This window comes from Peromyscus eremicus, chromosome 2, assembly GCF_949786415.1.
Source record: "Peromyscus eremicus chromosome 2, PerEre_H2_v1, whole genome shotgun sequence".
Classification (NCBI taxonomy): domain Eukaryota; kingdom Metazoa; phylum Chordata; class Mammalia; order Rodentia; family Cricetidae; genus Peromyscus; species Peromyscus eremicus.
In genome coordinates this window covers 98482904-98627082 of record NC_081417.1, presented here as the reverse complement: position 1 = coordinate 98627082, position 144179 = coordinate 98482904, and the positions used below count along the sequence as shown (strand labels likewise).

At 45.1% G+C, this 144179-nt stretch overlaps 1 protein-coding gene across 1 annotated transcript; it reads left to right on the top strand.

The window, feature by feature from the left end:
• The first annotated feature begins 30515 nt into the window (after positions 1–30515).
• Ttc39b (tetratricopeptide repeat domain 39B) lies at positions 30516–137929 on the top strand. Its single transcript, XM_059254485.1, has 20 exons — positions 30516–30738; positions 58735–58769; positions 84497–84589; positions 94765–94872; positions 97259–97390; positions 98302–98378; positions 103021–103088; positions 110000–110064; positions 114785–114890; positions 116099–116164; positions 117226–117334; positions 117925–117992; positions 118078–118137; positions 119766–119927; positions 121243–121334; positions 123672–123798; positions 126486–126594; positions 131035–131149; positions 133203–133319; positions 137547–137929. Exons 1-20 carry the CDS (start codon positions 30697–30699, stop codon positions 137635–137637), a joined length of 1842 nt encoding a protein of 613 aa, XP_059110468.1. The 5' UTR covers positions 30516–30696; the 3' UTR covers positions 137638–137929.
• Positions 137930–144179: the final 6250 nt, after the last annotated feature.

Genomic DNA, 144179 nt, shown 5'->3' with positions numbered 1-144179 from the left:
CCTGCTTTATGGGTCCCTTCATATAAAAAGGAGCTGCCATCTGTGTACCAGGTATAAGTAGCCTGAGGCAATGTGCCCTCCTGTATGTGTGAAGGGTGAGGTAACAGTTCCTCTAAGGTTGCAGTGCAGGAATGAGAAGGAGAATAGTCAGCATTAGGTTGAGGGAGGAGGCTTGAAATATTAAGAGGTGGATAAGTCCGGAAAGTAAGTGTGGCATCCTCTAGTAATGCTACCTGGAGAGAAAGAACCCGGGAAGGAGGTAAAGTTTGTAAGCCTTTATAAGCTAAGAGATGGGACAGATTATGATGAGAAAACACAATAATGGGTGAACCAAAGCTTAGCTTTTTTGATTCCTGAATAAGGAGCTCTGCAGCTGCTAAGGCACGGATGCAAGGTGCCCAGCCCTGACTGGTAAGGTCTGGCTTCTTTGACAGATAGGCTATAGGTGCAAAGGAGGGTCCCAGCTGATGCCCTAGAGTTCCCAGGGCAAATCCCTCCTTCTCTGCTACATAGAGGGAGAAGGGATGGGTTAAGTCTGGGAGATGAAGTGCTGGGGCCTGAAGAAGGGCCTGTTGGAGCTTTTGGAAAGGTTAGTGACGGGATGGAGGAGGGGCTCATGTGGCCAGCCCTGAGCTGCCTCATATAAGGGGTGAGCAAGGAGAGAAAAGGATGGAACCCAAGACCATAGGAAGCCAATTATTCCTAGGAAAGACAGAATCTCCCGTTTAGTAGAAGGGACTGTAAGAGACTGGAATGGACGCTTTCTGTCTACAGTAATAGCCTTGTGAGTTGGAGTAATGGATAGACCCAAATAGGTGACCTGGGGAGTTGACAGCTGAACTTTAGAAGGAGATACCCTGTAACTTTGGCTGGATAAGAAATTTAGGAGAGCAGAGGTGTTAGTTTGGCTAACCTGTAAGGACGGGCTACAGAGTAAAATATCATCTACATACCGTATTAGTTTAGATCCAGGGAGAGACAGAGAAAGCAGGTCAGAGGCCAGAGCCTGACCAAATAGGTGTGGACTGTGTCTGAATCCCTGCGGCAGAACAGTCCAGGTCAGCTGTATGGACCGGTGAGTGTCAGGGTCAGTCCAGGTGAAAGCAAAGATATTTTGAGACTGAGGACTGAGAGGAATAGAAAAGAAGGCGTCTTTGAGATCTAGAACTGAGAAGTGTGAGGTTCCCAAAGGGATAGCGGACAGGAGAGTATAAGGGTTAGGCACTACAGGATGGAGGGGGACCACTGCAGAGTTAATGAGCTGGAGGAATTTGCACTTGGCATTGTATTGTTGGGAGACCCTTCCAGGTGCAGCTCAGCAGGAATGCCACTACACCAATGAGATTTGAAATCCAATGTGAAGAGCCTCTAGGGCATGTGCTTAAAGGAATAGTGTTTGTTCTCCACATCTCTGCCCCTGCTCTACAATTGAAATGTAGATAGAACAGTTTTGACTGTGTGGACAACAAGCCCCTAGAGGACACAGAAGCAACAAAGTTGAAGGAACCCAGGTCTGCAGGTGACCTTGAGGGTTGACCGCACTCAAACCTGAAGACCACCATTCAGCCTTGAGCTTGAGTCAGAAAATAGGAAATTTTATTAGGGGTGTAACTCTGTAGTTCAGCAGTTCAATGCTCCCTAAGTACCCACAAGGAACTGGATTTGGCTCCCCGTACCCATACCACCACCATATAAACACATGTGTGTCAATCATTACTTAATCTTAGTTAAAAGGCTGAGAAGCAATGTCAATATATTTAGAATTCATACCTCTTTAAATTTCAAAACTCAGCTCCATCAAACCAATGTCTAAGATAATATATGTTGGAAGATACTGTAGTTGGTTTTAAACTCACAATTAGGGCTGGAAATGGCTCAGCGGTTAAGGGCACTGGCTGCTCTTCCAGAGGTCCTGAACTCCCAGCAACCACATGGTGGCTCACAACCATCCGTAATGAGATCCGGTGCCCTCTTCTGGTCTGCAGGTGTACATGCAGGCAGAACACTGTGTACATAATAAATAAATAAATCTTTAAAAAGCAAAAACAACAACAAAAAAAAATGATTAATTAGAATCACCCTGTAACCCAAGCAGAGATCCTCACATGAAGAACTGTCGTGATTGCCTTAATGGATGTCAGTTGTGGGCAGCACCCGCCGCCGGTAACAATCCCGACAAAAAGGGGTACAGCAGAGGGAAGATTACTCACCTTTTGCTCTACTGGCCTTACCTCTTGCCACCAAGTTGATTATCCCTTGATTGGCTCACTGATATCAGAACCAGCCTTTCTAGAACCCTCCTGTTTTTTCGGTAGCAGATTGGACTGCTGAGGCTTCTGGTCTCGTGGACTGAGCATCTACAGGATGGGCTCCTTAGTGAGAGGCCGCTACTGTGGGACTATGACTGCCAGAACACCACCTCACAGACCTAGCGGCTACCAGGTTCTCGGCTTCTCAGATGTGACTCAGCTGTTGTGACTATTTAAATGCAAATCAATTTAATAAATTCTTTAATATTATATACATAAGCACATACACATTCATTCATTCCATGGCTTCTGCTCCTCTAGAGAACCCTGAATCAGAGGACAATTTCAATTTATACACACATTCACATGTATACATATGTACCTATGTATGTATATAGCAGGATTTCTAGCTGAAAGTAATAGAAACCACTTCTTAATAGCTGAGGCAGAAAGGAAATTTACTAAAAGAAAGGGTGCTTTTATTTATTTATTTATTTATTTATTTATTTATTTATTTATTTATTTATTTATTTTACAGAGTGCCTGAAGATCAGAGAGCCTTCACAATTAAAACAACCTCAAGTTCCACGGCAGGCAGGAAGACACCATCAGACACAAACACAGTAGTTGGCGTGGCCAGTCCTGTTGGTGTTAGATGGCCCTGGCTACCATTAGGAGTGCTGCCACACCTGCCTCTGAAAATTCCCCTTCTCTGGAATGGATTTTGGCAAATTCTGGGCCGTGATCCCCACTGGAGATCAGTCCAGAACCTTGTGTACATGTTAGGTAAATGCTGTATTTTTTTCTAGCTTTTTAATTTTAAAAATAATATCCATTATAAAATAATGTAGACTATAGAGGAATTCACAAAGAAGAAAGTGAAATACACTCTAAATATCACCATTTGGAGCAATGTACTGTTACTATTTTGGTAAAAATTATTTCAAATGCTTCTTTTGATGTCTATATGCATATACACAGTTTTACATACATGTAAAATATTGTAGTTTGAATATGAGGTGTCCTACACAGACTTATGGGCTGAATTACTGGTCCCCAGCTAGTGGCGATATTTTGGTAGGTTGTGGAGACTTTGGGAGACGAGGCCTAGGTGGAAGAAGTTTTTTGTTTGTTAATTTTTACTCTTTATTTCTTTGGCTTGTTTAGGAGGCCCACCACCCAGCTCCCAAATAAATCACACATGGAGCCTTTTCCCTACTTATAAATACCCAGCCTTAACTAAACTTAGTTTCTTGCCAGCTTTTCTTAAATTTTCCCATCTGCCTTTTGTCTCTGGGCTTTTCCGGTCCTCTTACCTCTGTAAATCTTACTCTTACTCTGTGGCTGGCTGTGTAGCTGGATGGCTGGCCTGTGAAGTCCTCCTCCTTCTCTCTCATTCCTTCTTCCTTCTTCTCCTCCTATTTATACTCTGCCTGCCAGCCCCACCCATCCTTTCTCCTGCCTTATTATTGGCCATTCATCTCTTTATTAGACCATCAGGTGTTTTAGACAGACACAGTAACACAGCTTCACAGAGTTAAACAAATGCAACATAAACAAAAGTAACACACCTTAAAATAACATTCTACTACAGGAAGTGGGTCAGTAGGGGGTGTGCCTTTTAAGGTTAGTCCCAGCACCCTCCTTCCTCTTTTCTTCCTCTCTATCCTGAGGTAAACAGTCTCCTCCTCTCTCTGGCTCTGCTGCCGGGATGCTCTGGCTCACCATGGGCCCAGAATCAATGGACTATCAGAACCAACAACTCTGGACTCAAAGCTCTGAAATCATGACCTAAAACAAACCAGTCTTCCCCTTGTGTTGCTGAAGTCAGTTATTTTGTTGCACCAATGAGAAAAGTAACCAATTCAGAAAGATTCAGTGGCAATCAGATTAGTTCTTCCTTGTAAATTATAATTTCACAGTTTTCAGAAATGTAATCAGTTCAATTAATTAGTTAAAACATGATTCTAGGATAAAATATAATTGTAAATGAATGCTTAAAATGTAACTAAAAAGTATAGAGAGATGGCTCAGCAGTTAAGAGCACTTGCTGCTGCTACAGAGGAGCTGAGTGTGGGTCTCAGGACCCACACGGTGGCTCACAACTGTCTGTAACTCCAATTCTAAAGGAGTGACACCCTCTTCTGACCACCATGGGCACCAGGCATGCACATAGTACATGTAACCTCATGTAAGCACATATACACACACACACACATAAAAATAAAGAATAAATAAATTAAAATAAAAAAACTGGTATAGGAACCAGCAAGATAGTAATGCTGGTTCAGAGAAGCGTAGGAGAGACCCGAGTGTCCACAACCAATGTCATCTACATGTAAGAATAATTATAGGCTGAATTCCCGGATGTGGTGTTCCAAGAGTTTGTGATTTGGGTACATGGCTGCTCTCAATAGGACTGCAACAATGCAGACCACAATAACAATAATAACTCTCTCAAAAGAGCATTTAAGAAACTGTAACTTTGTTTTAAATTCTATGTATTTGTGTGTATCTGTATGTGGGAATGTGCATGTGACGCCAGAGGGGGTGCTAGATTACCTGGAGCTAGAGCTATTGAGCCATCCAACATGGGTGCTGGGAACTGAACTCAGGTCTTGTGCAGGAACAGCAAACACTCCTAACCACTGAGTCCACTCTCTCGTCCCATCAGAGCATTTTCTCAAACTTAAACCTTTGCTTATGTGACAGTTCTGAAACACTGAAACACAGTACTGTAAGTAAAGCATTTTGAGGAGTGGCCACTCCAAGCACACCACTTTGGCAAAGGGGTATTTGGAGCTGAAGACAATTGAAAATAAGCAGAAATAAGAAACAATTATTATTGCCCTTCCTCATTGGCCTAAAGTCAAGACAGATTTATAAAGGCTCCCCTCTACCTTCACCTAGAAGGATAAAGATTAAATGCTGGAGACAAAGCAGAACCTTAGCCCAGAGCTGGCATGCACTGTGTTACATAGCTCAATTAGTCCATTGTTTTCTCTGTATTTACCTTCCCCTAGAGTTCAGTCTTTGTCTTGTCACTTCTTTGATTATCTATCATGGGCCAGGCATGGTGGTACATGGTGTTAACCCCAGCACTGGGAGGCACATGTGGGCATGTCTCTGTGCAGTAGAGGCTAGCCTGATCTGCTGTGGAATAATCTTTTTGTACACTGTGAAGATGTGACAATCATTTTGGTTTAATAAAGAGCTGAACAGCCAATAGCTAGGCAGGATTGCCAGGCACAGAGGATGCTGGGAAGAAGAAGGGTGGAGTTGTGAGGTGATGCCAGGGATGCAGAGCAAGTAGCATGGGCTTTACAAAGTAAAGGTAGCCAGGAGGTGGTGGCACACGCCTTTAATCCCAAGACTTGGGAGGTAGAGGCAGGCGGATCTCTGTGAGTTCAAGACCAGCTTGGTCTACAGAGTGAGTTCCAGGACAGCCAAGGCTACTCAGAGAAACCCTGTCTCAAAAAAAAAAAAAAAAAAAAAAAAAAAAAAAAAAAAAAAAGGGAGGGCTAGAGAGATGGCTCAGCGGTTAAGAGCACTGGCTGCACTTGCAGAGGTCCTGAGTTCAATTCCCAGCAACTTCATGGTGGCTCACAACCATCTATGATGAGATCTGGTGCCCTCTTCTGGCTTGCAGGCAAACATGCAGCCAGAACACTGTATACATAATAAATAAATAAACAAATAAATAAATAAATATAAAAAAAAGGGCTGGGCGGTGGTGGCGCACGCCTTTGATCCCAGCACTCGGGAGGCAGAGGCAGGCGGATCTCTGTGAGTTCGAGGCCAGCCTGGGCTACAGAGCAAGTTCCAGGACAGGCTCCAAAGCTACACAGAGAAACCCTGTCTCGAAAAACCAAAAAAAAAAAAAAAAAAAAAAAGTAAAGGTAATCTAGATTAAAATGTAGATTAAAAGATATGGGTTAAACCAGGCAGTGGTGGCACATGCCTTTAATCCCAGCACTGGGGAGGCAGAGGCAGGCAGATCTCTGTGAGTTTGAGGCCAGCCTGGTCTACAGAGCGAGTTCCAGGACAGGTACCAAAACTACACAGAGAAACCCTGTCTCAAAAAAAAAAAAAAAAAAAAAAGATATGGGTTAATTTAAGCTATAAGAACTAATTAGAAACAAGCCTAAGCTATTGGTCAAACTTTCATAATAAGTAAGTCGTCTCCATATAGTTATTTGGGAGCTGGCAGGCGGGACAGAAAAAGTCTGATTATACTGGTCGACACAGTGAGACACTGTCTCAAAATAAAAATAAAATAGGAATCCTGTTCTGGAGCTGGTGGTGCAGCTCAGTGGTAAGGTGTCAGCTTAACCCATGTAAGGCCCTGGGTTTGCTCTCCATTACTTCAGTATCAATAAACTGTCATTCTTTCCTTAACACGAGGTCTAAACCCATCACTGAGTGGTGTCCTGTCTGTGTAGTGCTCATTGCCACAAACTTCTGTTTCTCTCTTCTTTACCTGCTAGTCTGCTTTTACAGAGTCTGTGCCACAGAAAACTAGGATGAGCAGACGGAGCAGGAAAACTTCCCTGCCACATACATACTGGAGGGTAGGATGGAGGAGAGATCAGGGCCTCACTCCGTAACCTTGGCTGGCCTGGAACTTGCAATGATTTCTGTTGTGGAACATTTGTTTAACCAGGCAAAGATGTGTTACATTTGTTCATGCTGCACTTGTTAACTATGTAAAGACGTGTTGCATTCGCATTAATTAAATAAAATTAGCCTGGGCTCAGAGAGGCGGGGTTAGCAACTGGTTGACAGGAAGTAGCAGGGTGGGTTTTTTCATTTGGGGAGGTGTGGCTTCCAGGATACCTGCGAAGAGAGAAAGTTAGCCAGTTCCTACTCTAACTCTCTGAGCTCACAGGTTTTCACTCTAGCCTTTGAATCTTGAGTTTTCTTAGAACTATAGAGATTTAGTTAGAACTACCTTTAGTGGTAGCACCAGAGCCATTGTCTGGGGAACAGAACTCCCCCAGGCTATGGCCTTAGCGGCTGGGCCACTAGTAGTCTAAAGCACGGCCACCGGAACAAGGTAAAACAACAGATTTCCGGCCTTTGCCTCCAGAGCTGGGATCGCAAGCCTGTGTCACCACACCCAGCCCTGCCCTGCATTTCTTACTTTTATGTGTGCCTGTGTATTTGCTTATCTCTGAGAGGGGAGATCTCAAGGGGGTATTAGTGGGTCAGAGGCATACACAGTGTTACTTTCGATTCTTGGCGCCAGACTGCTTTCCTCGAAGATGCCAGCTCATTTTCCCTTCCCACCTAACGAAGAGGGAAACGAGAACAGAGTGTGAGGGATCCAAGGGCACTGGGTAAGAAGGCAGCCTAGAAGAGGCGTTTATCGGGACTTTGATTTGGACTTTCCCTCATTCTCTGGAGAGCATACAATTAAAACAGAAGTTAGCCAGCTGACTCGGCCCCAGCACACACAGTAAACGCTCTTTGCCCTGCTGTAGCCGTTTGGTTCTTTTAACCTTGGCTAAGCAGCTGGGAGTTGGCCTCGCATGGCTGGGATGAGCCAGAGGTTTGTGCCAGATCCCACCCCATGCTCCACACCCTCTTCTTACCTTTACCCTTTTCTGGAGTTCTCTTCTCAGTTTCTGTCTGCTATGGTCACCCAGACTCCGGTTTCTTCGAACTAATGAAGCTCCAGTGTTGGACCTGCTTTCAGACTAAAACCCCTCCACTCGCTGTAAGACTCTGCCTTTTGGGGGGTCGTTTATGGTAACTTCGGGGTGCTTCCTTTCTTCCCCTCATCTCCTTTCCTTCTAGTCCTAAGTCTGTTAACTGCAGGAAGGCTGCTCTCCCATGAGAGCCTTGGGTGTGACGGCCAATGTCGTGTCCAATACCGTTAGCCTGTTTTCTATTCTTTCCTTAGTGCCTGTCTGTGTCTATCACATTATCACTAATGGTTTGTTGTTTTATTTTCTGACAGGGTCTCCCTATGCAGCCAATACTGGCACTGAACTCCTGATCCTCCTGTCTTCGCCTCCTAAATGCTCAGTTACAGAAATACTACCTTACCCCGCATTTCTTTCTTCCACACTGGCATGTACACTTCATGAGGACTGAGTGTTTTCTCCCATTTGTTCATTGCTGTATCCCCAGTGCTCAGGACACTCAGCACCGAGTGGCAAGGGTGACTGAAAAGTAGCTCAGAGAGGACTGGCTGGAAACGCTTGTAATCCCAGTGCCAGGGAACCAACACGCCAGCCTGGGCTCAGAAAGCCAACCAAATAATCAAAACAAAACATAAGTATTTAGGAACTAGCAGGGTGCAGGTGGTACACACCTTTAATCCCAGCACTTGGGAAGGCAGAGGCAGGCCGACCTCTGAGTTTGAGGCCACCCTGGTCTACACAGTGAGTTCCAGGACAGCCAGGACTACACAGAGAAACCCTGTTTTGAAAACAAACAAACAAACAAGTAAATAAATGAGAAAAATAAAAAGAACCAGCATGATGCCCTGGCAATTGGAAACACCTATGGCTATCAACACCAATACATCCATGCAGTGATTTCAGCTGAGTGTCAGCTCCTCCTAACAGGGCCAGGGAACTGAGCCCTCTTTTTTCAGCTGTTACCAAGTGCGTTTTGAAAGCACAGAGGCCCCATGAGACCCTATATAACTATGACTGACTATGACTGAATCTGGACAGAAAACAGTTGTCTTTCTGAAAATATAGGACTGCATCTATCTCTAAAAGTCCTTCCCAGGGAGAGACATAAGCAATGCCTACCCCTTCTCCTAAGGTCCCAGGTACAAACCAAGGCCCGATTCCACTGAAGTTCATCCTGGGGAACCAGTGAGTACACTGGGCTTCCTTACAGAGCCTAGGTGAGGGGTTACTTGCAGGGGTGTGGACACTCCCCAACAGGTCACACCTGGAGAGCGGAGCAGAACAAGAACTTTATTGTACCACACAGATGGAGCCACACCCTTTCCCAGGCCTATATATGCTAGCCCCTACCCAAGCTACGTGTAATTCAGGTAGAGATGCCTTCAGCAGATGTTGGGAGCAGCTGGATACTCAGGTGAGGGTCCTGTGCTGCTCCCCAGTCTTCTATGAGGGCATGCAAACAGTCAATAGCTCAGCTGGAATGATCTTTTTCAAGCTTCCACAGCTGAATGCTCCAAGATGGTGGCTGTCTGCCTTGGAGAATAGTCCTGTACAAGAGCATCCTTTCTGCTTTCTTTTAAAAATTGATGTGAAACCCATGTAATGTAAAATTAACCTTTAAAAATATTCATTTCAAAGCCGAGTGTGGTGGCACATGCCTGTAATCCCAGCACTTGGGAGGCTGAGGCAGGAAGGTCGGGAGTTTAAGGCTATTCTCCACCATATAGCAAGTTCAAAGCCATGCTGGGCTCCATGAAATTCTAAGAAGTGTACTGTTCAGCCAGACAGTGGTGGTGCACACCTGTAGTCCCGGCACTCAGGAGGCAAAGGCAGGCAGATACTGAGCTCCAAGACAGCTGGGGCTACACAGAGAAACCCTAAAATAGTGTACAATTTAAAGCACTTTAGACGTTTTCTTCAATTATTCCTTCTATCTAGTTCCAGAATATTCGATCATCCTGTACTAGGTAATCACTCCCCATTTGTTCTCTTCCCTAGCCCAAGTGACCACTATTATGTTTTCCGTTTTTAATGAATTTACCACTCCTTGATATTTCATTTAAATACAACTATACAATAAATGACCTTTTCCTCAGTAACTGTTTCAGGGATTATTCATGCTGCAGCATGCATTAATGTTTTGTGGTCAATGAATCGTTTTCCATTGTATGAATATATAACATTTTTTATCCATTCAGCCACTGAAGGACTTTGGGTTGGTTCTATCATTCCACAGTTGTAAACAGGGCTGCTGGGAACAATCATATTTGCTTGAGCACCTGGCTTCAGGTCTTTGGGTTGTGCACCTAGGAGGAAGTTATTGACTCATGACAAGTCCGTGTTTAGCTTTGAGGGACTGCCCACCTGTTTCCCACAGTGCCTACATGGTTTTCATTCATCCCAACAGTTTTCCTGTGCCTCTGCCAGTGCTGTCTGCCCTTTTTGCTAAACTTAGTGGTTCTTGTGGGTGTGAAATGCTACTTTATTGTAGCTTTAATTTCTGTAATGACTAGTGATGTAGACTATTTTTCCCCCATATGCTTGGTAGCCATTTGTATAGCCTGTTTGGAGAATTATCAATTCAAATCTTTTTCCACTTTTCAACTGGAGGATCTAGCTAGGGAGAGGTAATTCTCTCTCTCTCTCTCTCTCTCTCTCTCATATATATATATCCTCCCCAATTTATAGTATGTTTTAAGCCAAAAAGTGTAAGTCCTCCAACTTCTTAAATATTTGGTTTGGTTGTTCAGGTTCCTTTATGATTGAATATGAACTCTATGTAGCTTTTCCAGTTCTACAAAAAAAGTTATTGAGACTTTTGTGGAGATTGTGCTGATTTTGAGTAGATCACTGTGGGTGAGATCTAAAATCTTACTGTGTCAAATCTTCTAAGTCATAAAAAACAAGATTGCCTTTCCATTTATGTAGAGAGCCTTGCACAGCCGCACCTCAAAGATGGCGCCGGCGTCCGGCTTCCGCCTTCCCGATGGCAGGTGTTCTCTGGGATAAACAACTCCTTATTTGGCTTGGGCGTGGAATCTGGCTTGCTTGCGTATGTCTGACCCTATCCGCATTGTCCACGTGGCACTACGGGGTTGATTGCCCAGTGGCTATAAAGGGCGTGGGATGGCTTTCCCTGGAGGGAGAAGATGGCTTTCCCCGGGGTCAGAAGATTGTCTCAAGGTTCCTGAATAAACTGCTTGGAGAAGAGCCTGGTGTTGCGTCTTCCTTGCTGGTCGAGGCAGATGTGACACATTTATTTAGAGCTTTAAAGATTAATTTCACTAACTCCTTGTAGTTTTTAGGGTATAAATCTATCTTCTTGTTAATTTTATTATATAAGTAGCTTTTCCTTTTTGGTTATTACAACAGAATTATTTTCATAACTTCCTTTTCAGATTGCTCATCCCGAATATGTAAAGCTATAACTGGTTTTCAGCTAGAGAGATGGCTCAGCAGTTAAGAACACTGGGTTTGGTTCCCACAGCCATTGTTTTACAAGTTTTTCTCGTAGATGCATTTCAAAAATCATAACCATTCTTAACTCCAGTTCCAGGGCATCCAACACCCTCTTCTGGCCTCCTCAGGCACCGGACACACGTACAGCATATAGACATATATGTAGGCAACACACACACACACACACACACACACACACACACACACACACACAAACACACACAATTTTTTAAAAACTGAATTTTCCTGTGTTGACCTTACATCTTATAATGATACTGAATTTGATTACTCGCTCTCGTAGTTTTTTTATGGCTTCTCTGGTTTTCTCCATGTCTGACTGTGTCATCTATGACTATAGATGGTTTCCTTCTTTTCTGATTTTCGTGCCATTGTCTTTTCTTTTACTGCTCTGGCTAGAACTTCTAGCACAATGTTGAACAGAGATGCTGATATTAAGAGAAAGCATTCCAGTCTTTTGACATCAAGGTTGGTAATGCACCTGCCTGGCAGGTGAGAAGATAGTTCAAAGAAAGACACTTAGTGTGGGGGACTGTGGGAGTTCTTAGAGTTCTTAGGAGGAGAGAGGGATAAGAAAATATCAGATAGAAAGAGAGACCTAGCCAATGAGAAGAAAGATAGAAACACGGGACAGCTTCAGGAGGGCTGGTCAATACCCAACAGCCTTGTCCTTTGTTCAAAAGGACTTTTTATAACATGCCAAGGGGAGGAGCAAAAGACCTCCCCCTTGCAAGATCAAAGCACACCATACAGCCAAGTGTAGACCCTTCCAAACACCGTAAACATGCCTGTGGTCAAATCATCTTATGCAGCCCTGCTGGGTAAGCAAGCTTAGATTCTCTGACCCTGAATAATTGGGCCTCCACAACTTAGGACATCATATTATTGGAGCACTGGATCCCAAAGACTAGAACTTTCTCTGGGAGACTCGTCTGGGAAAAAGAAAATGCTGAAGTCTGGCCAGCCCGAGGAGGGACTCTTCTCCTTGACAGAGATGACACACATTTCTGACAGCTTGTGGGAGCTGAGACATGGTGGATGGAACACACCATGTCCAGGACTGTCCAGCTGTGGATGCCTCTTGCCTTCTACTTATACCCCTACCTCATGCCAGTGTCGTGATGATGGATGTAGGGGCGGTCATGGGGGCTCTTTATTTGTTCCTTTTCCTAATGTGGCCACATTGAATAAATCTCCTTTCTCTGTTTTTCACTATTATTTATATGTCTTTTTTTTTTTTTTTTTTTTTTTTTTTTTTTGGTTTTTCGAGACAGGGTTTCTCTGTGTAGCTTTGCGCCTTTCCTGTAACTCACTTGGTAGCCTAGGCTGGCCTCGAACTCACAGAGATCCTCCTGGCTCTGCCTCCCGAGTGCTGGGATTAAAGGCGTGTGCCACCACCGCCCGGCTTGTATGTCTTTTTAATTGTCGTGTTTAGGATGGGTTGTCCAGACTAGTTGGTTGGGATAACCAAATTCCAGACTTGTAGCCTAAAAGTTTCAGTAACAATTCTAATAATAGTTTTTATATATGACCTTGATACTGTTGAATATATTTTTTCTACTCCTAGTTTATTGGATGTTTTATTTTGTATCATAAAAAGGGATTAGATTTTGTTAAATATTTTTCCTGTATTAAGTGAGATGATCATGTGTATGTGTTTTACCTCAATTCTTACTAGTGTGTTCGTATCATATAGACTGATTATTGTATTCATGGAATCAATTTCAATTTGTTGCTGGCCTTGGTTTGCTAGTATTTTATTGGGAGACTTTTGCATTTATAATCATTAAAAATAAAAATATTTATCTTTTACATATAAAGGATTGCTGAGCTGAAGATAATAAAAAAAAAGCAGAACTCTCCTTCCTGTTTGTCTAAAAACAAGACAAGGATTCACAAAATCCAAGAGCCTTACTGTCTTCCTCCTTTTTCCCACCTGATGCCTGGATATAAATCCTTTACAGTGTTTGCTTATCAGCTCAGACAGAATGCCACCAGAGGACCTGCCAACAGCTTTCGTGTTTACCTTCCCACAGTGTCCCACCTCTGAAGCCTGGGAGGACTCTTCCTGGGTTCCGTCACTTCTCTAGTATGTATTCTTTGTTGGAATACGCACCATGTAAGGCAGCCTTCCAGGTCACTGCCTTAAGTGACTTTTCTCCCAGGCATGTGAATAACCTTGATGCTCTTCTCTCATCAATCGCCTTTTATTATAGAAGTCTATCTCAGCTACAAGTTTATGAAGGTTGAGGGCAATATATCACCATAGTCAAGGCAATGTATAAAAGGAAGCGTTTAATTGGGCTTACAGTTTCAGAGGGTCAGAGTCCATGATGGCGGAGCTCAGGCATAGAGGCAGGAACAGCTGAGCACTCACATTGCCAAGCTGCAAACAGGAGGCAGGGAGTGAAAAGGGCACCAGATCTCGTTATGGATGGTTTCGAGCCACCCTGCGGTCGCTGGGAATTGAACTCAGGACCTCTGGAAGAGCAGCAGCCAGTGCTCTTAACCTCTGAGCCATCTCTCTGGCCCCTGATCTTGGTTTTCTTTTCTTGTGATCTTTTTTTGGCTATGATAGCAGGGCAATGCTTCTATGCCCATTTTCCTTTTCACTGTGATTTTTGACTATTTAAAAATTCAGCCAAACTATCCTTTTTGCTGTTGTTTTTGTTTTAAGTGGTGGACTTACTTTGTAGCTCAGGCTTGTCTTGAATTCACTAGGTGTCTCAGACTGAACTCCTCTGCTTCTTGCCTAGGATTATAGGCACATACTACCATAGCTGGCTTTTAAAGTTATCTTAAGGGTATATCTTATATGAGTATAAATTTTGACTTATAAATTGTTAGCTTTAATTTTAAAAACACAAATAACAAAATGAAATAAAACAAGCTTTGTCTGTCATACATAGGCCAGATGCAATAAAATAGAATAAAATAAAATTACAAGTAAAACATGAAACCAGCAAATATCTCTTTGAAAGCCATTGCTGAGGTGTTCTCTGGCTGTGCTGACCTAGGCTGAGGTAAAAACCTGTTCCTGGCTTCTGAGCTTGCCGGGAAGTTTATCACAGCTGCCACTCCAGCTAAGACAGGGAAAGACTTTCCAAAACAGCCCAGTGTGGTTGCTCAACCTGGAATGTCAGCACCAGGAGACAGAAGGAGGCAGACGTCTGTGACTTGGAGGCGACTCAGGGCTACATAGTGAAGCCTGTGAGACCTTGTCTCAAAACAAAACAAATCCACGGCAAAATAATAGTCCAGTGACTCAGGGCAAATGACCTAGAGCGGCCTGCAGACACCCCTGTAATAACAACACACTAACCATCTTGTTTATCTGTGTAGGAGAACCGTATTGTTTACTGTCTCGTGAAGTTTTCCAAGCATAATAGCTAAGAATAGGCTAAGTGAGGGGCCAGAGAGATGGTTCAGGGAATAAAGACATTTGCTGCACAAGTCTGACAGCCTGAGTTCAATCCCAGAATCTATGGCAAGGTAGAAGGAGAGAACTGACTCTACAGAGGTGTCCCCTATGGCCACGTGCACAGCATGGCATGTAGGCCTCCTCACTCACATCACACACACACACACACACACACACACACACACACACACACACACACTACAAATTAAAAAATAGTAAGTGAGAAGTAACTGAGATAAAACTTGATAAGTCAACTTTCAGACTTCGTGTTTTCTAATCTTACATTCAAAGTTTACTAGATCTCCTGGGTGGCCTGTACTGCTACCCGTGACCATATGTAAACTGGACCCGAGCTGCTGCCAGGGCCATGTCTGGGTCCGTGGCCCTACCGCAGCCAAGGTCTGTGTCGATGTCTGTGGTTCCGGTTACCATTGAAGGTAATGCAGAAACCTGGGCTCTGGACTCAAACCTGAGGCCATGTTGGTGTCCAAGGGTCATGCGGCTGCCCTGGCCATGCAGATCTGAGTACCCTGTGCAACAACCCGGGGCTATGGTGACACCTGAGCCAGAGCTGCAGCTGAGGACCATGTCTGGGTCTGTGGCCCTGCTACAGCTGTGGTCTGTGTTGATATCCATGACTCCTGGTACCATCAAAGGTCGGTTGGATGCCCGTGATCTGGGTCGCCACCTGGGTCATGCTATAGTTGAAGGCCACCTTGCAGCTGGGGCAATACTGATATGAATGGAATGTGCAGTCACCTGGGGCCATGGTGACATCCAGGCTTGGGATGCTACCAAGGATGATGTCTGGGTCCATGATTCTACAGCAACCTGGCTCTGTGGTGATGTTCATGGCCCACATTGCCACCAAAGGCCACAAGAACCCTGGGCCTCTGGGCTGTCACCTGTGACTACGGTGGAGTCTGAGGGACATGCTGTTGTCAGGACCATGCCAACCTCTGTGGTCTGTGCTGCCGCCTATGGTCATGGTTGACATCCAGGCCGAACTGCTGCGGAGGGCCATGTTAGGTCAGTGGCCCCTCCGCAGACAGTGTCTGCATCGATGTCTGAGGCTCTGGTTACCCCAAAGGCAATGCAGATGTCTGGTCGGGACCCCTGGTCCAGACCCTGGCACAGGAAAACTGGCCCCACCCCAAATAGGACAGCTGGCTCCTCTCATACTTGGGAAAGTTCACCCCACCCCTCACCACAGGCCTTGGGAGAGCTGGCTCCACCTCTCAGCTGTTGCCCAGGAACACTTCTGGGCTTGGAGTTGGCACTCCCCTACATCTACCCCATCTGTGATCCGCTGGAGTATTTGAAGGGACTGATCCTGTGGAACCATAGCTGCAGGCTCTCCATGACCTGGGGCAACAGCAGAGGAATGTCAGTGGGGGTCCAGTTTTGATGGTGTACCTAAGCCAGAGGCCTTGAACCTGACCAACAACTCACTACGCAAGGAACATTTACAAGTAAAGCTGTTCGGACAGAATGAAGAGGAGACGGAGAAGCCGGAAAGACAGAGGAGCGAAGTGTTTTTCCTTTTTTAAAAACTTGCTTATTTTTGTCTTATTTTTATTCTTTTTTAACTTTCCTGGGGGGAAAGAGTGAGGGGCAGATGTAGAGGAACCGGGAGATGAGTGGGATTGGGGTGCACGATGTGAAATTCCCAAAGAGAGTTTCCCAAATCTCTCCAGTCACAAAGCCCTCAGTTCTGCATGAGGGTCGCTCACTGATTAGCGAGATCGTTTACAGATAAGATAAGTGATTAAAACACTGATTGCTTAATAGAAATATAAATTTACTTACTTCTGGATTCCCAAGTTTTATACAAAGACTGGCATGCTTGGTTGGTTAGTAAACACACCCCATTGCAGCTCAAAACCTGACATCACCAACATCGTCAACCATCACCCCGAAACTGTTGGTTCGTGACAGTTCAGAACTACTTATGACTTAGATTTCCACCCAAAATTGGGAATATTGGACTTAAAACATCTTATACTTGTAATTAAATTGAATGGAAATAGGAAAAATGTTTCAGTATGCAAAGATCCAAAGAAAATCAGATATTTTGAAGAAAAACATAAAGGATACATAAGAATATGTCTTTTATTGAGAACAGTAGTTTTGTATAGGTAAAGGTTTTTTTAAAATATATTTTAAAGTATCTTTTAAGATTATTTGTTTATTTTATTAGTGTCCTGTGAAAGTGTTGGATCCCCTGGAACCAGAGAGTTATAGATAGTTGTGAGCTGCCATGTGGGTGCTAGGAATTGAACCCTGGGTCCTCTGGAAGAGCAGCCAGTGCTCTTTACCGCTGAGCTATCTCTCCAGCCCCTAGGTAAAGGTTTCTTGAGGCTTGTTTCAAAATGAATAAATGAAGAAAAACGATACAGATAAAACCAATTCCATGATAAACTTTGAGCGTTTATAGTGGTGGGCCTCATATGGGAAACTCATGCGTGATCAACCCGAGTTTACAAGAAATACTTTATAAGGTCTTTTGAAATGCTCCTTAACATACAAAAGCACTGATCTAAAACTAGAATATGGTCTTGATCTTGCTCCCCTAGTGGGTGTGGCCTGAAACACCCTAGGCAAGTGTTTGGTCCCTGAGATCTCCCAGTCCTCTTTTGAGTTTGTGAGACAAGATCTCATCATGCTTCCCGGACTGGCCTTGTACTTGTTGTAGCTCAGGCAGGCCTTGAACTTGTGATTTTCCTGCCTCAGCATTCTGAGTTCCTAGAATTATAGGCCTGTAAATCACTGTGTTAGTTATGTCAGGCTCCTGAGTAGCCGGGACTATCAGCTTGCCTTACTTGGTTTTCTCTATTAGAAGTTAGCTTTTTAAAAACAGTAATGATAAGAGATAGTAAAAGATATGAGTTCATCATTTAAGTAAAATAATAAGGAAGAAAATAAAGAAAAAGAGAGTAATATCAAGAATGAGAGATTCTGTGTTTCATCCAGATAATTTCCTGGGGCCTGGGACATGGCTCAATGGGTGAGAACTCCCATGTGAATAAGCTAGGCATGGTTGTACTGGGGGTGAGAGTCAGGTAGATCCCAGGAGTCTGTTGGCTAGCCAGCCTGGCTGAAAGAACAAGCGTCATGTTCAAAAGGAGAGTCTCTCCAAAGGGAATAACAAACACACACACACACACACAAAAACGTGCGCGCGCGCATACATGAGCGTTTTCGAGGGGTAGAGACAGACAAATCTCTTCTTCTTGCCTCCCTGTGAGCACACTAGCACATGGACACACAGACGTGCACCTGCACGCACAGGTACACACCACAACAGACACATACATTCACAAATAATAACTTCTTGTGTTTTGTTTTTCTTTATTAGGTTTTTGATTACTTAACAAAATTTAATAATAAAATAATTAATAAATTGATTTTTCTACAATTATGTGATGCCCTACATTTACTTTTAAAGTCTTTTAATCACAGGGCAGTGGTGGCACACACCTTTAAATCTCAGCACTCGGGAGGCAGAGGCAGGTAGAGATCTGTGAGTTCAAGGCCTGCCTGGGCTACAGAGCAAGTTCCAGGACAGCCAGGGCTATATAAAGAGAACCTGTCTAAAAAACCCTATTTAGGTTTTTTGCTTGTTTGGTTTTGTTTTTTCCAAGACAGGGTCTTTGGAACTCACTCTGCAGACCAAGCTGGCCTTGAACTCACAGAGATCTGCCTGCCTCTGCCTCCTGAGTGCTGGGATTAAAGGTGTGCGTCACCACTTAGCCTCAAATTAACTTCTAAATTGTCTTTTTGGGAGGGAGTTTTTCACTGGGCCCCTGAAATTTAAAAGGGATATATTAAAGTAACTTATTTGAAATAGTGTAGCACGAATCTTAAAAGGTCTTACTAATAAAAACAAACCCAGAGCCAGGTATTGGGGTGAAGCTGGAAGATCAGAGAAACAGAACCGGCCACAGCCACCTCGCCTCGACAATTCCTCAGTTGATCTCGTTTCCTCAAACTGGAAGCCTCTGTGTCTTCATCCAAATGAATCTCAGCTGAACTCCTGCTCAAAAGCCTAAAAGCTTAACCAGCTCTAGCTCCTGGTCCCGATGCCTTATATACTTTTCTGTTTCCTGCCATCACTTCCTGAGATTAAAGGCGTGTATGCCTGGCTGTTTCCAGTGTGGCTTTGAACTCACAGAGATTGGATGGGGAATGCTAGGATTAAAGGTGTGTGTGCCACCATTTTCTGGCCTCTATGTCTAGTGGATGTTCTATTCCCCAGATAAGTTTATTAGGGTGCACAATATATTGGGGAACACAATATCACCACAAAATAGTAACTTTCGTGAGAAGCATTACTAAATAAGGCATTGAGTCACAGTTATATGTACATGTTAGACATGTGTTCTAAACCTGGATGGATTTCATAGCAGTCTAGAACATCTTTATGCACATTGCTAGTCACAATTCCAGGCTGCTCTGTTGATATGTATGTCACAGCCGGGCGGTGGTGGCGAATGCCTTTAATCCCAGCACTCGGGAGGCAGAGGCAGGCATATCTCTGTGAGTTCGAGGCCAGCCTGGTCTACAAAGCGAGTTCCAGAACAGGCTCCAAAGCTATACAGAGAAACCCTGTCTTGAAAAAACAAACAAACAAACAAAATGTGTGTCATAGACACAATCAGATGTTCTTGTAAGTTGCTGATTATAGTAGACTGCCATCTGACTGCCTAGCCCATGCTGTTCTAAGGCTTGGTAATCCGCAGAGAGGGATTGTATTTCCACTGTGAAAGTATCTGGGATCACTGTCTTAGTCACTGTTCTATTGCTGGGAAGAGACACCATGACCAAGGCAACCCTTACAAAAGGAAGCATTTAACCGGAGGCTTGCTTACAGTTTTAGAGGGTTAGTCCATGATCATCATGTTGGGAAGCACATAGCCATGACCCTGGAGCAGTGGTGGCTGAGAGCTTTATATCCTGACCTGAAGGCAGCAGGCAGGGTGTGGGGGGAGAAACTGGGCCTGACATGGACTTTTGAACCCTCAAAGCCCATCCCCAGTGACACACTTCCTCCAACAAGGCTGCAGGTCCTCTCAAGTAGTGCCACTCCCTGAAGACTAAGTGTTCAGATACCTGAGTCTATGGGGGCCGTTCTCACCCATGTGGGGCTGAACTAATGAAGTGCTAGGATCTTTATCAACTTACTTTTTGTTTGGAACATTGATTTTGCTAGTTTTGTTTCCCAGGTTTAAGGAGATTTTACTATTCTGAAAACTGCCCAGAGTTTACAACAATTTTGTAAGGATTAGACTTGGATGAGCGGAATTCAAACATTTGCTCCCCTCGAGCAAATGATGCCTTCAAAATCTGGAAATGTTTTGGCAACTTTTCCAGTTTATGAAAATGTAGCTCTTTACAAAAATGAAATAAGTACTTGTTTTTTTTGTTTTGTTTTTCCTAACAAGAGCCAGGTGGAATGCTAGCTGGACCACCAAAGCTTCACTAGCAGCCACAGTCTCAGCTGTGACTAGCTAACGTTGAGGAACTGAATTTGACTTCATGGTGTCAATTAAAATCCCTTGGAATAATTTGCTTTGTGACCTTGAATACTTAGTTCATATAGTTGCCTTATGATGGGGAATGTCACTTTCTGGCGTGCATAAGAGCTTCAAAAATATTTTAGGAACCCCAAGAAGAGAGGAATTCAGCCAGGTGTTGCAGGTGAAGGGTGATGGAGAGCCCTTGACTTAGTTTCCTAGTTTCTAAAGGCTCTTGAAAGTCAACTCTGAATTCCCTTATGGAAGGTTCTAGCAGAGCGAATTGGAGACACCAATCACTTCTTCTAGATGAAACGTATGTAAATTCTTGGGCTAGGCTTAATGAGATATATTTGCAAACAATTATCTTGCTTTGACTATCTTTAATAAAAGAGGAACAATTGTTGAGTATATTTGGAAACAGTAGAGCAACAGTTTCTTCACCCCCAGAACAATATGTCAGACTCCACTATAGCTGTGGATGACTGAGATCTTCCATATGTCAGACTCCATTATAGCTGTGGATGATGGAGATCTTCCATATGTCAGACTCCACTATAGCAGTGGATGGTGGAGATCTTCCTTCGACTCAATCTTTAGACTCCCAGAATTATAGTTGTTTAAAGTTTAAAGTTATATATTTTTTAAAATTTCATTTATTTGTTCATTATCCACTCTCTCTCTGTATGCATATGTGTGTGTGTGTGCGTATGTGTTGTATGAGGATGTGTGTGTGGGTGTATGTACCCATGGGCCTACAAAGGCCAAAGGATATCAGCTGTCTTGCTTTATCACTCTCCGATGTATTCCTTGAGACAGGGTCTCTTCACTGAACCTGGAGCTGGACTGGTAGCCAGTATGTCCGGGTGATCCTCCTGTCTCCACCCTCACAGTGCTGGGATTCCAAGCATGTGCATCAGGACCTCTCTTCAAACAGGTGCGGGGGTCTGAACTGAGATCCTCATGCTTAGACAGTGAGCTTTCTTACCTCTAATCCTCCCCTCCAAATGCCAACTTTCAGTACTTCATTTTACATTTGATTTATACACACACACACACACACACCCCTGAAGGCATTGAAGCAGTTAAGGTCAGTTTATTAACCCCCTTTTTACTACTTGTGGTGATACTGTGTTCCCCCAAATATTGTGCACCCTAATAAACTTATCTGGGGTCAGAGAACAGAACAGCCACTAGATACAGAGGCTAGAAAATGGTGGCACACACGCCTTTAATCCTAGCATTCCAAAGGCAGAGATCCAGATGGATCTCTGTGAGTTCAAGGCCACACTGGAAACAGCCAGGTGTGGTAACAAGAGCCTTTAATCCCAGGAAGTGATGGCAGGAAGCAGAAAGGCGTGAGGATGAGGAACTAGCCTGGTTAAGCTTTTAGGCTTTTGAGCAACAGTTCAGCTGAGATCCATTTGGATGAGGACACAGAGGCTTCCAGTCTGAGGAAACAGGATCAGCTGAGGAATTGGCAAAGTGAGGTAGCTGTGACTGGTTCTGCTTCTCTGATCTTCCAGCGTTCACCCCAATACCTGGATTCAGGTTTATTTTCATTAATAAGACCTTCTAAGATTCATGCTACAACTACTATAATGAAAACCCAGAGACAGGCGTTTTTGTAAAGAAATACGTTTACTTCAGCTCCTAGCTTTGGCAGCCTGAGGTCTAGAGCCCCCATCTGGTGATGGCTTCTTGTTGGTGGCATCTCAGAGCAGTGCTGAGCATTGCAAGAGACCGGAAGCACTTACACCGTGTGTCTCTCTCATAAGCCATCAGGATCCATTCATACGGGCTTTGTTCTAATGACCTAAGCTAACTCTAATCAGTTCCCCAAAGCCCCGTCTCTAAATACCACAGTCAGATTACATTTGCAGCCTCTGAGCACCTCATAGTGGGGATTAAGTTTCCATCCGTGAGGTCTGGGGGCAGGGTGGGGGAGGAACATACAAAAGATCTTTAAGTCATAACAGTTGGAGAACACACCCCTGGGTCTCCTGGTGCTAGATGAAGAGTGTTTACAGGCGTTCTGCTGCCCATGTAGGAATCAGACTGTGATAGCCACAGTGAGACTCTAGACTCCCCCACCCCCACATTGGTCAACCCGACAAGACCAAGCTTATGAGAATGAGGCCAGGCATGGTGGCGCACCTTTTTAATCCTAGCACTCAGAAGGCAGAGGCAGGTGGATAGCTGTGAGTTTGAAGTCAGCCTGGTCTAGAGAGTGAGTTCCAGGACAGCCAGGACTACACAGAGAAATCCTGTCTCAAACAACAATCGTTTATGAAGATGACATGGTTCACTGAATCACATCAGAAATGACATAGCACTGGGTAATTTATAAATAATAATAGAAATTATTCATTGATATTTTAGGACTGAATAGTGGCTCATGTCTATAATTCCAGCACTTGAGAGGCAGCAGGAATGCCACGAGGCTAGACTAGACTGAGTAGTGAGTTCAAGGCTAGCCAGAGTGTGAGACTGTCTAACGTCCCACCCCATCCACCCTAGAAGGAACTTGTAGATGGAGGGAAGTCCACACCATCAGGGTGTCAGCAAATCTGGTGTTTGTCCCTTACACTCTGCTCCTTGCTGCACTCTCCCAACCTCTCATGGAAGGCAGGTACCCTCGTCACCAACCCTTCCCCAGAAGCACCCACCTCTTAATACCACCATGATGAACACTAGATTTCAGCACAAAAATTCTGGGGACCATCAAGCTTCAGCCCAGAGCACAGCACAAGGACACTTTTCTACTTTCCCTCCTGGACAGTTAGCTGGTGGGCTGCACCCGGAAGCCAGGTAGGTTGCCTGTGCTTGAAGGGCACAGATTTCTTGCCATGCTTGAGAGCGGTGACTTTTTCTTTCCTTTTTGTTTTTCTGAGACAGGGTTTCTCCGTGTAGCCCTGGCTGTCCTGGAACTAGATTTGTAGACCAGGCTGGCCTCGAACTCACAGAGATCTACTTGCCTCTGCCTCTCAAGTACTGGGACTAGAGGCGTGTGCCACCACTGCCCTGCAAGTGAAAATCAAAGGGTGATTCTTGAGTTAGCAGTGACAGCAGCGACTAGCCCCTGCCCCAGACTCATCTAATCAGAAACTGTGGGGCTTGGATTGTGGCCCGTGATCTGTTTTAACAAGCTCTCCAGGTGCAGGCTCAAACTTGAGAACCCTCACTTTAGAGACACTGGGAGCTTACTTATCACTGGAGTGCTGAGCCAACACTGGTGTTAGAATATAGATGTTTCTATATGTCTGTCTTTCAAAGGTTTGTATCACAATGCTCTTTTAGGCTAGTGTAGAAACTGCTGCCCCGACAGAAGTGTGGTCAATACTAGACCTAAAAGATGTAACAAGAATAGAATTGCTAAAAATGGATAAAGCCGACCGGGAATGGAACTACTCCTGAAATCCCAGTGAGACAGTAGTTACAACCCCCTTAGGCAAGGGAGTAGTGCTTTATGAGCTAGTCACATAGCATATGTGACCACTCCCTGATTGGATGAGTAACACATAGTCATTTCTCTGGTTGGGGAGCATATCTAAGGTGTGTGAACCTTTTACTGGCTTGGCCAGTGATATGCTCTAAGATGACCAGTCTCAATAAAGATGACCTCTACTGAAGTCCATCAGCCCATTCTGGCTGTAACTCCTCCCTCCCCCCTACTCCCCATCCCCCAAAGGCCACTGGGCAAGACAGCAAGATGGAATTCCTGGTATTCCTCCCTTGGAACATTTCCTACTTTGGGCAACTCTTTCTCACTTTTTCTTAATATAGCTACATTCCCACTTCTCACTCTTGGCCACATTTCCTCGTTCTTCTTGGGAATGAGACAAAGAACTCCAAAGCCTTTGGCTTTGATGGTTTTGTGGTCATTGATTGCCTGGCACTCTAACTACTGAGTTAGACTCACTAAAAGCTGAAACTGCTCTTAACCCACATCACTAATATTTGTAAGGTTCAATCAAGAGGATCATGAGTTTGTGGCTAGCCTGGACTACAAAGCAAGGTCCTGTATCCAAAAGTCAAGAAAGGGGCTGGAGAGATGGCCCAGTGGTTAAGAGCACTCCTTGCTCTTGCATAGGGCTTGGGATCAATTCCCAGCACTCACAGGGTAGTTCACAAACATCTGCAACTTCAGTTCAGGGGATCTGACATCCTATTCTGACCTCCTCAGGCACCAGCATGCATGCGGTGCACATATAGGCAGGCAGGCAGGCAGGCAGGCAGGCAGGCAGAAGACTCAGATAAGTGAAATAAATAAACCTACAATAAAAAAATGAAAGAAAAAAGAAAAGAGATAAAGATATTCACAGGCTTACTGTAACTATGCATACAAAGCCACAAGGGTGTCTTCAAAACGATGAACATTTGGAGTGTGGGACCGTATGACACCCTTACCTATGAGGACAAAGATGTCAGAGAAGGCACAATGGAGCAGAGGAAGGAGGCTTGGGGAGGCCTCCTCAGGAGAGAAGCTGTGGGGAGTCCCACAACCCACAACCGCTGAACTTACTTATTTTGATTGGCCAATGAACAGTTCTCAGCTGACTTTGCTGGAATGAGTGGGTGTTCAGGATATCCACGCAGTACCACTTGACTTAGATACTTGTTAGGTTTGTTTTGAAATCTCAGTGTAACAATGGCTTGGAAGGCAGCAGCTGTCCTATCACTCATGCACTGGGAAGCTAAATGGAGGGCAGTTCAGAGAGACTTGTGTGTGGCAGCTTCACAGTTCCCAGGAACCCCAACGTTTTGTCCAAGCATCCGAACTTATGCCTTCCATTCTGATGGTATTCCCTCATGGCCCAATAGGACAGAAGCTCCAGCCAGTGTTTTAGGCTGGTAGAAGAGCGAAATGGGGCTCCTTTGAACCAGCCCTCATGGAAGTCAGCTGCAGTATATCTCATCGGCCAGCACTGGGTTGTGTTGTCCTTTTTTTTTTTTTTTTTTTTTTTTGGCCATATAGCTCAGGCTAGCCTTGAACTCCTTATATAGCCAAGGGTAACTTTGAAATTATGATCCTGTTGCTTCCACCTCCCAAGTGTGGGGAGCACAGACACAGGCCCCGATGTCCATTTTGTTCAGTACTGGGACTGAACCCAGGGTTTCCTCCATGTTAGGTGGGCACTCTTCCAGCTTCTAGCCCCACACTGGCCATTCTCAGTTGCAGAGAGAAGCTCAATCCAGGCCCAGGGTTGTTCTCTCTTCCTGCTGCCTACAGATCCAGATGTACAACTCTCAGCTACCTCTCTAGTACCACATCTGTCTGCATGCCAACATGCTTCCTGCCATGACAATAATGGACTAAACCTCTGAACGGTAAGCTGGCCCCAATTAAATGCTTTCCTTTATAAGAGTTGCCGTGGTCATGGTGTCTCTTCACAGCAATAAAACCCTAACTAAGACACTTACCTTATGCCAACTTCTAAGTGTTTCACTTTTTATAATTTTGAAAAACAGTAGGACATGTTAAAGACAGTCATTCTGTTTATCATATTACCTTAGGAAACAGTATCTTCCTTTCTTCCTTCCTTCTCCCCCTCTGTCTCTTTCCTCCTGCCTTTAACTCCAGAGTGCTCAAATGGGCGCCTGCCATGGCCAGCTCCAGTACTTCCTTGGTGTGAAAGCATGAACACGTGTGTGTGTGTGTGTGTGTGTGTGTGTGTGTGTGTGCCAGAGGATGACCCTGGTTGTCATTCAGGTTGTTTTTTGTTGTTTGTTTTTGTTTTCTGAGACATGGGTTCTCATTGACCCAGATTTTGCCAGGTGTGCAAGTCCAGCCCCAGGGCTCTGCCCATCTTTACCTTCACAGCTGGGATTCCAAATACATGCCACCAGGCCTGACTTTAGAAAAGTGAGTTCTGGGGATTGAACTCAGGTCCTTGTGTTTACAAAGCAAAGCCTTTACTGACTGAGCCATCTCTCCAGCCTCACATTTTCTTTTGAGACAGCACATACCTTGCATTCTGTAATCTCCAGCATTATTATGGATGAGGCTAATTATGGGAATGGGCATTGCAAGGTGCAAGTAATAATCCTTCATGAACATTTTATACTTCATCCATGCAATGGCCATTTATTAAACATCCATTAAGTGTTTATTCCATAGTTTTTGCTGTAGACATAAACTCAGAATCCATTCCTTCATATGGCTTGCATTGTAGTGGAGGGGGTGTTGCTGAGGGTCACAGAATTGAAGCAAGTTAGCACATGCATGAATGAAGTCGTTCAGGTAAAGGGAGATTGTGCAAAGATGGTAGCAGGAGGCTGAGGCAGTCCCAGAGAGGGAGGGGCTGTTTTAGGAGGAACTCTCCTTGAAGAACTGAGACAAAGCCATCTGTAAACATGACTTAGCACAAGCACTTGCATAGATTTGAGCTTCTCTTACAAAAGCAAGGATGTAACTTTTATTTAAATGAAGCATCAACAGAACCCCTCACCACCCAGCCAAGGGTAAGGAGACCGTGAAGACCAAGGAGGAAACTGTCCCCAGTATTAGATTCATTTTGAAACAGAAACTTCTCTAAGCATGCGCGGCTTTTAAATGAAACATTTCCAACGTCATTCTTACTTAATCCCTATGCTAGATAAATCAGGAAATGGGATATCTGAGTAATCAGACTTGCCTAAGAGAGCATAATGATTCCTGGCAAGGAGAGCTCTGTTTATCAAATGAACCCATTCTAATTGTTCACGGGAAAGAACTGATTTCTATTTGTCATCTTACAAAGCTACTCATAAACTGAAAAAGAAAGCTGACATCTGCTAAGAGCGAAAACCAGAGACTAGATGTTCCAGTGGCTACAACACATTTATTACTTATAATTGAAACACAAATAAGTGACAAGAACTGACAGCACATAGGGCTTCAGGCCTAGTCTCTGATCTATGTTGATCTATATATTCAGCACACCCTCCACCAAACCCCAGCTTATAAATAGACCCTTCTGAAAAATTAATCCTGGTTCTCGTTATAATGTAATTATGTCACTAATTAGAGTCACATAGTTTGAAGTCTCTGGAAAACTGGAGGAGTTGAAAGTAACATGAAACAACAGAGCATATGGGAGAGGAAGTCGGTTACCAACAAGATCATTCCCCATCAAAACATATCACATTCATTTTGGAGGCAGTGAGTAATAGAGTAGAGTCTGGTCCCAGACAGGAAGGAGGTGAAGGTAGGGTGGGGTGGCTAAGGGGGGTGACGGAAACTTTCACAGGTATTAGCACTAAATGACGTCCAAGTCCTTTCTAGCCCCACGTGTCTGTTTCTAAGCACCCTGAGAATGTGTTTCTAATGCCAGCTTCATTGATATTTATTTATGTATATATGTAATTATAAAATTCACCCATTTGAAGAGTACAATGCAACAATTTCTTTTTGAGTCAAGGATCTTATGTAGCCTAGGGTAGTCTCCAATTCGGTGTGTGGTTGGAAGATGACCTTGGACTTCTGATCCTCTTGTGTCTGTATTCAGAGTTGAGATAAGAGGCCTGTGTCACCACACTGGGTCTCTGCAGTACTGGGATACACCCAGGCCTTCCTTCATGCTAGTCCATCTCCAGGTAGAAAAGTGCTTAACCAGTATGTCACCTCAATCAAACCAGTGCTTAACTAGTATGTCACCTCAACCGAACCATTTTTTTCTTGCTATTTATGGGTTAGAGACTGTCACCAGCCTGAAGGTCGTGACCTGTGCCCTTAAAGTCAAGTTCAATCACCTGTCTTTCCTGAGCCAATTAAAAAGCCAAATTAACAGTGAAAAGCAGAAAAAGGAGATTAATTCCTTGTGGGCACACTGAGAAGAGGGTCAAAGAGATCAGAGACTCCCCGGGTCCATTTTTGGCAGGGACATCCTGAAGTGCAGTTAAGGTTTCAGCAGAGGGCCAGTGACCAGGCCACGGTATGTGAGTCTGGGTGGTCCAGGCTAAGTGTGGTCCTGCCCATTCTCTCTCTCTCTCTCTCTCTCTCTCTCTCTCTCTCTCTCTCTCTCTCTTCTTAATTATAATTAAGATAATCATAATTCCTACCTGCCTGGCTACAAAATCTTTTTTATATTTTTAGTATAAAGGTGTTACTAGAATTTTAGGGAGTTCCTTCATGGTAGCTAAATGATACAGAAAATCAAGGTCTTCTCTTGGAGGTTCTTAGTTTCATTGATAAAATAATTTAAGAATGAACTCAATTGGAAGTTGGAGGACAATTTTATGAGAGTTTAAAAGAAAAACCTCCAGGGCAAGCAAACTGTATTTCTCGGCAGCTGCCCAGGGAGGCAAATAGAGAAGATAAAGGAAAAAAGGAAAGAAAAAGAGATCTTTAAGCCAGCATGGAAGTGCATGATGGGGAGGGGAGCTTTAGAGAAAGAGTTTAGAGAACATAGCCTTAGAAAAGAGATAAAGGAAAAGAAAAAGTTTGGCTTTCTGAGTAACTCAGGAAACTGGGCAGACTTAGGAAAGCTGTGTGTCAGCCGCTCCGTAAGAGAATGTACTGGGGGGAAGGGATGCTGGGAAGGAAAAGTGAACTAGCTTGTTGAAGAAAGAGAAGTATGCCACTTTACCTCTTTAACATGGCTTCATCAGGTGAGCCCGCCTTGCTAGGGGTGGTGCCTTAGCCAATGACTGACATCCTTAACTGAAACGTCAATTCTCCAACCAGGTCAGATTCTATTCTCTTGAGCAGAAGGAGTTTTCCCTTAACTGGCCTTTACTGCTGCTGTGTCAAAGGTACTTGGAGTCAGTAACATCATCAGGCTGGTATCAATGGTGATATGGTATGCCATGGTGATTCACAGGAAATGTGTTAATCGGCTTCCCCACAGCTAGTCTACTGAAACCACAGGGATTAAAAAGAGGGTTGGGAAGTCGGGAGGGAGGCAGAGCCAGGAGGATCTCTGTAAGTTTGAGGCCAGCCTGGTCTACAGAGCAAGATCCAGGACAGGCACTAAAAACTACATGGAGAAACCCTGTCTCGAAAAACCAAAACCAAAACCAAAAAAAAAAAAAAAAAAAAAGAAAAAAAGAAAAAAAAAAGGGTGTTGGATGTAGGCACACAGAGACCGCTCTCAGTTAGGTGCTGCAGCCAGACTGGCCTTTCTGATTCTGGCATGGCTGTTTTACTTAGCTGCCTGACCCCAGCAAAGTGACTTCAACTCTGAGTTTCAGTTTCCCCATCCGTGTCCCACTTCCTAGGGGTCTAGAGAAAGTAAGACAAAACATACAAGGGCCCCAGCATAGTCCCAGCCCATGATTAGTACTCAGCTAAAATTGGCTTGCTGTTTTCATGTTTATAGGCTGGCAAACAGTATTTCATAGACCAGATACTGCATATGCAAATGACTGCATACAACAAGGGGGAACTAGTGATAGACGGTTGGCGTCTACTGGACACCACAGAATACAGATAGGAAATTTTGCGGGTGCTCTATATGAATGGGGTGTTTTGTAACACTTGTCATCAAATTACACCCTTAGGGGAATTTAAAATAAAACTGACCCCCCCCCCAACCCTAAATTATATAGCTTTAACTTTTCCAGTTGGATTGCTCAATTATTTTGCAAGTTAGAAGCAGGAATCAATTTCTAAACAGTCAACAGATAATGGAGAAGGCACACGGGGTCCTGGGGATGCTTCCTTAAAAGAAGACAGCATCCCTAGCCTCATGGATAATTCAAGCTCGAAATACAACTATTCGGATTTACAAAAGGGCCGAGTGAGAGACTCTGTAGCAAGAACAACCTGGACCGGGTTGGGAGACTCACAGGGCTCTGAGTTACACTGCCGCCTTAGCTTTGCAAACACAGAGGCAAACGAGAGTTCCTGTCTCTGGAAGAGGATGCTCTCCACGCAGGGACTTGGGCATGTGATGTGTCAGATGCCTCTAGGTGACCAGTGACCCGTGGCTGTCCTCCAGAAGCATCTGCCAGGAGCGCTGCCCTCTGGGCGAGCCAGACGAAGGACCAGGTGGACCACTAGCCACCGAGGGAGCGCAGCCACGACCTTGGGTTGTCAGCTCCCCGCGCGCTCTAGTCTGGGCTCCAGGCTCCGGTTTAACCCTCTCGGGGTGGCGGGTACCCCAGAGATCCTTTTCCCCTCCGGGAGCCCGCTGACTCTGTTGGGTGACTCCGCCCCCACGGAACCTTGGTTGGCTGCTCCCGAAGGAGCCGCGTGCGGGGGGCGGGGCGTTAGCGCGGCCTCCGCTCGGGCACTGGTGCGCCGTGGAGCCCCCGGCGCCGGGGGGCGGAGACAGCTCGGTCCGGGCCGCGCGGGGCCGGGGCAGCCCCGGTTCCGCCTCCAGCCGCGCTGGGCTGAGCCCAGAGCCGGGAAGAGTCGGTTCTGAGTTCCCTGTGGGTGTGCGGCCGCGGCAGAGGGGAACATGGCGCTCGTGGGCAGCCGAGTGGAACTGGACGCCGATGAGGTGCGAAGACAGGCAGAGCGGGCTGGTCCCGGCGCCCGGGGGGCGTGGGAAGGACGCGGAGACCCGCGGGGTCCCGACTGGCCGGGAGGGTGGGCAGGGCTGTCCTTCACGCCGAGGAGCGTCCCGCAGGGCCGGGCACCGCAGCCCGGAGCCGGCCCGAGCCTTCCTGGACCCTCTGGGTTTTTGCGGAGCGGTTCTGGACTCGACTGTGGTCTTCCGTATAAGTTCCGCGGGGTGTCCTCCGGGCGGGCGGGCGGGCGGGGCCGGGCTGTCTAGTCACCCCGGGGGCGAGGGCCAGAACCTCAGCTCGGAGGCCGGGGAACGTCCCTTCTGGTCCAGAACCGCTGGCGACCTCGCCTGCCTGGGCTCCCGAAGTGACCCGCCGCGTCCTCGCGCGACGCCGGGGTCTGAACGCTCCCGGGCGGGGGCGCCCGACCTGTTGATTCGAGCGCTTCCTTCGGCACTCGGCTGCAGCGGGGAGCGCGCGCTCAGAGTTGAGGGTCAGGCTCCTGCCGCCGCCGCCGCCGCTGCTGCTGCCATTTTACCTGACTTGAATTTTACAAGTCGTGGCCCGAGAAAGCTTTGGTTTCAAATGATGCAATAGGTGGATGATTTGGAGGAGACGAATTAGGATTCTGGCTTTACTGCCAGAAGATCCTGGTAACGAATAAATACTGTGCTTTAAATGTTGGCCTTAAGAACTGATCAAAAACGGAAGGACGGATTTTTATGCTACTGATAGTTAAGGCCAGCCAAAGCTCCCTTATTACCTGCTTTGCAGTGAGGGCCCGAGACCATATACCAAGGAAGTAGCGCTTGTCCAAGGCATGGATGTGTTGGGGGACCTTCTAGCTACACACAAGGCAAACAGTGAGATAGCTTATTTGTTACTACTTTCTTCTGTGACGACTTATTTATAGCTTTAGGCAGTATTTTTGGTATGACCTGTTGTTTGCCTGCCCTTTTTAATTTTACAGCCCTAGATCTTTTCTGTAATTGAGGTAATAACACCTTTAAGGTACTTTGACCATCTATCATTTCCTTAGAAGTTTCTATGGCTCCCTCTTGGGTATACATTAAGTATTCATGTCCTTGGCATTGTAGACTCTCTACAGCCTGGTCTCAATTGCTTGCTTATTCCCAAGCCTGTCTCCAACTGCTTCCTTGCCCCTCACCACGTAGTATAATTGTATTGAAAATGAAGGGACAATCCTGAGCTTGGTGACAGAGGCCTGTAATCTCTGCACTCAGATGACTGAGGCAGGAGAATCACTAGTGCTGAGTTCCAGGCCAGCCTGGATTACACCCTCATCCACTAGCATGGGGTTCTTTCTTCCCTACTAAAGAAACAACAACAACAACAACAATAACCAAACAAAAAAACAAGACTCTGAACCTCTCCTAACTGTGGAGTGGTGTTTCTGACCCCTGCTCGCTGTTGGGGAAATGCAAGCCATAACAGTAGCTGTAAACTGGGACTGTCTTGGCATAATTGAGACAAGGGACCCTCAGTGTGAACTGCCAATTAATAAAAAAAGTCAAAACACTCAGGAATGGAGAACAGCTCACTAGCTGGTGAGGAGGACTTCAGCTCATGTGGAAGGTAGGTTTCAGAGCAGCCTGGCACAAAGACTTGAATACATGTTTGTTGAGTGAATGCATGACTGCAGGGGGGATAATGGTTTGATCAGGCCTGAGGTTTTGCCGTATCGTTGATTGACTGTTAAGCTCCTATTTCATGGTAGGTATTAGTCTGTCTCAGGCGACGGGCAAGGCACAAAGAAACTCTTTGTTCATGTCAAATCTACGTTTATCCTTCATGGTGTATGGGTATGTTGGCATAAATTTGTCCAGTCTTTACTGAGTATTCACTCTGCTTAAATTTGGTACCTTAGAAGGACAAGGTTCAGTTTTGGTTGTCTAGGTCTCAGCGTGGGTGGGGAGATACGTCATGTGTGAAAGAACCCAGGGAACCGTTTAGGGCCGGTAAGCAGATGTGCATTTAGGGTGTTGTAGGTGGTACTCTTGAGACGCTTGTAACCCGCCCCGGACTGTAAGTGGACTAAAGAGCTCCACCCTGAGTGTACACGACTGTCCTTCCGGTCCACCAGATGTGTAGAACGGAAGCAGCTTATCCAGGGGTCCGTACCCTTGAGAACACTTTGCTCTGATGCTCCTGGGGAAAAAAAAAAGGGACAAAATGGTGTAGCTGAGAGAGCGCTAAGCGTTTTGCCTGTCTCATGTGCATGTATTTTGGGGATTAACTTGTCCATGGCCATTTATTCATTGAAATGGCCAACATCTGATTATCTTAGGTGCCGAGCTGGCGCTGATTGGAAGAGACAGCAGTGCATGAGACAGAAGGGGCCTTGTCCATGACTGGTGACCTTGACTGACAAGTCACTTGCCCCTGAGGGCTCCTTCAGTTTCCTGGTCCTGAGGTGTTAGGGCTGTGGATATCTAAATGTTCTAGTGCCCAGTTTTGTTTTTTTGAGGTACGAGCCCCTTTTGAGGTCATGGCTATTACTTTACTTTGGGAATCTTTTTTCTTCCTAAGTAGCCAAGGAGATGATAGTGGTGGGGAAACTCCTATAGTATCCCTTGGGTGGATTTTGTTTTTGAAAACTTTTTTTTTTCCCCTGAGACAGGGTTTCTCTGAACACCTCTGGCTGTCTTGGAACTCGATTTGTAGACCAGGCTGGCCTCGAACTCACAGAGATCCACCTGCCTCTGCCTCCCAACTGCTAGGATTAAAGTTCTTCATCACCACCGCCTGGCTTGAAAACTGATTTTTAAAGTTGCATATTTAGATTATATAAAGAGAAGTGCGGTTACATTTCTATTATCATACACTTAATGGGAATGAACAATTTATATATGTATATATATATGTATAATTTGCTAAATTGCATTTTAAATTAAAAGTGACTTGGTAAATACAATTATTAGGTTATTAATAGATTTAAATTTTGGATTTGATGTTTACAGTTTTAATTAGTCATTCTGAGCCCATTGTTGAGTAAGAAAATTAAGCCATATGTATTATCTTTTTTTTCATATGTATTATCTTACATAATATATGCAGAGCATGTTATTAAAATTTCATGGGAGGATACAACTTGAAAGACATCTAAAAAGGCTACTTAGGGAAGTGATAATGGAAAGAAGTGGAGAAACTGAATCATGTGAAGAAATGGCTTATGGGAGCTTTTCATGGCCTGTTCCTAAGGTGTGTGGGTCTCACTATGTACCTCAGGTTAGTCTTAACCTCTTAGGTCTTAGTGATCCCCTTGTTCCAGCCTCCTAAGTAGCTGGGACAGCAGCCATGCGCTTCCAGCCCGATTTCATGGTCTGATTTTTAACACAGGGATTTTTAAGATTTTATTCTGATCTAGAAAATCCTCTCTTGGAGGTTTAGAGTTTTGCTTTTGTTTTTCTAAAGATGGAGTCTTGCTATGTAGTCTGACTGGCCTGGAGACTTGACCTTATAGATGAGGCTGGCCTCAAACTCCCACATACTGCCTCTGCCTTCCAAGTACCTGGGTGACAGGCTTGTGTCTCTGTCTGTGTCAGCTGATGACATTTTAGTGAAACTGATTGCCACAATTTTCTTAGAATGGTGCTGGAAATCCACACTTGAAGGAGGTAGTTACTGGTCCCAGAAGAGGACATGCCTTAGTAAATGATGGTTAGTTACCCGTTACCATTATGCCTGTGGATCAGGGTGGGATTCAGATAGAAGGATTCCATAATGCAGGCTCCAGAGTAAGTGTTGTAAGACCAAGGGAGCATTCAGTACTTAGAGCAGCCTCACAGGTGGGAGCAGGGAGTGCTGGCCACCCTCGCTTGGGGACTGGTTTATGGTTAAAGAAGAGGTGTATTGGGACTAGTCAGGACCCTGGTGGGAGAGCTAGGCTGGGGTGGGAGTTGGTGTGGACTGGATTCGAAGGGGACATAGCAAAGGCAGGCTCAGATCCCATGAGGCACTGTCTATCATGACATGCTAAGGAGCCTGGGTTCTGTCTCCCAAATAATGGATGCCAAAGGTTTTTAATCAGGCAATGTTGTTAGTAGCTCCATATACTCCCTAGCAGCAGGCCGAGGGGTCCATTAATCTTTAAGAGATCTTAACTCAGGCAAACTCAGGATTCTTGGCTTTGACATAGAAAAGGATTTTAGGATGAGCCAGTATGAAGCAGAGATAGGTTTATTAAAGATAGAACGATGCTCAGGGAAGGATAGCATGGGTATGGCTTCTTAGAGAGGAGTTGAAACAATTTATTAATTAAGAGAAAGAGCTACTCAAGCTACTTCTCAAGAGATTCCAAGAAGCCCTTCCTATTTTTATAAATGAGATTATGGGATGTCTCTGGAAATGCCTTGGGTAGAATTGTAGTCTGGTAAGGTAAACCCAGGAGCTACTAGGGTTAGACCAGGCGTTTGACACATATCTTTTCTTTTTATGAGACAAGGCCTCCCTGTGTAGCCTTGGCTAGCTTGGAACTTGCTCTGTAGACCAGGCTGGCCTCCAACTCACAGAGATCCACCCACCTCTGCCTCCCGAGTCCAGGAATTAGTGGCACATGCCACCATGTCTGGCAACACACTTTTAAAAGTAGTATTATAATAAATAGAGTTACTGGTGCGGAAGGAGAAAGGCCTGAAACCAATGCTGACTGTGAGGAGTTGTTGGTTCTCAGCCAGCCACAGGCTTCGATCACACTCTCAAGGGAAGGCGCCGCCCCTTCCCATGGCTCCATACTTTTCTGTCTTTCTCTCCAGCCTCAGGAAGTTCTGGTTGTGGGGTTGGCGGCAGAGGAGCAGGGGCCTGTTTCCCCAGTCCGCATGAGTTGGGATGAGGCCTGAAGTAGAACGGAGGTGTGGGGTTGGAGAGGAGAGGCTGGATTGTAGAGCCTGAGCAGGTAGAGGGAGGAGGAGGATTTGGCTTGAGGCAGAGGTGTGGGAGCAGGAGCATGCAGTGGTAATTCTGGTTCCTATGCAAACTCAGGCTGGGTGGAGATGGTGGGATATAAGAAGGACTCATTCCCATTCCTGTGGGATGGGTGCCTAGGCAGGGAAGGGGGCAAGCGTCTTGGGGGATCCCGGGCTTGTGATAAAAGGTTGTTTGTAAACTGTAATGCCAGTGAGTGGAAGGAAAACAGCATCAGTTACTCTCAGTCCAGCTCAGGTTAACAGGCCGCCATTTGGGTGAGATCCTGAGTGTTGAATGTCTTTTGAGATCCTAGCTAGTCCTGGAGCACTACTTCCTCTGCAGAACTCTTTGCCTGGTGTTCCCCGCCCCTCTGCAGACGTGGGTACCCACTTCCCTTCTTTCAAGTTGGTAGCACAATTGTGCTTCTGTGGGCAGGTGCCAGTTCTTCCAGGTGGCTTTTGCCCTCTTAGTTCTCTGTCCACGGGTCTGTTGCTAATGGTCTACAGCAGGAATCGGATACTGTGAATCCCGTGAGACTCCTGGTTTCCATCTTGCAGTCTATGGACAGTTCCCTGTCCCTGTCCCTCTGGGGCCCAGTAGTCAGTCTTGAGTGGAGTCTCCCAGAGTCACTTCATGTTCACTGCCACACTTGTGAGGCTTAGGCAGGGAGGAGCAGGAGAGGAGATCGCCCCCTCCCACCTACCCACTCCCACCTATCCCCCACTCCCTCACCCCCCCCCCCCCATTGTCCTCTCCTTTTCCATTCCTGGGCCCAGTGAGTCTGGGCTCCCTCCTAATGCACTGGCTCTCTGCACCATGGTGGTCAGGCAGCCATGTTGGTGAGGTCATCACACCTCTCTGAGGGGACTCTTTCTTGCTGTGGTCTGTGGACAAGTACCTTGGCCTTGATCATATTATGCTGACACTTGTATGGGGCCTGTATATTTAAAAATACTTCAGTAAATGATACATTGTGTATGTTAGTTGGATCTTATGGCGACTAACAAATGGTGCAGTCTGTCTTGGGTGGGAAGTGCTAGGGATGTGAAAGTTTCTTCTCCCTAGGTGGGGCTCTGGGGGTGAGTATGGTTGTGCTGAGAACCACAGGAGGGATGCCAGCAGGCACTGGGGACATGGATGAGGGCATCTCTGCGGGAGAAGGTTGAAGTTCTCAGGTACAGGATGAGTGACGGTTACCTGTAGGCAGGATTTGGTGTGTAGGGAGTTCACTCTGAATGGTCAGCAGGGTGTGGTTTTCAAGGTGTGTCCTGCCCCCAGAGGGAAAGAAGCTCAAGACTTGGGTTCCAGACTGAGATCCTGGTGAAGGGCAGTGGAGTGACTTAGAGCCCATCCCTTAATCCTGTGGGCCTTGATTCTTAATGGGCAGCAAGCAGTTTGAAATGCATGCGTCTGTAAATCCTTTCCAGTTTTGACATCAGTCACCTAGAAGGTGACATTTTGAACAGGGTTTCCGAGGTGGAATTTCAGTAGCCAGTGTGGGAGCTGAGAGCAGGAGGAGAAGTGTGGTGTTAGCCATGTTGTAGGTGGTGTGGCTCTGGCAGAGGGTACCAGAGAACTGAGGTCAAGGCTGAGACTGTGTTTGGCCAGGTTCTGAGGTTTTTGTTGACATTTCCCCCTCCTTACCCTCCCCCTTTCTCCTTGCCCCCCTGTGGGGAGTTGTGTGATTCTTCCTGTATCTTTGTCTTTTTTCTTTTGGGGGCAGGTATATGGGGTGGTTTTTTGTTTTTTGTTTTTTGTTTTTTCCCCAAGGCAGGGTTTCTCCGTGTAGCCCTGGGTATCTTGGAACTTGCTCTATAGACCAGACTGCCTCTGCCTGGGAGTGCTGAGATTCAAGGTGTGTGTCACCACCACCCGGCTATATGGGGCTTCTTAAGCTGGTTTTGAGTCAGTACTCATGTAGATACTGTCAGCCGTCTACAGCATTATTACAGTATGTTTTCCTGTACCAAAATGTTACCCAAAGACTAAAATCCCTGAACAGTGAGTGGGCAGTGGTAGCAGGACCTTACAGGTGACAGGAAAGAGCAAGCTGGCATTGTGGCGACACTCTGTGGAGTCTGATGGTTTCATCCTGAGAGAGTGGAGAGTGTCGGGAAGTTCAGTCATGTACTCAAGGTCTGACGCACGGGAACCAGGCCCAGAGCCCAGCTGCTGCTCCATGTCCTCAGAAGGCAGCACTCCTCACATAGAGGCCCGCAGAGCACAGTTACAGTCAGTGAGCATCTGGTGGACTGTTTTGCCTGAAATGGTCGATGGGCTTCTGGGGAAGGGCTTTGAAATCAGGCCTCCCCATCTTCCCCGGGGCTGCCATTCTTTCCTAGTCAGCCTCATTTTGCCTGTGATGTGCGAATCTGAGGGTAGTTTCCTGGGTGCTCACAGCCTTGAGACAGAGTGGGAAGAAAGGAGAAGCTTTGGGTGGCTCTGCTGCCACTGCAGCGGGGACTCATGCGGGCTCTGTCCCAGAGACTGAGAATCAGGTGATGAAACAGCCTGTGTAATTCCTCAGACGTGTCCGGCCCTGCCCTGCCCGGGTCCTTGCTCACTGCTGTTCCTAGGAAATGGGATTGAGACCCGGGAAAGTGAAAATCATTGTTGCTTACTGTTTGAAAAACAGAAACCCTGAAGGACAGCCCAAAAGGGTGAGGTGGTCCTCACTGCCAAAAAGAGCTTTTGCCCACACAGTAGCACACGTCTGTAGTCCCAGCGACCCCAAAGGCTGAGGCAGGAGAATCACATGTGCCCAGGAGCCTCTGTGCATCTTAGAAACTGAAAGGAAGCGATTGGTACAAGGTCACACAACTATTGGAGGCAGAGAAGGTTAACTCTAAATTCAGTGTCCTTTCCACTCGGCCAGGGCCTGAGCACTCCTGTGGAAGGCCTAACACAGATGTGCCTTCTGTCATCTATTCTTGTAAGTAAAATTTTCTGGGAACGCAACCATAGCCGTTTGTTTAAATGCTGTGTTTGCACTACACTTGAGCAGTTGGGTCAAAGGTCATATGGTAGGCACTACCTAAGTACTCCTAGGTCCTTTTAGTTTGCTGTCCCTTGACCTGGGTGATTTCTAGGGATATAGTTTATTTATATATGTTGTAGAGCCTATGATTACATTTGCTCACTTCCTTATTACTTAGATTCCAGAACCGAGGAAAAACTAGTCTGTTTGACACATCCTATCAAGTGGTATGAGCAGATCTAGAGTTGGGTGGAAGTAGGTTTGAATCCCTGTTTCTTATGCAGCCTTGGGCAAGGTACTTAATCTCCCAGTTTCCTCATCTGAAGGAAAAAACAGTTCAGCCTGCCTCCTAGCTGCAGAGCTAGTGCTGGGCATCCGTGCTGGGCATCAGTGCTGGCCCACACGCTGGCTCTTGGTGCCGTCAGCAAGAGCAGCCTTCAGGCATTGTTCTCCGGCCCCTGCACGAGCCGCATACCTCACTGAGGGTTCCCTTGGGACAATGCAGTTTCCTATTACTAATTCCCAGAACTCTAGCTGGATAAATGGTGCAGATTTACAGTCCTTACGCTTTTCTAAGGGAGAAGAGTGAACTCAAAGGGCCATCTGTTCTAGCTCTGTCCACCACTGAACAGTGTTAGCGATTATCAGCAGGGGGAGTTTAGCGATTATCAGCAGGGGGAGTGCCATGCCAGTGGGCATCTGCTCTTCCACTGACACGTAGGTAGAAGGTGGCGTAACCTCGGTTGCTCTGGATGTTGTGTTGTGTAGCTCTTCTTTCCAGTGGTAGATGTCAGTGTTCTTACAGGGTTTTCATGCAGCATCTCTGTAAGGGGTGAGGATGTAGGGAAGGCATGTTTCTGTGTGGTTACTGCTTCCTGATGTAATTGAGATGGTAACCCCTGGAGACCAGAGATTCAATTCTTGCAGTTCTAGAGAGTCTGAGGTTCAAGATTGGGATGCTACATCTGGTGAGGACTTTCTTGCTATGTCTTAACATGACTGATGGCATCATGCAGGGAAAGAAAGAGTGAACTCATGTGAACTAGTAACCCAGTTCCCCCACATTTTAAAAACAGTTCATAGAACTGAACTCAGGGCCTCATTTGTGCAAGGCAAGCATTCTACCAACTAAGTCATCTTCTCAGACTAATAACCCACACTTACAATTACTAACCATTCCTGCCAGTAAGCAACCCTCTCCCACAGTAGTTGATATTAACCCATTTGTGAGGATTTTGTCCTTGTCTTAGTGTTCCATTGCTGGAAAGAGACACCATGACCAAGGCAACTTCTAAAAGGAAGCATCGTTTAATTGGGGGCTTGTGTGGTGATAGATTGTGTACCCTAATAAAATTTGCCTGAAGATCAGAGAACAGAACAAGCCACTAGGTTAAATATAGATGCCAGGCAGTGGTGGCACACACCTTTAATCCTTGCACTCGGGAGGCAGAGATCCGTCTGGATCTCTGTGAGTTCAAAGCTACCCTGGACTACATGAGATTGATTCAGTCTAGGAGAGAAACAGCCAGGCAGTGATGGCACACACCTTTGCTACCAGTATTTGGGAGTCACACGCCTTTAATCCCAGCACTAGGAAAGAAGTGATATGGCCGGGCAGAAAAAGGTATATAAGGCATGAGGAGACAGGTACTAAACCTTTCTTTTCACCTGGACCCTTTTCGGCTGAGGACTCAGAGACATTCAGTCAGAGGATTTGTTGAGTTGTCGAGGTGAGATGTGGCAGTGGCTTGTTGCTTTGTCTCTCTGGGTTTTTTATTAAAAGACCTATTAGATTTCATGTTATAGGCTTACCAATAGGTTTAGAGGGTTAGTCTATTGTTGTGGATATTGCTCTGTATGCTGTGAATGTGTTGCTCTGATTTGGTTGATAAATAAAACACTGATTGGCCAGTAGCCAGGCAGGAAGTATAGTATAGGCTGGACAAGCAGAGAAGAGAATTCTGGGAACAGGAAGGCTGAGTCAGTAGTCACCAGCCAGACACAGAGGAAGCAAGATGTAAAAGTACTGGTAAACCACAAGCTACGTGACAACTTATAGATTAATAGAAATGGGTTAATTTAAGAGATAAGAGCTAGATAGCAAAAAGCCTGCCATGGCCATATAGTTTATAAATAATATAAGTCTCTGTGTGTTTACTTGGGTCTGAGCAGCTGCAGGAGCTGGGTGGACACAGGAAAACTCCAGCTACAGTCCATGATCATCATGGTGGGAAGTAGACAAGGCATGGCACGGGAACAGTAATGGGGAGGTTTACATCCTGATCTGTAGGCAGCAGGTGGAGAGAGGGAGAGGGGGGGAGAGAGAGAGAGAGACTGGGCCAGGCATGGGTTTTTGAAACCTCAATGATAGACTTGCTCCAACAAGGCCACACCTCCTAATCCTTCCCAAAGATTTCCACTAACTGACCACCAAGCATTCAGTAATGGGGGCCATTCTCATTCATATCACCACAGTCCTCATGTTGTAATCACTTCCTGAAGTTCCTACCTCTCAAGGCAGTTGCAGTAAAGAATACAGTAAAGTCCAGTGTGTGGACTCTGGAGGACCATCTTAATCAGTGGTAGTTACAGTATAAGGTGAAAGGGTAAAGGAAGTGACATGTAAGGACTCCTGGGCACTGGACGGCATTCTGGACTCTTGCTCTGCCCCAAAGCAATGCACCAAGTCCATTCTCACCTTGCCTTTTAAAGTCTTGTCTGGGCTTCTTGTTGCCTTTGAGGTAAATCATGGTCATTTCCTCACAGTGGCTCAGTGGTTCCCACACTTGAATCTGCACAAAAATCTCCTTGCTGGGGAGCAGGGGGCTTGTTAAGATGGCTATCCCTGAGTTTTCACATCAGTAGGTTTTTGCTTTGTTTTGTTTTTGAGACAGGGTTTCTTTGTGTAACAGTCCTGGCTGTCCTGGATCTCACTTTGTAGACCAGGTTGGCCTCGAGCTCACAGAGATCCGCCTGCCTCTGCCTCCTGAGTGCTGGGATTAAAGGCGTGCGCCACCACCGCCCGGCTCTCACCATTGATTCTTACTCAGTAGGTTTGGGGTGAGTCCTAGGTACTTGGGTTACTCAGGTGGGCTTTGTGCATTAGCCATTTCAGAGTCTTATTGTTCCTTGTCTCTTGCCCCAAGTGTGGTCCTTCCTCACTTCCACACAGGCTAGTCAAGTCTTTGATCAGGGTCAAGCCCTTCCGGTGCTAGCACTCCCACAGCTTCCTCTGCTGGCTCTCCAGCTGTTCAGCAGTCCTGGCTGCCTCAGAAGAGAAGTCTCTCTTGGCCCATTTGTTGTGGCATCCAACCAGGATGGGATGTGTCCTGGGGTTCAGCAGGAACTGTGGCCTTTCTTCCCCTTAGAAGAACTTAGCAGTTCCGAACAGCAGGGTGTGTCTTCTCTGCCTGGAGAGAGAGGTGCCCTCCTGAGTCAGACTTTTCTGTTGCTGTGATGAAGAAAATGCCTGACAAAGAGTTTAAGGGAGGTTTGCTTTGGCTCAAAATGCCTGACAAAGAGTTTAAGGGAGGTTTGCTTTGGCTCACTGTTTGAGAGGCCTGTTCTCTGTCATGTGGCTTTGGGTCTCTGGGCCTCGTGAGGCAGCATGTTATGGCTGTGGGAAAGTGTTGCAGAGAAGAGGTAAAAGAGGGTCTAGGACAGGAGCTAGCTCCCAGACAACTACTTCCTCTAACCAGGTCCTACCTTCTGGTCTTTACCACCTCCTGGTAATGTCTTCTTCATATGACTCCGTAACGGATTAACCCACTGATTAGGGTTAAGATCCAAACACTTCCTAATGCTCAGCAGCCAGACTGTGGGAGACATTTCACATCCAAACCCCAACACCTCATGACCATTTGCGTCATCTCAGTACAGACATTCCCACCCTACTTCCGGTTTCCCAGGCATGCCTTTACCCTCTGCACTTGAGGAGGAGATGGAGGGTCAAGAGTTGACAGTCCTCCTCAGCTACGTAGACAGTTCAAGGACAGCTTGGCGTACATGAGACCCTGTCTTGAGAACAAACCAGCAAGCAAGCAAAGCGGCCAGCCATCTAGCTTTATTGAGCTGTGATTTACGCATTGTAAAGCTTACTCCTTCCCTCCCTCCACACAGTGCTAGGAATCTAATCTGACTTCTCAGTCATGCTGGGCGAGTGAGCTGTGGCTCACTCCTTTTGTATGTGTTCAGGGTTTTGTCTTTTAGTAAATTTAGAGTTGTGTAACTGTCACCTCAATTCCACTTAGCATTTCTGTACCTCCATTTCTTCTTATCTCAGTTTATTTTTAACACTTAAAATGATTAGAAAAAGTTAAAAATCCCAGGTATATTGAAACTGTTTCGTATGCGGAGAACAAAGCAGACTGGAGATCTGGGGTGCATTTGGATCAGGTTGGGCCAGCACAGATACTGTGACATCACCAGGATGCTTGAGGGCTTCGTGAGTTACTGCAGTACAAATGTGTTCTGTTTTCAAGAAGACAGACATATAGGTGATGAGGATATTGTTCACCCTCTAATTTTCTAGTTCTGCTTCATTCCCTGAGGCAGCTGCTGCTTAGCCAGCATGTTTAGATTTCACTTGGAAGGAAACACTCACACTTTTAGGCCCTGGCCTGTTTAGAAAACTGGACTGTCCTAGCGGCTAGTGTCAAGGAGGATAGAGAGTCAAACAGAATCATCCGGATTTCAGATTTGTTCTGTTTCAAGCAAGGCATGTGGGCGGGAGGAAAGAACACGGGTGGGATTCTGCTGTTGGCTGAGTGATCCCAGGTCTTTGCCTCTGCTCTTTGGGTCCCTCGGTGTTCTCATCAGATCACTGGGAACCCTAGTGCTCATCTCAGGTTGCTGTGTGCTAGCTCCTCTGTCAGTCGGTGTCTAGCATATTCACATACTTGACTGCACTCATGGGTAGTAACTAGGTATTGGTCTTGCTTCTTATAAATGCGTTCATATGGTAAGGATTTTGTAGAGTGCGATAGTTAGCAGTATTGTTTCCAGTACTGCCGCCTGCCACGTTGACTGTGGTGGCTTTGCATATTCATTTGCTGATAGTAATGTTAAAATGTACTTTGAATAGGAATGATTTTTGTTTTTAGATCCAAACAGTAGGTAAAAGTCCTTTTGAGCCTGGGGGGTGGGTGGGTGGATGGGGTGGTGGTATTGGAGCTGCACTGCATGCCTTCAATCCCAGCACCCGGGAGGCAGAGGCAGGTGGATCTCTGTGAGTTTGAGGACAGCCTGGTCTACAGACCAAATTCCAGGACAGGCTCCAAAGCTACACATAGAAACCCTGCCTTGAAAAACCAAACCAAACAAAAAGTCCTTTCGAAGAACTGGCTTATGCTGGTTAATTTTAGTCACTTTGACCAGTTAAGATCACCTGGAAAGCAAACTTCAGTTAAGAAAATGCCACCAAACCAAACCAAACAAAAACAAATAATGTGTAAAGCTGGGTGGTGGCGGCGAATGCCTTTAATCCCAGCACTCAGGAGGCAAAGGCAGGTGGATCTTTCTGAGTTCAAGGCCAGCCTGGTTTACAAAGCAAGTTCTTGATTAACATTAATCTTTCTTGATTAATGATTGAAATGGGAGGGTCCAGCCCACTGTGGGCAGTGCCATCCCTGGGCAGGTGGTTCTGAGTTGTATAAGAAAGCAGGCTGAGCAAGCCATGATGAGCAAGCCAGTGATCAGCACCCCTCCATGGTCTCTGCTTCTGTTCTTGCCATGACTTCTCTCAGTGATGGACTATAACCTCTAAGCTAAAACAAGCCCTTTCCTTCCTCGAGTTGGTTTGTAAGTGTTTTATCACATGACATAGCTCAAGCCAGGGAAGCAAGGGAAAGACACCCTGAGCCAGTTTCCTGACTCAGAGCTAAATGAGGTGGGGTTCGCAGTTTGCCTCCTCGGGGAGGTGTGGAACATTCATGAATGAGCGTGACTGTGCTTTAGCCCTGGAGACTTTGCTTGACCATTCAGATGTCCAGCCACTTGCTTATTTCCTATCAGTCACATTACATGGACTATTTCTCATGACTTTTCAAGGTAGAATCATGGAAAATAGACTTTACTATTTCCTCCCATCATTCTTCAGCCCAAGTATGAAGATAGTTTGCTTTGGGTTGTACTTATTAGGATGTTTGAGTTTAAGAATTGATATTACTAGGAAGAGAATGCTTGAGGATTTCAAAGCATCTTCCTACAAATTAATGAAAAAAGGAAAACTACTGAGTAAAGAGTAGGGGGAAAAAAAGACGCCCTAACCAATGATCAAAATGAGGTGCATCTGGACAAACCTCAGATACAACCACCAACAAATAGACCATCTAGTAATTCTAACCAAGTCTACAGTCTGAACCAAGTGCCAACAAAGACATTTAGGGTCAGTCTGTAAAATATATACTTCAGAAGTGCCGAAGTGGTGACAGACATGTGCCAGTCAACTGTTCCAGTCTGAGACTGAAGAATAAACAGATACTTTCTGGACTGGGGGGGGCAAAAAGAGCACATTAAATTGGGAAATAAAAGTAGTGGTGGGACAGTCGAGGGATTGGAAGGGATAGAATGACAAATGGGTTTGACTAAAACACATACATAGGTTAAAAATTCTCAAACAATAAAATTACTTAGTGAGCTGGGCGGTGGTGGCGCACGCCTTTAATCCCAGCACTCGGGAGGCAGAGGCAGGCAGATCTTTGTGAGTTCAAGGCCAGCCTGGGCTACAGAGTGAGTTCCAGGACAGGCTCTAAAGCACACAGAGAAACCCTGTCTCGAAAAACCAAAAAAAAAAAAAGGATTGATATATGAGTTACTGGCTTGAGTTTCATTAAAAAATGTTTAATGAATTTTGGTTTGGAATTAGGACAGAATTTACAAATATTTCTGAGATGGCCTAAACACATTTTTGTTGTTTTATACTGTATTTTTATGTGGTATTCTTAGCATTGACTGTTATAAAAATCAAAATATTCAACTCTGAAAAATGCTGAAGATGTTCAGTGTCCTACAATATCAAATATTCAGCCAAGACTTAATTCCTCATAGAGAAATAAGCACATCCTTTTCATTAGTATGCAACTTTGCTTTCATCATTCTTTCCTTTTTTGTATGCTTTTTAAAATATTTTTTTATGTGTATAAGTGTTTTATTTGAATGTATGTCTGTGCATCATGTATGCCTGGTTCAGAAGAGCATCAGTTCCCCTGGAACTGGAGTTAAAGATGTTAAACCATGTGGGTGCTGGGTATCGAACTTGGGTCCTCTGCAAGAGCAACAGGTTCTCTTAACCACTGACACATCTCTCCAGCCCCTTCGTCTTTAATTAATAGTAAAATTAATGTATGCTAAAGAGTTATCTTTAAGGGCTGGAGAGATGGCTCAGTGGTTAAGAGCACTGGTTGCTCTTCCAGAGGTCCTGAGTTCAATTCCCAGCAACCACATGGTGGCTCACAACCATCCATAATGAGATCTGTTTCCCTCTTCTGGCCTGCAGGGATACATGCAGGCAGAACACTGTGTACATAATAAATAAATAAATCTTAAAAAAAAGAGTTGTCTTTAAGTGTTTTTTTTATAATTTATTATTAATCAATGTTTGATTTATATTCCTATTTTGTATGCCTGTATATCTGGTGTTACATAAAAATTTCTTGGGCAAAAAGGGGTGGTCAGTAGAGAAAATTGGAGAAGCCTTCCATTTGAAAGTACACAAGCCCAGTCCACATGAGGATTAGTCTGTTTATCACATGACAGTAGGTTAGATGTGAATCTGGAGGTGAAGACCACAGAGCCCTCGCTCGCCCTCAGCCGAGGCCTTCGGAACCCTGTCATCCTCCTCTGACCCTTCTGGAGCAAACAGCTGGGTTCAGATAGCACCGCACACCCAAAGGGCGCCTGGCACCGGCCTTCATCCTCCCTCTCCGCCTCTCAGTTTACCCTTTCTCCACCATCGGCCGCTGCTGTGCAGTCTGTAGCGTGACTGTGCTCTGCTCCTCTTTGCCGACGTTCCCACTCCTCAGTCCTGGACCACGCTCTCACATGGCCGCACCCTTCTTTGCCCTCTGTGATCTGCTCTCACTGTGTGTCCCCACCTGTCATTTTCAGACACTGATTACATGTTTCCTCCCAGTGTATAGACTTTGAGTGACTGTCTGTAGTCATTAGAAGAACCGTGCTCCTTGCGACCAGAATAGTCCTAGTCTTCTTCCTCCGCCTGTCTGCTGCCCTCCTCTGCCTCTTTTCCTCGGACAGCCCAGCTCCCTCCCATTCAGGTTCTGGGATGTGCCACGCTATTCCCTACCACACTGCTCTTGCGTGAGGCTGCCTGGCCTAGCTGACTCAGCCATGACCATTCCTGAACTTTCCATCCTCACCACAGAGGTCAAATTTCCAAAGAGGCTGTGCTGGCTAGTTTAATGTCAACATGACACAAGCTAGAGTCATCAGAGAGGAGGGAGCCTGATTGAGGAAATGTTTCCATAAGATCGGACTGTAGACAAGGCTGTAGGACATTCTCTTTCTTTCTTTTTTTCTGCATTTCTTTCTTTCTTTCTTTCTTTCTTTCTTTCTTTCTTTCTTTCTTTCTTTCTTTCTTTCTTTCTTTTTTTTTTTTTGAGACAGGGTTTCTCTGTGTAGTTAGTTTTGGTGACTTTCCTGGAACTCACTCTGTAGCCCAGGCTGGCCTCAAACTCACAGAGATCCACCTGCCTCTGCCTCCTGAGTGCTGGGATTAAAGGCATGTGCCACCACTGCCCCGGCTTGGTATTTTCTTAATTCGTGATTGAAGGCCTACTTCATTTCAGTGGGGCCAACCTTGGCCTAGTGGCCCTGGGTTCTATGAAAAAAAAAGCAAGCTGAGTAAGGAAGCCATGGGGAGCAAGCCAGTAAACAGCACCCCTCCATGGCCTCTGCAGCAGCTCTTGCTCTGTTTGGAGTTCCTGTCCTGGCTTCCTTCAATGATGGACTGTTGCTAGAGTTTTCCTGCCTGGCCCACAGTCAGGACAAATCTCTCTCACCTGCCAGTCCCACAGCCACTCAGACCCGACCAAGTAAACACAGAGACTTATATTGGTTACAAACTGTATGGCCATGGCAGGCTTCTTGCTAACTGTTCTTATAGCTTAAATTAATCCATTTCCATAAATCTATACCTTGCCACGTGGCTCGTGGCTTACCGGCATCTTCACATGCTGTTTGTCATCGTGGCGGCTGGCGGTGTCTCTCTGACTCAGCCTTCCACTTCCCAGCTTTATTCTCCTCCTTGTCCCGCCTACACTTCCTGCCTAGCCAATGGCCAATCAGTGTTTTATTTATTGACTAATTAGCAACACATTTGACATACAGAACATCCCACAGCAATGGACTATAATGTAGATGTGTAAAACAAGTAAACCTTTCCTCTCCAGCTTGCCTTTTGGTGATGATGTTTTGTGGCGATATATTGTGTACCCCAATAAAGCTTGCCTAGGGATCCGAGGACAGAGTCAGCTTCTAAATTAGACATAGAGGTTAGGCAGTGGTGGCTCACACCTTTAATCCTATCACTCGGGAGCCAGAGATCTGTCTGGATCTCTGTGAGTTCAAGGCTGCACTGGGCTACATAAGAAACAGAACCAGGCAGTGGTGACACACACCTTTAATCCCGGGAAGTAATATGGCAGGACACAGAAAGGTATATGAGGTGTGAGGAAACAGGAACTCGCTCTCTTGAGGCTGAGGATTTTGTAGAGGGAAGCTAGTGGCTGGCTGTTCTGATCTTTCAGCTTTCATCCCGATATCTGGCTCTGGGTTTTTTGTTATAAGACCTTTTAAGATTCATGCTACAGTGTTTCATCACAGCAGTGATAACCCTAACTCAGGCAGAGGCTCTGCTTGGTCCCTAGCTTCACGTCAGCTAGGTCTTTTCTGCATAGCATTTCTGTTCTCTCTTAGCTGTGGTCATTATCTGCGCGATCTTGTTGTTTATATCCTTTCTGTAATCTGTCTCTTCTGTCTGATTTTCACTGCAGGAAACAGCGGTTGCTGTAGGCAGTTAAAGGAGGAAATGAAGTATTTGGAAAGACTCCAGGAGTGTTTGATCTAGGCTCCTGTTCATGAGTCATCCCAGTCCTATCTAGAAATGACCCACATGGGGAAGACCTGGTGCTATGGGCTTAGATTTTGGGACTGTGTTTGTTAGCTTTCCGTTACTGGGACAAGATAGCTGCAATAAACTGTTAAAGGAGGACATGTTTACTTTGGTTTCAATCCCAGGCCAGCTAGCTAGCTCCATTGCTTTTTGGGCCCCAGGCAAGACGGGACATTCTAGTGGGGAGATGTGGTGGACTGAGCTGCTGATCTCAGGGTGACCAGGAAGAGAGGGGGTGGGGCAGGCAGGTCCCAACATCACCTACCAAGGAATGCTCCCTATGATGTGACTTTCCTCCACTAGGCTCCACCTCTTACAGGCTCCACCATAGCCCAGTAGTACTTTATATTAGCAACACTATCATCAAGGACCGAGCCTGCAACGTGTGAACCTCTGGGGACATTTAAGACAAAATCCATGACTGGAGTGCCTTTATGGCACTCAACAGTGAGCTAGAGTACACGCCCAGACAATGCTGTTGACATAGCCTGTTCTCACCTCTGCTGGACAGCAGGAAAAGCAAGGGGAGAAAGATGGCCCCGGTCCTCTAGATGGCCAGTGTATCCTGTCAGAAAGAAGGAACCTGTGTTTTCACTATCCAGCCCCGGCTAGCCTAGACACTTAGGTTCTCCTTCCCCCAACACCCCCCAGCCCCCTCAGAGTCTGGGATTACAGGTGTGTGCCACTGTGCCCTGTATGTGCAGGCATATTTTAGCACGTGGAACCTAATCCACACGAAGGCGTTTAGAGGAGTTGAGAGATTAACTAATGGCTTGTGACGAAGTCAACTTCAGACGGCAGCAAACCAAACACATGGTCAAAGAGTCCATTGGGGGTCTACATTGGTGTGTCATATAGGAGTCAATGGCTCTGTACCGCAGTGTACGGTGGACAATTGGGAAAATAATCTAAAGTTCAGATAGACCTTAGATTCCCAGATTAAGAATTCTGACATAGGAATTCTTACGGCGAGCAAGAACTAAGCATTAGAATTTTCTCAAGAGGGAAGTTTGTGAGAATTTATAAGTTACCTGGACCACATTTGGGACAATTTGAGCACCACAGTGGTTAAGAGCAGTAGGTATATTGTAGAGCATTGAAAACAGTGGGGATCTTTGAGTCCATGCCGATGGGATGGGAGGTAAACAATAGCTAGCTGTGTAGGGGAGCCGGAGGGTTGAAACAGGCTGGACGCAGTGTTCAGTGTTAGATTGCTGATGGTCGCTTGCGCTTCAGGGGCCAGGTCAGGTCGGCACTGTCCTAGGTGCTGAGTCCAGGGGCACACCTGGGCAAGGAGTAAGGTGGTGGTGTGAGCTTACACGCTCTTCTCCCAGCAAACTTTCTCTTACGTTAGTTAATCCATTAAGTCGTTGTGTGTATATGCGTGGGAGTCAGAAGAAAGCTCGTGGAGTCAGTTCTGTCCTTTCATCGTGTGGACTCCAGGAACTGAACTCAGAGCTGCAGGTGTGTGGGCAAGCGCTCTTCTGTTGCACTGCCTTTGTTTGTTTGTTTGTTTGAGACAGGGTTTCTCTGTGTAACCACTCTGGCTATCCAGGAACTCACTTTGTAGACCAGGCTGGCCTTGAACTCACAAAGATCCGCCTGCCTCTGCCTCTCGAGTGCTGGGATTAAAGGCGTGCGCCACCACCATCCGGCTTGCTGCGCTGTCTTGCTGACCCTCACCGTAAACTTCTTAGTAACTGCCAAGCAAAACTAGTCACGGTACAGTGGAGAAATGGGCTGCTGTGTTAGGTGATTCAAATGACCACCACTGGAGGGGCAGGCATTGCAGATCAAACACCCTGAGAAGGTGTGGAACCCTTCTGCAGTGAGTTAGTACCTTACTCTACTCACAGAGATCTGTCAGAACTCCAGTGATGAAGGCTGTGAAGAAAAGAGGAGAGAAGAAAAAGAGATTGTCAGTGTTATGAAAGATAATGGTATACAAATTCCAGATTAACTAAGGCAGAAGAGAGAGGGCAGCTGAGTGCACTACCTGACTAGTCCGGAGCCTGTGCTGCAGGATATAAGAGTGCTGTGACCATGCCATTGGGTCGTCTGACACGTGGTAACCTGGGCAGTGGTATGAAGTGGTCTAATTTACAGAACTGGGCTGCGTAAGAAGTAAACGTGTAATCGGATTGGTTTTTGGGCTGCCAGCTCCCAAATAATGACATAGAGTCTTATTAATTATGAAAGCTTGGCCTATGGCTAAGGCTTGCTTGGTTTTATTTTTTTGAGACTGGATTTCCCATTGACATTGATATAAATAGCCCTTGGGAATAAAGTTCTGGGCCAGTGGATATCCTGCGTTTCTCTCCCCTCTTTATTTCTACCTAAGTCTCTTATCCCTCATTCCTCAGGAGTCCCTGGGGTAAATAAATGTGGGTGCTGGGCCCCCACAGTATTTTTTTAAAAAGTTGCCAGAGTGAAACGGAACAGGGTGAGTGGAAGTGTCCTCTGGCCTTACTGTGCCCTGTTTTCTCCTGGTGTGCTGGATCTGCTTCTTAAAGGAACAGTTTCCCCTTTTATGATGCTCAGATTACTCATGCTTTGTTGAGAGACACACAGGCATTCTTGCTAAAAAGTGTTAAATCACTCAGAAGCTAACACGATCTTCCTCTTTACCATTCTTTTCCTCCTACCTCTGAAGGAACCCGCTGTGTCTTTTATAACTGATTATTATTGATTGGCATAACTCACAGGGTACCTTATTAGTATAAATGGGATACTAGGCCATGCATCTCTTCGAGGACTGTGATTTTTTTCACATAATATGCCTTAGAAATAGATCCACTCTTATTTTTTATGTAACAACTGAAGAAAATTGAGTGAAATAATTGTACCATAGTTTATCTATGAAAGATCATGTGATCTGTTTTTCCCCCCAAGACTGTTAACAGAGGGATCCATGTGCATGAATATTTTTATTTTTTTATTGTGTGTGTGTGTTTACATATGCATGCACATGTGGGCACCTTCATGCCATGGCCTGAGTATGGAGGTAGGAGGACAAATTACAGGAGTCTCCCTGCCATGTGGGGCCTGGGAACTGAACTCATCAGTCTTGGCAGCGATCACCTTTACCCACTGAGCTATATTTTAATAGTGGGAAGTTGAAGAAACAGTATTGTGGTATGAACTCTGTTCCTTTTCGTTGAAAAACACTTCCATTAGTGATAGTTACACAATCAGATAGTTTAAAACACTAAGTCTTGGTTCTGCTTGCTCTTGGTCTCTTATGTAAAATTATTCCCCTGCCCCCTTTTCCCCTTAGTAGGCCCTAGCTGTTCTATGAATTGTGTAGATAAGGTATTGGTTAGCACTGGAAGGCAAGGGTGTTGATATAACAAGTGATTTGCAAGGTTGATTTTACAATCATAAAAATACTAGCCAAGTAATATCAATGAAAGTGAAATAATTTGCTCATCTAGGTTAAATAAATTCAGTATACACAATTGTAAAAGACTTACCTTTTGCAAATGAACTTTATTATATTCTGTACACTGCAGTGTACATCTTTTAGAATATCTTATGTATTCTTTGACAATTTCATACATTTGCATTACGGATCTTGATCACACCCCCTCCTAAATGTAGTGCACATTTTATATTCATACATACTCATCCCCCTGTGGAGTCACTATATGTGCTCTGTTATGGCAATTTAGAGGTGTCTCCCCCCATAGGGTTTCTCTGTGTAGCCCTGGTTGTCCTGAATCTTACTGTGTAGAACAGGCTGGCCTTGAACTGCAGAGATCCGCCCACCTCTGCCTCCCCAGTGCTGGGATTAAAGGAGTGTCCCAGTGTGAGTGAGTAAAAGTACTGCCTTTAGATCTTCTCCCTTAAGCTGCAGCATCTCCTTATAACTTGCATTTTTAAAAACACATTCATCTGTGGGCAATGGAAGCGAAGGCCACGCTAGCCCAATCTTTTCATGAGAGCGACATCTGGTGGTTGGTTTGTGATCTCATCACTTCCCTGGGCTTGTTGAAAATTCCACAGAATCTCTCTGTGAGCTGCTTCCTTGGCTGTGGAGGACCAGGTTGGTGAGTGCTCGCACACTCCGGAAGCCCAGTGCTCCGTGTGTGAGTGCATCACAGTAGCCAGTCCTCACTGAGGTTTGTCAGCATGTCTGGTGGGCAGATGACTGCACCCAGAGGTGGTTCTGGGAGCCTCTGCTTTACTCTTGAGACTGGATCCTCAAAGGTTGTGTATGTTGGCCAAGGTCACACTGCTCCCTGGGGCGCTGAGGTCCTGTGAGTCTGTGCCCACGAGTTCTGCTTTCCATGCTGGGAAGTCAGCTGTATGAGAAGGGGACGCATGTGAGAGGCTCTGAGGCGAAGGCGCTTGAGAAGGGAAAAGAGCTTGTGGTTAACATTCGGGAGTATCTCTTCGCTGCAAATCTACCCTCGTCTGATTATTCTCCTCCTTTCGGGCAGAGGCTCAGAATCTTGGGTATGAAGAAGAGTTAGGTATGGTGAGGGCTTCTAGCTCTGTCTTCAGGAGTCAGCTGGCTGATCTTGTTTCTGAGGATGGATAGCCCCTGCGGCTGTATTGATGGACCCTGTTGTGAGTTAGGCCTGTTTTCTGTATGTATTGTGTCACCAAAATCCTTACAGAACTTCTGGGAGCGGGTTGCAATTCCTGTCATAGCATGAGGAAATGGAAGACTAAAGGGGCTAGGCTTGCTTGAGGTCAAGGGTAGAATCAAGGTCCACACCCAGACAGGTCTACCTCCCAAGCCTAAGTTGTGTTTTCCACCCTCCTGGGCTGGCAGTGTAATTAAGTCACTAATGCATATTTACGTATAGTGATAGTGCTCAGAGACACACTTGCCCCTCAGACGTTAGAGCACATGACTGACTGAGCATGTGACCCATAGACTTTCCACGGAGCCCTGTACAAACTTGCAGGAGTGCTTTCTGCTGGGTGTGTGTGTGTGTGTGTGTGTGTGCGCGTGTGTGTGCGCGCAGAGTTGGCAGGGAGTCGCGTGGGAGACTCATGCCATCATGTTGTGATTGCATCAGTGGGCACTGACTGCCCTTGACTCTCTGATCACCCCGATTCTCCTAAGCAGTGTCTCCTGCAGGTATTGGGGGTGTTCTCTACCTCCCCAGGTTACAAATGCTAACACTGGAATGGGTGAAAAGGGTTTGCAGGGATGAAGGCAGACAGCTGACTGGAGTGTGCTTGGCGTTTGTCTGACCCTCCCTTCCTGGAACGACGAACCAGGGTGTGGTGTGGGTGCACTTGACACACACCTTCCTCCAGGCTCCTTAGGACCACGCCACAGTCGTCAAGTGTGCTCCTGAATTACCTCTGCACATTTCTCCAGCGTTCCTGGCCATTAAGATAAGGCTCTTCTGTACGTTGGCAGCATTCTCCTCCCTGGTTGGTGAAGTGCCAGCTCCGTGCTGATGACGTGGCAGCATGGTTTCCTGTGTGTGCGGAGGGAGAAGCACGTCTGTGGTTTTGACTTTCTCACATCCCTGTGTATGAATCATGTGTGGGCTGCTTTAGTAGATAACTGAGTCATCTGAATAAAATACAGCCCACCAAAATGAAGCAGCTGCTTAGTAAAAATGGACTCATTTGATTTTTTTTTTATAGTTCTCTCTTTTTTTGTTGTTGTTGGTTTTTTTTTTTTTTTTTTTTTTTTTGAGACAGGGTTTCTCTGTGTAACAGTTCTGGCTGTCCTGGAACTCACTTTGTAGACCAGGCTGGCCTTGAATTCACAAAGATCCACCTTCTTCTACCTCCCAAGTGCTGGCATTAAATACATGTGCCACCATGCCTGGCTATATATAGTTCCTGTATTTATAGAAAATGGTCATTTTCACCATAACCCCAGATTTTCACTTTCTCATCTGTGATTTAAAAAAATTATTATGTTATTTGTAAAAATGAAGTTTTGATCATCGAAGGCCTTAAGCCAAATGCTTGTAGTCTCAGCACCTGGGAGGCTGGAGGGTGGGTCTGGTGGGCAGATCCCTTGAGCGCCACAGTTCCAGGTCTGCCCAGACAACCGTAGTAAAGGATTGTCTGAAGGAAAAGGAAGGACAGACGGACGGACAGACGGAGCCAGACACAGTGGCTTTTCATCTCTCTGAGCGTACACAGTACATTTTAGGTCAGCCGGGTGAAACTTGGTCCATAGGTAGCAAGAGCACTTTCCTGATGAGTGACTGGAGAGCTGTGCCCTAGGAGACTGCTTTAGAAGAGAGTGTGAAATTATATTCAGTCATGATGTCCGAGGCACACTTGGTCTTCAGGTAGGCGATGTTTCTATTTCATGATCAGAATTTTGTTTGAAAAAACAATGTGGTGTTTTGAGATATAAGGTCTTGTAGCCCAGTCTCCTGCCTCAGTCTCTCGAATGCTGGAATTACAAGTCTCTGTCACCACATGTGACTTCAGTTTTCCTGAGGCCTATTTCTATTAACTGAAAGCTTTCATTTTTTCCCCTAAGCGTATAAAAGTCAGAGGCCCAACGGTGCTGCTTTCTTTTTCTTTTCTTCCTTTTAGTCTGCTCTAATCGAGAGTTAAGTTTGTAGCCTTTGAAACTTCTAGAAGGCTGTATTTTGTTCACCACCAGAGCTGGGGCAATTACAAGTGCGGCTTTGGAGGCGGTCTCTGGAGTATTAGCTTTTACAGCTTCTGATTAAGAGCTGTGTGGTTCAGTTCAGGTTCACAAAGGACTTGCTTTGATTTCTTTATATTTGAGATAGATTTTTGCTGTGTAGTCCTGGCTGGCCTAGAACGCACTTATTATAATAATATTCTTACATTAGATAATAGAATTTAAAATGACTCAGAAGAAAACCAGAGAACAGTTTTGATGGCGTTTGGGAGGGAAAACAAACAAACAAACAAACAAACAAACAAACAAACAAACAAAAACCAACAACACACCAGGACAGGCAAGCTGCTGGCCTGGAGAAGGTGGGTAAGGGGCGAGTCAAGCCTGTTGAGTTCCAGGCCAGAGAAGCTGGCAGGCTCGTTAATGGAAGTTGGTACGCAGCTGGATAGTTGTGTTCAGAAAGTGAGAATGCCAAGTTCGTCATTCAAGCTGGTCGAGGGTTTTGGCTGGTGTCGGGGAAGGAGATGGGAGCTATGCTTTGCAGTTAGAGCTTGGGACAACAGACAGGCTTAGCAGGCAGTGGAGCTCTGTTGGCAGCAGCATCGAGGCCTGCTTCTGGCCTGGAAAGTATATATCCCACTAGGGGACAGTTGTTACTCCCACCTTAAAAATACTTCTTTAAAGACAGCATTTGTTTTTATTTATGTGTATATGTGTGTCTGTGTGGGTGCGTGCACACATGGGTTCAGGGTGCTCACAGAGGCCCAAAGAGGGTGTTGGATCCCTTGGAGCTGGAGTTACAGGTGGCTGTGAGCCCCCTGATGTAGATGCTGAGAACCAGAGTTAGGCCCTAGGCAAGAGTGGCATAAGCTTTGACAACTCAGCATCTCTCCAGCTCCATGCTCATCTTTTTTTTTTTAAATTTTATTTTTATTTTTTTCATTTTTCTTTATTAAGAAATTTTCTACTCCACATACCACCCACAGATCCCACCTCCTCCCTCCTCCCACCCCCTAGCCCTCTTTCCCAAGCCACTCCACATCCCCACATCTCCCAAATCAAGGTCTCCCATGGGGAGTCAGCAGAGCCCGGCACACTGAGCCTAGGCAGGTCGAAGCCCCTTCCCACTGCACCAAGCATGCTCATCTTTTTAACATCTTTCAGGTGTGATGGATAGATTTCCTGAAGGATCTTTTCTTGTCCACGTGATTGACAGGCTCACATGGCTTAACTCTTAAAGGGAAGAGGAAATAGTATTTCTTCGGGATCTTTGGGTAGTGTAGAATGGCATGTCACCATCCAGGGCTAGAGATACAACTCAGGTCCCATTCTTTTGGCCCAAAATCACAAAACAGAGCTGATTAAAAAGCATAAAACCAAAGCAAAACAAAAAAATAGCCATGTTTTACCAGGAGGACATGGCCTTCTCTTGGGGGACTTCAACAAGCCCCACTTCCTCCACCCTCCCTCCCTTTCCTATGGTATTGCAAATCTTTTTAAATCATTGAAACAAAGCAGCCCTGTGATTCCTGCGTTTAGTGTGTATGAGCAGCACCAGCCCATGGGGGCATATGCCAGGGCACGCTGTCGGAGACTGGCTTTGTGGGCTTTTCTCTCGCATGCTGTCTGTGGGTTCTGGGGATTGAACTCGTAGGAGGCTTTTGTGGTAAGCTCATTCAGATTCCCACAGCCACCGCTCACCATCTGGCAGTCCCTGGTGTTTCAGACCTTGAGGCAGGGTGGTGCTTCCTCCTCCCTGCACACGGTTCTTTAAATCTAAGGAGCACTTTGGTGATATTTTCTCTTTCTTACAATTAGTTATTGGCCAAGTAAACAAGGAAGATGATTACAGATTCTAAGTATTGTGGACGAAATAAAGTCAGATGATGAGAAATTATAAGTTGCTATTCTTGGTAACTTTAATTAGTGTAATCAAAGACCTAACCTTGAGGAAAGGACTTTCTGAGCTGAAAGGAGTGATGGGAGCTGAAAAGAAAGATGTGGGGCTGAAGCGGAATGCCCAAGGGGCCGGTGGGAGGAGGTGGCTCCGAGGCAGGCAGGTGGGCAGGGCTCTGAAGGCTGTGGGAAGGAGTCGGGCTCAGTATATAGTAAAAGCTCCTAAAGTGTCTAGAGCGGGCGATGGTGTGTGCGTGCGCATTAAAAGGGAGGGAAGGGGCGGCGGCTCTTGTGTGAAGATTGAATGGGAGGTCCGTGAGGTGGCTCTCTAGAGGTGCTGGCGGCTTGAGCCATGGCCGTGGTGCTAGGAGGGGGAGAGAAGGGTGCTTTGAGACCGAGCTCTGGGAGGGATCCCAAGAGCTGGCTGAGGCATTCCCTTTTGACTGTTGCACCCATGAGGGAGCTGTGTGAGTTCCGTGTGAGGATGTGTGTGTGAGTGTGGAATGTATTGTGCATGTGAGATATGGGACAGAGGGGAGAGAAAAGGGGGAGGGAGGGAGGGAGAATATTAATATATGAATATGTGCTGGTTAGTTTTATGTCAACTTGACACAAGCTGGAGTCATCAGAGAGGAGGGAGCCTCAAGAGAGAAAATGCCTCTCTAATACTGGGCTGTAGGAAAGCCTGCAGGGCATTTTCTTAATTAGTGATTGATGGGAGAGGGCCTGGCCCATTGTGGGTGGGGTCACTCTTGTACTAATAGTCCTGGGTTTTGTAAGAAAGCAGGCCGAGCAAGCCTTGGGGAGCAAGCCAGTGAGCAGCACTCCTTCAGGGCCTCTGTGTCAGCTCCTGCCTCCAGGTTTCTGCTATGTGAGAGTTTCCATCCTGACTTCCTTTGATGATGAATAGTGATGGAAGTGTAAGCCAAACCAACCCTTTCCTCCCCATGTGGCTTTGGCCATGGTGTTTCATCACAGCAATAGTGACCCTGACTAGGACGGAATATGTTGATGCTTCTGAGCAGGTCACTGGCGAGCAGCAAAGGGCGTGTTGGTGGTGGGAAGCCTCGCTCAGGATCAGAGGATTGCTGGGTAGGTCTGAGATGAAGGCCTGCTGGAAGCTAAGGTGGCTAGTCACGGAGAAAGTCTTCAGGCATGTCCTGTTACTCAGATGTTCTACATCTGGGCTGACTGAGACCGAGGAGTAAAAGCAACTGAGTGCAACAAGCCACACCCTTGAAACAGGTGACTGACTGCAGGCTGAGTGTTTTTTATCAGTCTCAATCTCAGTAAAAATAGAGAGCAAGAAATCTCACTCAAATTCACAGAGATTTCTGGGAGTGGAGTTCATCCAGTGAGAGTTGTTATTCCGCCCCGGCTCATCCTTTTCCTCCCCACTCCCCATACATAGACTCCCTTGTTCACATTTGAAATCCTTCATTCTTGAGAAACTCACTGTAGTCTCTATTCCTTTCCAGGACATCTTTGAAGATGCCTTGGAGACGATCTCTATGTAAGTAATAATATAATAAAAAAGTGTTATAATGAGAAATGGATGGTTCTTGTGTATAAAATGTCAATATTTCATTCTCAATTCTTTGAGAGTAGTGGCCACTGTCTGGAAAACGTCACTGGTCTATAATGAAAGAGTTAGGATGTGATTACAGGTAAGGATCTACCTAACATTCGCAACTATTTTATTTCTTGCATTGTTAAATAAAAGAAAATGCTTTCCAGCAAATTATTTTGTTTATTGCTAACATTCTCAACGTTTGTCCATGTTATTTACATGATTAACTTTGTTATAGATTGTTGCTTTTGGTTAGTAATTCACTACATGTTTAAGCCAGAGTGGTCGGTCTGTCTGTCTGTCTGTCTGTCTCTCTCTCTCTGTATGTGTGTGTTATGTTTTTTGTTCTTTTTTGAGATAGGGTTTCTCAGTGTATCCTTGGCTGTCCTTGAACTAACTCTGTAGACCAGGCTGGCCTCGAACTAACAGAGATCCACCTGCTTCTGCTGGGATTAGAGGTGTGCACCACCACTGCCTGGCCTGAGTGGTTTTTGTAATAATTTAAAATGACTAAATAGTATTAGATCAAGTAGGATACTGTAGTTAGCTACCTCTCCTATGTCAGACATTTAAGCTATTACTAGTTTAAAAACTTGAAAACTTTTTTTTTTTTATGTGTATGAGTGTTTTGCTCAAGTATATATGTGTGCCCCACATGTGTACAATGCCCACGGAGGCCAGAAGAGGACATGGAATCCTCTGGAACAGGAGTTATGGACAGTTGTGAGCAGCAGTGTCGGTGCTGGGAGTTGAACCTGGGTCTTCTGCAAGAGCAACAAGTGCTTTTAACGGCTGAGCCATCTCTCCAGCTCTAAAAAAGATTTAAGTGATGTATGTTTTCATATATATAACGTTGTCACATGTTTGAATTTCTAGTTTGTTTGAGTTATTTGGAAACAATTAAAAACTCAGATGTAGGGTTGCTGGTTTAAAAGGGGTGAATGGGCATGTTTATTGCTGTTTACATATCTTGAAATGCCTGGCTCTGGTAGTTTGGGTTGTGTAATATACAGCGTACTGCATGGCTTAAGCAGCAGAAATGTACTGTCTCACTCGGTGTCTGAACCTTGGGCATCTGAGATGAAGGTGCCGGCATGGCTGGGTTCTGGTGAGGCCTCGCTGTCTTCCCACTTGTGCAGATTCATCTTCTTGTCTTCAGGTGACAACACAGTTCTTGGGAGTCACTGATCTCATGGTGAGTGCCTCACTCTTCTGACCTTTAAGCATCTCCCATAGTCTCTGTTTTGAAACTCTGTCACACTGAAGGTTAGGGCTTCACTAGGACACTAGGACACTTCACTAGACACACACTTCAATCCCCAGCATTTTTGAAATAGTTTTTTTCTGATTATGTGGGTACCAATTCTGTGTGAGTGATGTAGGCTTCAGCATTACCACCACAGAGTATGGCCTAGTTAGGGTTACTACTGCTATCATGAGATCCCATGACCAGAGCATCTTACAGAGGAAAGACTTTATTTCAGCTAACACTTCTAGGTAATAGTCAATCACTGAAGGAAGTCAGGGCAGGAACCTGGAGGCAGGAACTGAAGCAGAGTCCATGGAGAGGTGCTGCCCCCTGACTTGCTCATATGGCCTGCTCAGCCTGCTTTCTTATAGAACCCAGGACCACCAGTCTAGGGATGGCACCACCCACAATGGGCAGGGCCCTTCCTGATCAGTCACTAATTAAGAAAATGCTCTACAGGTTTGCCTATAGCCAGATCTTACGGGGGCATTTTCTCAATTGGGATTCTCTTCTCCCAGATGACTCTAGCCTGTGTCAAGTTGACGTAAAATTAGTCATCATATACTCCTTAAATGATACTCATTTTAGTTCTTAAAACTTCTTTTGGCTCTCATTGTTTAGCATAAGACATTTGCATCACTTCTTTGATCTTGTTTATTTTTGTTGTTGTTTAGAGATAGGGCCTCTCGTGGCCCAGGGGGGGTCTGTAACCCTTGATCTCCCTATCTTGGCCTCTAGAGTGTTAGTTAATATAGGCATGTACCACCAGCCTGGCCTACTCATATGTTCTTAGGGACTTTAAATTATATACATCCTAATCTACCATTTGCTATAGTGTACTGAATACTTTCATGTTAGAATTGTGTAAACTGTTATGGGCCGGGCAGCGGCGGTGGTGGCACACGCCTTTAATCCCAGCACTCAGGAGGCAGAGCCAGGCGGATCTCTAATGAGTTCGAGGCCAGCCTGGGCTACAGAGCAAGATCCAGGACAGGCACCAAAACTACACGGAGAAACCCTGTCTCGGAAAAAACAAAACAAAATTCATTTTGTCCATAGTTTTAATGTTTTTGTTGTTGATTGCTTCGGAGACAAAAAAAACAAACCACTTTAATCATAAGATTGGGAAAGCCCCTTTCCTTTTGAAATGGTCTCAGATTTCAAGAGTTCCTGTGAAGAGCCCCTGCACTGGCTTTTCTTATTACTTCCTTATTAACTAGCACAGTATATTTGCCATACTAATGGGTCAACAGGGACCCGCTACAATTCAGGTCTGAAGTGTCCCTCCATGCCTTATGTTGGGGGCATTGTCCTTAGCTTGGTGCTCTTGCAAAGGACTGGGAAATTGTAAGAGGTGGGGCACAGTAGCCTTTAGGTCATTGGGGGCATGCTGATGGAGGAATTTATGGGACCCCAGCCTCCCACTTCCTTTTGCCCCCCTGGCTACCACAAGGTGAATGGCTTTCTTTTGCCCTGCACCTCTACCAAGTTGGACTGCCTTGTCACAGATCCCAGAGTAACAAGGCCAGCCAGCTGTGGGGTAAACCTCCAAAGTGTGAGCCCAAATAAATATCAGGTAGAAAGAGAGACCTAGTTGACGAGAAGAAAGACAGAAACACAGGATAGCTTCGGGAGGACCTGGATCAAAATGCACCGGCCCAGAACTTTATTCAAAAGGGCTTTTTATAGCAATGTCAAGGGGCAAGGCAAAAGACCTCCCCCTTGCTAGATACAGCCAAGTGCAGACCCTTCCAAACACCTAGTAACCACACCTGTGGTCAAATCACCCCCTTACGCAACCCTGCTGGGTAAAGCAAGTCCAGATTCTCTGACCCTGAGTAATTTGGGCCTCTACAGACTTTCACACACATGTACTCACAATAGATAAATGAAAATTAAAGAAATGTTTTGCATTTTCCAAAAATCAGCTCTGGAGCACATAACATGGGTATGGAACACTCATGGGACTGTTGACTTAAGTGCTGTTGGGTGACAGAAGATTCTTGGCCTTGTATAGTAGGGGTGGATAGGCACTTGGGAGCCTCCCCCTTTGGCAGCTTTGATAGGCTCTTCCTCATAACCACAGTGGACAACGGGACAGAAATCTGTTGAGAGGTCGGGTAAGTCAGTGGTTAATCCAAATTTTCTTTCATGGTGGTTAAAAGTAGTCTGGGGGGGACATAATCACATTTATATCACAACAGTTGTGGGTTCTCAGCAGTGACTTCTCATGTCATATCACCCTGCTAAAGCTTGAGTTAATCCTGACATAGGAGTTTGTAGGTGTTTAATGGGATCCCGAGGCTACATGAATGTGGTGATGGATGTGTCGATGTACAAGGACTTCTGAGAACTTGACAGACTTGGAGAAGGTGAAATAGGTAGGGATTTTTAGCCGGGTGATTAGAAGCTTACAATGGAAATAAAAATACCTTGTGGACATTTTTTTCTTTCTCACCCTGCTTTTTTCAATCATAAACTATAGATTAGTATGATTCTATAGGGCCATTTTTTTCTCATTTGATTTGATCAATTAGTAGTAATGTGTTGTTTTGTCTATTTTAAGGTAAATGTTGACAAATAATTGTTAACAGACATTTAATTATTTTTTTTTGTATTGGCTGGGTTCATCAGACATTCCTTCAGTGATGATCATACCAACCTGCAGAGGTGAGCAGTGACTGGAAATAAAGGTACCAGGATTTCATGGTGCTTTTGGTTACCTAGTGGGTCCAAGTGAGGAGCCAGGGCTTTTTAGCAAAAGCCTGTTTCTGTTCATCTTTACATGGCAAAAGAGGCAAAACCAATCAAAGGCACATGATTTTGTAAGGACAGTAAGGCCATTCATGACATGGAGCCTTCCAGAAACCTTGCCTTCTACCCTGTCACCTGGGGATTCCACTTCAACACAGGAATTTTGTAGGTGAATAGATATTCAGACCGAAGCATGCACTGTTGAGAAAATATTCTCAAAGGATAGTATTTGCAGGTATTAAAAAAATTCTAGCCAAGACATGGTTAATTGGTTAAAGAGTGTACTGCTCTTCCAGGGGACCTGGGTTCAGTTTCCTGCGTCTACACAATCACTGTAACTCCAGTGCCAGCTGCTCTAACACCACCTTTTGGCTTATGTGGGCACCGGCTACACACCTGGAGCACAGGCATGCATTCAGGCAAACACTGATACACATAAAATAAATCATTCCTTCCAGCACTGAGCGTTTCAGGTGCAGGATAGCTACTCTTACGGTTTAAAGTTGACTGAAGGGGTCAGTGTATACTTCGCACAAAACGCTGATTTGTGGCTGGCTGGGTTTGTCAGCTCACAGATAATTCAGTAGTGTCCAGTCTGGCAATGGGAACACTACCCGGGGCTGGAGGTACCATTTCTGCTGTTTCTCAACCATTGGCTGACTTGACTTCTGTTGAAGTTTATGTAAATGACCTGTCAGTTCTTGTGATGAGCGCTGTCATCTTCTAGCCGCCTTTCCCCCGACACTGCCATCCATTCCCTTTTCTCCCTCTGATGAAATAGCCACTTAAAAATGAGTAATAAAACATTGAAAAGCAGGTGCTTGAGAATTCCGTCCTTTGCAGTGTGTCACCATTGCTGTTTGGAAAGCTAATCAGTGTCTCTGACTCCTCCTCTCTCCCACCTTCTTCTCTCATTGTGCTCATAGAGCAGCGTGTGTAGAACTCCCCAAAGGCTTAGAGACACTCGGCTGAGCATCATTCTGCTGGGTGGAGTTTAGTATTATGTATCTTACACATTTAATAAAGCTGAAGATTTAATAGCCACTAACGAATTAGAAGGACTCATAGTTGCTGAGAACTGAGGAAGTATTAGGGGACTTCTATAACGTTCATTATTGTGCAGTTTCCATGCTATTTATTTTTGTTGTTCAGGATGGAAATGTTTAAGACAGCAGGGGTTGTCTCCTTCGCTGTAGTCAGAACTTTGACTGTTTGCCTGCAGTGCTGAATAAGGCCCTTCCGGGTTGTGTCCCTCGGGCTGTTCAGTTAGATGCTGTTGCTTTCTGTCTGCTCTGGCAGCCTAACTTTTGCTTTTGCATGCTTAAAAGTGTGTTCGCATGAAGTTCTGCATGGCAGCACTTTAATGAATTAAGGGACTGTTTGGGCCAGGGGGCTGGAACAATTGCTCAGCATTTAAGAGCACTGGCTGCTCCTCTAGAGGACCTGGGTTCGGTTCTCAGCACCCACATGGCAGCTCACAGTTGTCTGTAACTCCAGTTCTAGGGGATATGCATATGCATGCAGGCAAAACACACATATACATAAAATAAACAAGTGTGGCTGAATTTTTTTCCTGTGTCCCGCCTGGCCCCATGGTCAGGACAAATCTCTCACCCAACAGTCCCGCAGCTGCTCGGACCCAAATAAACATACATAGGCTAATATTTTTAAACTATGGCCATGGCAGACTTCTTGTTATCTAGTTCTTATATTTTAAATTAATCCATTTCTTTTAATCTGTACTTTGCCACGTGGCTGGTGGCTTACCAGTACCTCTACGTCTTGCTTCTTCTGGCGGCGGCTAGCAGCATCTCCCCTGCTCTGTCTTTCTCCTTCTTCTCTCTCTAGTTGGAATGTCCTGCCTAACCTTAGTCTGAGTCACCATTGGCCAAATGGCTTTATTTATCAACCAATCAGAGCAACATATTTTCACAGCATACAGAATGACATCACCCATCAAATAACTATAGCCAGGTGGTGGTATCGCACATCTTTAATCCCAGCACTTGGGAGGCAGAGGCAGGTGGATCTCTAGGAGTTCAAGGCCAACCTGATCTACATAGTGAGTTCCAGAACAGCCAGGGCTGTTAAAGAGAGAAACCCTGTCTTTTTTTTTTTTTAAGATTTATTTATTTTTATGTGCATTGATGTTTTGTCTGTATGTATGTCTATGTGAGGGTGCCAGCCAGATCCCCTGGAACTGGAGTTACAGACAGTTGTGAGCTGCCATTGCCATGTGAGTGCTGGAATTTGTTTTTTCAAGACAGGGTTTCTCTTTGTATTCCTAATCATTCTGGAACTTGCTCTGTAGACCAGGCTAGCCTCGAACTCTGAGATCCACCTGCTTCTGCCTCCAGAATGCTGAGATTAAAGGCGTGTGCCACCACCACCTGGCTTGTAAAACATATCTTTAACCTACAAAATAATTGATTTGAAAGTATTTTGTTAACTTAGATATAAAAAAAGCTTCACAGATAAGTACCAATCAACATGCAATATATATTAAGAAAGCACTGCTGTTTTTATACAACCATTATACCACCCAAGATGTGAGACATTTTGCTTATTTTCTTGAAGCCTCATAATGGCTCTAAAATTTAAAAAAAAAGTTTTCATAAAAGGAAAAAAATAATTCTCCTAAATTTATCAAATAAGAGAAAAAATGTAATTTTACATATTTCTCCATTTCTGAGATCTACCTGCTTTGCATGGTGGTGGTACTACTGCCTCCTCCCCTTCCTCTCCCTGCTCCTCCTCCTCCCTTTCTCCTCCCCTTTTTTCCTTCCCCCTTCTTCCCTTCTCCTCTCCCTTCTCCTCCTCCTCCTGCTCCTCCTCCTACTCTTCCTCCTCCTGCTCCTCTTCCTCCTGCTCCTCCTCTTCCTTCTCCTCCTCCTGTTCCTCCTGCTTCTCCTCCTCCTGTTCCTCCTCCTCCTGCTCCTCTTCCCCTTCCTCCTGCTCCTCTCCTTCCTCTTCCTGCTGCTGCTGCTCCTCCTCCTCTACTTTTTCTTCTATTACTAGTTTTATGAAATTACAGGACACTAGGCTTAACAGACATCTCTTGAGCACATCCTCTACATCATAGGGCATTAAGCTAGTTTGGGGACAGACTTGACTGGTTGTGTATGGATGAAAGTTCTAGAAAGTCTTTAGTCTCCCTTAGGTGCCTTTTGCTATGACGACATACATACCAAGGCAACTGATGGAAGAGTTTATTTTGGTTTACGCTTCCTAGGGGAAGTCCGTAATGGTGTAAAAGGCAAGACAACTGGAGCAGGATGCTGGCTGGTACATCTTCAAACACATGCAGAAGACAGAGAGAAAACTGCCAGTACGGGGAGCCTGCAGACTCTCAGAGCCCACCCCAGCCACCTACTGCCTTCAGCAAGGCTCCTGATCTCCCCAAATAGCGCCACCAACTGGGGACCAGCTCTTTAGATACCTGAGCCTGTGGGGGATGTTCTCCTTCACAGCACCACATCCTTTGACATCCTCCTCCAACCAAGTCTCAGTGTCAGCACTGGGGGGGGGGGGGAGGGGTGCAGACACACATGTGGGAGGGGTAGCTTGTAACACTAAACATTAGAGCAAACAGAGGCAAACACTTCTGTATTCAGTGGGGAGAGAAGTGTGTTTTAAGCAGGCACCAATGGAAAGAAGAATGACACTTGTGACCCTTATGAGGAAAGAGAAGACCGTTTAAAAGAAGGTTGAAGTCTGAAAGGCTGGGGTTCTGTCTTAGTGGTAGAGAGCTTACCGGGCATGCATGTGCAGGGCTCTAGGGTTGATTTCTAGTCTGTCTGTCTGTCTCTCTCTGTCTCTCTCTGTCTCTCTCTCTCTCTCTCTCTCACACACACACACACACACACACACACACAGAGCTATGAAAACTTCATTTAAGGTGTCACCTCTTCCAACATTCTTAGGGAATCTTTAGCCTTCCTCAGCTTTTGAGCAGGTCAGTTAAGTTGGGGATGCTTAGGAACCTGTAGTCTCTGGCTGCTTAAAAGATCCCTGGAATTATGTACATAGCCTACCTCTTGTCCTTTCTTCATTATTACATTCTAATTGATTAAATGTATAAGAATCTATACACATTTTATTAATTATTCTCATATACATTAGTCACAAAATATAGTTGAAATCTGCATTTAAGTTTTTATGTAGGAAAAAGATTAGCTGAGAGATATTAATTATGATGAAAAGTGAAGTTGTGAATTACTGTACTTAGAATTTGCTGTTGGATTGCTATATCCCCCAATGCAAACCTTCACAAGAGTAGGTCTCTGGTGTGCTCTTGGGTGTTTGCAGTTCTTTTTGGTAGTGCTGTATTGGTTACATCTGGTGATATCTAGCTTCTCTGTTGCATGGGACTCCAGGAGAGCAGCAATTGTGTCTGCTCTGCTCACCACACCATATAGCACATAGTAAGCACACAAATATATTAACTGCCATTATGTGCACTGACACTTGTGAGCACTATTAGAAATCTGGGTGGTTGGGCCAGCAAGATGGCTCAGTGGATAAAGGTGCTTGCTGTCAAGCCTAACAACCTTGAGTTCAGTCCCAGACTCACATTGTATAAGGAGAGAACTAACTCTTGCAGGTTGGTCTCTGACCCCCACATGTGCTCTGTGGCACTCATATTCTTCATCTCCAACAAATAACAAATAAATGATTTTTTTTGTTTTTGTTTTTTGTTTTTAAAAAGAAATGTAGGTGGTTAACCATAGGTCACATATATGGGCAAATAATCATACTTTTTATGAAGAGAAGTTGTGTATCGAGGGAGAAAGGAACTGATAAGATACAGAAAGCTGATTCTGAGCACCAGTCATGAAGGCTGGAGATTCCCCAAGCTCCCCAATAAAGTTGTATGAACAGAGAACAGTTGCTGGAGGAAGAGGAGAGCATCTTCGGAAGAGGTGCCTACAGGATGGGCAGGAAGTGCTAGATACTGTCTCTCCTGAGTTTTCACCCACACTGGGAGAGCTGTGAGGGAGGACTGCCTTGGAGTCTTCTCCTGTAAGTGACCCAGGGAGCTCATTTCAAGCAAGACTTGGTTGGAATTATTTTTTTGTTCTGTCCTTTTATTTATCTGGGGTGAGTAGACATTTATTCATATCATCCCAGGAAAAGTCATGCAACACGAAGATAATACATAGCTTGGAAAGCAATATTATTAAAGAAAAAAATACATATTGTTAAGTCCCATCCATATGACGTAGGAAGGAGAAAAATATTCTAAGTAAATGGTTACAAAATATTGGCATTGATTATCTCTGGGCTATGGGATTGTCTGTGGTTTTATTTTTCTTCATTTTCTAGTTACTTACAATCTGGAGACACCAGCTTCTTTTACTTGGTAATAACTCCCCCCGCTCCGCCCCCACAGTCATATAGTCTAGTGTCTTATAGCCGTCTCAACAATCAAAACACAAAAATAAAACTGCAACCAAAAAACACAACTCCAAACCCAAACCCACTTGAAATACTATTTATCAAATGGAGGTTGGAAATTAGCCTTTCCAACAACCTCGATATGACTGTTATATGATACGGATTTGTCACTGAAGTAACCTGCCAGACTGAAAACTCTAGAGAAACTGATTTTCCCTTCAAGTGTTCCTTAAAAGTGGGTTTTAAGAGAGTCCATGGGTATGAAATGTAAGTCATACCCGGGAATAACAGCCTGTCCTTACTTTTTTCTTAAAATAAGAAAGTAATCCATGCTATCCCTCGATAGATAGAGAAATGCCTAGGTTAGGTGAGAAATCATCGGAAGGTCCTGTGGTTTGTATAAACCGGTCCGTCTGTACCTATCTTGCCTGCTTCTCTAGGATAATTAAACAGTGATGGATTAGGACTAGGCTGCGGCAGAGATTGGGGAAAAAATCTCCCAGCATCCCTTCCTGCGGAAGCAGCCGCCACAGCCACAGCGTGAGTGTAGCTGCCACTGTAACTGACAGGTCTTAAATTCAGCCCTGCAGGGCTCCGGGGCTGTCAGATGCCTCCTTACTTCTCTGCCGGGCTCTGGCAATTGAACGTCTCTTTGGAGACCAGGGAACGAGGCACAAGTTGAAGGTTTCTGTTGGTTTTTATATTGAGGAATGGCTCTTTCTTTAGTTGGCTTTTAAAAAGATCTGGTAGAAGAGAGGGGAAGACGGCTGGTTTCATAGTGGAACCCTGTTCTTTCCTCTGAAGTTACAGCTGCTGTGAGCCCGTGAGTATCTTGTGTTTGCTTAGCAGTTCCAGGGGGACTTGGTTGCAAGGTTCTCTTTAAGTCTGGGAGCATTTATTTAAGGAAAGCTTTGGGGAAAAAATTAAAGCGTTCAGTTTCACTGGAGACCTGCAGGTTTCATTGATGACATTGTCCTCTTAGCAGCTTCCTGTCAGCCTTGGCAGGGCTTCCCACGCCCCCTCCCTTTTTTGAATCTTCCCGAGGGTGAGTGCTGGAAATGCAGAAAGCAGCACGTCTCTGTCTGTGCGCCTGCCTGCCTGCCTGCCGCAGAGGCTGTGGTCTTTCTCAGTGCCGCGGCTGACTGACTGGTTACTGCAAGGTGTGCCCTGGGGCTCCCCAAGACTTCCACAGCCGAACAATGGCAGCAGGAGGAGGCTCACTGTGTTTTGTCTTAGGTTCTCTGCTGCCTTCTTCCTAGCATTTTGTTTTGTCTTGTTATGGTAATTCAGACCTTAAAGATGAGTAAAGTGATATTCCTTCAGAAATAGCCTGTGTCACTTACCCTAGACCGTGACCTCCCACTGGTGGTGTTGGCTTCAGCCAGTCTCTGTAGCAGATCAGAGTGAGTGTGAGCTCTGCTTCATGACCTTTTCAAGTTGTGCATTGGAATATCTCTCTCCCTCTGTGTGTGTGTGTGTGCGTGTGTGCGTGTGTGCGTGTGTGTGTGTGTGTGTGTGTGTGTGTGTGTGTGCGTGTGTGCGTGTGTGCGTGTGCACGCAGATCCTGAACTCAGAACATCTGTCCTGAGTCATTGTGCCCCATTTTCCCCTCTGGAATTCACCAGAGGCTACAGTGTTTCTTTTCTGGGTTGGTGAATGCACCCTGGGCGTTTGGTTAGCGTTGAAGTTGGTTTGGGATTCCTCCTGTGACCCCCACATGTTCTTGTTGGTCTTTGTGAACTGATTCATATCACTTGGCCATCAATCTCCTCCCTCTATCTTAAAACCACATTAAAGTGACTTTTAGAAGTGATCTATTCAGAGGCTGGTAGTCAAAATACTTTTAAACACCAACTGGCTTTTGTACATGTAATATGCTTAACTTAGCCTGACATAATATATGAGCTTTTTGGGTGCCAGATTTGGTTGATTTCCTGCAGAGTAAAAATAAATGAAGGATTTTTAAAAAAAGAAAAAATCCTTGCCACCTAGAGATCAAACATCTGCTGTTTTTATTTTTAAACCTTTTGTCATACCTAAGTGCAGCAACTTGAATTTAATTAGGAAGAGTTGCTAAATTTAGGACACTCTGCCTTTAAGTTTGCAAAGAACATTCATTCATTCATTCATTCATTCATTCTTTTCACAAATGCTCACATTTGTTGCAAAGCTTTTTCCAAGCTCTGGGATATGATGCTGAAGAAAATATTGTATTTGGACTCCTGGAGCAGATATTTTTAGTAGGTAAAGGAGGCCATTAAAACCTAATTACCAAGTTATTTCATTAGAGCTGTGGTGAGCTTTTCAGCTGTATAGCTACAGGCTGCTTTGTGAGCAGCCTTTATGGGACACATAAATGCTTGTAACTAGTGCTGCCCCAGATCTTCAATCACAGAACCTTTGAGTTCTTAGCTGGAGAGAGATGTTAGAAATATGTTCATTAGTCCAGAAGCATACAATAAGCACTGTAAGTATAGGGTTTAGATTAGAACTGGTTTCTGTTTTGGTTGGTCCATTGGGAAGGGAGGGAAATTGGTTATTATGTACACTCTGTGCCATCATTTCCCTGTCTTAGGGGAGAAGATGGAACTGGACTCTTCTTCAAAGGTTTTCTGTGCAGGCTCAATGCTTTTGGTCAGTCTCCTCCCCTTCTTCCTCCTCCTCCCTCTCTTTCTCCTCCTCATCCTCCTCTTCTTCCTCCTCCCCCTTCCTCCTCATGCTCCTCTTCTTCCTCCTCATCCTCTTCTTCCTCTTCCCCCTCCTCCTCCTCCTCTTCCTCCTCCTCCTCTTCTCTCTTTAAACTTACAGCGACTGCCCTGATTCACAAATGAGGAAAGTGAGGCACACAGAGGTCAACCCCACTGCATGGGGTCATTCAGAGTGTTGATTGTAATGGCCCCACTTGTAAGATGGCAGACCTGTGTTCCTTGGTGTGATTGCATTGTGTCTCTTAGCTGGAGGCCGACTGGGGGGAGCTTCCCCCACTTTCTTCTGCTGGAAATTTCAGTGTATTTCTGGATATCATGCATCATGAAAAAGAAAAAGTGACTCTTCCCTTTGGCCCCAAGCCCTGATCGTCTATCATTTGCATTTGCTTTCCTTTTCTGACATGTACTTGCATCCTCTGCTCCCTTTAGAGTGGGGAGGGCTGTGTGTGGACGGACTGAGCTCCAGTGGTGGATGAACATGGATGAGGTTCATCCGAGAGAAGGGGTGCGGGTGGGGAGAAGCCAGCTCGTCTTGCACTTTATGTTCAGATGCTGTCATCAAGGCCAGACAGCTGTCTGTCTGTAGCTAGAGTTTTCCTGCCCGGCCCACAGTCAGGACAAACTCTCTCACCTGCCAGTCCCACAGCCGCTCAGACCCGACCAAGTAAACAGAGACTTATATTGGTTACAAACTGTATGGCCGTGGCAGGCTTCTTGCTAACTGTTCTTACAGCTTAAATTAATCCATTTCCATAAATCTATACCTTGCCACATGGATCGTAGCTTACCGGCATCTTCACATGCTGCTTGTCATCGTGGCGGCTGGCGGTGTCTCTCTGACTCAGGCTTCCACTTCCCAGCTTTATTCTCCTCCTTGTCCCGCCTACACTTCCTGCCTAGCCAATGGCCAATCAGTGTTTTATTTATTGACTAATTAGCAACACATTTGTCATACAGAACATCCCACAGCACTTCCCCCCCCCCTTTTTTTTTTTCAAAAAGGAAGGTTTTAACTTTTTTTTTTTTTAAAGATTTATTTATTTATTATGTATACAGAAGAGGGCGCCAGATCTCATTACAGATGGTTGTGAGCCACCATGTGGGTGCTGGGAATTGAACTCAGGACCTCTGGAAGAGCAGTCAGTGCTCTTAACCTCTAAGCCATCTCTCCAGCCTGGAAGGTTTTTAACCTTAACAAAGTAAAATTACATATAATTTGGGAATTTGGGCGTAGCTTCTCTTACTACTTCCTGCTGGAGGGGGGCGCTGTATCTTATGGGGATACAAAGAAAATTTTAGAATTATGGAATAGTCCATGAGGCTGTATCGTCTGAGCCAGTTGCCTTCAAATCATTCTGGATGTTGGATCATCTGGGCCATGGTGTCATCGGAGATCTTTCAGGGGGTCTTGGCTGGTCAAACCTGATGTATCTTAATCTTGAACAAATCCATAGCCTCTGGCTTTCTGTGGAAACAAAAGAGACTCTTTTCCAAAGCAACATATCCTTAATATCCAAATTTTAAAGTCAAGGTATCTTTAAAATATACATTTTGGCATAATTCAACAGCTTTTACAGTCAAATGTTTTTCTGCAGTTAAAAATCCCAAAGACAACACAATCCAGATTCTCTGTATAATATTCATCTTCACATGGCTTATTTTTTATATTAATTTTACTGTCTCTTTAAAGACTTTATTTTTTAAAACTATGTATTTGTTTATATAACTGTATATATCACCTTTTTTTGTCTCTTTCAAGCCTACGTATCTTTTACACACATTGTAAACTATTACATCTGAATCTGTCTTACTGTGAATCTATTGCTTTCAACTGCAGCAGCTGTGGCTGCTGGCTCCGCCCACCTCAGCTTCCCAACATGGCAGTGGTAGTTTACGGCCAGCTCTGGGTGCAATCATGGGTCTATGCTTTTAGCCAAGCAGCGTGTAGCCCAGAAACCTCTTTTTTTGTTTTGTGCTAGCAAAGTCTAAATCCACCATGCAGCTTAATGTGCCACTTGCAGAGGCCTCATTCCCGCCATACTGCAGATCCAGCGCGCATGCTAGGAACCCACCAGTAGCTCAAACCAGCAGCTGCCGCTCATTTGAGAGAGACAATTAGGAAGCTGTTTTTAGCTCCGTTTTAGAATCTTTTCTCAGGTTTTAGGTGGAAACTCTTGCCACCACGTTGGACGCCATTTGTAGCTAGAGTTTTCCTGCCTGGCCCACAGTCAGGACAAACTCTCTCACCTGCCAGTCCCACAGCCCCTCAAACCCGACCAAATAAACACAGAGACTTATATTGGTTACAAACTGTATGGCCGTGGCAGGCTTCTTGCTAACTGTTCTTACATCTTAAATTAATCCATTTCTATTAATCTATACCTTGCCACGTGGCTCATGGCTTACCGGCATCTTCACATGCTGTTTGTCATCGTGGCGGCTGGCAGTGTCTCTCTGACTCAGCCTTCCACTTCCCAGCTTTATTCTCCTCCTTGTCCCGCCTACACTTCCTGCCTAGCCAATGGCCAATCAGTGTTTTATTTATTGACTAATTAGCAACACATTTGTCATACAGAACATCTCACAGCATCTGTCAGCCTTAGCAGCGTTCTCACGGAGTCTCACAGCATCAGTCAGTTTCTGCAGTGCAGTAATGAGCAGAGTGACTTCTCAACAGAGACGTTCAGCAAGTCTCCCTTGACCTGCTGCAGTTTCTAGAGGGCCACATTGCCTCTGTGGGAACTGTGACAAAGAACTTGGGAGCCTGTGGGCTCTGTTAACACGGTACTCCCCTCACCAGACCCCTTGGTGCTTCCAGCTCCATCTCACCCCTTAAAGCCTGCAGCTTTGGCTGAGCTGGGGCCGTCCTGCCGGTGGACAGTGCTTAGGTTACACGTAAAAACATGAAAAAGCATGGCTCTTCTAAAGCTTGTTTGAATCTTGAGTGCTGTGTCCACTTGGAATTGCCTATCCCGTGACTATCTGTACACATGTGCACCACACATGTGACTGTCCTCTGCACTGAAGACGTCAACACATCGGGCAGGCCAGGCCTGTGGGTGTTAGCGACCCCTCCGCAGACTAACACTCAGGCATTAACCAAAATGGTGGTGGCCTTGGTGAGAGTGAAAAGCCGCGGTGCTGTTTGTTCTAAGGAAGACTTAGTGCTCAGCATGTGGATTGGATGTGAATTTCACGTGTGGTTTCCTCTTTTGATTGTTCACTGGTCCACAGGTGTGGACAGTCTGTAGTGACCATTCAGGTGGGATGAATGGATTTCTTTAGTGATTATTTTAGATTAGTGGGTTATAGAATACTTTATTTGAGATCATTACAGGTGACTGCAGTTTAGAAAGAGAAGAGCATGGGGCTAAGACTTGAATTTCATCTGTGGTTGGGGCTGTGGTCATTATCTTCTCAGAGAATAAGGCAGAATTTGAGCCTTTCAGCTATCCACAAACCAGGATGTAACATAAGACATTGACTTGCTGTTCACCTCCTTAATAGCTTAGGGTTTCTCTTTTCTTTTCTTTCCTTTTCTTTCTCCCTCCTTCCCTCCCTCCTGCCCGCAATACCGTCCCATTATGGCAGCCATTCCATCTGATAGCTTTATACCGTAGCCTGATTAAACGTAGCGTATCAGCTAGGAGAGCATGGAAGTGTGGAAGCAGAGTCAGTGCTGATGCTTAATTTCTCAAGTATTTATACGCTTCTCCTTCCATGCTAATACACCCACCAGCATCTACGCACCAATACATCCCCATGTATTCCTACTTCATACACTGCTCCAGTCAGTGAGCAGAGACACGAGCTAGTCCGAGAAAATGGCTTTTGGGCTGAGGTTACTTTTTCTCTCCCTCATGGATTATGAAGTGAAGGAAATGAAAACTTGTTTTTGCAACAATTGTTGTTTAAAGACATCTTGCTATTCTTTGTTTCAATTTTGATTTTTCTGTTTTGTTTTGTTTTTGGTTTTTCTAGACAAGGTTTCTCTGTATAGCTTTGTGCCTTTCCTGGGACTCTCTCTGTAACCCAGGCTGGCCTCGAACTCACAGAGATCCACCTGCCTCTGCCTCCCGAGTGCTGGGATTAAAGGTGTGCACCACCACCGCCCGGCCTGTTTTTTTTTTTTTAAGTGAACAACTTCTTCCCAGTCATCATCACCCTGAAAACCTGCATTTGCTGTGCACCCTGCAGATATCTGCTTCTGTGCTGGGAGGGACATGGTAACTGGCCAGACGCTGCTTTTAGCCGTCTCTGCCCCAGGATTGCTGGAAACATTAGGCCGAACTGCTGAGTAGCAGGAATGCCGTGGTCTGTGTAATGGGGAGCTCTTGGCTCTCCTCACCTTAAGTGGCATAATAACATCAACTCCGCTTGCATTTATTTCTGTGCTGTCTCAGTTTAAAAGATGATTTTACAGCCGGAGTGCATCTTATTGTGGGAGTGTCCCTGTGAGGTAGACTGAGCCCGGAATGGTTCTTTCCTGCTCTAGCTGAGGCCCACCATCCAAACTGTGGACACACCTGGCGTAGCAATCCAGTTCTGCCTCGTGTCTCAGCACACTGCCTCCTCAGTCTCTGTGGTGTTCTGGTGAGAAAGGACGAGGCTGAAATGAAGGAAATTTACTGCTAGAAGTGAGCCCTCCAATAGAGAAGAGACCCCCCCCCCCCATTTTCCTTTCAGTTAAAAGAGACTGAGCTGTCGGACCCAGAAGATCTACCAGGAGCTGCATACATCTCTGCCAGTCTGCCACCCTCCTTCTGTTGCTTGTTTCAAATGACACAGGGAATTTGGTTTGCTCTGCACGAGGAGAGAGGCTGGAAAGGTCTAGTTCCTGTTCTTGGGAGTTTGCTGTGTCTTTGGGCAAGGAAAACAGCCCTCCTTGGGGACAGTTTGAACAGATAGTAGCCTCCCTTCTGTCCCCGTAGTAAGTCGAGCCTGAACTGCTGTACTCTGTGGAAATGAACTTTTATTCTTTCCAGACGGTCTCACATTGCAGTAGAGCCCCTATTCCCACCAGGAACTGAAAATAAACCAACAGGAAGCTGTCAGCTAAGCTGACTTTCCGACTTCCAGTCTTCTCTTTTGGAAAGATTGTGGAGTAGATGGCGGTGGTGAGGCAGGGTCACTACCGAGTGAAGTGCGAACTGAAACCCTCCATCTGTATCTACCTCCTTTCTGTCCTTGGGGGGGGGCGGGGGCGGGGGGGGGGGACAGGAGCTGGTAGAGCAGAGTGGTGGGGAGGGGCTCCTGGGTAGGAACTGCTGGTCCGGCCTTGGCCCTGGCTTCTAGCCCTGCTGTCTGAGTGTGGCTGGAGGGGTTGTGGAGGCATGGGGGTGGTGGAGGCATGGGGGTGGTGGAGGCATGGGGGTGGTGGAGCCATAGGGGTGGTGGCTGTGAGTGCTTGTAGGTACCTGTGGGGCTTGTGAGTGGACATGGCCCTGGCCTGGGCCGTAGCGTTCTCTCTTGGTATTGGTTGGCCCACAGAACTCCAGATCCTGAAGCCCCGCCCACTTTGTCTCTAAACTAGCCTGAAAAAGTCTTGTTCTGTTGTTATTCCAGGCACAGAGAAAACGTGCAGTACTGGAATAAAAAGCTGATGAGTGTGCTTAATCTAGTTTCAATATTTTATTTGTTTTATTATTCCCTCTATGAAGTGGTGTGGTGGCACACACCTGGCATCCCAACCTTTGGGAGACTTGAGGCAGGAGGATTGCAAACTTGAAGCCAGCCTGGGCTATATGAGAGTTTCTCAAAAACAAACCAAAGCGGTGGTGGTGTTATACATTCGTTTTTAGTCATTTTACACTAGGCTGCTCTAGAAGGGTGCATGGGAATCTTCTGAGTAAACAAAGGTTTTTTTTTTTTGTTGTTTTTTTTTTTTTTTTTTGAGACAGGAGTTTCTCTGTGTGGCCTTGGCTGTCTTGGAACTCTGTAGACCAGGCTGACCTCGAACTCACAGAGCTCCACCTGCCTCTGCCTCCCGAGTGCTGGCCTAAAAGGTGTGCGCCACCACCCCCTGGCTTGAACAGAGCTGCTTTGGTGCTTCTGTTTTCTCAGCTTTCTGCCTGTGCTTCTTGCTCTGAAGTTAAAAGCTTTATGTCCTTGAGAACCGGCCTTGAGTGCCTTCTCTTCCTGGCTGTGGTTGCTCTTAGCCCAGTGAGTGTGTCTAGGTTGGTGGGTAGACTAGGGATGGCCGGTCTGCTCGGGGGCCCTGCAGTTACTCCCTGGGCTTGCTGTCCCAGGAAGGGACAGTTTAGGGCTCTCCCTTTGCTCATCCTAGATGCCCGTCTCTGTTAACACGACTTAAGTGGTGCCCGTTAGCACTCTCCCGTGTTCATCAGTTCGCTTTTCAGTAACTCAGCGTTTCGCTGCCATGTTGCTAAGTTGCATCTCTCTTAAAAATTTTTATATTACTGTCATTTACGTGTGTGATGTGTGTGAGTGCAGTTGCACACGTGCCACAGTGTGTGGGGGAGGGTGGGGGGTGGTCAGAGAACAACTTTTGGGAGTTATGTGGGTCCCAGGGAACAAATTCAGGTTGCCAGGCTTGTGTGGTGAGCACTGTTACCTGCTGAGCCGTGTCTACGGGCACCAAGTCATATCCTCCTCTTTATACAGCACTTACCACTTGGTGTTCGTTTTGTTTGTACGTTTTCAGACAGCATCTCTCTATGGAGCCTGGGCTAGCCTCAGAATTCAACCCTTGCTGGCATTTACACAGTCTTAATGCCCTCAGGCTTTAGGATCTCCAAACAGGAAACTAATGTTGATAGTGTACTACTTACTGTCCTATCAGGGCCAGGTCCTTCAGGAAAGAGTAAATCTCCGTTCTGCCAGGCCCCTGGGAAGGTCTGGGATCCCCACCGCCCGGGAGGCTGAGGCAGAAAGAAGACAGAATTCAAGGCCTGTCTGGACAACTTAGGGAAGCCTGGCTTGGAGTAAAAGTGAGAAGAAGGCTGGGAACTCAGTGGCAGAGTGCTTACTTAGAGGGCCAGTCCCCGGTACCACAAGTAAAATGGGAATCAGCCATAGTTCATTTTCAGTGATGGCGGATAACGGTGAAAAAGAGGTCGAGCCAGACTGTGGCGCCTTTAATCCCCGCACGGAGGCAGAGGCAGGTGGATCTCTGTGAGTTCAAGGCCAGCCTGGTCTGCAGATCGAGTTCCAGGACAGACAGGGCTACACAGAGAAACTCTATCTTGAAAAACCAAAAAGAAAAAAAATTAGTTTCGAAGCATGTTATAGTGGAGGAAATAAAATTCAAATTAGAAAAAAACCACAGAGGTTAAGAACTTTGCCAGTTTAGTGGAAAATTGAAAGATTTCTGAATGGTCTAAAATGGTGTGGGAAAAACATTGGGTAGAGAAACATTCTGACTTCTTCACCTGAAAGGGACTAAAAGCAGTCCATTATGCTGTTCTTGTCTATTTTTAGCTTCATTTTGAGCTGGGTGTGATATGCATGGGATGTTCAGAGTTTACTTCCTAAAATTAATACTTGAATGTTTCTTCAGTGATTTGAGACTAAATATCCCATTCCCTGATGATGAAAACAATGTGTGATCGTGTCAGAAAATTTGGAAAAGATGGAGACAGGTGCAAAGAATGGAAACCCATCAAGTCCCAGAGATAATACTAAGATTTTTAGTTTTGGTTTAGGGGGCTTTTGTATTCTTACAGGAAGGGCATCTTGGTTATCAGTCCACTTCTCTCATATCTAATATTTTCTTATTTCAGGGTATAACAGTTATGTTCTTATCACCCTGTGGCTTTATCAGTTTTATTTTCTTGTAAAGAATCAGGGTGAGAGGAGGGAAAGGTTGGAAAGATGGTCTTCTGATTTGGTAGTGGTGGTGGCAGGTGAGATGTGGAGAGGGCTGGGGTAAGCATGCCGAGTTCTGGGCTGTTTGTGTTCCTCCTCCCCCCTCCTCCCCCATGGTGTATTTGTTTCTGCTTTAAAAGAAAAGATTTACTTGTATATATTCTCTGTGTCTGTGGTGTCAGCATATGCCACATGTGTGAGGTCCAGGACAGCCAGAGCAACACAGAGAAACCGTGTCTTGAAAAACAAGACAAAACAACAATGACCAAATAGTTCTGTGTAATATTTGAACATTAGAGCGATACTTGTCAATAATAAAAAGACAGATAACCCAATTAGAAATTTGAAAAGCATCTGGATAGTTCTCAAAGAAGATACACAAATGGCCAAATAAGTGCCTTAAAAAATTCTTAATGTCATCAGCCATTAGGCAGTGCAAGTCACAAGCACAGTGCAAGGGCTTGGCTCCATTAGTGAAGTGTTTGCTGCAGAAGCATGAGGATTTGTGTGTGGATCCCAAACAACCGGTATACACATGCGTTCTAAAAAGCTCCAACTCCCAAAGCAGTTACCTCACTCACCAAAATGACAAGTATTTGTCAAAATATAAAGAAATTGGAGCTGCCATATTTTATTGGTTAGATTATAAGATCATGTAGCCACTTTGGAAAACAATTGGTGAGAATTCTTCAGTGTCAGATGTAGAGTTATCATATGACCTCACCTATTATATTCACATAAAACTTGTACATGAATATTAGTAGAGTAGCAGCAGTCTTCATGTTGTACAAAAAGTGTAATGTCCCATACATAATGAACAAATGAAATGGTAACCAAATTTGGCATATCTCAGCTGTGGCATATTACTTAGTATTAGATAGGGTGAGTTATTGTTACCTGTTCCACACAGCATGAATGAATCTTGGAAACATGGAAAGGGGAAAAAGCCAGTCACCCAAAACAGCATATATGACAATTGACTATTGCCCAGAAAAATAAAATACACAGATGTAAAGACTAGTGTTTGCTTAGAATTAGAGGTCATGAGGGACATGGAGAATGACAGGAAATAGGTTGGTACTTTTGGATGATGGATGCTGTAAGTTAGATTGTGATGAGAAAGTTGGATACTTCTGGGAATCATCTCTCAAAAATCTGTTTAAGATGTTTTAAAAACTCGCCGGGCGGTGGTGGCGCACGCCTTTGATCCCAGCACTCGGGAGGCAGAGCCAGGCGGATCTCTGTGAGTTCGAGGCCAGCCTGGGCTACCAAGTGAGTCCCAGGAAAGGCGCAAAGCTACACAGAGAAACCCTGTCTCGAAAAACCAAAAAAAAAAAAAAAAAAAAAAAAAAAAAGATGTTTTAAAAACTAGAGTGTTCAAAACAATGCAAAATAAAGGCATATTTTCCTTATGTAGTAATATCTGTAATTGAAATATACTGTGTGGCCTTCTTTAGTCACTGTCAATCAAATAAGAATGTTTTTTTCACTATTTGAAAACATACTTTCTAACATAAGCATAGCAGAATTAGGATAACTGTAGAACTAAGAAGCATTTAGGTAAAATTTAAAAGTTGTGGGACTGGAGAGATGGCCCAGAGGTTAAGAGCACTGGCTCCTCTTCCAGAGGTCCTGAGTTCAATTCCCAGCACCCACAGGGTGGCTCACAACCATCTGTAATGAGATCTGGTGCCTTCTTCTGGCCTGCAAGGCAGGCATCCATGCAGACAGAACACTGTACACATAATAAGTAAATCTTAAAACAAGAAAGTTGTGCTAATTGTGGTGGGTCACATTTAAAAATGGATCAAAATAAAGATTTAGTGTTGCTCTTTTACAATACATGGATTTATAATACAAGCACAATGTTTATATACTGATAACCTTTACTGAATGAAATAAGCAAAGACTTGAATAAGTCTCTGTATTAGTCAGCTTTACATCCCTTCAGCAAAACACCTGAGGGAGCTAAGGCATACAGAGAAAAAGGTTACTTCGCCCACGATTTTGGAAGTTCCAAGTCCTAGATTAGGCAGTCCTGTTAGTTTTGGCCTGTGGTGAGGGTGGCATATGGATAGCATATCGTGGTAGGTTGTGTGGGAACATAGTTACATCTTGAACAGGAGTAGAGGACAGGGATGGACATAGCAGATTTCTTCCTTTCCTAACATTGAGTTCTCTCACCTGATACACCCAGTGATGTAAGGCTTTCCCACCAGATCCTACCTCCCAAGGGTCCACCACCTCCTACTTGGGACCAAGTGTGTAATCACAATGGACTTTGGAGAGGGCAGGGCAGACTCAAGCCGTAGCAATGTATATAAATGTAAAAATGCAGTACTATAAAGGGCATCTTTTGCATAAAATACAATGTTATAAAGGGCATTTGTAATAATATGGTGAAGTCTGAATAAAAAAAATTCAGCAAGACTTTTTATATAGCCTTATAATATAACTTTATATTTATAACTATATAATAAAAAGATTCCCAAATACCAGTTAACAAAGCAGATGACTCCCGTCTGTTGACCTTCACTTATCAGAAAGCTGAGGTAATGGTGAGTGTGTGAAGTGTAGGTGTCCAGGACCAGGTGACACACAAGAGCTTGTCCTGTCGTAGGTGTTGCAGCTTAGTGCAGCATTGTCAATAAATGAGCTCATGCCTCAGGCTTGTTGATCAGCAGGAAGATTAATGAGGTGATAAATGCTCCCCAAAGCACTTGGGAGAACTGAAGACAAAATGTTGATAAGATTTATGAAACACAAAACTGGCTTATTGGTTTATCACCGGCCAGGTAATAATACCGTAACATTTTCAGACATAAATTATTTGTGTATCTATTGGAGTAAAATAGCTACAAGTTAATGTCAGGTTTTTACAAAGATGTATTTATTTTATGCGTATGAATATTTTGCCTGTGTGTATGTATGGGCACCATGTGTGTACCCTGTGGGAGCCTGGTGTCTCCAGGAATCAGAAGAGGGCACTGAGTCCCTGGGGATCTGGAGCTATGGATGGTTGTAAGCCATCACAGGGGTGCTGATAATCAAACCTGGGTCTTCTATAAGGGCAACAGGTTAGCTGCTGAGCCATCTCTCCAGCTCGAATGTCCCATTTTCTAGACTATAAATGTTAGTGGTAAGTGACCAGCCAAGCATGGGCAAGCAAGTCTCCAGGGAGTGACTGTTCCTGCCAGTGCTGTAGGATCCTGCGAGGACTTCAGCCTCCTTTTGTTGTCTCATTTCTGAGCTGACAAATGGCTGGAGGATGGGTTGTTGATTGCCTGTCTTAGGAGGAAGGGAGGGATTGGGGGTGGAGGTTAAATGTAGCTCACACTGTACCCAGAGCCACATTCCAGGTATAATATAATGTACTGTGCTATTTTCTCTACTTTGTACATTTGGAACATTTCTAGTTTTTTTTTGAAAAGGAGAAAATAGGTTCTGATGAAGTACAGACAGGAATTTATACTGAATGAGTTAGGTGTGTAAATTCTGAGTGGCTGCAGACAAAAGGCCAGCATGGCATGTTTGGTTCTGTGCCCTTTCTGACCCAGGAGCAAGCTGTGGTTTTATAAGCTCTCTGCCTCCTAGAATCCTAGTTGTCTGCAGGACAAATGCTGCTTACTTGCGTGTTCTCTCTCTCTCTCTCTCTCTCTCTCTCTCTCTCTCTCTCTCTCTCTCTCTCTCTCTGTGTGTGTGTGTGTGTGTGTGTGTGTGTGTTTCGAGACAGGGTTTCTCTGGCTCTATTCATCCATTTGTCTGTCTGTCTGTCTATATATTGTTTTTTTGGGACAGGGTTTCTCCGGAGTGCTGGGATCAGAGATGTGCACCTCCACCAACCGGCTCATTTGTTTGCTTGATAAGAGTCTTGGTTGGGAAATGTCATGTTGACAAGGATGTGACAAAGGCCACCCAAGTCCTAAGGGAGACAGGGATCTGCACTGTCAGTATCCTCAGCCTGGTTTTCTTCCTGTTTCTCTGGAGGTCCCTCCTGCCACATCATTGGTATCCTTCTGGGAAGGCAATACATCCTCATTACTCTGCCAAGTAATTTTCCTATATTGCAGAAGAAACTGCAGAGGGAGAGCTGGAACAGGGAAGTTAAGGAGCTATGTGGAGAACTGTGTCTTCTGGTCTTAAGAATGAAGTTTTGGCTCCTGCCAGAAAAGAAGACACACCCTTGGTGGCATATTATGACCAGATCCTTGGAGGAGCCCATGGAGAAGGGGAGATGGGTAGACACACGTACCTTACATTGCTATTTGCAAGTAAAGTGTGTTACAGAACATCTACCCTAGAAAAGCACCTGATCCTGAGCAAATACTGGTGGTTAAAATCAGTTTGTGGCATCATGGGCTGGTTGTGATATTAATGTAAAATTTGAAACAGAACGTCTGGGAGTTTAGTGTATAAAAGCATAAAGGGTTGGAAGGATGTAATTTGAACTTTCGTTAGCAGACTCAGGTCTGGCCACTCACCTAAGCCAGTACTTAGGTAATAAGAAGCTGGTGGGAAGGAAATCGGTTTTATTGAAGAGCTGGCATTCAGGGCCACAGGCATGGGCACACACACCTGTGACTTGGCACTCGAGGCTGAGGCAAGGGTCCTGTTCAAGGCCAATCTGGCTGTAGAGCAAACTTTTGTCTTTAGAAACAAAACAACAGCGGTGCTGGAGAGATGGTTTACTGGGTTAGAAAATTGGCTGCTCTTTGAGAGGACCTGAGTTGGATTCCCAGCACCCACATCTGTAACTCCAGTCTCCAGGGATATGACGCCGGTTTCTGGCTTATGGGTCACCAGGCTCTCACACGTGGTACACAGACATAATTGCAGGCAGAACACCCATGTGCATTAGACAATAACAGCACAACCCAACGTCCTAAGAAGGTGGGTAGCTGCTGTCTCAGAGCTCGGCCTTATGAATATAATAAATACTGTAATGAAATATGTATAGCTTTACTTGGGGAGAAATGTCTGAGTCAGGCTTGGTGGCTTCTATTTGTAATCTCAACACTTGGGAGGCCGTGGCAAGAAGATTGCTGTGAGTCTGAGGCTGGCCTGGCCACCTGGAGATGGACCCTAACTGAGAACAAAACCAAAACCCTGGAAGACCATACATGCGTACGAATGATCTGGGTCAAGCACAGTGACAGACATGCTTATGATCCCAGGATTTGGCAGACAGAGTCAGGAGGATCGCTGCAAGTTTGAGACCAACATAATCTACATACTGAGTTCTGGCCAGCCAGGACTATGTAGCCAGCCCCTGCCTATCCTCGCCCTTCCTCACAAAAGGGGGGAGGGGAAGAAGTAAAGAAAAAGGATGCAGAAGATAGCAGGCTGGGGGATTTCAGTATATTGTTTGTGTGTTAAAATGTAAGGAAAAGCAGTCTCCCGGGGGCTTTTCTCTTTTCTCTTTTTTAAAGACAGGGTTTCTCTGTGTAGCCTTGGCTGTCCTGGAACTCGATTTGTAGATCAGGCTGGTCTTGAACTCACAGAGATCTGCCTGCTTGCCTTCCAAGTGCTGGGATTAAAGGCGTGCACCACCACCGCCCGGCTCCCAGTGGTTTAATTTCAGGAATGTTTAACATGAAGTAGAATTAAGTTGGAGTAGAGGTGCATTCTAGAAAGTGATTGACAGGTGTGTATTGGTGTGCACTGTGCTCTCACATTTGTGCAGCCCCTTCTCACTGAACAAAGAACTGAAACCCTCACTGCTTTTTAATCAACAGGTCTCCCTCGGACATGGCAACAAGCGGCTTTCACTTCGTACCATGTGACACCAAACGGGCATCCAGACAGCTTGGAGAGTCTGCTGTGGGCAGGTCAGAAGACTGCTGGGGACTCTTAGGGGACTGTAGTTCACCAGTGAGGTGGGGGTGGGCCTAGGCAATTAGAGCGTCCATTTTGTGAGTTAGAGAAGATGCATGTAAGAGGACCCAGTATTATAGTAAGAGGAAAACTAAACTAAACTTGGGGGACACAGCTTCTTGTCCCCCTCCCCAAAATAGCATTATTTTGTGTGTGTGCACGTTGTGTGAGAATGAGTACCACTGCACGTTTGTAGAGGGTAGAGGACAACTTGCAGGAGTTAGTTCTCACCTTTCACTGTGTGGGTCTGGGAAATTGAACTCGGCTCCTCAGGCTTGGTAAAGATACTGGCTTATCTCAACTGTAAAACTTTCGTTTTGTTTGCTGAAGTGTTTATCTGATTATTCTTTATTAATAAAACCTTGGGAGTCAGATATCAGAGTAAGAACCTGAATGATTAGAGAAGTGGCAGAATAGGGACCAGTGACCTCCTCTCTCTCCCTCCTCGATCCGAAAAGGCTGAGAATCTTTCTAAGCCCCACCCTACTCTTCCTGTATCTCTATATGTCCTTGGTCCTCCAAAACCTCTATGGCTAATTTTGATCTAGTTAGCTAGCTCCGCCCTCTGATTCAAAGTGAACTTTATTGGCAGTCTCGGTAGCGTCAGAGCGTGATCAAAATATCCCACAACGGTTTGCTCTGTGTGTGTGTGTGTGTGTGTGTGTGTGTGTGTGTGTGTGTGTGTGTGTGTTTCTTTGTAGCTGGGCAGGCCTAGAATTGGCTATGTAGCTGAAGAAGACCTTGAATTTCCTGATCTTTCTGCATGACGTTCTGGGATTACAGGAGTGGGCTACCACACCTGACCCATAATAGATTTTTAAAACTCGTGTTGTGTTACTATTATTTTTCTTCCTTTTATTTTCTCATGACCTTGCTTAAAAATACATTTTAAGAAATTAATCTACTGTGAAAACTCAGGAGCCACAGAAAGCACAAAGAGAACGGGATGTAATACCAGTATTTGTAGTTTTCTTAGATTTACTAACTTGTTTAAATTGGGATCATGTCACAGTGTTCTGTAGTCTGTTTTTTAAACTTATATATCATTATGTTTTCTTCTTTTTTTTAAGGTAATTTTTTATTTTATTTTATTTGTATTGGTTTTTTGCCTGAATGTATGTCTGTGTGAGGGTGTCACATCTTGGAGTTACCATAGTTGTGAGCTGCCATGTGGGTGCTGGGAATTGAACCCAGGTCCTCTGGAAGAGCAGTCAGTGCTCTTAACTGCTGAGCCATCTCTCCAGCATTGTGTCTTCCATTCCTTATAGGTATTTTTACAATGTCATATTTACTTGCCAATCATTGTCCTTTCTAATTTATTCTAGAATTAAGTTAACAGGTTTCTGAACATGTAAGTTGGGTTTTTTAAAGTGTGTGTGTGTGTGTGTGTGTGTGTGTGTGTGTGTGTGAGTGTGGGTGCTAGTGTACCATGGTATGTGTGTTGAGGTCGGAGGACAAGCTCCCGTGTCAATCCTCACTGTCCACGTCACACAGGATGTCTTTTGTCAGCCCTCACTGCAGGCGACCGGCCACAGGCTCTGAGGGATTGCCTGTGTCCACTTCCTGCATCACTGCAGCAGTGCTGGGCCGAGGAGTTACTGCATCTGGGTTTACAAGGGTTCTGGGGATATGAACTCCTGCTGAGTCCTTTATCCACTGAGCGTTTCCTTAGCCCTAAGTAGTTATTTTATGAGTTTCAAGGCATTTTTGTTATGTCTTAATACCTGTGAGATTTGAGACAGGGTTTCTCTGTTTAGCCCTGGCTGTCCTGGGACTCATTTTATAGACCAGGCTGACTTGAAACTCACAGAGATCTACCTTGCCTCTGCCTCCTGAGTGCTGAGATTAAAGGCATGCACCACCATGGCCTGGCTAAAATCGTTTGTTCGTTCATTCATTCATTCATTCATTCATTCATTCATTTAATATTTTCTATTCTTACAGGTTTGTGGAGCTCTTAAGTTTATATATTGTTCTTCATTTTAGATTTCACATTTGGAATTAGCTATTACAAGTGTGTTCATTAGACTCATGAATTTGGTAAATTGTCTTGGTATGGACGGGGTTGGAGGAATGGAGATAAAGTTGGAAATAACTTATAATAATCTTAAATTATTTTCCATATTTTTAAAAATTCCAAATGTTCCTGCTCATGGAAATAAGAGGGTTTTTTCCTAGAAAGAAATATTTCCTTCTCATAGTTATCCTCTAATTCTTCTGTTTCCTAGGTAACTACCAGGTCAGCATTTATAAAGCTGTGTTTCAAAAGAACTGAATGCAGTGGTAAATAAGGTCAGAGCTGGACTGAGGCTGTGGCCCAGGAATCTTAACTAACACCCCGACCACAAATGCTGTTTCTGGAGACAGCACAATAAAAAAGGGAGTGTTTGGAGGGAGAGGTGACCAGGACAGAGGAGCTTTGCAGAGAGAATGAGTTCTAGTGAGAGCCACAGATGTGGGGGAGGGACGAGGATTTGAGGGTGGGTGAATTCCGGAATCTGATCTACAAGGTAGATGTAAAGAGGCGTGCATGGACACAGGCTGGAAAATGAATGTCCTTTGCATTTTGTGGTTAATTTTGAGAATGGAGGGAGTTAGCAGGAGTCAGGTTCTGGTGACAGATGTCTTGAAGTTCTTGCAGCAGGGAGGAGGGAGGGTGTGTTAGTCAGCTTTTGTTACTATAAAGACTACCAAAGGCAGTCAACTTAGAAAGGCTTCCCGTGTCTCCCAAACCTCAAGTCTGGCTTTTCCTGTCCGTGATGGGCCAGCCCCCTGCTTTTGGCTCTATGATGAGCTGCACATCGTGTACATGGCAGGGCAGTTGCACCATGGCCAGGGATGGAGACTGGAGGAGGAAGCCAGGTCACCACAGTCCCCTTTAAGGGCATCTGTCCATCACCTAAAGATCTTCCACTTGGGCCCCACCTTCAGAGACTTTGCAATCCCCGGATAACACCTTTGGACACCAACACTTTAACACATGGGTCTTTGGGGGCATTCCAGATGCAGGCTAGCAGAGAAGCCATGGTAGGACACAGAGCAAGCCTGAGGGGGAGTTATTTCCTTGTTTAGTTTGCTTAAGTAAAAATGAGTGAGATTTGTGCATGTGTCGGAGTTGAGAAGAGGAAAAGTTAGATAGACACGCAGGAACATGTGGAGATCAAATGTGAGAAATGGTGTAGAGATGCTTTTATTATGGTATTAACACTTGCAGATTTTGGAGCCTTAGCAAAACTGAATGTCCCCACTCTCTTCCTCAGAAGATATTCTACTGAGGTCAGTGAAGCCTCCAGCCCTTCAGAAGTCCATGGGCGTGGCTGGTATTTGGTGGCACAGGAAGTAACCAGCTTACTGCCTGTATTGCTGCTCCTCAGCTGCCCCTCCCCACAGACACCTGCCTGCTTCTCCAAACAGTGCTGTAAGGCAGGCAGGTCAAGAGTCTGGGTCACCAGTTAACAAACAGGAAGCACTAGATGTCCCGTGAATTGATAGGGGTGCTGCAGCTGTAGTTGGAAGGCAAACACCCCGGTGCTCTGCCCTTTTGTGATTCCCTCTGCCCTGGTGATTGGCCTCTTGTTTGTTTAGTCTCAAATCATTTTGATGGTGCTGGTTTCTTTTGATTCTCCCTCAGCCTAGAAATAGGAGAGAAATCTTCCCATAGAGGGATTTGATGCCTACAGAAGTACATGGCTGCCAGCTAAGATCCTTTGTGGCTCTGAAATTCTGAGTTTGTATTTATTACTGGTGTCTTTAAACGGCACCAGTGATGAAATGACAGATTTCTGTACGTTTTGTGCTTTTCACCTCCAGTTTCTTAATAGACTAGTTGCTGAAGTAGTTGTGTGAAGCATTTTGGAAAAATGAGGGGAGACTCCTTGTTGGCCCAGACTTTTCCCGTCACCTCATCCTCTTACTGTATCCTGTAGTTAGAGAGGAGACATGCTCTTAGGTCTTCACTCAGATAGCTTTCCATGCAGGTGGCCTGTTAGAAAAGTTGTTCATTTTCAGATCCTGAGGGTGAAGTGTATCACAGTCGTTGTGATGTATTTGAGGAATTCATGAAAGCAGGAGTCTGGGGCCTCAGGCTAAAGGGATGGAGAGAAGCCTCTTATAGATCTATTTACTCCTCACTTGCTAGCATGGGTACCACTTCAGCCCCATGTGGGTACAAAGCAGGCTAGTGTCAGTTACTAATGAAGGCTGCTTTGGGGGAGTCTCAGCATCATGAAGGAAATTATGGCCACTGAGGAGACAGAATTCCAGAGACTGTATAGTAGGGTGAGGTTCCCAAATGGTTAAGTCATTGATTGAGGCAGACTTGAGTAGAGGCCAGTGTGAGAAGAGAGGGCTTTGTTTGGTAAAGAAGGCAGGCTAGAGAGTCACTGCTTGTCAAGAACACAGTTTCAGTGTTTCAGGGTATAAAAGTTGCGGGGATAGCACAGTAGTGTGGGTATACTGGGTACTGCTGGACCATACTCTGTAAGTGGTTATGGTGTCTTATTAAAATTGTATTTTCTTCTGTATTACACTATTATTTTAAAAAGGAATGAAGGACAGATTGCCCAAACCATTGAACCTAACCCTCTCCTTTTTAATTAATAGGTTCATTAGTCTGTTTGTTCAGTGTGTTTGCGGCAGGAGGGTCGCACATGTGATGCTCACAGGAGACTCAGCTGTCTCCCCAGAACCTCCCACCTTTAGTCTGAGGAAGGTTCTCTCTCTGGGCTGGAGCGTCACCGTTAGGCCAGTTGGCCTGGGAGCTTCCATGAGCCCGCTTCTCTCCACTTCCACGCCGCCATTGCCAGGGCTGCAGGTGTGCCCCGCCGCCATTGCCAGGGTTGCAGGTATGCCCCACGTATCCTGCTTTTCACATGGTGTCGGGGATCCACACTCAGGTCCTCACGCCTGCAAAGGCCCTGCTTTACTGACTGACCACTCTGCAGCCTCTGTATTTTTGATAAGAGGTCTCACCATGTTGTTCAGTCTAGACAAGATGGCCTGAACTCTCAGCAGTCCTCCTGTCTCAGCTTCCCGATTTCTTCTTCCTAACAAATTTGGCGTTTGCCCAAGGCACTGACTTTACCTGCTTATCAGTGTCTAGCATTTTTGATAGTAGGCTAAACCAGGGTAGTTTCCAGTGTTTGCCAAGGAGCCATTTCAAAATAAGTTAGTTTTATTAGAGACATGTTAGGCATTGCAAAAAATAGCACCACACTAGTGAGATACTAAAGAGCAGCTCACTGTACTTACACTTAAATAAACCAGGATAGGGAGAGAGAGCTAGAAAGCAGAACTAACTCTTCTGCGAATGCACATATCTTCTAAGACACCATAACCACTTACAGAGTATGGTCCAGCAGTACCCAGTATACCCACACTACTGTGCTATCCCCGCAACTTTTATACCCTGAAACACTGAAACTGTGTTCTTGACAAGCAGTGACTCTCTAGCCTGCCTTCTTTACCAAACAAAGCCCTCTCTTCTCACACTGGCCTCTACTCAAGTCTGCCTCAATCAATGACTTAACCATTTGGGAACCTCACCCTACTATACAGTCTCTGGAATTCTGTCTCCTCAGTGGCCATAATTTCCTTCATGATGCTGAGACTCCCCCAAAGCAGCCTTCATTAGTAACTGACACTAGCCTGCTTTGTACCCACATGGGGCTGAAGTGGTACCCATGCTAGCAAGTGAGGAGTAAATAGATCTATAAGAGGCTTCTCTCCATCCCTTTAGCCTGAGGCCCCAGACTCCTGCTTTCATGAATTCCTCAAATACTACACAGCGCCATAGTGGTGGCTTTGAACCAGAGTTCTGTTTTCCTGTGGGGTCTGAAGGATGAGCACACTATTCATGTGACTAGACTAAACATTCTCTCTCTCTCTCTCTCTCTCTCTCTCTCTCTCTCTCTCTCTCTCTGTCTCTGTCTCTCTCTGTCTCTCTCTTTCTCTCCCCCTCTCTCCCTCCCTCTACCTCTCCCTCCCTCCCTCCCTCCCTCTCTCCCTCCCTCCCTCCCTCCCTCCCTCCCTCCCCCCCTAGAACTCACAGAGATCCACCTGCCTCTGCCTTCCAAGTGCTAGGATTAAAGCCATGTACCACCACACCTTTTAGTCCTGAAAGATGAAGATTTTTACCTCCTTCCTTTGAGTGTATTATTTAGTCACACTTTTATCTTTCTTACATTCCTATTTTGATCATTTCTGGGCTTTGCAGCCACAGTTAATACCTATTGCCACATCTTCCTGGATTTTCCACGTTTAGAGTTGAATTAATCTGTGTATAAGGGGCTTGTTAAAGCAGGGTCGGGCCCTGCAGGTAGATTGGCATTGATCTTGTTCTCCTGCCCCAGCCTCCTATATGCTAGCTTTATGAGTGCCTGGCTATGTTCCTTTCAGACAGGAGGAAACTGAGGTAAATGCCTTTTTAAATCCTGTGCAGCCCACTGTCGATGTGAATTTGTGGGCTGTCCCCTCTGCCTTTACTAATTAAAGAGAAAAAGACCACAGGAGACTCTGCTCTGGTTATTTGCTGTAGGTTTCTGAGCCTCTGGACCTCCATGCCTGAATCATTAGACAAGAGGGCTGTTGGGGTCTTTGAGTACAGTTGGGATCTTGGATTGGAGAATGTTGGAAATTCCCACACTCCTTAGTAAAGATCTATGAAGAGTAAAGTCTTGCCCCTCTCGCCTTCTGCAAACGACGTTGGAAGGGTTAAGTTCCTCTTGGGAAGACCTTTTTACTTGGCATTTTTGTGTAGAGCAATGTTTCTCAACTTTCCGAACACTGCAACCCTTTATTTATTTCATTCATTCATTTATTCATTTATTTACTTACTTACTTATTTATTTATTTATTCATTTATTTATTTCATTCATGCATTCATTCATTTCTTTCTTTCTTTCTTTTTTTTTTTTTTGGTTTTTCGAGACAGGGTTTCTCTGTGTAGCTTTGCGCCTTTCCTGGAACTCACTCTGTAGACCATGGCCTCGAACTCACAGAGATCCACCTGCCTCTGCCTCCCAAGTGCTGAGATTAAAGGCGTATGCCACCACTGCCCGGTTACACTGCAACCCTTTAAAACAGGTCCTCATGCTGTGGTAGTCCCCCCAATCATGAAATTATTTTTGTTGCTACTTCATAACTGTAATTTTGCAACTTTTGTGGATCGTAATGTAAATATCTGTGTTTTGTAATAGTCTTAGGTGACCCCTGTGACAGGGTCATAGACTCTCAAGGGGTCACGACCCACAGGTTGGGAACTGCTGGTGTAGAGGCACTTGGGATATCAGTGAAGGGTTCTGACCCATGAAGATGGAACTCTTAGCTTTTTACTTCACAAAGACTGCATGAGAGGATGGAGGCTCAAAGTTACAGGCTTTGCTTGTGGGTCCCTCTCCGTGGCTCATTGCATCACAGAGTGAACAGACCTCCTTAGACCTTGTTCTCAGGAAAAGGCTGGATGAGGCTGGGGATAGAACTCAGTGGCAGAACTGGCTACAATTAACTCAACCTCTAGTACAAAAAAAGAGGAGGCAGGGCGGTGGCAGTGACAGCGATGGTGGTGGTGGCAGTGGTGGCAGTGATGGTGGCAGTGGTGGCAGTGGTGGCAGTGGTGGTGGCGTTGGTGGTGGTGGCAGTGGCGGTGGTGGCAGTGGTGGTGGTGGCAGTGGCAATGGTAGTGGCGGTGGTGGTGGTGGCGGTGGCATCAGCAGCGGTGGCAGCTGCGACAGGTGGGCTGCTCACACCCATTCATCCACTTTGCCTTTTCCAGTCACCAGTCAGCTAGCCCACTGGATTTGAACTTGTGATCCCTCTGCCTCAGGGTCTTCCTTCTACCCAGGCCGGGAATGGAGCAGAAAGCAGAACAACCAAGCCCTTCCCCAGGGAATCTAGGGGAGGAAGTGCTCATTTCCTCCAGATGTTAATACAGGAGAAGAAAGAGTGCCTTGTCGTCCATGGTAGGTTCATGGTTGAGGAATCTAGAGCAAAAAAACCAGATGACAAGAGAAATACGTGTGATGTGTCGAATGGCATGGAACCCCTTATCAGGAAGTGACCCAAAGAAACTGGGAACCCCAGATTGCTAAGTTCTTTTCAGTTTATTATGGAAGAGCAAACCCTCCTCTGCTAGCATGCCTAACCATGGCTGTCCATCCTTCAGTTCTCTTTTTGCCCCAAATGATAACTCTTTAGAAGGTAGAGACTCATGTAGAAAAAATGGAGTTGTGCTGGGTGCCTGTGATCTGGTTATTTAGCTCCTCAATTTCAGTAGAGCTGGTACAGTATGGGAAATCTTTGATTGTAGTTCTTGAGGTCAAGGAGACCTGGAGGAAACTGGGGAAAGTAGGAACTTATCTGGCTACGCCCAGTGAAGACTCCAGTGTTCCCATCTTCTCTGTTACCCTGGACCTGAGAGTAGCCGTGTTTGGTTCCAGGCAGACCTCATACAAAACAACTTTGGAGGGGTGTGGCTTGTTTGTTTGCCCTGGCCTGGGACAGGTGTAGTGGATCCTCCAGACAGCAGCTGAGATGCGGAGGTGGCTGTTTGTTGGCAAGGAGAGCATCCTGGTCACAGCTCATTTCCTAGTAGTGGATAATGAGCTGCCATCTTAGAGAGGACTGAGGGTGGGAGGGGCGATGCAGAGCAGGGAGAGAGAAGCTTGGAGCAGCACTCAGCAGCAGGAAAGGAAAGAAGATTAGCCCTGGATGGCCTGGAGCTTGATATGTGGATCAGGCTGGCTTCGAACTTACCGGGGTCTTTCTGCCTCTGCCTTCCGGGTACTAGGACTAAAGGTGTCCTCTACCTGACCGATAGGGGACAGAACTTCTGAGACTATGCATTTCCCTTTGTTCTTAGAATAGATTCCACCCCCTATGACACTATGTTTCTGACATTGGCCTAGTTTCTGTCATGGCTCTCATTTTTTGACTTGCCTGCTGCATATGCAGCATGGAATTCTTCCTCCCCCGAACCCGGATATTCCCATGAGTCACCTCACTGTAGAACAGTTAGGGAGCATCTCTACATCACAGGTGCTCATCAGAGTCAGGCCACCATGTGTGTGACCTTTCCCCCCCAAGCCCTCGTCTAATTAATGCCTACTGTGGGCAGTGTTTGTCGGTTGATCTCTGCTTCACAACAGCCCAGGAAATAGATGGCCGGCTCCCATTTTACAGATAAGAAAGTTGAGGCCCAGCTATGTTATAGACAGAGTTGGCATTGGGACTTGGAAAATGATGCCCCAGAATGTGGTAGCACATGCTTAAAAGTCCTAGTGCTTAGGAAGCCAAGGCAGGTGGGTTACCATCAGTTCTAGGCTGGTCTGGGTGACACAGTGTTTAAGGTCAGGGCTACAGTCACAAAAGAGAGTGAAAGAAAGGAGGTCAGAAGGAAACGGGAGGTCAGAGGGACGGGTTTTGAAGCTCCTGCTTTGAGAGTCAGCGCGTCAAAGCTCTGTACTTCGGGGTGCCGTTTTTCTCTCTCTCTGTTTCCCTCTAGAAGAACAGGGAGGAATCTTTGAATGCTCCTGGCTGACGAGGGAAATGGTTCCAGGGAGAATGCAGTGTTATGCACATCCTCCTCACATCACCACTTAGGAAGCTGAGCCAGAGGCTAGACCACCAGAGTGGACACTGCCTGCAGTCAGAGGGCTTTGCCTGGAAATGGGGTCCAGCGTTTTATGCCTATAATTATAGCACTTGGGAGGATGGGGCAGGGGAATTACCGTGAGGTCCAGGCCAACCTGGGCTCTAGTGTCAAACTCTGTTTCAAAGAGCAAACCCAAAATAAATGAAATCACTTGTTGTCTCTATGGCTCCACCTCCATCTCCTCTGCATAGGTTTTTGTGTTTTTAAGTCTTAATGTGGGCAATTGGGTACTCACTGTTCATCCTTGGCACGTACCTGTGTGTGCAGTACGTGTGTGCGCCTTCTCTCCTGCCCACCTGTTTCTTACAGACTCAGAGCATCGGCCTTGCAGAGGGCAGGGAAGCTCCTTTGCCCCAGCATTGGGAAGTAGCCAAGGGGGAATTGCAGCTGGTCACCATAGTCCCCTTCCCCCTATGCCTTGGGACAAGGTGCTAGTAGTAAAATTTACAAAAATCCTGTGTCTTTTTGTTTTTTCTTCAGTTCATCAGCCAAGGTGGATCTCAAGAGTGGTCTGGAAGAGTGTGCGGAGGCATTGAACTTATTTCTAAGTAACAAATTTAAAGATGCCTTAGAGTTGCTTCGTCCATGGTAAGTAGCTCTGTTTCTCATTAGATATTTTTCATGTGTTTTTCTGATGTATGTTTCTGTGTTGATGGATCTGTATCTGCCTCAGTATTTATAATCTAATTGGATTGAGACCCGTCCCTATCAATCAGCTTTAAAGAGATGTCTTTTCATATGTAGCCAATAGGAAATTTCTGATGCTTATTATCAGTCTCCATCCTTGCTCAGGTGTTGGGTCTGATTTGGGAGGCCCAGGTCTGTTCTCCTAAGTGAAGTCTTCACATGAGCGCTCCCTCCTCCATCGCTGACCAGCGTTTCCTTAGAAATGGCAGGGGAGTAACTAGAGAAGCTGAATCTCAGTGCTAAAATCAAGCTTAAGACATTAGGAATGTGGTTGGGGCTCCCTGCTTCTGTCATGGAAGTCACCAGCACTGAGTTTTGCAGGCTTGGCATCGCGCTACCCCACCTGCTCACTGGCCTCAGTTCTGCATGGGACGGACTTTGTAGAACCCATCCTGTCTCCAGACTCAGCTCCAGAGAAGCTGAGATCTTTTGTAATTTGCTAGAGGGAGACTTGATGCTGAAGTTGGGGAATCCGATCCCTCACGTCAGGTGGTCACTGGTATCCCTCAGACTTCGTCTGCCATCTTCTGGACCACGGCTTCCCTTCACCGCCTGTCTGCTGAGTTTTCCCACTTGCTAACTCGCTTGCCTTCTGACTCAGCATCTTTACCTGTCTCCTTTATTCTTTTTTTCAAGCAGATCTCCTTTTCCTCTCTACCATCTGCTTATAGAATAGGATGAAAATAAATTAGTAGTTTCACAGTCTCTTATCTTTATGCTGTTTATCACTATTAAAATTCCTCCTTCACCCCACTTGCATGGGAGGTTTGAACTGCCATTGATAACTCTGGGGTGAGTGGGGAGTGCCCTCGTTCAGGACAAAGCCTCTTTAAGCTCTGTCCAAGGTGAAAGGAATAATGTTGCATGTGCTTCATGGAGCCTAGGATGTTGAGTCATCCTCACAAACCCACATTGATATTTCAAACATAAATAATCAGCATAAGAGGCTTTGAGGGGAGCTAGCAGCCTCAGGCTGTTGTCCCAAGCTTGATAGCCTCAGCTCTCAGGATTTCATCAGGAGTTCCAGGTGTTAGACTTTCTCATGACCTAATTGATTACAAAACTCTTGCTTCCTCTTGGCTTTGGCTGGAGAGGACATAATAGACCTTTTTTTTTTTTAAAAAAGACAAAAAACTTCCTTTTTTTGTGTGTCTTTCACATCATGCATCCTGATCCCACCCATCTCCCGTTCCCTCACATCCACCCTCTACCCCTGCAACCCCCTCCACAAAATAAAACAAAATAAAATTTAAGATAAAAAAGAAAAAAAAAAGGGGGAGGAAGGGAAAATCTCGTTATGGCAGCTGCAGTGTGACACAGTGAGTCACGCAGTAAACCCCTTTGTCCATCCGTCTTTACATGCAGGTATTCATCACAAAGAATCTTTGGTTTGGTTCGAGGTCCCTGGTCTCTGCAACACTATGGACACTGGGCCCTCAATGGGACTCTTTCTGGACATCCTGTTGCTGCCCTGTGTCTGAAGGACTGCCCCCGCCCCCTGCCCCCCACCTGGGCTCCAGCAGATCAAAGATGGGGTGGATGTTGACGGGGGGGGGGGGGGGGGGGGGGCACCACACACACGGGGCCGGGGGGGGGGGGGGGGACAGACACATAACCCTGGTTCTGGGCCTGAGTAGTTGTGGGGTTGGTCAGTCTACCAGCTCTCCCCTGTCTGTAGAACAGGATGAAAATAAATTAGTAATTTCACATCTACTACAGTCCAGCATTGCCCCGGCTAGTTCACCCCTTGCAGCAGTGAACAAGGGATGGGGTCAGTGTGGAGATAGCAGTTTTAAAGGTGTCTTTTTCCCTGTATCATGCAAAAATTTCAGATTTCCTTTTTGGTGTTTTTCTTTTTTTGTGAGAGGTTTGTGTAGCTCAGGGTGGCCTCAGACTCAGAAGGACCTTGACTTTCTGAACTCCACATCTCAGGATGCTAGAATCAAAGTTGTGTGCCACCAGCCCTCGCTCATTTCAGATTTTAAGATGGTTTCAACTGGAAACCTGGGTTTGCTTTCAGACTTTTTCTAGGACTGAATCTACAGGCTGCCCCCTTGTGCTGAGTCAGGGAAAGGCATGTTGTCGGCAGCACTTTATTCTGTCGTGTGGGTTTAAGTCGTACTTGAGTTTTAAAGCAGGCCTCTCAGAGCTTGTATCATTTCAGTAACTATGGAGCGGAAGTCAGCGTGCATGGTGAGGGTTTGGCATTGCTGGTATCAGAAAAAGCCTGGACTTCTGTCTCTTTTCCTTTCGTTGTATTGAGATGTGCTGTCTGTGTTCTCTCTAGGGCCAAGGAGAGCATGTACCATGCCTTGGGATACAGTACCATTGTGGTGTTGCAGGCTATCATGACCTTTGAGCAACAGGACATCCAGAATGGCATTTCCGCCATGAAGGACGCCTTGCAAACCTGCCAGAAGTATGACTGAGTAGTTACTATTTGAGTTGAGACCCCAAAACTTCTTGCCACAGTGCCAGGTGGATGCAGTTTGCTAAACTAAGGTCTCTGTGTTTGAGGCGGGTCAGAATTATGCAACAGGACTTCCGCTTCAGAGTTTCTTGGCCAATTCAGTTCCATCCATTGGAATTCAAGAAGTCCTGTGGGGAAGTAGAATATGGCTCCCACTTTAGCACCTGTACTCACTGCTGGATACATGGGGTCTGAACTATAGTGAGAGTCTGAGGGAGGCTTCAGAAGGGTTAGCAGAGAGCATCTTTCTAGGTCTTTTGAGGTAAATGAGTTAAGAACCGAGTACCATGTCAGGTCAAGCCGGGACTGTTCTTGCTCTATATGGGAGAAACCACACATTCAGAAGGGAGTTTTTATTTGCCTAAGGATGCATTTAGACATTCTTGGTTGATCAAAATGAGATAGAGTGTCAGTTTTAAGCTCTAATCTTCATGTAGAGGGCCTTAGTGAAAGCAGTTATTTGTACTGGTGAATTTTAATGTGGGTAAGATGAATCTCCATGTAATTATGTTGTAAACCCTCAAATGAAGAGCATTTTCCTAATAGTGCACTTTGAGTCCATTTTTCACCCATGGAGATGCTTACCACAGATACTCTGCTTTTAGCCAGGAAAATGAGGGGAAGTTTATGCCAGGTTTGTACTCGGTGGGGTGTGTGGGCTCCTCTGCACCGTGCTCGGTGGGTTGAGTGCTCATGGTTGGCAGTGCAGGACTGGGCAATGTGTGTGCGGCACCGGGGGCGGAGGGCTTGGCCTTGCAGACCGGGCCTGAGCGTTCCAGCGTAACCGACAGTGAGTGGCGGTGACCCAGTCTGATGCTGTCTCCCCTCCTCTTCTCTCCCCTTACCCTTCTCCACTGCAGATACAGGAAGAAATGCACAGTTGTGGAGTCTTTCTCAAGTCTCCTGTCTCGGGGGTCGCTGGAACAGCTGAGTGAAGGTAAGTGTGGTGAACGCTCGCTCCCCTTTCCTTTCCCTGTCCTTCATCATTGAAGCCCGAAATGAGGGGCCCTCCTTTTCTCCTCCCCGTGCCACTCACACCCGACGCCCCTCAGCTGTGCGCACATTTGCTGTTTTTTTTTTTTTTTTAAGCAGTGGACCACATGTGCTCCAATGTGGTCTGGACCCACATCAGGGTGTGTTAATGCATTTTATCTGTTCGGAGCTGTACAGTCATGAACAGGATGGTACCACAGTATGTTGTTTTTTTCTCACTGAAGGACAGCTTTAATTTTTTTCATTTTTTAGCAAATATTGCTGCCCTAAAATCCCTTGTACATGTCTTTTTGTATCTTTCAAGTATTTCATGAGTCAGTTTCCTAAAAGTAGAATTACTGCAACTCAGGGCTTGAAATTTTATAGTATTTATAGATACTGGTTTTTTTTTCCTCCCAAAAAACCTGTATATTCAACCACCTTGCAGAGTTTCATTTTATACAGACTATTAATATTTTTCCAAGGTGAAAGTACTTTTTTTTTTTTTGTTTTTGAAATGGAGTCTTCCTATGTAGTCCTCACTGGCCTGAACTCACTATGTAGATCAGGCTGACCTTGAACTCACAGAGATCTGCCTACCTCTGCCCCCCAAGTGCATTAAAGGCATGCACCACTGTATCTGGGTCATTTTTGTAACTTTAAAAATGATAGTGCTCGTCTACATAGCAGATGAAGATGTTGGAGTCCAGGAATATCTGTAGCACTCGATCAGATAGATGGGAAGACCAACGTCACTTGTTTCATATTCCCAGTAAAATGAGAAGAGAACTGGTCTAACCAGCCCTATAAAGAAGGGTGGCCCACCACCAAGGAGCATCCGGGTAATCCTGTAGAAGCAGTGCTGTCTCAGGAGAATTTGTGTCCATATCGTCCTTTTCAAACTTGTCCCATAGAAGAGGTTAGTACAAAACACTGGAAGCAGCCATGGCTGGGCAAAGCAGACACAGCTCTGGGCATGGCTGTCAGAATCGTCAAGTGTATGCTGCACACCTCGAGTGTGATTTGTCACGGGGCTTTGTTTGCTTTGTAGGCGCGTTATCAGCTTGTTTGGGACGTTGGAGAAGTTGTGCACATTTGAATGATGTGAGTTTTGAGTGTTGATTACAGTTGAGGATTGTGACACATCACGTCTTTAGGACTTGCTGGGAAGGAGGGTGGTGTTGACTCAGCCATGACAGAAACAGATGGTATTTTGTTGGTTACTGCAGGCAGTTGAAACTGTCTTCTTTTTCATTAGAAACTGACCTGGAAGCATCTATAAGAAAAAAGCTGGTACTAGTAGGCCTAAAGTCTTGCAGAGATGATCCACGGAGATGAAATTGGCCCCAGTGTGACTCTGGTCTCTGTATTCTCCCTCCTAGCACCATCCAAATGGCCTCTCCCCTGAGGCACTGACTCCTCTTTCCCTTTTTCTTTGTGGTATGAAGGTGATATTGGAGAGTTTTAAACCTTAGTTTTGGGAGGAATGACATGGTATTTTTGGTGTGAGGGTAAATAATTTTAAAATGCCATAATGCTCTATTTTGGTGCTTTCCTTAACATTAACCATCCTAATATGTTTAGCTGATGTTCACAGAGAGTAAGTGGCCAAGGTGACCAACTCTGGAAGCAGCATTTAAACTGGTCTGCTTCCCCTAGCTACAACTCTGCCCACTGTCCCCATGTTCTCCTGTAGGAGAATAGAAAACATCTTACATGGATGATGGAAACACTGAATTGTCACATCTGGAAAATTGATGATTATGTTCTGATTTTTCCTCCTTGCATTTAAGGAAATCTGGACTTGGTATTAATTATTGAAAAATTAACTAGCCCATGTCTGTAGCTTATTCTGAACATCTTTAGACTGCTACAGAAAGGCTGTGCTTAGCTAGCTTTTGAGTGTACCGTGAATTCCTTTCATGGACTAAGGAATTTACAGTTAAGAGGCATTTTGGTGAAGAAGTTATACAGTGTAAGCCAGTCATGGTGAAGGAATAAAGCTCTGTAGTTTAAGCTGCATGTGATTCCTGGGGCCTTTGTCTGTTCCTGCAGTCCAAACAGACTTTATGTTTGAGGGGTGTTTAGTTTGCTTTCTGTTGCTGTGATAGAGCACCATGGCCTGAAGCAACTTGTGGAGGACGGGGCTTATTTGGCTCGTAGGTCACAGTTCATTTTCAAGGGAAGCCAAGGTGGGAACCTGGAGACAGGAACTGAAGCAGAGACCATGGAGGGAACTGGCTTCTGGCTTGTTCCCCATGGCTTGCTCAGCCTGCTTTCTTATACCAGCCAGGACCACCTGCTGGGCCCTCCCACATCAGTCATCAATCAAGAAAATGCTCTACAGACCTGCCTACAGGCCACTCTGAAGGGTATTTTCTCAGTTTGAGGTTCCTCTTCCTGGATAAGTCTAGCTCACATCAGGTTGACACTAACCAGACAGTGGGCATGGCAGAACACTGTAGCTCCAGTGTAGGATTTGTTGTCCTGTTGGTGGTTTTGGTTTACAGTCTCAGGTTCCTAGTTGTGTCCAGGAATGGGTATACTAGACGGAGGTGTTCATGAGCTTGCTGTGGAACACACACACTGTTCCTCTCCTCCGTGGCGGCTGGTGTGGAATGGCTTCAGATAGACTTCAGGGAGGCAGTGAAGTGGATGCCTAGGATGTGCAAAGAGATTTGATAGGAAGAGTACTTACGGAGTTCGTGCCCTCCTGCGTTGTGCTGTACCCTTTAGATTACTCTCAAGTCTGTCTGTCTTTGGTCTAGTCACCTTCCCTTCTGCTCAGGTCTTGGTGAGGACCTGCTGTCTGGCCTGCCGAGTCAGGCCAGCTGTGACACTGGGCACTGCCCTGCGTCAGCTTGACTGGCCTCTCCATCCTGCTGCCCTCTCCTCCCTCATGCACCTCAAGCTCCCGCCAAAGCAGCCCCGTCGCCCTTCCAGGAGCCTGCGCTTTCTTGCCTTTTATCTGGTCCTCTGCAGTGCTGACTTCTCCCCTTCCCCACCTGCCCCTGGCCAGTATCTCTTCCCAAGGTGCCCTCTGGCATCAGCAACCCCAGACAGTTGTCACTTGGTTACAGTTACCCGGGAGGAGGCTAGTTGGGTGACTGAACATCATCTGCCGGCTTGAGTTCCCCTGAAGGTACTGAGAAAACTGAGGCACACTCGGAGGGAAGGTGTCGTGGAGACTGCCGTCTCGACTGGTGGCTGTGCTAGATGTGTGCAGACAGCACGATGTCTGGGTGTTGTCTTCTGTGGCTTCTACCCTGCCTGTCTGTTGCTGGGGAGCTTAGCTGCATATTACTTCCTCATAAATTGAACATTTTATGTTGAGTCTATGTGAGAGAGCCCACGGGTCATGTGTGTGTAAAGGAAGGGAAACCTACATTCTTATCTAGTTTGGTCAGTGCTGTTTCCAGTGACACAGATTGCCCCGAGTTGTCCCATCACGTGAATTGACAAGGCCCTCTGCCTTCTGAACCTTTACCAGGCAGTGCAGACATGGGCCAAGAGCAGTAATGGCGACAGTTGCCAGCACTCATCAGGGCTTGCTGTGTCTGGGAAGCGCTAGAGACAATACTCATTTAACCCTCAGTAGCAAAGTAGAGTTGTTAGTGGGCCAGCAGAGAGGAAGGGCGGCCTGTGCGGAGCTCTGTACTAACTAGCACGTGGTAGAATCTTTCCTCCAAGCTCATTTACTTAAATAACATACCAATTTGCCTCCCATGGAGAAAGGAATCTGATGATTTTGTTTATGTAGAAACGTAAGATTTCTTTCCCTGATCTCTGCAAGTATCATGGGTGTCTAGGAAGTCAGGGCACGTTTGGGGTGGTGTACACATCCCTGCGGGGCTGGGCATGGCTTTGATAGCCCCTTTTTGTGAGCACCCTGTGCTTGTGCTCAGGTAGGAAAGTGCCATAAATTGGAAAGCACAGCTGCTTTGCTGCTGTCTCCAAGGAGTCCTGACTTGTGCACACAGGACAGTAGGTTTTTACAACTCCACAGAGTGTGACTGTTCACAGGTTGACTGTGTATCTGATCATCGTCATGATGACCGTGATGATCATAGTGTAGAAGCTAGAATTCATAAGGTTAATGAACCTTTCCAATCTATACAAACTGCTAAATGTTTATGCTACTATTATTTTTAGGTAATTTTCTTCTTTCAAAAGGGCTTTTGAATTTTGTTCAGAATTGATGAATCCTCAATCAGGCTTGGTGATTCATGCTTATCACAGTACCAAACAAGTTGTTGAGGCAGGAAGATTGCTATGAATATAGGACAGTCTGGACTACTTACTTAGTGAGTTCCAGACCTGCTTGGACTCCAAAGTGAGGCCCTGTCTCAAACCAACCGTCTGTTTCCTCTTCTGTCCAAGCCTCACTCCGCTGTCAGTGTTGCATGGAGTTGAAGATGACTTCCCTGAACAGTTCACATGTTCCAGGAAAATCCTGTGCCAGGACTAAGAACAATTCATCCTGTTTCTCTGGAAGCACGGAAGCAATCTAGACCTTTGTGTCTCTCTTGGGCTCATTTATCTTCTAGCCTTTTCAGAATATCTAGAGCAATACTGTGTCTTAATGTAATCCTATTTGTTTTTAATAGAGGAAATGCATGCAGAAATCTGTTATGCCGAGTGTCTCCTACAGAAAGCAGCACTCACGTTTGTGCAGGTAATGAACATTTGGCTGAATATTGGTGTTGGGTGGGAAGCCTGCCAACATTGTACAGAAAATGGTAAATGTTGCTCACCATGTGTGCGCTGAGACTGAGCGTGGTAATGGAGGATATTTGTTATCCTGATAAAGTTTGCCTGAAAGAAGGCTCCAGAGAGCTGTATTCCCACTCAGATGTACTTAGTGACTGTTTCAGATGACTTCTAGGAAGCTTCTTAGTGTGAAAACAAAGAGGACTCTAGCTTGCACATGCGTGGTAAGAGTTGCTTGGGCTGAGAAGTACCTCCCCCGCTCTAAGGGTTTCTCTGTGTAGCCCTGGCTGTTCTGGAGCTCTCTCTGTAGACCAGGCTGGCCTCGAACTCACAGAGCTCCGCCTGCCTCTGCCTCTGCCTCCTAGTGCTGGGATCTCTGCACATCACTCATTGTGTCACTTGCTTCTGTGAATCTCCGTCAACTGCTCGTACATCGGTAGCCACTCTTCATGGCCCTCACATTTTTACCCACCTCATCCTGTCTATCCTCACCCCCCTTCCTTGCTTTTGTCTCAAGATCAGGTCTCACTATGTAGCCGTGCCTGGCCTGGAACTCTCTATAAGACCAGGCTGTCCTTGAACTCATGGAGATCCACCTGCCTTTGCCTCCCAAGTGCTGGCTACAACGCCTGACCAGAACAGTTTTCAAAAGTCAAGGAATCCTTTTCTTAGAAGGACTTTGTTTTCATCTGTCACCTATGTGTGTGTGTGTCCGAATGCTTTTAGAAATGTGAATTCTGTGTTATGGCCCAATGATGACTGTCATAAGGGACAGGAGTAGAGATGATAAGGAAGCAGAAAACAATCTCAGACTTCTAAATTATTTTGAAAATTATTTCTCTTTTTTTTCCCTTGGAGGGTGGTGGTGATGATTTTTTTTCCCCTGCAAGTTGACGTGTTAGCTTAGATTCTGTTCAGTAAAACTGAATCAGTGTAGCCCTTTTATCCTGTTCTCTGAAGCCCTGTGCATAACCCAAATGGGTTGACAACAACCGTCTCATTGACATCATGATGTGAGTCACAGAGGCCCCAGGATTCTTCCTGATGTGTTTTCCAAATCAAATATTAGGCTTACAAGTTTGTTTTGTACCTGAGCACTTGAAATCCAACATCTTGGAGATGTCCATGACCTCTCCATCTTCCTCATGTCTGCCTGTGGTCACTTCTGTATCCATGCTTTGGCTGGTTAAGGATCTGCAGCTCCACCCCTTCTTCCGTGCTCCCACCACTATTGCCCCGCAGAGGTGCTCATCAGCTCCACCCCTTCCTCTGTGCTCCCACCATATTGCCCCTGCAGAAGTGCTCATCAGCTCCACCCCTTCTTCTGTGCTCCCACCACCATTGCTCCTGCAGAGGTGCTCATCAGCTCCACCTCTTCCTCCGTGCTCCTGCAGAGGTGCTCATCAGCTCCACCCCTTCTTCTGTGCTCCCACCATATTGCCCCTGCAGAAGTGCTCATCAGCTCCACCCCTTCTTCTGTGTTCCCACCACCATTGCCCCTGCAGAGGTGCTCATCAGCTCCACCTCTTCCTCCATGCTCCTGCAGAGGTGCTCATCAGCTCCGCCCCTTCCGCTGTGCTCTTGCAGAGGTGCTCATTCTTTTGCCGAATTGATTATATTATACAGCAGTTGAGTGACTGTCCCCGGTTTCTTTTTACGTTTAGTTCACCCTGCATTCTCTGATTGCGAACTCTATCAGAACTGAGACTCTCGCCTTGTTGTTTTCTGCTTCTGCATCTCATGGCTTTCATAGACTGTCAGTGTTCTGTATCAGAATATCACAGATTGGGAAGGGGTTTCCAGGCTGTGCTGGTGCCTCCCCCGAAATCCCCTGCTTCTCCTCTTATGGGTCCTCAGGTGTCCTGACCCTATCACAGGGGTCAGGGTAGTTTCCCTCCTCCTTGGTTCCTTCCTTCTCTGCAGTAGCTGCTCAGTTAGCGCTCATCTCCATGCATGCAGATGCCAGCGTGTTAGCTCTTATCTCCGTGCATGCAGATGCCAGCGTGTTAGCTCTCATCTCCGTGCATGCAGATGCCAGCGTGTTAGCTCTCATCTCCGTGCATGCAGATGCCAGCGTGTTAGTGCTCATCTCCGTGCATGCAGATGCCAGCGTGTTAGCTCTCATCTCCGTGCATGCAGATGCCAGCGTGTTAGCGCTCATCTCCATGCATGCAGATGCCAGCGTGTTAGCTCTCATCTCCGTGCATGCAGATGCCAGCGTGTTAGTGCTCATCTCCATGCATGCAGATGCCAGCGTGTTAGCTCTCATCTCCGTGCATGCAGATGCCAGCGTGTTATCTCTCATCTCCATACATGCAGATGCCAGCGTGTTAGCGCTCATCTGTGTACATGCAGATGCCAGCGTGTTAGCTCTCATCTCCGTACATGCAGATGCCAGCGTGTTAGCTCTCATCTGTGTACATGCAGATGCCAGCGTGTTAGCGCTCATCTGTGTACATGCAGATGCCAGCGTGTTAGCGCTCATCTGTGTACATGCAGATGCCAGCGTGTTAGCGCTCATCTGTGTACATGCAGATGCCAGCGTGTTAGCGCTCATCTGTGTACATGCAGATGCCAGCGTGTTAGCTCTCATCTCCTTACATGCAGATGCCAGCGTGTTAGCTCTCATCTCCATACATGCAGATGCCAGCGTGTTAGCTCTCATCTGTGTACATGCAGATGCCAGCGTGTTAGCGCTCATCTGTGTACATGCAGATGCCAGCGTGTTAGCTCTCATCTCCATACATGCAGATGCCAGCGTGTTAGCGCTCATCTCCGTACATGCAGATGCCAGCGTGTTAGCGCTCATCTCCGTACATGCAGATGCCAGCGTGTTAGCGCTCATCTCTGTACATGCAGATGCCAGCGTGTTAGCGCTCATCTCTGTACATGCAGATGCCAGCGTGTTAGCGCTCATCTGTGTACATGCAGATGCCAGCGTGTTAGCTCTCATGTCCATACATGCAGATGCCAGCGTGTTAGCGCTCATCTGTGTACATGCAGATGCCAGTGTGTTAGCGCTCATCTGTGTACATGCAGATGCCAGCGTGTTAGCTCTCATCTCCATACATGCAGATGCCAGCGTGTTAGCTCTCATCTGTGTACATGCAGATGCCAGCGTGTTAGCGCTCATCTCCGTGCATGCAGATGCCAGCGTGTTAGCGCTCATCTGTGTACATGCAGATGCCAGCGTGTTAGCTCTCATCTGTGTACATGCAGATACCAGCGTGTTAGCGCTCATCTCTGTACATGCAGATGCCAGCGTGTTAGCTCTCATGTCCATACATGCAGATGCCAGCGTGTTAGCTCTCATCTCCATACATGCAGATGCCAATGTGTTAGCTCTCATCTCCATACATGCAGATGCCAGCGTGTTAGCTCTCATCTCCATACATGCAGATGCCAGCGTGTTAGCGCTCATCTGTGTACATGCAGATGCCAGCGTGTTAGCTCTCATCTCCATACATGCAGATGCCAGCGTGTTAGCTCTCATCTGTGTACATGCAGATGCCAGCGTGTTAGCGCTCATCTCCGTACATGCAGATGCCAGCGTGTTAGCTCTCATCTCCATACATGCAGATGCCAGCGTGTTAGCGCTCATCTCTGTACATGCAGATGCCAGCGTGTTAGCGCTCATCTGTGTACATGCAGATGCCAGCGTGTTAGCTCTCATGTCCATACATGCAGATGCCAGCGTGTTAGCGCTCATCTGTGTACATGCAGATGCCAGCGTGTTAGCTCTCATCTCCATACATGCAGATGCCAGCGTGTTAGCTCTCATGTCCATACATGCAGATGCCAGCGTGTTAGCGCTCATCTCCATACATGCAGATGCCAGCGTGTTAGCGCTCATCTGTGTACATGCAGATGCCAGCGTGTTAGCTCTCATCTCCATACATGCAGATGCCACCGTGTTACCTCTCATCTGTGTACATGCAGATGCCAGCGTGTTAGCTCTCATCTCCGTACATGCAGATGCCAGCGTGTTAGCTCTCATCTCCATACATGCAGATGCCAGCGTGTTAGCTCTCATCTCTGTACATGCAGATGCCAGCGTGTTAGCGCTCATCTCTGTACATGCAGATGCCAGCGTGTTAGCTCTCATCTGTGTACATGCAGATGCCAGCGTGTTAGCTCTCATCTCCATACATGCAGATGCCAGTGTGTTAGCGCTCATCTGTGTACATGCAGATGCCAGTGTGTTAGCGCTCATCTGTGTACATGCAGATGCCAGCGTGTTAGCTCTCATCTCCATACATGCAGATGCCAGCGTGTTAGCTCTCATCTGTGTACATGCAGATGCCAGCGTGTTAGCGCTCATCTCCGTGCATGCAGATGCCAGCGTGTTAGCGCTCATCTGTGTACATGCAGATGCCAGCGTGTTAGCTCTCATCTGTGTACATGCAGATGCCAGCGTGTTAGCGCTCATCTCTGTACATGCAGATGCCAGCGTGTTAGCTCTCATGTCCATACATGCAGATGCCAGCGTGTTAGCTCTCATCTCCATACATGCAGATGCCAACGTGTTAGCTCTCATCTCCATACATGCAGATGCCAGCGTGTTAGCTCTCATCTCCATACATGCAGATGCCAGCGTGTTAGCGCTCATCTGTGTACATGCAGATGCCAGCGTGTTAGCTCTCATCTCCATACATGCAGATGCCAGCGTGTTAGCTCTCATCTGTGTACATGCAGATGCCAGCGTGTTAGCGCTCATCTCCGTACATGCAGATGCCAGCGTGTTAGCTCTCATCTCCATACATGCAGATGCCAGCGTGTTAGCGCTCATCTCTGTACATGCAGATGCCAGCGTGTTAGCGCTCATCTGTGTACATGCAGATGCCAGCGTGTTAGCTCTCATGTCCATACATGCAGATGCCAGCGTGTTAGCGCTCATCTGTGTACATGCAGATGCCAGCGTGTTAGCTCTCATCTCCATACATGCAGATGCCAGCGTGTTAGCTCTCATGTCCATACATGCAGATGCCAGCGTGTTAGCGCTCATCTCCATACATGCAGATGCCAGCGTGTTAGCGCTCATCTGTGTACATGCAGATGCCAGCGTGTTAGCTCTCATCTCCATACATGCAGATGCCACCGTGTTACCTCTCATCTGTGTACATGCAGATGCCAGCGTGTTAGCTCTCATCTCCGTACATGCAGATGCCAGCGTGTTAGCTCTCATCTCCATACATGCAGATGCCAGCGTGTTAGCTCTCATCTCTCTACATGCAGATGCCAGCGTGTTAGCGCTCATCTCTGTACATGCAGATGCCAGCGTGTTAGCTCTCATCTGTGTACATGCAGATGCCAGCGTGTTAGCTCTCATCTCCATACATGCAGATGCCAGTGTGTTAGCGCTCATCTGTGTACATGCAGATGCCAGCGTGTTAGCTCTCATCTCCATACATGCAGATGCCAGCGTGTTAGCTCTCATCTCCATACATGCAGATGCCAGTGTGTTAGCGCTCATCTCTGTACATGCAGATGCCAGTGTGGTCTTGACTGCTTCCTAGCGTGTCTAGTGAGGTGTCCTTGGCATGCAAACTAGGACTGCTTTTCCTTCCTTCACCTGGTCTTCCCTTGTTCTTTCCTGGTGCTAAAAGCACCAGCAGCTTCTAGGAGGGTTTGCTGGCTGACGTCATGCCCCACTTTATGTTCTCCTGACATCTGTGCTTGTCTCCATCACTGCATGCCTACTCACTTAGCACATCATGTTGCCTTTGCATGCAGGTGCCCAGCACAAAATAAACATTGTTTTGTGTTTGCTGAATCATGGAGTGCAATACCTTTATTTGAATCAGACTTTAATCTAACCCAGGAAAATTGTTTCTGTCTTTTATTTGAACTTGTGTAAATAAAGAGTTCTTAAAACAAGAATATAAACATTTAAGTTGCATAGTGAATTTTGTATTTACTGACTTGTATAATAATAGGAATGTTAAACATTTGAATAGCTAATGAGAATAGTAAACCAAAACCAGTTTCTCTTTCACTTTAGTTAGAAGTATCTCAAGTGCCACCTTTCTGAGGTCTGTAGACTAGCAATTCTCCTTAGAAATGTGGAGCGTAGGCTTGTCTCTGTCAGCACCATTAGCATACTGTCCTTCAGTGGGTTATTTGGTATAATTTATTAGGAGACTTTAAGAATGCTGGTCCTGAAAGTGCCATTCATCTAGGCCAACTGCCTCAATTTCATGATTGATAACTCTCAGGCAAAGAGAAGTGAAACGGTCCCCTACCCCCAAATTGCATATTAGTGACAACCACTTCAGAATTTAGATCAGTGGTTTTTGGTCTGCAAATTTACAGGAATAAAATTTACAATGTTAAGTAGACTGCTTGTCCAAGGATTGCAGAAAGAACCATTATCCCATTTACTGCGTATGGTGGATGGGAAAGTTTGGCCTTTAAGCAGATTTGTGTAGCCAAGTTCTGGGTGCCACTGACCCTGGAAAAGTGTTGCTCAGTAGATGCTGATGTTTATTGAAGTAGCTTTGAACTACATTTGCCCCCAAATCTGTGAGTATTACTGCCTTAGAAATACAAGGTAATATAAGCTTTTTGAAAATGTATTTTCACTACCTTCAAACTGGTTAAGAAAATTACAAAACGACACATTTCAAATGTAAAGTAAGAATCACGTGTCGATTTCAAAATTATGAACTCAACATACATTTGGGACTACGGATGCTGCTTATGGTAGGATGTTTGTTTACCCAGCATGCTCTAGGTTCCATTCCCAGCAAAACACACACACACACACACACACACACACACACACACAAACACACACACTTTTTTCTCATTATACAAATACATACTGTTTAACTTTTCCCCCTAAGTGCTCTAATTATTTAATTGTATTATTTTCAGGATGAAAATATGATCAACTTCATCAAAGGTGGACTCAAAATTAGAACAAGTTACCAAATATATAAGTAAGTTACAAAGTAAACTGTGACTTAAGTTGAAATTAAATTAAATATTTTTGAAGACAGGCTCTCATTCTGTAGCCCAGGCTAGCCTGGAACTCTTGATTTTCCTGCCTCAGCTTCCCAAGTGTTGGTCTTACAGTCAAGTGCTATCACGCCACTAAGACTAGCTTTTAAAGTGATTCTTGTTCTGTTCAGTTCTGTTCTTCAGAATTCTTATGAACTCAGTATGGCTAGATTTCTTCATCTGGTGCTGGTCAGTGCACTTGACGCTTGCCCGAGTGTGCTTGGTGCTGTAGGACAGCGAGGTTTAAATTTACATACGTTTCCAAGAGCAAATACTGGAAGAGAAAGTGGCAGACATTGTTCTGGTCAGGTAACCTTTATTTATATCCCCTAAGAATTATTTCTATATTTTGTTATTTATGTAATGTTTTCTTGAGACTCACTATAGAGAACAGCCTGTCTTTACACCTGTGATTCTCCTGCCTCAGACTTTGGAGTGCTGGGATTATAAGCACATGCCACTCACTACATTTGGCTTGCTTTAATAAAAACTTAAAAAAAAAAAAAAAGCACTACTATAATTTGGTATCTCTATTCTTTATGGTTACTCTATGATTATACTGTCCTTCTTGGCTTATTAAAGTTAGCTTAGCGTTAATAGGTACCGTTACGTGTAAAATGTGAGCTTTGTAAAAACAGTGTCCTTCGCCACCAGCTGGCCTTTGTTCTAGGCTGCCTTTCTGTTGCTGTGGTAAAACACTCGGACCAAAAGGAACTTAGGGGAAGAGAGGGCCTATGTGGCTCACACCTCAGGCCACACACAGTCCATCATTGAAGGAAGTCAAGAGGAACTTGAAGTGGGTGCCATGAAGAAGCACTGCTTGCTGGCTTGAGCATAGGCTCCTGCTCAGCTCTCTTACACCGCCCGGGACCTTCCCCGGGAATGCTGCTGCCCACCGTGGGCTGCATCTTCCTAAAGCAATGAGTAGTCAAGTTTGCATAGACTTGCTGGCAGGCCCGTCTAATTTTGATAATTGAGGTCCCCTTCTCAGGTGACTCTAGGCTGTATCAAGTAGACCATTTATAGGACAGCTTTTAACTATTCTTATATGTGTTCTGTGTGTGTATTATTGAACCCACAATGCAGCCTCAACTTTTTGTTTTCAAGTCCTTTGCCTTACTCTGCTCTGCTCACCACTGTATTTGGCATCGTTTCTGTTCACTTTTATGCGGATGAACTTCTTTACTTTAGCATTTCTCGTAGTATCAACTTTCAACACTTTTCTTGTTTTCACGTATTTGAAAGTCAGCTTATTTGGACTTGTCCTTCCAGGACACTCTTGCTGACTGTAGTATTCTGGGTTGTTGGGGTGTTTGTTTTCTCAGTCCCTTAAGACCACCACTCAGTTGCATCAGTGCTTGTGTTGTTCAGCCCTCCGCTGCCTGTGTGATTGTCTGCCTGTCGAATGTGTCATTTCCTTCAGGTCCCCTGAAGAATGTGCTGCATCTGTGCATTTCAGCAGTTGGAGTGTGGTTTTAGGCTTTTATGGCCATTATTTCTTCTAAGCGTTTTCCTGCACGTTTTCCCACTTATTTCCTCTGAACCTCTAACTGCGCACTAGTCAGCCTGCCTATGTCCACTAGTTCCATACACGCCCACACCCACTTTCTTGCTTAGGTTAGACCCAACATGTGGGTCATCTTGGAGTCAGTTTCTTTTCATTGCTTTTTCTGTTGACTGTATGTCATGTTTTCCTGTGTAATGATTTTTAAATTGTATGCTAGATACTAATGTATCTGTAGAGACTCTGGATTCTGTCATCCTTTCTCTGAAGTGGGCCAAGCTCTGTTCTGGGAAGCTGTTCATTTCCTTAGACTCGGGCACTGGACTTGTACTGGTGTAGGACATTGCCTCTGCATCTCTCTGTCCTCCTGCTGCCTCTCGGACCCTTCCCTAGTCACGTAGCTGATGGCTCAGCAAGACTTCCAGGTTGTTTGGACGTAACTTTGGCGTTCCCATCGGTGTCGTTCTCCCCTGTGGAAATGCCCTTACATCCACCTCGCTGACTCCAGCTCCGCCTCTGACCTTTAACCCAGGAAGTCTGTGGCTTACTGATGGTGTTCTGTGCACCCTGTAAGGAGGGGGGCATGCTTTCAGGCACATCGACACAGAGATTTAAAGTTGATTCATGAGCCATTTCCTGCTTTCAAATTGAACTCTTCTCCAGCTTCTGCCTACTCCACCTTCAGTTTCCAAGTCTACAAAAATATTTTAAATATCTTTTTTTGTGTATTTTTCTGGGTTTATAATTGTTATGTGTGGGAAAGCAAATCTCACATACACTTCCTGCCATTACTGGGAACAAATCCCATTACCAGAAGCAGACCGAATCAGTATTTCAGGAGGCGCTTTTACCAGTAGTCATTATATAAACCTGGAATCCAGCAAAAAAAAAAAAAAAAAAAAAAAAAAAAAAAAAAAATCATGCAAGAGGGAGCAGATTTGGGAAACTTGGCATCATGTTTTTAGATTTCCTTTCCAAGTATTTTTTAGAAGATTAAAGAGTTGATTGCTTTTCCAGTCATCAAAACTTTATAAAACAAATTTAAGTAGTCCTATGGTAACAAAGACACCTATATCAGTGCAGTGACAGGGCTTTGAAACAGGGCGCAGGCGTGTGTGTGTGTGTGTGTGTGTGTGTGTGTGTGTGCATGTACTTGTAGACACAGATGTTTAGCTAGAAGGTCACCCTATATTAAATTCCTGATTGAACATGAATCCTTTCAAAATAATAGAGAAAGAGAAATATTTTAAGTAAATACTTTTTGGAAAACTGTGTAAGGAAAAAAAACCACCATTAATGCAAAAATAAATTCCACCACGATTTAGTATTTAAATTTTTTTAAGTTATTAGGAAAGAACATAGGGAACTACTTTATGATCTTAAAATTAAAAGCTTGTGGCTTGAGACATGCCTCAGAGGTTAAGAGCACTTACTGATTTGTTGCAGGACCAAAGTTTGGATCTCAGTACCCACATTGGTGAATCCAGTTCCAGTCAATCAGAGGCCAGTTGTGTGCACAAATGTGCGTGTGCACACACACTAAAAATTTTGAAAATTAAAAAGCTTTTAAACTTTCATGAAAATTTTCTAGTTTGAAATAATTTATAATTTTCATATCTATTCAGATTTAGATATAACTATCTTGCAAAATAAAAAGCTCAATTATAGTTTAAAATCAGCTTTTAAACTTTCATTAAAATGTTCCACTGTTAGAGCTGGAATGACTCAGTTGTTAGGAGTTCATACTACTCACTCAGTGGACCCAAGTTTAGTTCCTAGCACCCACATCAGGCAGTTCACAACTGCCTGTAACTCCAGATCCAAGGGATCGATGCCTCTGGTCTTCTTGGGTACGCATACACACAGCAACACACCCACATGCAGACACAAACACACACATAAAATTATTTAAAAGGTACTTCTTTGAGAGGTTTGTCATTATAAAGGGTTTTCATAGATCTTTCACTTAGGTTCACAAATACGTAGCACATAATCACAGCTCAGTTATGAAACTGACATCCGCTGCTTTTCCAGTGTCCAACTGTCTCATCAATGCTCCTCTTATTCTAGGGTATACCCGGGATCCACATTTACTTGTCATATCCCCTTAACCTCTGTCTGTTTTGAGACAGGCTCTCACTCTGTAGCCTATACTGGCCTTGAACTCACACTGTAGCCCAGGCTGACTTTGAACTCCTGGAAATCCTCCTGTTTCAGCCTCCTGAGTGCTAGTATTACAAGCATGTGCCACCACATCTGTTTTTTGTTTGTTTGTTTGTTTTTGTTTATAGAAAATGAATGTGGCTTGGGGCAGATGACAGCATGGGATAGTCATAAGTTGGGAGGAGTCTGAATCAAATTGGTTTATCTGGTCAGTTAATACTGCTTAATACCAGGTTAGCTCTGAGCTTCCTAGAATTGGCTAGCACACATCACAAGGGAAGCTGTGTGCTTCACACGTTGCATTACGTTGGTGATAGGACACACTGGTTATGCCTTACTGTTGTGTTGTGTTGCTCTTTGTGGCATGGGGATGGACTTGGGATGATATACAGGTGCCCTGTCACTGAGACACATCCCCTGCATCACCTTCTCAAAAGGCTTTTTCCCAGTTCAGTTAGCAGTTACCACTTGCTACCAATTTGCATGCCTTTGATTGTCTTTTGAAGATGATCTGAGGTCTGGGGAGGTAGCTAGTAGCACTTTCCTAATGTGTGAGAGCCTTGGGTTTCGTCGCCACCAGCACCACCAGCACCAGTACCACCACTACCACCACCACCATCACCACCTAAACACTACCGGAGTCTTCCTGGAAAACTCTCCGGGGAAGCTGTAAGGTTGAAGCCCTGAGATTCTGTGGCTCCTAAGTTGAGCTTGCTGATGGTTGATCTCTCATTTTCTTTATGTTTACAAACACTATCCTCTTAAACATTGTAAAAATGGGTGTTCCCTTTCTCCATAGTGAGAATTACCCAGTAGCTTTAGGAGCAGATGGGCTTAACATCAAATTTTGCATTTTTGTAATATTTTAGGTAATGACATTTATAGTATACAATTTGTATATTTATAGTAAACAATACAAGTAGAAAACTGGATTTAACATGCATTTGTCAGAGTCACAGGAAACTGATGCTCGATCTTTTTCCTCAACCCAGAGAGTGCCTTTCCATCCTACACGTGATTCAAAAGAACAAACAAGAACAGCACTTCTTCTACGAGTTTGAAGGAGGTGTCAAGCTCGGGACAGGGGCCTTTAACTTGGTAAGGAGACGTTTATGTAGAAAGCAGAGCCTCTGGTAGACGAAACCAAGTGTCCAGCACCTCTCTTCTGTATTTGAACGTCATCCCAACCTCTACCTGTGTTTGGTTGTGAGCCACGGGAGTAGACCAGTCTTCCTGTGCTGTGACTGCTACAAAGTTCTGCACATGCTCAGAGTAGCTTTAGATTGCACAGGGCAGGGGAAGCATGCAGCACATTGATTGAACTGATAAGGAAGGCTTTTTAGTAACGAGGAGCCTAGAGTCTAGTTCTGTTCTGCATTGTTGTCAGGATTACGGTGGCTCTGGAGTTGAAAACGGGGAGTGATATAACTTGAGGAACAATTGTTTATGATCTCTGGGGAGATGCAGAGTCTGTGTAAGACTGTCAGAATACAATGTGTTATTTAGAGATTTGGAAATCTTAGAAGATTTAACAGGTTAGAAAATGGAGTAGTGAAAAGAATAACGTTGAGGAGCTTATAGACCCCAGGGCTATGTTCATGAGCTCATGTGCATTGGTCAGTGTTGGAGCGGGCTGACTTGTCTCGTAGACTGCCCTTCTGTTGGCGTGGCTGTTAAAACCCTCATGATTCACCTGGGACACAGTGTCTCCATTCAGAGAGATACATCCAAAACCTCTTCCTTCCTCCTAAGCCCCTGGCCATCTAGCCCCAACCCATTGGCTACAGCCATGAATTGGTATGTCACTACACATAGGACCATTTCTGGGAGACTGTCCCTTCCCCACTGTCCTTCAGGGATGTCCCAGGAAGGAGCTGAGCTGTTGTGGCTGCCTACTTCTATTAGTGCTAGAACATCACCCACATTACCCTAGGTTTGTCCTTTCCAGAAAGAAGCAGAAGGAAACCTTGCCTAAACCAGGAATGGTGGTGGCTCAGGCAGGAGGTCACTGCAAGTTCAAGTCCAGCTTAAGCTACACACGAGACCCTATGTCAATAAAACAAAGCAAAACACAAAAAGCAGCCTCGCCCACAATTCCTTTCCTTTTACACAAGAAGAGCCAACCCAGTGGTTAGAGGACCATGGGAAACCAGGCTTTGTCTCCTCACTGAGTTACAGTCAGTTTAAACTTGGTTTGGCTTATGGGAGCTTTTGAACTTGTAACCAGTTTAGGATTAACCATTGGGTTATCTATAATTAAAGTTTTTAACAGCTAAGTACACTTGTGTTTCTATTTTTTCTTACAGATGCTGTCTCTTTTACCAGCAAGAATTATCAGATTGCTAGAATTTATTGGATTTTCTGGAAACAGGGTACAGACGGCATTTTGTCTTAATTTTGACAGAAATTCCTGCTTTTCTCTGTTTAGAGTTCTTCCCCAACCGCTTTGCAAATGATGTTCTCTCAAGAGTGCCTGGTGTCTTAGGTTTGAGATAAATGCCATCTCTTCCAGAGAGTGCTCCCTCAGACTTTCCTAGTGAGGTTCAAGTGTTTCTGACTTCCAGAATCATCTATTCATCTTTCTGATGATGCTCACTCTGTCCTGTAGATAGTGAGTTCCTGTCTCACCCTCCCTACTGGGTGGCAGGTCTCTCCAGGCATAGAATCCTTTGTTCTTGCCCATAGTAGTGCCTTAAGCTTGGATCTCAGTGTGGTTTTCTGTGGTGCTGGGGATGAAACCCAGGCCGGCTTTGCACATGGTTGGGTACGTGCTCTATCATTGAGACAAGTTCCCACCAACTCAGAATCGCTAATTTTATCAAAGAAATACGGTATTTCTTGGAAATGAGCAGTTTATTCCTCTCTCTATAATCACATAATGGATACAGATATAGATTAGTTTGATTTCTGCTGCTCTGACCAAATACAGTGTAGGGGAGGGAAAGGTCCGTTTTACCTTACACTTCCAGGCTGCAGTCCATCGTGGAGGGAAGGCAGGAACCTGGAGGGAGGAAGTGTGGGGAAGTCTGTTTGCTGACGTGCTGTATTGCTTGCTCATAGGCTCATGCTCAGTTAGCTTTCTCACACAGCCCCACACCACCTGCCTAGGGATTGGTGCTGCCCACAGTGGGCTGTCTTCTTGTATCCAGCACGATCCCCAGCAGACCAGTCTGAACTAGAGAGTTGTTCAATGTAAGCTTTCCTCTCAGGTGACTCCAGGCTGGGTTATGTGGACAACTAAAGTTATAAAAGGATTTATCAGATTGTCTTCTGCCAGTTTAAAATGTGAACTTTGTTTCTGTTTAAGTTATACCATTATTCCAAAACCCTAAAGTACACGGAGGGCAGGACATAGGAATGACATGTGAAATTTTCTAAATGTACTCTTTTCAGTCAGATTTTTCTCTTTCTGTGATACAATTGTTCTCCACAGGACCTAGGCCTCCTGCAGCTACGGGAAGGCGCATCAGGAACTAGCATGCGGTCCCCGCTCTGTTGCCTTACCATCCTGGCTTTTCATACCTACATCTCCCTTATTCTCGGTGAGAGCTAGGATCTCTGCATGCTTTTGATTGTGTTGGAAGATAGTGAGATTTGTCATAGTGATCTTTGGCCGAGACACTTGACTGGTTGTTCTCACTGAACATTTTTAAAAGTTACTTGTATTTATGTATGTATTTATTTTATGTGTATGAGTGTTTTGTCTGCATGTATGTCTGTGCACCATGTGCATGCCTGGTGCTCACAGAGGCCAGAAGAGGGCATTGGATCCCCTGGTCCTGGAGTTACAGTCTATTCTCAATTAAGATATATGTATTGGGCTGCTGAATTGTACCACATTCATGTTAGATTTGCAATTTTTTTTTATAAAATTAAATTTGGAAGTAAAGTAAGTTAATATTACCTTGAAAAGTAGAAAAGTCACTGGGAATCTGAAATAGCCACTTCCATTCTGAAGAATTTATCTGCCCTGGAGCTCTTTAAATCATGTACTTCTCAGATGAAAACAAAGACAGAATAATCACTTTCATCTTGTCTGTGAGTGTTGGTTGCGTGTTAGTGACACTGGGGAGTTTGTTGTAAGTGTGTACCATGTTCCGTGAGCACTAAGCCGTGGCTGTTCACTTTCTAGGTACAGGAGAAGTGAACGTGGTGGAAGCAGAGAGTCTCCTCGCACCCTTCCTTCAGCAGTTCCCAAATGTATGCTCACTGTTCAGTGTCTGTCTCGGCCAGGATTCATCAGCCACCATTGTCTGTTGAAGTGTGCTCTTTCCTTTCTCCACAGGGCTCGCTCATACTGTTCTATCATGCCCGAATCGAGCTGCTGAAGGGCAATGTTGAGAAGGTAGTTATTATAGCAGGGATTATCCGGGGGCAGTGTCTGTGTGGTAGATGGCATCACACAGTCATTCAACATAAGTCAGTTTGTCTGTGTGGACTAGAAAAATAAATAGATCATGTAATTCTGAAAAACTAAGCTTTTACCTTCTACATGTATGTTGTCATATTTAGTAACTTTCCTCAATTCATGTTTATACATAAAGTATGTGAAATAGTTCATGGTAGAATGTATAACATAGTTTTAAAAAGAATGTGTAAAATAGCACATGGGCAATCTAAGGGGTTTCAGAAAACTTTGACTATTACCTATTTCTGCGTTGATGTGGGAACCTCTCTTTTATCTATGATGTAACTGCTCTGGTTCCTTGTCAAAGGAACTAGTTGATTAATTCCCTTGAAGCAGAAGAGAAGAATGTGTGTGTGTGTGTGTGTGTGTGTGTGTGTGTGTGTGTGTGATGTCCTTCTACACAAATGAGAAAGTGTTTTTTTCTATTTATATTAAACCTAGATCTTCTTCCAGGTCAGTGTATTTAAGTCTCTCTCTGCTCATTTTGATGGCTGTATTTCCTTTCATGAGGTGGATATTTATACTAGTGATTGGCCACTGCCCACCGTCACATGTACATTCTGTGCAGATACATCCCTACAGATTCTGGGTCAGATGGCACCTGCATCTTTGTCGTCCAGGCAGATTGCCTTTCATACTTCAGAGTCTTTCAACATAAACACTTGTAAAGAAATGAGAAACAGACCGGAGAGATGCCTCCATGGTTAAGAGCACCTGCTGCTCTTGCAGGTTCAGTTCCCAGCACCCACATCCAGTGGCTCACATCTGCCTATAACTCCAGGTCCAAGGGATCTGATGCCCCTTTCAGTCTCTGTAGACACCAAGCATGCATGTGGTGCACATACATGCGTGGTGCAGGCACTCACAAATACACATAAAAATTAATAACTCTTTAAATGTGAGAATCTGTATTTCTAGTGCTCTTTGTCAGATCTGGAAGTCTCTGTTCTATCATTTTTTTGCCCATGTGATGAATGTACAAAAAAAGAATTTTTGACTTATGTTATTATTACTCTTATTATTTGTTGTGCTTGTCAAATCTAGGGTCTTGTGTATTCTGGGCAAGTGCTTTGCCACAGCTACATTCCTAGCCCAAGCTTCAAATTCAGTTAACCAGTTTGTGAATTTGTTAGTGAATGTTTAGTGATTATTTATTCTTTTCCTGATTTGATAAGGGCTCATTTAACCTTTTGCTGATTTGTGGGCAGCAATGCCTTCTCTTTGCCTTCCCAGGGCCTGGAGTTTTATTTAAAGCATGTTTTGTCCAGTGAGGTTCTTATGCTATTATAGTGTGTGTTTTATGAAAGAATTGGCATTTCTCTCTCACTTGGAAAGGGGCTTTTCTATTCCTGTGATATAAAGTACAAGGTTCCCTCACAAACTGAAGTAACATGGCAGAGTCTAACTGTACCATCACACGTGAGGAAGAGAACATAGTGTCATAGTGAGTGCCTTAGTGAGTGTTAATTCTGTTCTTCCTGTACAAAGTGTTTTGTGTATTTTCCCATTAGGTTATTATCCTTGTCTAATGTCTGGATGATGAGCTTTATGCAATTGACTTATAGGCTCAAGAAACGTTTCGAAAATGCATTTCAGTTCAAGAAGAGTGGAAACAGTTTCACCATCTCTGTTACTGGGAGTTAATGTGGATTTATATATACCAACAAAATTGGATGCAGGCGTATTATTATTCAGACCTACTTTGCAAAGAGAGTAAATGGTCCAAGGTAAAGTGTCCTACTTTACTCAGTGTCTTCTGTTTGCTACAAGGCCACGGTGGTTTGTCATTTAAGATTGAGTTTTCAAGAATGTGCACGGACACTTTTTTCAATTTAGAGACTAGAGGAGGAAGTGGGCAGTGAATAGCTGGTACGTAATCACAGGTCTGTCCTCAGCATTCCAGGCTTAGAAATCCCCCCAAAGTGCTCTCCAACAAAGGCATTTTACTGCCAGGATAAACTGCATGTAGGTTTACAGTCTTTCATATCAATGATTTTTGTAGACTTTTAGTACCCTGTGACCAAATTTGGTGGTAATTAAAGTTAATTCTGAGTCCCTTTTGAGACATTGGGAGGAAGAGCTCGTTTTTTGTCTGTTCCGGCCACTCCACCTGTGATGGCCAGTCCTGTCATAGGGGAATGAAACTGAAAAGTGTTGCTGTCATCTGAAACAAACTTTTTTTAATAGTTTCTGACATTTTTAATCAGTTTTGACAATTGTGCACATGTATTAGAGCACCTATTTTTCCTTTGCTTTTTGTTTTTGTTTTTGGTCTTTTGAGACAGAATTTCACTTTGTAGCCAAGGCTAGCCTGGAACTCACTATGAATCCTGGGTTGACCTTGAATTTGTGGCGACCCTCCTGCCTAAGCTTCCCATGTGCTGGGATTATAGACATGCCATTAGCTCCATGAGAGCATTTCAGCACTTCACTAGACCAGAGAGCTAAAGCCTGGGTTTGTTTCTTTTTTTTAATTTAAAAATTTCATTTATATAATGTACATTTATCATGTTTCCCTTCCCTCAGCTCCTCCCAGATTCCCCCCTGCCCACCCTACTTTATGTTCTCCTCCTTTCTTTAAAAAAAACCCCATAATCATAAAAATGAAAATCAAAACACAGAAAGAATCAATAAAACAAAAATCTCAGAACAAAATAAAAATTCAACAAAACCAAACCAAAACAAACCAAAACAAAAACCAACCAAACAAACAAAAACCAAAAACATGGAGTTCGTTTTACGTTTGCCAGTTACTCCTAGGCATGGGGCTACATCCTGCCCTGGAGTGTGGTCAGTATACCCAGTGATACTCCTGTAGAAAACTGATTTGCACTTTCCCAGCAGGTGTCAATTGCAAATAGCTTCTTGGTTAGGGGTGGGGCCCCATATCCACTTACCCTTCTTAGTGCTGGGACCCCGTTGAGACAGACTGTTAACCTTGATACCTTTTAACGTGAGGTCTAGAAGGTTTCTAGGTCACTTCCGTTTGCAAGGTTAAAATGTCATGCTCTCTAGTGAGCCCCTTGTCTGTGTTTCCTCAAGGCAACATATGTGTTCTTGAAAGCTGCCATTTTGAGCATGCTTCCAGAGGAGGATGTGGCGACGACTAAGGAGAATGTGGTGGCTCTGTTCAGGTGAGCACAACACTGTCTCTGTCACAGGGCCCAGGGTGTTAGACACATCTGACCCTTCACACTCGGCTTCCGTAGTTTTCACTTTCTCTGCTCACTGATACGGACACACTTAGAGTGACAGTTGAGCTGGGAGCCGGCATGTCGTTCTTCAGCGTGACCCTGAGATGTGTTTGCGTGTCTGGGAGTCGTGGACACACACCGTTGTACTTGTTTTCTAGAACTAGGGTTTAATTACCAGAGCTGTGCACCTGCTCTTTCACACTGGGGTTATTTTCCTCCTCATTTGAGTCTTTCAGTGATATAATTGGATATTTTTTTTGGAATCCTTTCCCTTGTTTATGCATTGATAAAATTATGCGTAAGAAAGAGACCCCCAAAACATATCGTCTTTCCCCATGAGCATACAGTCTCTCTCCATCTTAGTTTCATTTTCATGTGCTTAGATTGTGTATGTGTGTGTGTGTGTGTGTGTGTGTGTGTGTGTGCATGTGTGTATGTATCATGTGTAGGAGTGTGTATGCACACCCAGGTGTGTGTGTGTGTGTGTGTGTGTGTATCATTATGTGTAGGAGTGTGTATGCACACTCAGGTGTGTGTGTGTGTATGTGTGTATCATTATGTGTAGGAGTGTGTATGCACACCCAGGTGTGTGTGTGTGTGTGTGTGTGTGTGCATGTGTGTGTGTATCATTATGTGTAGGAGTGTGTATGCACACCCAGGTGTGTGTGTGTGTATGTGTGTGTGTATCATGTGTAGGAGTGTGTATGCACACCCAGGTGTGTGTGTGTGTGTGTGTGTGTATCATTATGTGTAGGAGTGTGTATGCACACCCAGGGGTGTGTGTGTGTGTGTGTGTGTGTGTGTGCATGTGTGTGTGTATCATTATGTGTAGGAGTGTGTATGCACACCCAGGTGTGTGTATGTGTGTGTGTGTGTGTATCATTATGTGTAGGAGTGTGTATGCACACCCAGGTGTGTGTGTGTGTGTGTGTGTGCATGTGTGTGTGTATCATGTGTAGGAGTGTGTATGCACACCCAGGTGTGTGTGTGTGTATGTGTGTGTGTATCATGTGTAGGAGTGTGTATGCACACCCAGGGGTGTGTGTGTGTGTGTGTGTGTGTGTGTGTGCATGTGTGTGTGTATCATTATGTGTAGGAGTGTGTATGCACACCCAGGTGTGTGTGTGTGTGTATGTGTGTGTGTATCATGTGTAGGAGTGTGTATGCACACCCAGGTGTGTGTGTGTGTATGTGTGTGTGTATCATGTGTAGGAGTGTGTATGCACACCCAGGGGTGTGTGTGTGTATGTGTGTGTGTATCATGTGTAGGAGTGTGTATGCACACCCAGGGGTGTGTGTGTGTGTGTGTGTGTGTGTGTGTGTGTGTGTGCATCATGTGTGTGTGTATCATGTGTAGGAGTGTGTATGCACACCCAGGTGTGTGTGTGTATATGTGTGTGTGTATCATGTGTAGGAGTGTGTATGCACACCCAGGGGTGTGTGTGTGTGTGTGTGTGTGTGTGTGTGTGCATGTGTGTGTGTATCATTATGTGTAGGAGTGTGTATGCGTACCCAGGCATGTGCAGAGGACAGAGGATGACATTAGGAATTCCACTCTACTGTTTTCTGCCTTATGCCCCCTAGACAGGGTCTCACTGAATCTGGAGCCAGGCTGTTGGCCGGCAAATCCGGTGACCCTCAAGTCCCCTGTCTCTACCTTCCCATTTGACTGGGTCATAGGCACATGTGTGAACCAACCTGAGTTCTGAGGATTTGAATTCAGTTCTTCACGCTTACACAGCCAGCACTCTTACTGAGACATCTCCCAGTTCAAGTTCCTTAGAATTTTGAAAATACTAAATCCTGAGATGATTATTTACAAAATTACCTATGCTCGGTTCGCTATCTCAGATTTGCATAAATGGATGGCTGTCTTCTGAGACACATTATGTTATAGATCTGTGCAGTATCTGTAAAGAAGAACAGGAAATACACTCATGTACACTCTTTTCTGCGTACTTATGGAAATTGACAGTTTTATACCTGGATTAGCCTGGACTGTGTTTGACAACTGTGAGACACCAGCTAAGCTGACTAACAGGAAATACGTGAATTAGTGGCTCTCCTGGAATTGTGCCGCGTTCATATTACCTGAATGTACGACCTAATTGAGATTCCTGTCCCAACCCTAGGACTGCTGATTCAGGTTTGGGGTAGCGCCCAGTAATGGCGCATTTGGAACAGGTTCCCAGCTGCTACTGGCCTATGATGTAGGATGAAAACCTCAGTTGTGAATAATATGTGTGCTCACTGGCTTTTCCCTGGGGATCTTCACAGACAGGTAGATGGTTTGAAGCAGAGGATCGCGGGGAAATCTCTTCCAACTGAGAAGTTCGCTGTGAGGAAGGCTCGTCGGTACTCACCCTCCTCAGGCGCCCCAGGAAAGCTCGTCCTGCCCGCCCTGGTACCTGCTTTTATTCACTGTTTACATACTAGAGATGAATTCACTATCGAGAGCATCAAGGAATATATTTACCTTTGGTTGTGAAGCTTATAGCTCAGTGAAGAACTAGTGTATATTTATACATAAATTAATTTTTAAAAATTGAAAATTTTACCTGAGGCTTTTTGATTGGCCAGTATGTTCTAGACATTGTGAGAAATCCTGTCACGTGATTTTCATCGGAAAGGAAATTGCAGTCTCAGCTCCATGTTTCAGATGAGGAAGTTGGAACCTAAGGCTTCACTAAAGTGGAATTGAATTACAAAACAAACCACAAATTCAAATTGACATTTTCTAATAGCTGTGTGCAAAAAAGTCAAAGGAAACCTTTAAAGAATACTTTTTCATGAATATAGTTTGTTTAATCTGGGCATGGCGGCTCATACCTGTAATCCTAGCACCTGGGCTGCCGGGGCCAGAGAATTGCTGAAGTTTGAGGCCAGCTTGGGCTGCATTGTGAATTCCAGACCAGCCTAGACTACAAAAAGAGACCTTCACAAACCAGCTGCCTTCCTCACTCCTGAAATATGTCTAACCCATATATCAAAACTTGGCCATATTGATGTGGAATTGTAAACGAGAGAACCTCATCCCTGAGCTGTGCCACATCCTTTTACATCGCAGCCTTTCATAGGCATGGCTTTCCCACCAGAGAGGAACTTCCCTTTGGACTAGCAGGTTCCACGGCGGAGGGGCCCTGGGCTGCTGGCTGCTCCAGTCCCGATTGAGCTAACCCTCCTAATCACCTCAGTTTTGGCAAAGCCTCTTTGAAAACACAATTTGACGGATTTTTAAAACAAAGCCTTGTTTTAAGAGTGTTGGATATGCCACACCGCCATGACTCTCTAGTATTGGCACAGGAAAGTGTTCCTGGTGTCACAGTCTTCCTCGTGGTTGGTTCTGTGAGCCTTTTGTAACTTGGGGGATTTTTTAATCATTCTCCTTTGAAAGTTATGTAGCATTCTCCAGTTTTTTTTTTATTGTCATAGACATGTTACAACGAACGTCATTTACAAGTACATGTAATTCTCTGGGAATGTTTTCAAAGAAATGGATTTCTTAGTTCAAGGCTATGTGTTAATGTTTGGATAGATAACGTTAAATTTCTTACCCCCCCCCCAATACTGTATCAATTCAAATGACTGTTAATACTCCTTCTTTTAATTTGCATTTCTGTGCTAACACTTTTAGGTGTCTTGTGGGCTCATCATTTTTAGTTTTTTTCTGCATTGTTGTTTATATCCTTTTTTAATTTCATTGGGTGATTTTTGTTTTCTTGCTGACTCTCAGAAGTTCTTCGTGTGTTTTAAGAGGAATAAGAATATAGCCCCTGACGGTTCAGACAGACGCTAGCCTACAGTTCTGTGTTTCCCACAGAACCCGAAGATTAGAGTGACAGGGTGGGATGGAAGTGTGATGGCCCTGTACTTGTGTCCTGAGCACAGACAATGACAAGAAGATGGTGCTGAACACAGACTGCAGACCCCTCCCAGTTGATGTCTGCTGTTGCCCTCAGCGGCTTTAGCCCTGCTCCACATGCATTGATATCGGGTGGTTTGCGTTGTCAAAGAACTTTCTGTGTCAGGAACTTTACTGGCCCATTATATTTCTGTGTCTACATTAATACTTAGACACTGGAATGTCTAGGACTCTATCATGGTTCGAGTCACTGAAGGTTGGTGGGTACACAATGACGAAGAATTGACTAGAATTGGTTATACCTAGGGATGTTGCCACAGCCTGTTTTTCATAAAAAATTCAAACCACGCTTGCTTCTTCCTTTGATAAATACTGTATCCATAAAAAAATTTAAATCTTCGGTTTAAAAATGTCATCACTGAGTTGTGCTCTTGGTTTCCACTGCCATAAAGCAAACCTGACGCCATCATTTACTGCTTTGTTTCCATGGCTGCTCTGGCTAAGAGGATTCTCCAACAATATCTGCTGTATTTTACAATTCATGCTCATCGTATACCCTTCAAAATATGAACTGCACTATCTGGACATTAGAAAAATATTTTCAAGCAAAAACACATTTGCTTTTGATCCAAAAAAAATTCTCATCTGTTAGCCCATTAAATATAATCTGCAAGGAGAAGTCATTAGTTTACATTTCAGGAGCTGTCATTCAGCCATATGGCCTTTAAACAAACGTGTTTTCTGCATGGATCACATTACTGGGCCGACACATGTTTTTAATGATATAAAAGAACCTGAGCCCAGTAAAATAAATATTCCAATGATCATTTCTAGTGATATGCTTGGAAACACTTTATGTAAACAACTAGCAGACATTTTAAAATATTTCCCTTTACTTAAAAGCAACAACAAAAATTTACATTAAACAAAATTGTTCATAGTGTCAGTTTAAAATACTATTTTACTTCTGTATCTATATTCTATCCAAAGAATTGTATGCTAGTAGATAGTGTGTGTTTGTTGAATGAATTGATGAATTTTTACTAAGAGTATAAGATATATGCTCACTTAACTCAGAGCCTGACAGACAAAAGGCATATAGTAAACCCAGGGGAAATTATGTCACTAAATTATAAATGAAGAAAGGTAAGAAGAAGATCCTGACTGTCATGTTGAAGTCTTTAGCAGACAACCTCACATATATATGCTCTTCTATCCTTCCTCCTTAGGAGATGATGTACGTCTGGAATGGCTTTTCAATAGTGGGCAAAAGAAAGGACCTTTCTGAAAACCTCTTGGTGACTGTGGAGAAGGCTGAGGCAGCTTTGCAAAACCAGAGTAAGTGTCGAGTCTTTGCTCGGCTCTGTTTCCTCTCCGGTCTCTCCCTGGTGCACATCCGCCCATGTGCATCTGTGCATCTCAAGAGCAAGACTTGAGCTTCTGGTGTCTGGGTGGTTGTCTTCAAGATAAAGGGAGGATGGCACTTTTTGTGGATGCCTGCCACAGAAGACCATCTAGAATGTGGTTCCACTGTTAATTATGGCACAGCCATTGTGGGCCAGTTTAAAGATGGATCAGTTAGCATTTTTGTAAGGAATTGCTTTTCTTAGTCTTTTTCTGCTGCTATAACAAAATAATATAGGCTGGGTGATTTATGAAGGAAAAAAGTGTGTTTTCCACGGGTCTGGAGACTAGGAGGTGCAGGACCAAGGTGCTAGAGCTGATGAGGAGCTGCTTCTTGCTTCCCTATAGCATGGCAGAAGCATTGCATGGAGAGAGACTGAGACACACAGCACTCATCACCACCCTCTTAAAGTTCTTACCTCTCAACACTGGCTGGGGACAGTTAAATCTCAGTATGTTTTAGCACCTCTGTGTTGTGGTTTGAGTGGTTCCATCGCTTTATATTCAGACCCACAATACATTCTATGCCCTCTTCTGGACTCCATGGCCACCAGGCATACATGTGATGCACAGACATACATGCAGGCAAAGCACTGATACGCATGAAACAAAATTAAATAGTAGCCAATCTAACACAGATAATCTTTGCTATTTTATTATGAAATTATTGTTGAAAGAAAAAGATTTTCTTTTGTGGAAATCAATACAACCACATAATTTGAAACTGAGATAAAATGGAAGTATATTAAAAATAAGATTTAGAGCAGGCAGTAGTAGCACACTTCTTTAATCCCAGCACTTGAGAGGCAGAGGCAGGTGGATCTCTATGAGTTCGAGGCCAGCCTGAGTTTATAGAGTGAGTTCCAGGACAGCCAGAGCCACACAAGGAGACCTGTCTTGAACTCCCCCCTCCAAAAAAAAAAATAAATAAAATTTAGGGACTGGAGAGATGGCTCAGTGGTTAAGAACACTCGCCTCTCTTGCAGAGGACCCAGGTTCTATTTCCATCACCCATATGGTAGCTTATGACTGCCTGTAACTCCATGTTCAGGGACCTGGCCCTCCTCTTCTGGCCATGGTCACCGGGTATGTGTGTGGTGGTACACATTACATGCAGGCAAAATACTCATACGCATAAAATAAAAACCAGTCTTTTTTAGAAGAAGATTTTATGAGATGGACTTCTCCAAAAATTCAAAATTTTGAACAAATTTAGTAGTGCTCCTTGTAGTTCAATGAATTTAACTACAGATAGCTCTTGCCTTTATGAGGATTCTCTAGATTAAAGCCTGCATGTTTACAAATTAAATGGATGAATGGATGTTTATGTGAGAACTGGAAAGTAAAGGAAAACATTTCTGGGGGGTTATGTGAAAACAGTTGTAGGATGTTTCCCCGAGAAAAAAAGCCAGCTTTCCTCCTCTGTTACTGCCCCCCACCTCCCCCTGCACAGACAGGTCGGACTGAGTAGGATAAACTTCTGTGCATGAACCCCCCCATCTGTGGAGTGCTCCTGCATCTCCCCAGCTCCTGAGAATGGAGCCCTTGTCAATCGAGGGTCCTGAGTTTGCAAACGAATGTTGGGATTTCCTCTGAACGGACTCTTTACCCTCAGATTATTTTGCCCTCCACTGACTGGGAAAAAAGGATTAAAGGAGTCGTGTTTGCGTCATATGCTCATACACGTGAAATGCTTAGAAACCAAAACCGCTGCCTTGTCTGTTTCTGTCTCTAACGGCGTCTTCAGATGAGAGGCCCGAGCGAGTTGTGGGTAAATGAGCTGAGACACAGGCCTGCGGACTGTCCTGTCCTGTTCTCCCTCTGGGTAAAATTATTGGTTTGTTGTCAGGGTCACCTCTACCTCACTGCGCGTTAGGTTTATAATGGTTTTTAGGACCATTGTTTTATGTAGGAACATTGTCTTCCCTGCCCCCAAACTCCTGACTCTTGGTAAATAAGCTCCCATTCTTCAGAGTGAGAGGTGGAGAATGTGATCAGAAAATTGAGTGACGTTCTAAGCCTGAGGTGGTGGGGGCTTCCACCCCAGCCCATTCTTAGATACCGTATCAGATGTGGTTCTGGTTTTCAGTTTGTCAGTGTGGTTAACAAAGAGGGGAGAGGGTACTGTTGGCCTGTTGTAGAGCCTGGCTGTAGTAAGTAAAGGTTGGCTGTCCACACAGAGGGCACAGCCTAGACCCAAGAGCACTTGGTGACGTGCTCAGAGTTGGCGTGTGGTGGGAATTTTGGTCCTGTTTTCTTTGGAAGTCTCACCAAATTCATCATGTAGCCAGAAGCTGGCAGCAGATCCACGTTGTCTGTCACTGCGGTTCACTTGTGTGGCGACATTCTGTAGCGAGTAGAGTCAGCTGCGTAGAGGAAGGTAGGCCTGCCTGGCCGCTTTAGCCATTCAGTCAGCCTTCTCGTCTCCCTCTGGGTGCACTGCAGTGAGCTTCTGTAGTGCTCAGTGCAGACAGCGCGTGAGTGTGGGCATTGTTACTGTGATTTAAAAAACAAAAACCTTCTCAAACTCATCTAGTTCTCTGTGCGTGCGTGCGTGCGTGCGTGCGTGCGTGCGTGCGTGCGTGCGTGCGTGCGTGCGTGTGTGTGTGTGTGTGTGTGTAGGTTAGAGGACATTTTGTGGACACTGGTAGTGTCCTTCTACCATGTGGGGTCTTGGGGTCCAGCTCAGGCTTCCTGGCAGGTGCCTTCACCCACAGGCCAGCTCGCCAGCCTTGTTGCAGTGATTTTTCCCCCCCAGTGGAAAATGGAAACTGTTCAAGTCTTCCTCTTTCGTGAGAGTGCAAATCATACAGGGGAGTGATCATGTGACAGGCGCGTGCCGTGGTCACAGGAAACTGTGGCTTTGCTTCTGAGGTTTGTTGAAGGTGTGGAATATGAACGTCTCTGTCACAACACTAACTTAAGATCTCCACAGAGTGACTTTGCTGGGTTTTCAAAGGTGGTTGTCTGTGCCACCTCCAAAATCATCATTCATTGAGCAAGCAGATGTTGTCATAACACAAACGATTAGAAAACTGCTTCTCAGAATTCTGTAGAATGTACAGAGCTGAGACTGAAAAGTAGCGTCCAGTGTGGACCTGGCTGTGGACTTGGGCCTGACTGCCCTGCTTCTCGGCAGACATCTCGAAAAGAAGTGTGGATTAGGAGTGGGAGGGTGTAAGGTAAGGTGGTGCTGAGTTAGTAGTAGGAAGGGTTAGAGGTGTTGCTATCTGTGGTTTTGCTAGTGCGTGGCCCGTGACATACCAGCACTTGACGGTTAGAGGAGGGTCTCGTATGTTTAAACACTTAGAAGTGAACGGACCTCTCCTGGTTGGGTGAGTAGCACTGTTAACCAACCTCCCATAGGTGAGGTTTACCAACTGAAACACCAGCATGTGTCACTGATGAGATCGGAGGCTTGAACCCAGAGCATGAGACTTGCACTGTGGGAACTTCCAGGGTCTAGTCAGTTCCCTTTACCACCTCTCCACACTGTCGCCACAGCCTGAAACGTGTAAATTAGCAGTCTGTCTTGGAATGACTTCTTTGCCTGTCACTTGCAAAGGAAAAAAAGCAGAAAAATCTTCACGCACAGAACACGTGGCATGGCTACCTTTGACAGCTAGCCGCCACACCATGTGGTTCACTCTGCTTAATATGTACGCGGACTGAGCTGGAGAAGGCAGGAGCCTGAGTAAGGAAAGGAAATCCTTGACGTTCTCCTGGAGCATGGAAGTTTGAGGCGACTTTAGGTGCCTTTCCTGTATTTCAGAACCATTTCGTGGCATAATTTTCCCCCAAAAGAACATAACCTGAGAGAATTGATAGGTTGTAAACATAATGATCTGGAAGAGAGGTGTCTGCTTCCTGCGTTTCCAACGGGTGGGAGGCCATCTGCTTCTCCATATGGAAGTGCTATCCTCTCCTGCGCGGACGCCAGCGTAGTTAGAAGCCAAAACAACAGGAGGAGACAGCCTGGTTCCTCCTCCTTTACCTCTGAGAGAATTAATGAAGCTCATTCTTTATTTAGAGTTCAGATTTCCTGTTGTAGCTAAGGCCACAAAATTCCCTATGACCACCTGAAAAGTCTGCCTGTGAAGTCTCCCTTAGTGAATGGTGTAAATGAGTAAATTCAGCGTTCTTCTGAACGAGTGTTTTCATTTTGTTTTGTACAGTAGGTTAGTAAACTTCGTTTTAAATGGTCCCCCTGAGACCTAACATCAGTTAGTCTTCCTCTCAGTTGGGACTTTTGGAAAGGATTTTTTACTGGCATGGCCGCTCGGTGTTTGCCCCTTACAGAGGAGGGGCTGGCATTCACCGCAGGCACCACAGAAAACAATTCCCTTTTCCCCTTTGTCTGCTTCCTGTTTTAAGACTTTACTGACTCGGTGGATGATGAGTGCTTAGTGAAACTGCTAAAAGGATGCTGCCTCAAGAACTTACAGCGGCCCCTGCAAGCTGAGCTGTGTTTCAACCACGTTGTGGAAAGGTAAGAGCCAGCCTGGGGACGAGTTGTGGCTCCAGGGGACTCTCTGGGACAAAGTGATGTGCCAGGCCTGTATCATGCACATAGCTACGGTCTGTGTGGAATGCGACTTTATGTACTTCATCTCAGTGTTTAAAGATAACCCGTTTCTTGTATGGACAGCGATCTTTTTTTATACCATGCCAGTGCTGCCCTGATGGGAGCTGGAGCAAGGGCCGGTGCCTGCGGGTCAACTGCTGGCCACTGTGAGTTCTCTCTGAAGGCTGTAACTATTCACTCTGCACAACGTGGGCCCAGTAACGGTGGACCCTACCACTGTTCGTAAAGAACTGGAAGCCGCATCTAACATCAGATCTTCTGGTTTTTAAACATTGGCTCATTGTTTTTAAAAACCCTGCAAGCCACCGGGTGGTGGTGGCGCACGCCTTTAATCCCAGCACTCGGGAGGCAGAGGCAGGCGGATCTCTGTGAGTTCGAGGCCAGCCTGGTCTCCAAAGTGAGTTCCAGGAAAGGCGCAAAGCTACACAGAGAAAGACTGTCTCGAAAAACCAAAAAAAAACAAACAAAAAAAACCCAACAAAACCCTGCAAGCCATAAAGATGGAGGCCATACAGTGCCCTTCCTCAGGACAATATTTATGAGGACGGAGGGCACAGTATCTAGTTCCCAAATGAGATGATCTACTGTATTTGGTGAACACACTAAAGAACTATCCATGCGGTTCTAGTTTATTGGTGTTTTCCTGAGGTTCAGGGGCCATGACAACAGTGACCGTGTGTGCTGCTTGCTTTGTTTTATTGACTCTCACAGGGAGTCGTTTGGGTTAAATTATGGAAGAGTTTTCCTGCACCACTTACTTAGGCTTCTGCCAAAGCCACTGTCATGTTAATATCATGTTTAACAGTTTTTGGATCTCTTGAGCAATGTAAATTTGAATTGCAAATTTCTGTGAGGACTGGCCTATTTGTTGTTAATTTCCAAAGAGATGTGTTTCGTTTTTTTCTTGGTGTCAAAAGTGCAGACAAAAGGAGGCCATCATCCGACTTGTTCCTTACCCGTGAATGGCTTTCCTTTAATCTACTTTCTCCAAGGGCTTAGGGGGTTCAGCTCCAGCCACCTGCTTTCTATGGGTCTGGGGCCTCATCTCCTGCATGGCCATTAAGACTCCGAGTCTCAGGTCCCTCTGCAGACCCCAGGGCTCCTTCAGCACAACTAGTCTTGCTGTCTTACTCTTACTTGTCCTTGGCATCTGAGAGTAGTTTGGGTTATAGCGTGGTAAACTGAGCTATAGATTATTATCATTGTTTAATTTATTTTAAACTTTATTTAAAAGGTTACAAATTTATTTATAAATGTATTAAAGGTTACAAACAAAAATAAAAATCACACACTAAAGTTAACCTGGCACAAAAACTATACAAGTCAGTGAACAGTCAGAGTAGCCATTCAAAATGGAAGCTGTGGGGTTTCACATTGGATTTTATGCTTTTAATAATCAATATATTTTTGTGTACTTATTCACCACCAAAAACGAAAAACCCATTACAGTTACAACTAGAGAAACAGTTTGCTCTAGATTTAAAAGGCTGTTTGTTACTCAGGCTTTTTCCTAAACTTCTAGTTTTCATAATGATGCTGAGACAGAACCCCCAGCCACGGAGTCGGAGTCACTGACGTTTTGAAGAATTCTAAGACTACAAAGGAAGTCTATGCCTTGTTAAACACAAAACTAATGAGACTTCCTTATCACTGAACTTAGAGTCACATGCTCATGAAGATGCCCTTGTCTTCTTGAGGTTCATCTGGAAGGTCTCTGTGTGTGTTGATCTGCCTGAGAGGCAGTGCCGCTCGGTGCTGGCCATCCATTAAGGAACAAAAGATTAGTGTATGGAAGCATACTTCAGCCCATAGGCTGTTAAGTACCATATCTGTGCGACAGCGGCCTTCCTCTGGTGATAATCTTAGTGTTGTCTGGGAAATGAAGAGTGATAACGTGTTTCAAATGATACTTTTTGTGTTCTGTTAAGACTTAACTGATTTTTATTTGCCCTTTTAGTGAAAAGCTACTGAAGTATGACCACTATCTGGTGCCATTCACTCTGTTTGAGTTGGCATTTTTGTATAAAAGCCAAGGGGAAGTTGACAAGGCCATAAAGGCCCTCGAAACTGCAAGGTGAGTATGGACGGTCACTTTGTCCTGGTGACGTGGAGTGGGAGACATCAGAGCCAATGCAGCAGCAGCAGTGACATCATACTCCATGAAGCTAGTGAGCTAGTGCAAGCTGGCATGACTGCTTTTGCTAACTTGGGTGTGTGTTTGCACATGGGCTTTTGCTGTAGTTGTGCTGTTTCGAGCCTCTCAGTCCATCGCTCTGTGACTACCTAGAGATGTTTATGTGTGCACCTAGCTGACCAGCTTCAGCTTATCTCTTCTGTATTAGGAGTCAGCAACCTTTTCTGCAAATGGCCAAGCAGAAGGTATTTTGGCCTTAGAGTGAGTATTGGTTTTAGAGTGTAAAGTGTTTATTGACTACACTTAATATATTGTAAGTGGCTGTAGTGTAGAAGATAAGTGAGCAATGGATGTGATCAGAGCTGGTCTTTGGGTCCTAATTTTCTGACCAACAAACATTGTCACATAAATCATATCTGCCATTTCCTTCAAGAACCTCTGATTGTGTGAGACTCTCCCCCTGCATTCATTTCTTCCTTCTATGGTAGCTCTAGTGTCTCATCATTTCTGCTAGATAGTGACTCAGATTTGTGATCATGGCCCACTTTCAGCAAGGCAAAACCCTGCAGTCTGTTTGTCTGGAGCACTTGGGGCAGTGGAGAAAGAATGCCATAAAAACTCTAGGTCAGTGAGTGTAGTAGCTCACACTTGTGATCCATACTGTGATCCCAGGCAGCATTGCCGCAAGTGGGAGGCTAGCCTGGGCTACAAAGTGAGACCTTGTGTCAAAAACAGACAGACATCAAACAAAACCAGAAACCAAAGCCAAAACTTGTAGGTCATAAATAGCTTAGTTGATTTCTGGTTTATTTCTTCAGATTCACTGAATGCCTGTTGTATACCAGATACAATGAAGGCCATGGAGAGGCTGCTGTAAACAGGGAATGCTCTGCAGGATTAGCTCGAAGAAGATACCGAGAATTGAGAGTAGTCTGCTGAAATGTCCAGTGTCTGTCTGGGGCACCTGGATGTTAATGGAGTTGAGATTCTTGGGAGGAGGTGATAGCTGACACCAGCATTAGTTACCTAGTTTGGCAAAGATCAGTCACTGGGAGGCTGTGTAGGGAGCATCCTGTACAAGACGTGGCTGTAGTTTGGTTAGTAGGTGGACAGTGATACTTTTTTCCCGACTGGTGAACACTCAGAGCAACAGGTTTTTGTGAAGAGAGTATTCTATCTCAGGGCTATAATACTTGGAGGTGGCTGCTAGATATCCACATGGAGAGGGTGAGCTGATGAGGAGATATGCAGCTGTATTCAGTGCTAAAGTCAGGGTCACATGGGTACAAACTGCAGTCCCCAGCACAGAGAGCGAGCTGCTCAAAGCCACCATTCCTGAGGTCGTTAAGCTACAGAGCAGGAGATGGAGGTCTTGTACAGTGTCTGGAACATTCCAGTCTTGAGATTAAGCCGTAAGATTTGAAGTCAAAGATCTTAATAAGACTAAGTGGAGTTAAGAGGATGGCAAGTTGTTACTGTTTAATTTTTTCTACATATGTCAAGGTTTACTTATGGTTGTTCTAAATGGTTAAGTACAACATATGGCTCAGAGAGTCAAGAGCACGCCCACAAATCTGAAGACCTGAGTTCTATTTTCAGAACCTACATAAAGGTAGAAGGAAAGAGCCAACTCCAGAGTTGTCCTCTGACCTCTTCACAGGCTCTGTGGCATGAGTACCCTACCAATACATCATATACAATCCAATAATAATGATGAAATCAACATGAAATCTCTGAATTCATACAACTGGTTATCAGCTAAGAAGCATTCAAATATGATAAGCCAAAAGTTAGAAAGTAGTAAGAATGGTTGCTAATGAGTGCAACTGCCAAGGAGTTGAGCAACATAAGAAGACCAAAGCTATAGTGGTCATGTGTGACCTTGACAGGGGGATGAGGAGAGGAATGGAGTCAGCGACTGTGGTAAGGTGGTAGGCATGTTTGCTGTGAATACAGTGTAATGGGGGAAGAAGCTTTAGGGACATGGTGCCACCAAGATTTTTCTAAAAGATACATGGACAGTGTAGGAAGAAGCTGCTTTAAAAGGTTAACTTGTTGGACATGAGGACAGCTGATGTTTTGGCTGTGGTGTCCATACATCTTCAGAGGAAGCTATGGGACACTGCACTGTGCATCTTCCGAGGAAGCTATGGGGACACTGTGCATCTTCCGAGGAAGCTATGGGGACACTGCACTGTGCATCTTCAGAGGATGCTATGAGGACACTCTGCACTGTGCATCTTCCGAGGAAGCTATGGGGACACTGTGCATCTTCCGAGGAAGTTATGGGGACACTGCACTGTGCATCTTCAGAGGAAGTTATGGGGACACTGCACTGTGCATCTTCAGAGGAAGTTATGGGGACACTCTGCACTGTGCATCTTCAGAGGAAGTTATGGGACACTCTGCACTGTGCATCTTCAGAGGAAGTTATGGGGACACTGTGCACTGTGCAGACTGCTGCTTCAGACATCGACTGTTGGAATTTAGCACTACTAGTACAGATGGAGCAGCAGGTGATGTGGAAAGAGTTCTTTACCACTGCAGAGCCCTCCACGACTAGCCAGACAGCGCCGATAGGGCAAACATAAACACGCCTTCCCAGGACGTGAGGACCATGTCTGTCTGCAGTCCCCTTTGTAGCATGGGCTTTTCAAAGTGGCCAGAAATTGAGAAAATGCTCTGGTGTTCTTTGGTAAATCTTAGTAAGAGGTTCATGTTAATCTGTGAACAATATGTCATACTAACACTCATCAAAGTTACCAAGAAATGTGTTTAAAAAAAAAATAGAAACACTATTTCAAAGGAGCCATCAGCTGTCTGTCTGCCAAGTCAGGGTTTGAAACCAGGAGATCTAAATTGAAGCTGGTTCATCCATTTTGCCAATTCCTAACAATTTTAGCAAGGAGAGGTCAACATGAGTGATTTAAATCATTGTTTTAGCTGGGGTTTCTGTTGCTGTGAAGAGACACCATGACCACAGCAACTCTTATAAAGGAAAACATTGAATTGGGGCTGGCTTACAGTTCAGAGGTTTAGTTCATTATTGTCATGGCAGGAAGCATGTTGGCATGCAGGCAGACATGGTGCTGGAGAGGGAGCTGAGAGTTGTACGTCCGGATCTGCAGGCAGCAGGGAGACACACTGGGCCTGGCTTGAGCATTTGAAACCTCAGCGACACTTCCTCCAACAAGGCCACACCTCCTAATAGTACCATGCCCTGTGACCTATGGGCCATTATCATTTAAAGCACTGTAGTCAGATTTTCAAGTAATTTTTGGATTTTGTGCTTCCTGCTTTTCTTTTCCACGGTTCTGGGGATTGACCCCAGATTCTCTGTGTGCCAGGCAATTTCTCTACCTCTGTGTTCCTTCCTCCCCCCTTCTCACTGTGTTCCCCCCTCCCCCTCCTCACTGTGTTCCTCCCTCCCCCCTCCTCACTGTGTTCCTCCCTCCCCCTTCTCACTGTGTTCCTCCCTCCCCCCTCCTCACTGTATTCCTCCCTCCCCCCTCCTCACTGTGTTCCTCCCTCCCCCCTCCTCACTGTGTCCCCCCCCACTGTGTTCCCCCCTCACCTCTTGTGGTCCCTCCTGGCACTGGTCTGATGGAGTCATTAGTGAGGAAACCACTGATAACCTGTATGAGAATGGGAATAAATGGTTTGGGGATCACAGGGTCACCCCGCTGTCTTTATTAGAGCAGCTTCATGTGGGTTTCCAGGCACTTTTCTTCGGTTGAATAATGGATTGTTCATGACCATTGTGTTATATGAACTGCCATAACATTTTCCTCTAAAAATAGAAGTTGAACCATTTAGCAATCAAACAAAATACGCCATGCCCTCATGACCTTGCTATAGTTGTGCTCTGCTAATTAGATTGTTGCAACTCAAAAGTATGACCTTTTAAGTCACCACCGGGGAAGCTTCTGGAAACCTAGAATGCAGACTCACGGTTCACTTTGCCCCACAGAAGGAACCTGCTTTTTATCCAGCACCACTGATACACTTGTGAAAATAAGAAAGTAAATTGGAGACCAGAGGGTAGCCGAGAAGGGGGTGGGGGATGGGCAGTGGGAGGGGACAGCAGGGGAGGGGAGGGGAGGGGGAGGGGAGCCCTGCTGGACAGAGAAGTGCTGACTGTGTCCTTTTATTCTTCATTGTCTTCAGAAACAACTACAAAGACTACTCCTTGGAGTCCAGACTACATTTCAGAATCCAAGCAGCCCTTCATCTCTGGAGGAAGCCGTCCTCAGACTGATGGGGTGGATGGGAAAGCACAGGCGGCATCCCCCAGTTAACACGGACTCTTGCTGTGGAGATCAGTGCAGGTGGAGCCGGGATCCTTTGACTAAGGAAGGAGACTCTTGTCAGGTGCTTCCTGTCACCTGAGTGGCTTAGTGGTGGTCTGCCTATTTTCCCCAATGGAATGGCATTCAATATTGTATAGAAATTCTTATACTCTGCCTTTAAAAAGAATTTCACATTAGATTTCAATTGAGGGACGAAGTCTTTTAAAAGACTGGCAGGTACAATAAAGTCTAGTTAGATTATTTATTTTTTTAATGTGAAAATTAATATTGTTCAAGCAGCAAATGGCTTTATAAGCGGGGCCATTTTCAGATTGGCTTGTCCTTTAAACTTCAGAGATATCTTATTGCTTAGTATTTAAATCTCAGAGCAGAAATAAATATCACATCTAAGATAATATGACAATGGGTTTCTGAAGGTTCTGGAAGAGAGAAGCAGAGGTCCCGAGGGGTGAGGAAAGATGATGCAGTTGTAAGTTCTCAGCTTTCTGCTTTCTCACTGGTTGAAATGGTGGCATTTTTCAGAAACTGTCCTGTATTTGAATGTACTCATATCTGATCCAGTAATAGCATTCAGCCATGTAGACACATTTCTTATGTATCTGTGGGAAGAAAAAGCTGTATTTTAGAACTCCCTAACCTTAGTGCTGAAGCCTGACTATGACTACTTTTCTTATAGGAAGGAAAGATCCCTGTTGCTTTAAATGATATGTAAAATATCAGTCATTTTTATACTAGGATGTGGCTGGGCCAGCGCTGATAGTTTTTTTTTTTTTTTTTTTAAACATCTGGGCTGTATTTTGGTTCTCTGAGTAGGAATCAGAGCTAGAGCATGGAGCTAGAAGAGCCAGGCTCTGCTACTGGTGAGCAGATGACCTTTCTGGAGTCCCTATACATGTCAATCACTGTGTCTTCCTCACTTGTGAAATACAAAAAGGATAGGTAACTTTAACTCTCTCTGAGTTTTACAACCATGAATCTGTGTATTAGGTGTTTTCAACAATGTTTAGCATTTAGTCCACATTCTTCCCATCTGGAATGTTTTCCAGTGTTTTTTTTTTCAGTCCCCCTCCTCCTCCTAATCCACCATCAATAGTGGTTGTCACAGCAACGGGCCAGAGTCCATCCAGTGAGGAAAACAAACAGTTCGTGAGTCCATGAATCCGGGGTTTGCCCCGTTTACTTATCTGAATGGAAGACAGCTCCACCTTCCCTAGGCAGAGCCCTGAATTTGTAGTTACGAGTCCCTCTCTGTTGGGGAATAGTTAACAATGTAAGCAAACGACTTACCGTTTCTAGGACTTGGATTTTCCAGTGGGAATGGCAAGGCAGCACTCGGTGCTCTGAGGCCTCAGTCCGATGGTGCCTTTGGTAGCTTTCTGTGCACTGGGGAGTGAGTCTGATGATTACGGCTTTGTGCGTGAGTACAGTCCCTATAAAGAACCAGCTGAGTCTGTGGGCTCTCAGGAACAAGATGAGTGTGGGCAGTCAGAAACCTCATGTTCACGCATTTAGCACCGACAGCAGCCCAGGTTATGGAGTCGCACCTGCTGCCCCCTGCTGCAGTTCCCCATGCTCAGCAGGCGTTGGTGTCCTGTTACTTAAGGAACCATTTCCTGACCAACGTTGAGGAAGTTCCTTGAAGAAGATGATTAATACACTTTGAGTCAGAGGACCATCCCTTCAGATAAACATGGGGGCAGATATCTTATCACATTAATATAAATTATACAACTAGCTACAGATAACAGGGAAATAAATTGCTATGATATTGTAGAAATATGTTCAATAATTATATATATAATTTTGAAGAAGAGTTTATAGATTCTTTAGAAGAGCTTTAATAACATTATTTTTAAAACATATATATATATATATATATATATTCATATTATTAAAGAACACAGCTGGGTGTGGTGGCACATTCCTTTAATCCCAGGACTTGGGAGGCAGGGTTAAGCAGATCTCTGAGTTTGAGGCCAACCTGATCTACATAGTGAGTTCCAGGCCAGCCAGAGCTACATAGTGAAACCATGTCTCCAAAAAAGAAACACAAACAAAAAGAATATATACCCGTATTATGTGAGAAACTGTCAGAGCTCATGGTCTGTAACAAATTCCCATTCTGGTATAAAATGAAAACAAAATTAAGGTAAAACACCTATTTTAGGGGCTGGCGAGATGGCTCAGCGTTAAGAACACTCCCTGCTTTTCCAGAGGACCAGAGCTGCTTTCCCAGCACCCATGCCAGGCAGTTCTCCACTGTCTGTAACTTCAGAAGATCTGACACCCTCTTCTGGCCTCTGTAGGTACCCGAATAGACACGGCATATGTTCACATAGAGGAAACACACCCATACGCATAAGTAGAGAAGCTTTTTTTAAATGACCACTTTGACATTATCGAAGAAATTCACCTGTGTCATTTTGTTTTGTGGTTTTCTTGTTTTTGTTACTCACATTCTCATCAGCAGTGTGGACCGTCTATCTAGGGCCTTTATAAATACTGTAATAGAGTTAATGCCACAGACGTTTCTCTTTTTCCTGTCGTGTTCACTGTACTGGCACCAGTTTCTTAGGATGTTTGTAAGGATCGATCGTCTCTTAAAATCTGTTTAGTGAGGAGCAAGTGCCTAGGGACAGCACTCATCTGATCATCTTTCGGAGAGGCACAGGTGGGGATTGGGGTTCCAGTGTGTCCAATGACAGCTTGTGTAGCCACTGGCGGAACTGCCTCTGTTCATCTTACATCGGGAGGCGGTGTTCCGATCAGTGCTATGTAAATATAAAGGTGGAGTGTCGGAGCCTTGGCGAGTAGGAAACAGTCAATTGCACCAACTCCATGTATATTTGAACGCTTGCTCTTCCTGCATGTAAGATGTGTTTTCCAGTAACAGAGCAGACAGTTTAGTGGCTTTCCAAGGAGTCAGTAGGTAGGAGCTACAGGGAGATAAATTCCAGATTCCTGGGTGCGAAGGACAATCTGCAGTCATTAGAGCAACCCAAGAGTCCCAGCAGCTCCTTGGGAAGGGGTGAGTTTAGCAGTACTGGGTGACCGTCGTTCCTTCCTGATCGAGTGGCTGGGTTAATGGAATTGGAGGGCTGGCCATTCTCCAGTTTCTCGGTCAGGGCTTAAACCCTGTGGTGTGGGAGGGTAGAAAGCCAGAGCCCCTCTTCAAATAGAAGTGCATGGTCCTTTCTCCGTCATTCTGTTGTGATGGGCCCTAACACATCTGCTGTTAATGCTCATCATGATTCTGTATCTCATCCATCCCCATGAGGTCTGTTGCCTTTTCGAGTAGAGCCCCCACTCCCTGGGCAGTGGGAGGAATTTAAAATCGGTCTTCATGACCAAGTGAAAAATGAATTCTGGAATTATTCCAGCTAATCCTCCAGACTTTGATTTTGCTATTTCTTTCCTCCCCATTGTTGTATCCCTTGTATTCCTGAATCACCAGTTCTGGTACAGCTAGTTGAAATTAGTTAATAAGGCTCGGTGATTGAAATCCTAAGCGCTAGTGATTCATCAGGTCTGGGTCTTAGAAAACGATTTTGTCCTTTTCAGCCGTTGAATGTATTACTTCTTCAGCCCTTCTCTGTCAGCTGCGCTAGCCACTTGTCCACTGTGGCTCCTCCCCTCCTGAAATGGCCGTGGGCGGTGGGACCGTCCTTCTTGCCTGCAACAGTTCTCAGAGGCTTCCTGGGCTCTTGCCCCCGGCATTCTGGCGTGCACCTGCTGTCCACTGTGACTGCCCATTCCTCGTCTGGTACATTGTCTTGTTTCAAATCTCTCAGTGGTTTACTTTTCTCTGTAAGTGCCCTTACACTGTCATTCTTCCTGAGTTTGGCAGATGAACATTGGTCTCACCCACCTCATGCCCCTGTGAACTCCTTGTGTGCCCCTCTGAAAGTCTTTATTTTTAAGATTGCTAGGTTAGTCTTATAAACTATCTTTGCATGTCACAATTGTTAGGTAGCTTTCATGAACAAGATAATTTCTGAAAAATTTAGTGAACCCTTTGTGATACTTTTTTTTACTTTATCAACTTGCTAACATTGACCCTCTTCATTAGTCCAACATACTGTTTAAAGATTGTTAGGCATAATTTATCCACTTAAGGAATAACATGGAAGATGATTTTTCTAAATTTAAATATGCCCTCCAGCTGCCTGAGTATTTTGAGTGTGTGTATATTATGATATACAAAAATACAAATTTTAATCTCTTTAAGCACCTCTTTATTAGATACAGTAATAGAGCTAATGTATCAATAGACTGGTCTATAGATAAATAATATAAAACAACCCATGTTGGCTAAGCTTTCTTGCCCTTTTAGGAGTGGAAGGGTTTCTTCAAATTGCTCTCCCACAGCCCAATTACACATTTTACTGTATGTATTAGATTTCTAGACCCCTGCCTCCCTGGTTGGTATCTTGACAATTGTACATTTGCTATTAGCATTTATTATTTTAGAATGTTGAACTTGAAGTGTAATGTAAAGGGCACATCAGACTGTCATCAAGGAAGATGGACTTGGTGTGAGTGCTTCCGTGTGATCTGGAGAGACTTTTGTGTTTCAGTCCATTCTAGCCCATTTATAAACTTCATTCCTTCAGAAGGAAGTGACAGAAGAGCTCTTCTGTGGGTTGAGATGGCTGAGCAGGTTCTCAGCCTCAACCATGCAGAAAGACTAAGCCCCGGGCCCTCCTGTGTGCAGTCCAGTGACATGTGTTCAGCACAGTTACACTGCAACAGGCCTGTGCGCAAAGATCAAAGCAGATGCCTCACTGTATTTAAATAATAAAGAATTCTGAACATGCCTACAGGTTGAATTTTATTTTGTTTTATTTATTTTTTTTGTGGTGCTAGAAATGGAACCCCGAGGACTGGTGCATGCTCTACCACTGAGCCACATCCTCGGCCCCAGGTGGAATGTTGAGTAGGAAAATCAAGGTAGAGTAGGAACAAGCTGACTGACGGTGAACACATAGTCACCGTGTTTGCTAACTCAGTACTTCTTAGAAGTGTCTAATTTAAAGGATGAACACGGGACATGTGCATATTACATTGGGTGTATTTGTTTTATGCCACCTTAACTTTTTTTTTCTTTAAGCCTTTGAATTAAAAGTCTTGGTAGTTTGGGTACAAAAGACAATAAAAAGAAATTGTTTTCAGTGGAACAGAACTGAAAATGAGTGTATCGGAATAACTGAGCTCATTAAAGAATATTACTTACATTTATTTTTGAAGGAATTGCTTTGAGTTTGAAGTCTACTCAGTTTGAAGGTGTGGCACATTCTGCTTGAGGAATTAGACAGACCTCTGACTTCAGTCTTATCTTTAATAGAGCAGAATGCACAGGTCGCAATTTTGGAGATAGTAAATGAATATAAATAATGTTCACAAATTCCCTTTTTTCCGGAAGTGTTTTCCCTCCACAGTAGACCGTTAACTGCTTTCTGTTCGGCTCTCCTCTTGCCTCCTCCTGTCCTGGGGTATAAACCAAGGGTGCGGGCACACTGCTAAGCAAGCACTGGGCCACTGAGCACCCAGCCCAAGTGAATTATTTTTAAGGAAGTAATTTACACGAAGAGAGAGATTGTCATAAGTGTTTGAAATCTCAGGCTTTTGGTTCTGTTTAATGATGTAAGAAAATAGCACTGTTGGGTCCAGATTACCCAGGATTTACAGAGACAGCATGTGCCGCTGATGGATGCTGCACTCAGTCACCATGTCATCGGAATTCTAGAGCTAAGTGGTGTTCATCATTTTTCCTTGTGTTGACTGTTGGCATCTGAATGAATATTAGCTGTCTCTTTATAGATTACTATTTTAAAATATTTATTGCAGATGTTCATAGAATGCTCAGTTTTTGGTGCAAGTTATATACAAAGGCATATATATACATAACATATATATTTAATAACTGAGATGTATTATTTTTATTGCACAACTTATTTCCAAAGCAAATTTACTTTGTGGGTGTTTGTCTTTTGAGATTTTTTTTTTTGCCTCAAAAATACAGAAAGTAAACCTTTCTTCCCTTCTGGCCTGAAAGAGGCCTTCATGATAACGTTACCTTTTCACTTATTTTTGGAGTAGGCAAAATTAAAGGCATTTGTAAACCAATTTGGAGTTTCCGGTTGAATCATTGGCACTCACATCTGTACTTAGCGTTCAGTGTCGTGCTGGTCAGACTGGGAGACGTCCTGCCTCAGTCTCCTTTCCTCGTTGTACTGAGCGTGGTCTTCTGAAGTTCCTTCTCAGCAGTCAGTCCTACAGAGAAAGCCATTTTAAACATGGAAGGTGAGGACTCTGTAAAATGAATGTGTTAATAACATCCATCTGCTAGTCAGTGAATTAGGCTCAGGTCCTAGAGAGGGAAGAGGCCATCTAGAGACCTTTCCCTCAGTCAAGGAGGAAGAAGAAAGTGTGAACTGATATTTGTCATGTAAAAGCTGTGTTCCCATGACTTTTCATTTGCTGATTTTGT

Bases quoted from the DNA above. Each gene is read 5' to 3' on its own strand.
- Ttc39b (XM_059254485.1), top strand. From the start codon at position 30,697: ATGGCGCTCGTGGGCAGCCGAGTGGAACTGGACGCCGATGAG. The intron at 110,065-114,784 runs GTAAGTTACAAA...TCCTCAACCCAG, and splicing joins ACAAGTTACCAAATATATAA to AGAGTGCCTTTCCATCCTAC. The intron at 117,335-117,924 runs GTGAGAGCTAGG...TTCACTTTCTAG, and splicing joins CTACATCTCCCTTATTCTCG to GTACAGGAGAAGTGAACGTG.